This window comes from Meles meles, chromosome 5 (genome assembly GCF_922984935.1).
Source record: "Meles meles chromosome 5, mMelMel3.1 paternal haplotype, whole genome shotgun sequence".
In the NCBI taxonomy this organism is placed as follows: Eukaryota; Metazoa; Chordata; class Mammalia; order Carnivora; family Mustelidae; genus Meles; species Meles meles.
In genome coordinates, this window is record NC_060070.1 from 62,460,863 (window position 1) to 62,605,041 (window position 144,179).

Consider the following 144,179-nt stretch of genomic DNA (forward strand, 5'->3'; position numbering starts at 1 on the left):
GACAAATAGCTCTGTCTGCTAGCCCTCAGTCTGAGAAAGATTTAGATAGTTTTGATCACTGGGCTAGACATATTTTTCTTTTTACTGGCAAGCTATCAACATTCAGAAAATAGCATAAAGGGCACATTAAAAGCCACACATGATGAAGAAAACATTGTTCTTCTAAAGATAGAATAGTTCATTGCACAAACCTCATTCCGTCAAAGATATCAGAACTGAAGATGGATTATAAAAGAGAGGGTGGTTTGTTGTTGTTGTTTTTGCTGGTGGTGGTTTTTTGTTTTGTTTTGTTTTGTTTTTGTTATGTTTTTGGACAGATGCACATGTTATCATTATAGGACATGAACAGAACCAAGAAGGGAGAAACCCACACACATTCTTCCATTTGATGTGCCTGGTTTATTTTACGCTAAGGAGTGCAAATGTATAAAACATCTCCAGCTACTCCTCTGGAGTCATTTAAGTTGATATGGGTATCACATTAGGATTTAATAATTTTCTAAACTGATCCGATTTAATGCTTTTTAAAAACTTAGATTTCTTGGTCTTTCAGGCAGCCTCTCTACATCTCCAAAACAAAGTGCCCAGCTGTATAAATGAATGAAATAAGGATCTGCAGGAAGCCAAAGTCCTAATTTTAACCACATGCTGGAAAAAGAAAAAAAAGGAGAATTTATCTGTTTTATCCAAGTTTTTTTCCTTCTCTCTTAAATGGGAACTGTGCCTTTGTTGGAAGCTTTTCTCTGGACTGTTGATTGAGTATTTAGTCTAGGCCTAGTAAAATTATAAGGGTAAGCAGGAAGTATTATTTATCTATCTATACGTATATATACGTATAGATACGTAATACGTATATATATATATATATATATATATATTTTTTTTTTTTTTGCAGCTTCTCTTTTATTAGGAAACATTAAAAAAAAACCCAAAAAACAAAAACAAAACCACGAACAGCCGCGCATCTCAGTAACAAAGATTATTGCTTTGTGTTCTCAGGGCTAATAGGTTAAGCACCTCACACAGACAGACAATTAACTCTCCAAAGGGGGTTTTCAGGGATGGGAACTATGATGGGGAAGAGAACTTGGGTCCCCAGCCTCAGACCTGGGAGAGAGGGACACCGAGAGAGGGACAACAGGTAGGTAGGCCTCAGCCCTGCCGGGCCAGCCAGGTCACTCACTGTTCATGAGGAGTCAGACCCTGAGCCTCTTTTTCCTCTGAAGGGGACTTGGGGGGCTCGGGCTGCCAAGGGGCTCTGGCCATGGGACCATCCTGGTGGGAAACTTCAGTGAGAAAATGTGGGGGTTCCCTGAGAAGCCCTTTGCTCTCCCCTGGGTTCCACCCCTTCCCAAAGTGCCCCCTTGATGCCCGCTCGTGGGGGGCTCAGAGCAGAAACCATGAAGGCCTGACCTAGGTAGGGGGCAGGGGGAGACCTTTGGAGAGTTAATTCCTTTCCAGCAGTGGCTCCGGGCGAGCCCTTCTCTTTCCTCACCCCTTGCCCCCACGCTGGGTTTTTGGGGTGAGCAGGCCCAAGGCCTTGACCCCTAGGGCCTGAGTGAGCGGGCTTGCCTTGGCCACAGTTGAGGCCTGCAAGCTTACAGTAACGGTGTCTGAGGAGGAGACAGAAACACAGGGGGAGACCTTTGCCAGGTGGGGTGAGGCAATGCCCTCACCCCCAAGGGGTCTTAGAGAGGGGTAGGGGCTTCACCTCACAGTATTTACATATGATACAGGACGGGATGGTTCCAGGGGCTTGGCCTGGCCTACACAACCCTGTCCTCCTTTCCAGGGCTGGAGGGAGGTGGCCAGGGGCCCACACCCACATAGACATTTTGTTCTCAGCTGGTGGGGGGCACCTGGCCCCTTGCCCCCTGCGGCCTGGGGCTTCACATTCACAAACCTAGAAATAGTTTAAAAAACGGTTTCTTTAAAAAAAAAAAAAAGTAAAGAGAAAAGGAGGGGAAATCAGAATAAAAACAAGCATAGGGCTTGCGGCCTATAGCAGACCCCCTCCGCCCTCACTCTAGCTATGCACAAATACAAAAGCCTTCTGGGGTGGGGGAGGGTCCTATGGGGGCGCGGCAGGGAGGGAGGGGCGCAGACCTGAGAGGGGAGGACCAGGGGGGTGGTATATATACGTATAGATAGATAGATAGTACTTCCTGCTTACTCTTATAATTTTACTTATAATCTTATATTTACTTATAATCTTATAATCTTACTCTTATAATTATATATATATATATATATATATATATATATATATATATAATCTCATCTTTCCAGGAAACACGTTACAGTGGTACTTGCAGGCCTTGATGGTCCCCGCTCTAGTCATGATGCAGGAATCTTCCAGCCATCCCCTTCAAATGCCTAAAAGTCTTCAGGCTTTGGGTAGATACCAGGGCAAAGAGAGTGGTCTGCTGCAAACATGAGCTGGGACGAGATGAGCCTGTGGAAGTTACGTCCCACGTTCTGCTCCTCAGCTGCCAATACTGTCCACCTGCTCTACCAAAGGTCTGTGCATCCCTTGTTAGGCAGATCAGGAGGAATTGAGAAGTCTTAACGTGCTACTGTGTGATTGTTAGCCTTTTAAAGGATTATTAGTCCTGTTCATCTCCTATCATTCTTGTGAGGTTTTCTTTGTTCATTATTATTATTATTTTTTTATTTTCCTCAGTATACTTATTGTTTACTTTCCTGACAGTCTTACTCAATTTTCTTTATAAAATTCTCTGCTTTCTCCTGAAATTCACTGTGTCTTGAGGGCTTTCTGAAAAATACTTCACAATTTCCTATTCCTTTAAAAAGATGGGATTGGGAGGGAGACAAACCATAAATGACTCTTAATCTCACAAAACAAACTGGGGGTTGCTGGGGGGAGGTGGGATTGGGAGAGGGGGAGCGGGCTATGGACATTGGGGAGGGGAGGCGAACCATAAGAGACTATGGACTCTGAAAAACAACCTGAGGGTTTTGAAGGGTCAGGGGTGGGAGGTTGGGGGAACAGGTGGTGGGTGATGGGGAGGGCACGTTTTGCATGGAGCACTGGGTGTTGTGCAAAAAGAATGAATACTGTTACGCTGAAAAAATTAATAAAAAGGGAAAAAAAATAAAAAAAAAATAAAAAATGAAAAAAAAAAATATTGATTAAGTGTACATCCAGGGAGTAAAATGGTTTCTTCCAATGTAGAACAATCCACCAAGTAAGCCCAGGACCATATACAATAAATTATGATACAGGAAAATATGCAGCAATGGGTAGAATAAAGATTATCTGAGTTCCCCTAAGGTGTTTCTCAAAACTAGGAAAGCTCATTGCAAGGTTCAAACAAAAGTAAGAAAAAGCTTTGGGAGCAGCTGGTTCTTCTTGTAGCATATCACACAATGCAAAGAGATTGTTCTCCTGCTAGGAAGGGTTCAGTCTCAAGTCCAGGATCATTGCCTCAGCTATAGTTAGCCAACTAGCAATCGGAAAAGGAAGAACTACAATACTATGTGCTGCCAAGCTTCTTGGTAACTTTCATGAGAATTCTTAAATCTAATAGATGATTGAATAGTGAAATTTTTTTTTGTATGTAATGTAATTTTTTATTTCTTATTTTTTTAATAAACATAAAATGTATTTTTATCCCCAGGGGTACAAGTCTGTGAATCGCCAGGTTTACACACTTCACAGCACTCACCATAGCACATACCCTCCCCAATGTCCATAACTCCCTCCCCCTCTCCCAACCCCCCTCCCCCCCCAGCAACCCTCAGTTTGTTTTGTGAGATTAAGAGTCACTTATGGTTTGTCTCCCTCCCAATCCCATCTTGTTTCATTTATTCTTCTCCTATCCCCCTAACCCCCATGTTGCATCTCCACGTCCTCATATCAGGGAGATCATATGATAGTTGTCTTTCTCCTATTGACTTATTTCACTAAGCATGATACCCTCTAGTTCCATCCACGTCATCACAAGTGGCAAGATTTCATTTCTTTGGATGGCTGCATAGTATTCCATTATGTATATATACCACTTCTTCTTGATCCATTCATCTGTTGATGGACATCCAGGTTCTTTCCATAGTTTGGCTATTGTAGACATTGCTGCTATAAACATTCGGGTGCACGTGCCCCTTTGAGTCACTATGTTTGTATCTTTAGGGTAAATACCCAGTAGTGCAATTGCTGGGTCATAGGGTAGTTCTATTTTCAACATTTTGAGGAACCTCCATGCTGTTTTCCAGAGTGGTTGCACCAGCTTCCATTCCCACCAACAGTGTAGGACGGTTTCCCTTTCTCCGCATCCTCGCCAGCATCTGTCATTTCCTGACTTGTTAATTTTAGCCATTCTGACTGGTGTGAGGTGATACCTCATTGTGGTTTTGATTTGTATTTCCCCGATGCTGAGTGATGTGGAGCACTTTTTCATGTGTCTGTTGACCATCTGGATGTGTTCTTTGCAGAAATGTCTGTTCATGTCCTCTGCCCATTTCTTGATTAGATTGTTTGTTCTTGAATAGTGAAATTTTAAATGTAGACCTTTTCTTGTTTTTGGCTTTTGCAAGAGAAAGAGGCCTCTGAACCTCAGCAATTCCTTTTGCAATACTTCCATCAGACCATTTCTAAGGAAACACCTTTTTTTCCTACTCCCTAATACTCTCTTTGCTTCTCCCATTGTTTTCTTCGTTCATTCCTTTTTACATTATCTACATAAACAATAACAACAACAAGTTTTCTCTCTCTTATTTTGTGTGTGAAAGATTAATTGGTTGGTTTGTTTGCTTGTTTAATACATCAATGATGAATTAAAGATCAAGCTGAAAATTGCTCTAGGGTACATGTACACATTTTGATGGAATTACAGCTGAAATCTCCACAAATATCAGCAATTCCAAAACAATATAAAACTTTCAATAGTTAACAATTTGATGCAGGGAGATTTTATAGAGCCACCTGGTCTCTGCTGGACCAAGACAACCATGCAGGCTTCATTGTTTTAGGTTTCTTGTAGATCCATGTGCTTTGTGATGGCAAATTAAAACCATCACACATTACCATCACTGTGTTTCATCTGATATGTATTTAAGCTATCCAAACCTTGACACTAATGATCTAAACACTATACAGAAAACACACTACCCAAAACACAAAATAAATTGATAAATGCTGGTCAAGTGAAAGTTGAATGCATGTTTACTTTTTAGATTTTTGCTGTGGAGAAACACAGCTCTCCAAAGCCCAGGGAAGAACATTTGGATATTCAAACACAAACAAGTTAGTTAAAGGGCTTCTTATTTATAAAACATAACAAAAACCAAAAGAAACTAAAAACAAACAAAATAAATGAGGAGCCAGCTTGATTTATAAAGAAGAAGAGGAGAAGTACATTTCCTGCCAAATAAGAAACCTCCAATAGGATATGTGCCAACTGTTAAAAGAAAATATTCCAAATCTGGAGAATAGCTGTCCAGAGTTTCTTCAACCTGCAATCTTTTTTTCCCTTCCTTTTTACTTTCCCTCTTCCTTTCTTCCTTCGTCTGTCCGTCCTTCCTTCCTTCCTTTTGACTTCCTTACCTCCATCCCTTCTTCTTTCTTTCTTCCTTTTTCCCTCTTTGCTTTCCTCTTCCTTCCTCCCTTCCTTCTTCCTCTTTCCCCACCTCCGCCTTTCTTCCCTCACTCTCTTCCTCCCTCCCTTCCTTCCTCTCTCCTTGGTTTTCTCTCCCTCTCATTTTCATTCTGTCTTTCTTTTTTTTTTCTTTTACTTTTTATTAGAAACAGTCGATTGACTCCATTCTGCTATCTCATTAACCACTCTAGATGAAGAGAAAAAACAAATCTGATGAAGAATTGATATTCTGTACCCCCAGTTTTAGTGATTCTGGATTTTCAAATATGATAGTAACTGAGAGAAGTATACGTGCCATCTGAACATTTCATTCTAGTGGCTTTTAAAGAAATCAGAGTAGGCTATTATTACATCCCCATTGCCAAAATGCAAAACAAAACAAAATAACTTCCCAGGTGTTTCCACCTCCCAGACTCAAGTACAGACGGCTTTAACCATATTTTCAACTGATAAAGCATTTGGTTAGAGAGGAAAGAGACAATAGTATATGGCATGGGTGGCATAATTATAAATGAGACTACTGTAAGCATGTGTTGCTTTTTAAGAAAAAAAAATTCACCTTCTTAATTTCTTGGATAGAGATTAATCACATATTTGAATCTGAAACAAAAACCAAAAAAAGTTATTAAGATTTTTCAGAGACTCAGAGTGGCCACTGTTTATCAAATTTTGCTAACAGTCCTAAGAGGGAAGGGAGCTAACTTCATCGATTCAGTGTTCTTTTTCCCCTGGAAGAAAAACCAGTCTTTAATGAAGCAAAATATAATTATAATCTAGTTTTATAGATGCACAGATGTAATTTAAACTACTTAGACATTTTATATAGCCATGATCTCAAAGGATATAAAATTATTCCATTATTCATGTGAAATTTTTGCACCTAGTAATCTTTTTTTCTTTTCTTTCCAATTATATGGGAATAAAACCCCTCTTTCAGAGCAGCATAAAAACCTAATGTAACAGCAAAGACCTATTGAATTAAGCAGGAACATGGCTATTTGGTCTTCCTTATCTATGAAACTGCATGAGGATAGTCGAAATTAAGTCTGAATCTATTTTCTCTCACCTTCCTCATATGCTAAAAACAGTTGATACTCTTTCCAAAAGAATGTGTTTAGTTACTACTTGGATCAACATCTAAATTTGTACATGATTACTTAAATACACTGCTGAGTTGGCACTCCTCTCTATACGCGAGGCCCCTTGTAAAAAAGAAACATTTGTTTTTCTTAAATTGCTCCATGCTTGTTAACTCCTCAGATTCAATCTCAGAATTCATGTCTTGTATTCAGTGTTCTAAGAGGGGAATAGAAAAGCATCCTGACAGGTTATTTTTCCTTGGAGGATTTTGGTTTAAATCTTTATGCAAAAAGAATACAAGATTAGTGATAACTGAGAAGCAAGGGACGTTTTTTTCTGGTCTCTGAGCAGTGAAAATGACACATGATAGTGTGTCGTGTTATGTAGACTCCTTAAATCCCAGCTGAATTTCAAAGACTTGAAGCCAGCAGTGTATAGCTTTTTCTACTGCATGAATGTCATTTTAAGTATTCAAACTTGATGGTCCTCTACTGAGAAACACCATTTTAAAGCTTTCTTTCATACTCATGGGTGAAAGAACTAAAATCCAGCAAAGAGGTAAAAAGCTATTCTGGGGGAAATGAAGACCCCAAATTGTAATGCAATATAATGTATATCATAGTTTGACATAAGTATTTTATATATTATATTTTTATATAATTAATATATAAATCTGCTTATTCATCTTTGGCCCCAAATATGAAAGTCATTGATTATCTACTGTTGAAATGTTATCGAGCCATTTAGGATAAGTCAGTCTCACACAATAAGCTTAGCTGGGAGTTTTCGTCTTGTACAATGAATGTGACCACTTGACCGTGGTTAGTGGAACATGGAATTAAGAAGACTTTCAGGGCATATCCGTGCATCAAGGAAATGCTTTCAGACAATAATTAGTTTTCGTTTTTGCCTTCCTGTTAAATTTATTATTTTTTAAGAATTTTGTTTGTTTTGTTTGCATTCAGGCAGTGACAGTTAACTTCTATGTGAAACTGGCTTAGATAGAGTGCCCACTTTGTTGGTCAGATACTTGCCCATATGTTGCTCTGAAGAGCCTTTTTAGATATAATCTACATTTACATCAATAACCTTTTGAGTAAAACACATATTGTCCATAATATGCATGGGCCTCATCTAATCAATTGAATTCCTTACGAGCATAGACTGGGGTTTCTGGAGGAAGAAGCAATTTTCAAGATAGAAACACAGAAACTCTACCTACGTTACCCACCTGCTGGCCTGCCCTGCAGATAGACTTCAGACCAAAGATTGAAATGCCAATTCACCTGAATTTCTAGTCTGCCAGCCTACCCTGCAAATTTCAGACTTGAAAATCTCCACAATCAGAGCCAGTTCCTTTAAGTCCCCCTCTTCTCTTGCATATATATATTCAAGATATGGGGATATCTAGAGATATCTATATTGCTATCTATCTCTATAGAGATAGATATCCCCTTCGATATATATATCTCTATATATACATCGAATAGAGATATCTATCTCTATAAAGATAGATGTCGATATAGATATCTATTTAAATATATTTAAATATATGTCTATTTATGTCTATTTATTTAATAGGTATATCTATTTAAATATATGTATATTCATTTTAGTATATTACATAAATTTAACTATTACAGTTATGAGTATATATATAGTTATATATATATAATATGTATGTATATATGTGTGTGCATAATATATATACATATGTATAATTTACTATATGTATACATATATAACATATAGGACATAAAATATAAACTCTATTATACATATAATATATACATATATATTATATACATGCATATAGTATATATGTAATGTATGATAATATGTAATAATACATAATATACATATATGTATAACATGTATTATATGCATACAAAATATATATAATATCTATAAGATAATATAGTTACAATATAATATATATCATATATTCCTTTATTGTTTCTGTTTCTCTGGAGAGCTCTGCTCTGAATATTACAGACCTCTTCCATGACCTTGCCGTAATATCAATTAATCCTAAAATGTTCAGCGATATTCCTCCTGAATTAAAATCACATTCCTTAAAATCATGTGCAAGATTTATTTTCAACTGACTGCTGCCTATTTCTTGATATTTAGCTTCTCATGATCCTAGCCTTCATATTATTCTCTAACATTACTGACATTACTAACAGTACTAGTACTAACAGTACTAACATATTACATATCAATCAATCGGCTATTTTATTCATTCTGTCAGCCGAAACTGATTGATATTTATTGGATACTATTTACTTGGCAGTTTGATACCAGGATACAACAAGAAATCAGAAACAATCTGTTTCTTAAAGAACTTTAAGACTATTAAGAGTTTTCTATTTCTGGAAATTTTGCAGACTAGATAGCCAGAAAATCTCCTATTACAAAATAATTAAAAGGCTACATAAAATCAGTATTTTTTTTTTTTACACTACAAAGGTAAACTTAGAGAATAGAGTAAAGAAAATATCCAAGACTACAAAAAAGAAGAACAACTAAAAATTCGAGTTGTTAGTAGATGTTCCCAATCACTGTAACTAAGGGGCTTGAGAATTAAGGGTTACACATGTGGGAGAAAAGCCTTTGGCAAATTTGAGAAGATAGTTGTAATTGAGACCTTCACACAAATATCCAAGATATGTGAATAGCAACACTTTCAGTGAAGGACTGAACTGCAAGAAAAAAAAATGTACTCATTAGGAACAGGAGGTGGGAAGAAAGCCTTTCTTTCTTGGCCTTGTTCTGAGTGCTAAAAGGGGGAAAAAAAAAAGTATTTTACAGCCATTTGTAAATATTCTTATTAGGTTTCTCAGTGGTACCAGCACCTATAAAATGAGAAAATAATCTAAGAAAATTTTAAGTGGGCATCTAATGGAAACAAATGTAAAATCATTGCTGAAAGGATGAAATCTAGAATTCACTGTATTTCTAAAGATGACATCTTAGGATCATAGTCTCAATTTATATAAAACAGTAATCATAGTAAGCAAGTATTTGAGACATAATTATTTGTGTGAAAATGTCAGATGAACTTATCAGATAAAGAATATATAAAAATGAGGTGCCTGGGTGGCTCAGTGGGTTAAAGCCTCTCCCTTCAGCTCAGGTCATGGTCTCAGGGTCCTGGGATCGAGCCCCACATCGGGCTTTCTGCTCAGTGGGGAGGCTGCTTCCTCCTCTCTCTCTGCCTGCCTCTCTACCTACTTGTGATCTCTCTCTGTCAAATAAATAAATAAAATCTTTTAAAAATTGTATATAAAAATATATTTTATATGGTAAACAAATATAAAACGCCATTGAAATTTTTCAAAAAAAGAACTTCAAATATTCAGGACATATAAAAATATCTTTAAAAAAATCTTTTAGAAATGACAAAAACAGTGTAGTCATTTAAATTAAAACTTGAATGAATGGTTCAAACAGAAAATAAACAGCAGAAGATAGAATGAATGAATAAGAAGTTAGAGCTAAAAAATACTAAAATTGCAAACATCAAGGAAAAATAAATGTAAAAAAGAAAAGGGATAATAGACACTGGGTAAAGAAGATAATGCTCTATATAACTGGAGTTTCAGACTGAGAGAATGCACCTACTTAGAAGCAATTTTTATAGTGAAAATAGATGGGATTTTACTAGAACTAGTTGGAGATACGTACCCTCAGATTTAAGAAAGTTACAAAACTACCAGATACGTTATAATACAAGAAAAGAAATATAGCACTTACAGAAATAAAAAAAAGAAACATTGCCAACAAAGAAATAATTAGATTGACAGTTGTTTCTAAATAGCAACAAAAGAAGATATAGGAATAATGCAAAGAGCTGAAAACCAAGTTATCATTTGATGATAAGGGCAAAACAACTTCACCTATACACAAGTACAAATTTGCAGAACTACTCTGGAAAACTGTTTGGCAGTATCTAATAAATCTTATGACAGAGCAATTCCATTTCTAACCTAAAACTCAACAGACTATGTTCATATATGTAGTCCCCAAAAATATCTACCATGTCATAATGTTCATAGCCCCTTTAAATTTACACCCAAAATTAAATGCAAACTGTTTGAAAATTGATGCATTGTGGAATATTATTGTATTGTGGCATTTTATAGAGGGAATTGGCTTTTTCTATAATCCATACCAAGAATTAATCTCAAATAGATTAACATATGAAAGGAGTGAGACACAAAAGAATCCATATGAATTTGAAAGAATGCAGAATTACTACTGGTTATCTTTGCAGGCATGAGAAATTGTTACTGAAAGTGAAGAGAACATGATCCTCTCAGTGATGGCATTATTCAATTTCTTGATCTCGGTAGTCATTCCACAACTCATACTTTGTGACAAATCATCGGTTTGCTCATTTAGTATTTGTGTACATTTCTGTAAAATATAATAATTTCAAAAGTTTCCTATTTAAAAAAAGGGGGAAATGATATAAAGAAGCATTTCAACAGTAAGAAAAAAACGTTGCCCAGCCTGTCTGGTAAGAAGAAATATATATTTGAGTCAATGCCAAACAAGGTTTTGTGTCTTTAAAGTTTAATGAGAAAAACAAGTCAAGAGGGCTTGGGAAACAAGGTATTTTGTTTGGAGAAGCAGAAGGAAGGGAATGATACAAATTTATTTTTTCAACCAACAGTTATTAAGCACTCAGGTAACAAGTCCTCTTCTTTGAGTAGAGTCAATAATGAATGCTCTAAAAATAGTCAATTCCACCTCTGTACCCATCACTCACTCAAGATGATTTACAGAGAACATATGCCATATATTTAAAATTTTTATTTATTTTTTATTTAATTATAATTTACATAATGCTATATTAGTTTCAGGTGTGCAATATTATGATTCAATAATTCTGTACATTTCTCAGTACTCATTAATATCAGTGAACTCGATCCCTTTTATCTATTTCACTTGTGTCTCCACCTACCTCCCCTCTGGCAACCACCAGTGTGTTCTCTGTATTTAAGAGTCTATCTTCGTTTGTCTCTCTTTTTTTGTTTGTTTTTTTAATTCCACCTATAGGTGAAATCATATGGTACTTGTCTTTCTTTGACTGACTTATTTCACTTAGCACTATACCCTCTTAATGTATCCCTGTCATTACAAATAGCAAGATTTCATTATTTTTATGGCTGCATAATATTTCACACTCCTATTCTTTATCTATTCAGCTATTGATGGACATTTGGGTTGCTTCCATATTGTGGCTATTGTAAATAATGCCGCAATAAACATAAGGATGCATATGTCTTTGGGGAGTTTATTTTTTTAAGTAAATCAGAAAATTTCTGTGATGTGTTCAAGTAGCATAGCTCAGGAATTGGGTTATAACATTGTTCTATTCACATCAGTAGTCAAACACATTGGAAACTGAAAAAATATGTATCTATGCTGCATTTTCTTTGTGCACCTATATTCTTTTTAGATAATTATCCAAATGCTGTACCTGTTAACTGAATTATCCACACAGAGCTCTCAGGTAGGATTATTACTTTTAGCTACAGAGGAATATGATTAGGGATAAGCAGAAAAAGGCTTCGGTGGCATTGACATTTCGCTATTTTTTTTTAAGATTTTATTTATTTATTTGATAGAGAGAGAGATCACAATAGGCAGAGAGGCAGGCAGAGAGAGAGGGAGGGAAGCAGGCTCTCCGCTGAGCAGAGAGCCCAATGCGGGACTCAATCTCAGGACCCTGGGATCATGACCTGAGCCGAACGCAGAGGATTTAACCCACTGAGCCACTCAGGCACCCCAACATTTGCTATTTTTTTAAGATGCATAGCAAATTTCCATCTTAAAATCACTGTTAAATATATATATATACTATATATTTATATATTATATTAATTTATATATTAATATGACATAATGTAAAAGATTATAAAATATAATACAAGAAAAGTTGAATAAAATTTAGAAGTCAGACTTGATTTCAATGACATTAAATACAGAAGATGAGTAAAATATGATGTATAGCATTCTACAGCAAGGTAATAGTTTGAGAAAATGGGCAAATGCTATTGCTTTACATCAGAGCAGTGGTTCTCAAATTTCAGTGGTCATTACGATCACCTGAAGGGCTTGTCAAACTACAAGTTGATGGATGCCACACTAAACTACCTTTCTGATTTATTTATTCTTTCTAGAGTGTGGCCAAAATTGTGTATTTCTAACACATTTACAGATACTACTGATGGTAGTCAGTAGCATCCAGAGACCATACTTTGATGGATATATATTTGTAGAGTGATGAACAGATTGGAAGATTTGTTGCATAATATACAGCCTTTCTCTTTATCGAGAAAACTCACACATTTCTTTCTATTATCCACTCAAGTAATCTCTATTCAGATCAAAAGAACTTTCCCTGAGAAGCAGGTCAAGAAGAACCTCCCAGTCTTATTTATATGCCTTCTGTCCTTCCTTTGAATAAGTCCTGTCTTGTTGAAAAATCTCTCTTCCCTTTCCTTGATGATATAATGCTCTCTTAATTTATTTCTTGCCAGACCCTTTAAATCTTTTTTTGGCTCTGCAGTCCCATGAATCCATGCTTCTTTCCTAGAGACTCTTGTTTTTGCTCTACAAATGTTTTTAGGAGCTTGCACCCATTCCCATGGCTGCGATTAGATTTATATACAAATGAATTGAAAATCTGCATTTCCATCCTATTTCTCTTCTGCACCTTAGACTAGTGAATTGAACTGCTTCCCAGAGATCTGTGTTTAGAAACCCACAAACTCCTTAACATGAACATATTCAAAATGGACTTTCAATTTCTAACAATCCTCCATTCCCCCACACCCTCATGCAGACACCTGCCATCAGTTCATGTTCTCCGGCCCTATTTTTTTTCCTAGTGAACGTCATCATCACAGCTATTCATGCCAGAGACATGGACATCATCTATAATTCTTATTTTACTTCACTTTATGGTTAATCTACTTCATTTTGATTAACTTACCATTTAAAGAAATTTTGAGTCCATTATTCTGATTCATCATCACTGCCCCATCATCTCTTGCAAAGAAACTTCAAATTTTACCCCTGTCTAGTTTTTTTTTAATCCATTCTTCATAATGGAGACCTCTATTAACCCTGAACATAATCATATTTATCACCTGATGAAATCTTCTGTGTTAAATATGACTCTTGCTTACAAGTGACAGAAGCCTACTGGATCAAGTTTTAAAAGCTACACTGTTTTTCTAAGGTTGTCAAACAGAGTCCTTCTGGAGTGCAACGGCTTTTAGGAACAACCTGATATTCAGAGATCACACCTAGTCAGACCCACCACCAGTTTCCTTTGCTTGCCATATGCTGCATTGTCTTAACGAAATACCAGACAGAATGCACTCCTTCCCAGGTTCTGGGGCTTTAATCCTGTCCGCTGTAGTGAGGCATCTCGTGTCTAGCCTCAGATTTCCAAAGGAGGGATGCCAAAAACCCGTTCTAATGCATCTATCTAAATGTGGTTCCTTCTGCTTCTCTTTCCTATAGAATCTATTCATCTTCATAGAATTCATCATGATTTTTACTTTTTTAAATTTTAAATTTTAGAATACATAATTCACTAACAGTCTAAAGACTGTTAATTTCTTATAGCTAAGAACTGTGATTTTTTGGTTTATCAGAAGTCACAAGAATGATGGTCAAGAAATACACATCTAGACATATCAAACTTAAAGTACAAAATACTAAAGATAAAATATTTTAAAATAAAAGAGAGTAACAAAAATATTTCCTACAAAGGAACAAGAAACTAACAACAGAATTATCAATAGCAAATGCTAAGAAAAAGAACTGTCATCGAAGAAACGTGTCTTTGTTAAAATATTGCTCACAAAGGAAAGTGTAATTGAGACATTTTTAAGGCAAACAAAAAAATTACCATCATTTAAAGACATCATTTAAGGAACAAGGGAAAAGTCAATAGTCACAGGGTCTGAAATACTAGAAGGGATGCTGATTTTTTTTTTAAAACTGGTGAATTTGCAGTTATGTATAAACCATACTAATTGTCTAATATGATTGGAATAATACTTGAATTGCAGTTATTTCCAAGAATAACACCCTATATTTGTCATTCCAATTCAAATAGTTCTAATATAGTTGATTGAGGAGGAAGGCAAGTCAAGTTTCCCCTCTATCACTCTAGACATTTTTATGTGAAATATGAATAAGGTAATTTATAGAGAACCACTAAGTTAATAGAAATTGATCGTATAACAAATAGAGGGATAAATGATGTAACAAGGGAATCCTAAAGGGGAAAAAAAAGAAAAGACTGAAGGAGACCAGCAGTAAGCAAGAGACATGGGGAGGGCTAATGATAAAAATATGGGAGAGATAACATGTAAAAGTAGGATGCGACAAATCCAAATATATTCACCAGCATGCCCCTAAAAAGTCTTCAGTAAACACAAATATAAGAGTATAAATAGAGAAATTCACATAATGGAGTTTTCTCTCTCCCTGTTCAGTGGGGACCCTGCTTCTCCCTCTGCTTCTCTCCCCTTGTGCTCGCTTTCTCTCTCTCTCTTTCTGAAATAATAAAATCTTATAAAAAATAATATAAGCTGGAGCACCTCTGTGGCTCTGGGGTTAAAGCCCCAGGGTCCTGGGATCGAGCCCGGCATCAGGCTCTCTGCTCAGCAGGGAGCCTGCTTCCCTTCCTCTCTCTCTGCCTGCCTCTCTGCCTACCTGTGATCTCTGTCTGTCAAATAAATAAATAAAATCTTTAAAAAATATATATAAGCCAAAATGTATGCTATCAGCTATAGAGATACAAATAGATATATATCCTTCATTAGAAAGGAAGAATGGTTAAAAATAAATGAGCTAATATCCAACTTAAATAAATACCAAAATGAGGAAATAAGTAAGAGGTTATTCAGAAATAATACAAAAGGAAGGAAATAAGAACAGAAATTAGTGAAACAAAAGGTATATTAAAGAAAAATCAAAGCATCAAAATTTGGTTCTTTAGAAAGAAAAATACCAGTGAAAAATTTCTCATAAATAATCAATTGAAAAGATACAAGACAAAAGATAAATACTGGGGAATTTTTAAAAGTTTAAAGCATATCTTTATCAAAGAAAAATAATGGAAATATAAGGCTGTGATTATTGTGTGTCAACATATTATAAAATTAGGTGAAATTATACAGCTTTGAGAATATATAGATTACCAAAATGTACTTAATACGAGTAGAATTCCTGAATTAACTTATTACCATACTCAGCAGGGAGTATGCTCCAGATTCCCTCTCTCTCCCTCTCCCTTTGCCCCTCCTCTTTCTCACCCATACTCTCTCTCAGAAATACATAAATCCTTTTTAAAAATTCCCTATAGAGAAAAACCAAGCCCTAGGACATCTTAATTTGCAAAATGGAAGTTATATAAAATTTTCGAGAAGCAGGTATTTTTAGTCTTATATAAAACAAAGTAAATACTCTCCAACTTATATTCTGTTACTAACATAACCTTGGCACCTAAATCAGACAAGGACACTCATAAATATAGATGAAAATACTTAACCAAATATTAACAAACTGAATAATGCAACATATGTATATGACATAGTACATTGGTTTATTTCAGATCAGCAAGGTTTATTTAACACTATAAAATTTGCTCATGACAAGGATATTAAAAGACAAATATAAAAATATTAAAAATAGTGTTAAAAGACAAACACTAAACTAAGAGAAGGTATTGCAAGAACAAACTGAAAAGAATTTATATTCCTTATATAATTTCATAAACAAAAAATAAAAGACAAACCAGTGGAAGATACCTCACAAAAGGCACAGAAAGAACTTCCCCAAAAAAGAAACACAAATGTCTCATAAATACATATAAAGATGTATAAATTTAGTGTTATTTAGGGAAATTCAAAATAAAGTAAAATACCATTCCACATCCACCACATTGGCAATATTAAAATACACATGTCTTTTAAGAGAACATGGGTGAAGAGAAAAACAAAATAAAACAAAACAGAACTCTTTGTGTTACCTTTGAAGTCTTCTATAAATCTAAAATTATTCCAAAATTTTTTAAAAAAATACATCTAAAGAATAGTATTTAAAACAATGCCTGGTATGCAGAAGCATTTGGTAAAAGATAACTTCAGGCACGTTAAAATTTGTAAAAATTTATTTGAGTGTACATCGGTTGGAATCAGACAGCCTCACACCAAAGGTGGTTAAGAGCTCTCTATCCACTGAACCTAGGGGAGAGACCTTTGTAGGGAAGAAAATTATCAAAGCAAGGAAATTATTGATTGGCTGTAGATGAGGAACTTGCTTTATTTGGGAAAAGCCTGATGGGTTGTTTGTGACTGGTAGCTCTTAGTTTTATTTTCTTGGATTCAAGTGCATTGACTCTGGATTAGGTTAGGTTTTGATTTGTTTAGGTAGGCTACTGAGGCATTAGAATCACCTTAGTCTAATAGCCTCCTTGTTTAATTACTTTAACACGTTCAGTAAATATTGTTGCATGAAGAAATGCCATAGTGAGGAGGTGGCACACCATGAACTAATGCAAGTCTACTTGTGGTATAACTTGATGTAATCATTGTTTAAGAAAAGTCACCTAACAAAGTTAAACATGTATACACTTTAATGAGATTACAATTTCAATGTGTATGTATCTTGAAATTGTATGCACACATTTTTATGTGCATACACATATGCCTTGAGTTTTATATTTATGTATATGCTTTGAATATATAATATGCATGATATACAGTGATGTCTTAAATATATGAAATTTATTAAGAATATATTGTATTATCAATCATATTTTTTAAAATATTTTATTTATTTGACAGACAGAGATCACAAGTAGGCAGAGAAGCAGGCAGCGGTGGGGGGGAAGCAGGCTCCCGCCGAGCAGAGAGCCTGATGCGGGGCTCAATCCCAGGACCCTGGGATCACGACCTGACCCGAAGGCAGAGGCTTTAGCCCACTGAGCCACCCAGGCGCCCCAATCATATTGTTTTTATAAGCAGCAGGATCTACTAATAATTTTTGGTACATTCAAATTACATATTATATTGCATTGGATAATGAACTCCAGGTGAATGCATAAATATATTTCTCCATGCATAAATACTCCAACATTGCTTTTGTGAAAAACGAATCAAGGATATGTCCAGTATTAAAACATTATTAGATTATTATTATAGTATTTTAAAAACAGAAAAAAATGAAAAATTTTAATGATAGATTATATAATATGAAATCATATAATGATACATTTGAAGTTGTAAGCTTATATTTATAAATATAAGAGTAATTATTTCAGGATATTGGTCATCTACAGGTAGAGAGTTGGGGTTATACTATTTAGAGAGGCACAAAATGAGATTTAAAATTTCTTAAGCTGTATAGTAGGCACAGAGCAGGAGTATTTATTCTTATATGTGTGTATTTGTATATACTCATAATTATGTATGATAATTTTCACAATTAAAGTTGTAGAATTAGCAATGAGTGATTTTTTTTTTTTAGTGTAAATATACTTCATGCAATATTTGGGATATACTTTGCTAAATATTTTTATTCTTTATCATAATTTAACTGAGCATTTTGTATTTTATATGGTAACCCTATTCCAATAACTATTATGTAAAAAATTAACTAACTGTAGTATATTGATCTTGTATCTGGAAACTTGATAACTCTTGTATTATTTCCATTAGTTTTTATGTCATTTCATTCACTTTTGTATTCTATGCAGATTTATATCATGACTGTTCTGTTCTAGATTCCCATTTGTTTTGTTCTCTATTCATATATATTGTGCCAAAGACTGGTACATACTTAGAAAGATGAGGGCAATCTATTCTCTTAGGTGTTGTTTCTTGACTTGAGATGGTTGTGGTTCCAACAGCCAGCAGTTTTGAGAAGTGAAGCTGCCACTGAACTGCCCTGCCTGTTACTTTTGGCCACTAAGGGGTAATGTGCAACAGTCCTGGCCATGGGTAGGAATGTGCTACATTTGTTTATAATGCATTATTCTTGTAATAGACAGCTGGCTTAAATTTACTTTATTTAGAATTTTATTTGCATGGAGCCTCATAAATGAGATTAATCTAGTTTCCTTTTCCTATTCTGTTCTTATTTGGTTTAATATCAGGGTTTTGGAAAAATATAAAATTCTTTACATTATTTTCCCAGAAGGTACTATGCTATGTAATGGTGTAAAATTTGGAAATTTTCTCTCCTTTTAGGGGAAAGGTAAAAGGAAGTTCATGTTAGTATGTTTATCCAGTATGAAGAGCTTTAAACTGTTCAATATTGTTGGTTATTTCTGACTCCAGTTATTTAAAGTTGAATAAACACACACAAAATAGACATACACACACACACACACACACACACACACACACACACACACACACACACACCCATACTTCTTTTCATTTATTATGTGCAATTGCCATTTTGAATTTGGTATGCTGCTACACTAGGGATATAATTCAGAAGCTCCGTGAAAATAAACTCTGCCACTACCCGGAGACAAACGTATCTGAAGTTAGTTGTTATTTCTTGGTATTATCCTCTCTGTGTTATCCAGATCTCAGTAGACCACTAAACATTTGAGAAGTCGGGTTTTTTCCTATTTATTCTTTTACTGAAAACAAAGGGGAAAAAAGTGACTTTGTGGATTATACTGGAACTGAATTTTTAGAAATAAATCTTTAAAAGATTTTATTTAAACTGAATGCATTTTCCTTTTTCTACTCCCCATCCCCCCCCCCCCCAAACCCATTCCCCAAAATTCTAAAGACCTCATTTAGAAAGTTGAAATAGAATATGCCTGGGGTAGTGCAAACCTTTGAAAGCTTCTAAATAAAGAAACAAAACTTTTAGACTGAAAAACAAGAGAATGTTTAAATTCTTCTCTCACGTACATGACCCCATGAAAGGTTCCCTTTGGAGAAAATAGCAGGATTTGCAAGCTGCAAAAAAAACTACATTGTGCCCTAAGGGTCAGTAACTTTACTCCATGGATAGAATGTTTCAATTTAATGGGGATTCATTGGCTAAGAGCCTTGTCAGTTGATAGTCAGCAAGACAGCTTGGCGTTCAGTAGCAGATCCTTGGAGGGGGGAAAAAAAAACCTCTAAAGAATCATAAACATATGGAATCATTAGATCAGGATTCACTTAAATGTATTTTTCAACTTGGCACAGTCTCCAATTTACCTTTGGTATAAATATCAACATTGCATTCTTTTTTATTTATTATTTATTTGTATTCCTCCACTTTTCCACCCAATTCATGAATTGTTTCCACCTTTTAAGCCAATTTTTTACTTTACTACTTTATTTTGGCCAAAATATTATTTCTTTAAGGCTTGCTGTAATTTCCCTCCTTCCCCTTCTTATGTCTTGCCATGCGTGTTTTATATGCTCATTTTCTACAACTTAGGTATATGTTTGGAAGCCTTTAATTGGCTGATTTAAATTTCATGGCAAAGCTTGGTCTTCTAACTATCAACTTTACTTTCTAGTTTAAATTATGCAAGGTAATGATAGAGCACATAATTTTAGTAAGGACTAATCTGTTTTATGATTCACTGAAAACCGTATTTGTTTTTAATTAAAACATTTCAGAAGCTGTTAGAGAATTTTTTTAATGTTTTTTAAAGTACACATTATTTACGCAGAACTAAAACGTATGTTATCTCATTTGTGTATCATTCAAGATTCCAGTTACAAAAATAATAAAAGGATTTTATTATATATATTATTTATATATGTTATCATATATTATATATTTATTATATATATATCTGTTTTATATATTATATATTTATTATATATATATCTGTTTTATATATGCATATATTTATCATCTAAACGGATTGGTTTATTTCCCCCAGAATTCCTTCATAGAAAAAAAAAAAGAGAGAGAACTAACATTCCTTTTGATATTTCATTTCTTTTCATATGGATTACCAATAAAATATTCATAATGATTTATCTAAAAAATTATCAAGTCATATAAACAGCACGATTTAGGTAGCCTAACCAATTTTGTGTTTTTAAAAGATTTAAACATGATGTTTCTAGTAGTACTTACGTGACTTCATTTGATTCTCTTTTGTTTTCCATGTTGATACGGGGAGGTGACTTACAAAGCATATGCAGTTATTTAAAGTTTTGTCATTAGTGGATACCCTAACAGTAGGACAGAATGAAATTGTTCTCAGTCACGATTCATTTATAAATATCTGCAGCTTGATATAATAAACAGTGGTCAAATATTTTTTTTTAATTTTATTTATTTGACAGAGAGAGATCACAAGTAGACAGAGAGGCAGGCAGAGAGAGAGAGAGAGAGAAAGGGAAGCAGGCTCCCCGCTGAGCAGAGAACCCGATGTGGGACTCGATCCCAGGACCTGAGATCATGACCTGAGCCAAAGGCAGCAGCTTAACCCACTGAGCCACCCAGGCGCCCCAACAGTGGTCAAATATTTTTAAGATGTTTTAAAATCAGTGTTAAAAATGACCTTTAAAAAATGAATCTAGAAGACGGGAGAATAAAAAGCCCCAGAGCCTCCTTTCTCCCAAAGGAGGCAGCAATCAACAATAACACATGGACCAGTTCTCTTTTCGAGAAATTGAGAAACCGGTGAAGAGGCTCCTGCAGCACAAACTGAAGCATCCAAGCCACTAGGAAAATCCGTGGCACTAACGAACTGTAGGCCTTCCCTCCAGCAAAGCACAGCACAATTGAGAGGTAGCTTTCAGCTCCTGGCTTCTTCCTGGGGATGGAAAGAAAAAATGGAAATGGGGCTGCCTGAGAGACTGATTTCTGTCTTGCCTGAATCTAAGTGTTGATAAGAGAGGGTGGTAGGTTGGGGATTCACTGAGAACCAAGGCCATGCTTGAACTGGCACATACTCACCAAGGTTCCTCCCCTAAGCTCAGTACAGTATAAATGGGAGAAAGTCCCCAACTTCCAGTTCAACCTTGGGGAGGGAAAGTTGGACCATGTATCCAGAGTATAGATAGGTATATCTAGGTTTGGTGCCGGACCACCTCATTAAAACAACTATCACAATAAAACAAGTCAAATTAATTTTTTGGTTTCCCAGTGCATATAAAAGTTATGTTTACACTAAACTGCAGTCTGTTAAGTGTGTACCAGCATTGTCTAAAAAATATACATACCTTCATTAAAAACACTTTATTGCTAAAAATGCTAACCATCATCTGAGTTTTCAGCCAGTCATAATCCTTTTACTGGTGGAGGGTCTTGCTGATTTATCAGGTGGTGGTTACACAAGGTTGGGCTGGCTGTGGCAACTTCTTAAAATAAGACAACAGTGGAGTTTGCCTCATTGATCGACTCTTTCTTTCATGAACAATTTCTCTGTAGCATGTGTTGTTGCTTGATAGTATTTTACCCACAGGAAAATCTCTTTCAGAATTGAAGTTAATTCTCCCAAACCTTGCCGTTGCTTTATCAACTAAGTTTATGTAATATTCTGAATTCTTAGTTGTCACTTCAACAGTCTTCATGGTATCTTCACCAGGAGTAGATTTCATCTCAAGAAACCACTTTCTTTGTTCATCCATAAGCAGCAGCTCCTCATCTGTTCAAGATTTATCATGACATTGCAGCAATTCAGTCGCATGTGCAGGCTCCAGGGCCAATTCTAGTACTCCTTCTGTTCCCACCACATCTGCGTTACTTCCTCCACTGAAGTCCTGAACCCTCACCATCATCTATGAAGGTTTAAATCAACTCTTCCAAACTCTTATTCATGTTGATATTTTTACCCCTCTCATGAATACAAATATTCTTAATGATATCTAGAACAATGAATTCTCCAGGAAGTTTTCAGTTGATTTTGCACAAATACACTAGAGGAATCACTATCTATGGCAGTTATAGCTTTATGAAATATATTTTTCAATAATAAGACTTGAAAGTGAAAATTCCTTCTTGATCCATGTACTATAAAATAGATGTTGTATTAGAAGACATGAAAATGATATTAATCTCCCTGTACATTTCCATCAGATCCTTGGGTGACCAGGTGCACTGTTAATAAATAGTAATATTTTGAAAGAAATCTATTTTTCTGAGCAGTAGGTCTCAACAGTGGGCTTAAAATTATTATAATGTTTGTATTATTCAAATTGATCTACAGATTCATTATGATCCCTATCATAATCCCAATGTAATTTTTACAGGAATATATAAAAGCAATTCTAAAATTCATATGGAACCACAAAAAAAAAAAATACCCAAAAGCTAAAACCATATTGAGAAAGAAAAACAAAGATAGAAGCCTGATCCTTTTTGACTCCAAATTATATCACAAAGCTACAGTAATTAAAATACTGTAATACTGGCATAGCAACAAACATGTAGTCCAATGAAACATAATAAAGAGATCAGAAATAAAATCCAGGAATGTAATATCAACTGGTCTTTGACACAGGTGCCAAGACTGGCTGATAAGGAAAAGATAGGTCATTCAACAAATTGTGTTGGGAAAACTTGACAGCCACATGAAAAAAATAAAATAAAATTGGATCTTTATCTTTTCAAAAATCAACAGCAAATGAATCAAACACTGAAACATAAGACCCAAAACTATAAAAGTCCTAGAAAAAAACATAGAGGATAAGCTTCATGACGTTAGTCTTGGCATGATTTCCTGGAAAATGACACCCAAAGCATAGGCAACTAAAGCAGAATTTGACCTATGGGACAACATCAAACTAAAAAGATTCAGCATAGCAAAAGAAATCAATGCCATGAAGTGGAAACATCTGAAGTGGTAGAAAATATTTTCAAATTATTTATCTCATAAAGGGTTAATATATGAGGAACTCCTCTGACTCAGTAGCCAACCCCAAGTAACCCAATTTAAAAATGCATAAAGGACTTGAATACACACTTCTCAGAACAAGAGTAATTTACTGGACTACAAGTCCATAATCAAATTGGTTGGGCTGTATTTCCTCTGACACCACTAGGAGAGTGACCCTTCCATACTCTTCTAGCTTCTGGTAGTTTGTTGGCAATTTTTGCAGCTTCATGGCTTGTAGAAGCAGAACTCCAGTTATATGACCAAATTCTCCCTGTGTGCCTGCCTCTCTGTATGTCCAAAATTCCTTTTTCATAAGGAAACCAGTCATATTGTATTAGGGCCCTAACGAATGATCTTATTTTTATATTACAGTGTGTTTCAATATGAGTCTGCCCCTCTGCTAACTAATGATATTGATAAAGAATTCTCTGGTTTCCTTACTAATCATCCAAAACTTAATCAGTCATTAATACCTGAATTTCTCCCAGGGATCTATATTTTATTTTCTAATATGTCTAGGAAAGGGAGCTCCTAAGAATATTGCTTATATGTAATCCTTGTAAGTATAATTGTCTTTTACTGAGTTTGTTTTTCCTAACATTACCTTCTCTGATGACTGTGCCCTAGAGTTATGGTTCTGAAATTCATTAAACAGTCCCATCCACATTCAAGTATCCATCACATTCCTGAATTCCTCAGGCTTCATCTTCTACATTGAGGTCTAGTATACCTTATACTTTTTCAATATGGATTTTAAAAAGTTTAAGATTTAAAATATGAAGTCAGAAGATAACATCCATATTGAAAACAATGTTAAAAGAATATTGTACTGTTTTGTTTCATTTTTTTACATTTTTCTTTTTTTTTTTTTTTTTAAAGATTTTATTTATTTATTTGCAGAGAGAGATCACAGGTAGGCAGAGAGGCAGGCAGAGAGAGAGGAGGAAGCAGGCTCCCCGCGGAGCTGAGAGCCTGATGCGGGGCTCGATCCCAGGACCCTGAGATCATGACCTGAGCTGAAGGCAGCGGCTTTATCCACTGAGCCACCCAGGCGCCCGCATTTTTTTACATTTTTCATAAATGTAGCAATGCATTTTACCAAGACTGGAATTTGCATTAGAAATATCTTTCATAGAATATAAAACACAAGAAACAGGCACATATTGGTTCCATCTAAACATTAATTTTTATCCTACTATTTAATTGATAAACTTCCTTGTCCACTCTATCATTATATAGTATAATAATACACTGAATCATTTTCCAGTAAAATATTTTAATAACCTTATTAAACATTGAATCACTAAAATATACATTTTGAAATATTTCAGTCTTATTTTATTTTAAGCTTTGTTTCAGGTCAAGTCATCTATCGTTAAGAGACAGAAAGATGATTAATTTTCCATTTGTTTGGGAACAGGCCACCATTTATAAAGCAAACAGACAAGTCACTTCAAACAGAGAGGGCACTCAAAGCAAAGTAGTGTACTTCTTCAATTGATACCCCATGACCTTTCAAGATGAAAGGATAATAATAGCCATCCACCCAGCGGAGAAGGAGAAAAGTTTTATGTGCTGTTTACAGGGTTTAGAGGTCACTTGGTTATGCAGAAAACAAAATACAATGGAAGCTGCAGAAAACACTAGAAAGAGGACTCATGGCTACATATTTTTCTAAGCTTCCCATTAACCAGCAGTTTTCATCTTTTAATAAGTCCTTCTGTTCCCCAAACTAAGGCCACATTCTGTTTATTGTGTGGCTGGGGCCCCCCTTATATTCAGCTGTCTATCCGTGCCCTCTTTAGAGTGCAAGTAATTGGCCTAAATCAAGAGCCAAATGGCATGTCTAACTCATTCAGCGTTCTGGTGATCATATGACAGAGCTTAGAGAATTTGAGGGAGGTCTCAAACAACAAAGCAGGATATTATTTTCAGTGAAGTCCTGTGGTTATGTGTACCTCTATTGCAGGGACAATTAGAGTCTTTGTTTCTCATATGATCCTAAGAGTCGGCTTGACTGTCTCATTGAAAAAACTCAAAGGCGTTCCCATAGCCTTTCCAAAGCATGATAGACTATATAGAGACCACTCTGTATTCAACTCTCCAAAACATATGTTTAGGAAAAATGGGAGATTTCTCTACTCCACTAATCAAAATTTATTATATTTCCAAATGAACTATAACTTTGATGACAAACTCCTGATTTAAAAGGCATAAAACAACCAAAAATCACTAAGTTGACATTTTGTTTTAAACATATTCAAAATGCAGATTTTGGAATTGTGAGTTCAAATTCTAGCTCAGAATTTTATTTGCTCCTTAATATGTCCATTATACTTTTTCTATACTCCTTTACCTTACTACTGTTTGAAAATTAACCTGATTAGAATGAAGAGATACTTTGAAACACTCAAAATACACTGTTTTTTTTTTTTTTCCAGAACTTTTTGGAACTATACTATAGGATATAACAGTAAAAACTTAAAGCTACAGTGACTTGTGTCATATATAAATGCACTGATTTATTTTAAATATTTAATATATCTTATTAATTTTAGGGTTAGATGGGACCTGTCATTATTAGCAAGTGTGACTAAGTTATTTTATGGATAAATTTTGATAACTTGTTCAAAGTCACAATTAGATCTAGAATCCAATACCTTGAGTTCTTAGCTTAATACTATCACCCTCCTCTTTGTCTTGAGCTGCAGAGCACATGGTGCTACTTCAGAGTAGAAATTTCTATATTTTTGTAAATTCTATGAAGGGGTTATACATTTCTACCTTCAGGTTAGGTGATGTGCCACCATATTCTCAAACCATCAGGGAAAAATACTTCAGTTGGCACAAAACTGTGAATCAGCAGAGATAGCAAAAGCCAAAGCTTCAGTCCCCATGGTCTTGCTTACATGACCACTTAAGTTCGAAACTGCTCAGCACAGTCTTGACAATGACATTGTAAATTCATGAGATTATTTATTACATGATGTCTTTCATGAAACTGTAACACTTCACTTCCTCAGAGAAATCTATTAAAAATTGACTACCTTCATAAAGTATTCTACAATTAGATTTTGAATATTCATCACTGAATATATTCAATAAACTTGGAAGCAAAAACCATGCTTTACTCTAATGTTCATGATAGCAGATATCTGGGACTCTGAATAGATAAGGGAGAGGAAGCTTTTGTACTGTAGGTTCATGCTAACCCAGAGCTGTTTTGAGTAAATGACAGCCCAGTACATTATATTCCTAACTATAAACACTAGAAATTTGTAGAATAGTCTTTTCAAATGCCTCGGCTAAAGTTTATTAACAATACCCTTCTCGGGGCGCCTGGGTGGCTCAGTGGGTTAAGCCTCTGCCTTCGGCTCAGGTCATGATCCCAGGGTCCTGGGATCGAGCCCTGCATCAGGCTCTCTGCTCAGCAGGGAGCCTGCTTCCTCCTCTCTCTCTCTGCCTGCTTCTCTGCCTACTTGTGGTCTCTGTCAAATAAATAAATAAAATCTTTAAAAAAACAAAACAAAATAAAACAATATCCTTTTCGGGAGCAGTTTGCTTTTTTTTTTTTTTTTTAATAAAATGAAACACTGGACTAAATCATCTCTTAAGGATTAACCCATCCACCTAATCAAACATCATTATTTTAAGAAAATTTAAAAATCTATAAAATTATTACCAGTTGTGAAAACTACTTTGGTTTGTTCTCAAAATATTTCTTGAAAATACTAGAAAGTATAGCTGTTCTTTTCACATGGTCTGATAAAATAATTTTGAATTCTGTAGGCTCCAGACTGACTTTTCTCTATAACCACATTTGTGCTATATATATATTCAAAAATTAAATATTACATTTCAAAGTCATATGTTTGTAATCCATATACTTCGTCGTTATGAAACTTTAAGGAGATAACATTTTTTAAGATATCTAAAAATATCGAATATTTAAGGTACGATATACAAACATTTATTCTGTATATCAGGAGTTGCCAAACCATGACCTGCAGGCCAAACCCAGACTGCTATATGTCTTTCAAAATAAAACTTTGTTGGAAAAAAAATAACACTTACTTGTTCACATACTGTCTATATTTGCTTTTAAGCTACAATATCAGAATTAAATATTTGCAGCAGACACTCTGTGGTCTGCAAATTTGGAAATATTTACTATCTGGCCAACTATACAGAGAACGATTACTGACCTTTACCATGTATTATAAACATAGGAAAGAAAGACCATACAATTCAGGTTAATATTAGAAAATAATGTGAAAAATTATCTGAGTTTTAATATCCATTGAAAAGTCCAGAATTGAGTTTTAAAGGACTTGCTTTGAAATTGTATTTACATAGCAAGAACATCTACTTGGAATTAATCCTACTTAAGATTACTAAAATATACGATAATATGTTTTACTTAAATATATTAAAGTTTATATTGTCTATCACTGATAATTTTTTTCAAAAAATGTATTATAAAGTTTTGGGTTTACAGAATTGTGAAGATGGTACAGAGAGTTCCTAGACGTCACACACCCAGTTTTCTCTATTATTGCCATCTTACGTTAATACGGCACATTTGTCATTTAATATATTCATTTAATGAACCAGTATCGATACATGATCATAAACTAAAATCCTTACTTTGGATTTCCTTAGTTTTTACTCAATTTCCCTTTTCTGTTCCAGGATCCATTCAAGAACACTGTTCAAAAGTCAGATCTCCCCTTGACTTTGACTATTTCTTCCCCTAGGTTCAGAGTTCTTTTAGCTCAGACTTTCTCTTAGTACCTTGTATTTGATGACCTTGACAGTTTTGAGAACTACTGGCTAGGAATTGCAGAGAGAGAATGTTCTTATATTGGGATTGGTTTGATATTTTTTTTAAATAATCAAACTAGGCAAATGTGTTTTTAGGAGGAGTACCACAGGGGCAAAAGTGCCAGTCTCAGCACATCGTATCAAGGATGCTTACTATCAACATAATATAACTGTTATTGTTAACATTGATCACCTGGCTGGAAACAGTATTTGTCAGACTCCTCTCCTAAAAAGTTACTCTTTTTTCCCTCTTTCCTCTTCCAGTAGAAGAAGCAATTATGCAACGCCCATACATAAAGAATATGAGATTATGTTCCACTCCCTTGACAGTTGAGGATCTATGTAAATCATTTGATATTTTTCTGCATGGGATATTTGACTATTCCCCCCATTTATTTATTTACTCAGTAATTTACTTGTATGAGGATAATACTCATTGATATTTACTTTTTTAATATACTGTATTATTTGTTTTAGAGGTACAGGTCTGCGATTCATCAGTCTTATACAATTCACAGTGCTCCCCATAGCACATACCCTCCCAAGTGTCCATCACCCAGCCATCCTATCCTTCCCACACCCCTCGACTCCACTCCAGTAACCCTCAGTTTGTTTCCTGAGATCAAAGAGTCTCTTATGGTTTGTCTCCCTCTTTGGTTTTGTCTTGTTTCATTGTTCCCTCCCTTCCCCTATGATCCTCTGTCTTGTTTTTCAAATTCCTCATATCAGTGAGATCATATGATAATTGTCTTTCACTGATTAAGCTATTCGGCTTAGCATAATACCCTCTAGTTTCATCCACGTCATTGCAAATGGCAAGATTTCAGTTTTGTTTTGTTTTGTTTTGTTTTGTTTTGGGTGGCTGCTTAATATTCCCCTTATGGAATATTATGGAATATATATATGTGGTATATGTACCATATCTTCTTTATCCATTTATCTGTTGATGAACATCTAGTTTCCTTTAATAGTTTGGCTATTGTGTACATTGGTGCTATAAACATTGGCATGCATGTAACCCTTTGGAGCACTACATTGTATCTTTGTAGTGCAATTGTTGAGTCTTAGGGTCACTCTATTTTTGGCTTTATGAGGAACCTCCATGCTGTTTTCCAGAGTGGCTGCACCTCATTGCTATTTACTTTGCACTTTGATTTATAACTCAACACTACTTTCTTGACATAATTTGACTATTTTTACATACTTCCTTCACTGTATGTATGTATGCATGTGAATTTCTAATTTTCTCATACTATAAGATGCTCCAGGTTCATCCTGCATATTTCCTTCCCCATTCCCAGAGTTAGTCATTTCTCCAAGTACTCCTGGTTCCTTTTATTAGGGAATGGTATTAGAAACCAAAATTGGGTGTTATATATGCTCCTTACAACTGAAGTGACATTGTTTTTAGGTCCTCTAAGCAGTTTGGGCATGGTTGTTATGTACATACATACCTGTGTATATATACACATTTATAAACATTTTTTATGTAATCATCAATATATTAAAGAAAAAGAGTTTATTTATTTATTTCAATAAGAGAGCAAGAGAGCACAAGCAGGGGGAACATCAGAGGGAGAGAGAAAAGCAGGTTCCCCACTAGGGAGCCAGATGCAGCCTAGATTCCAACACTCTGGGATCATGACCTGATGCTTAACAGACTGAGCCATCCAGGTGCTCCTCACAAGCATCTTTAGAAAGCTAAATATGAATTTATACTGACATCTCTACCTCTAATATATTACTACAAGAATCATAATTGCTTACACCCTCTCCTTCTCTGTAATTTCCCTCTCAAAAGTGAGAAACCTTGATCCTTCTTTTTGCCATCTATTTATTTAGTTCTACAATTCCAGTCCATATGTATACTGGTTTCAGAAATGTAAACCTCCACCCCTATGAAAGCAACTTTACCTGGAAGAGCAAAGTTTTTGAGATCACTCTCCCAAAGCCTGTTAAAATATTTTAAAGAATAATGCAATATGGGGCACCTGGATGGTTCAGTCGGTTAAGGGTTCAACTCTTGATTTCAGCTCAGGTCATGGTCTCAGGGTCAGGAGACTGAGCCCTGTGTCAGGCTCTGCACTCGATGTGCACTGTTTGAAGACATTCTCTCCCCTTCTACTCCTCTCCCTCCTTTCTCTCTCTCTCTCAAATAAAATCTAAAAAAAATAAAGAAATAAAACAATAATACAATATGATAGAGTAGCTTCATTTTCTGTTCTCTTTGAAATGTAAGATCTTTCATCAGCAGGCAAATCTATCTTTGTAATAAAGTTTGATACATAAAGAAAAGAAAAAATGATCATATCAGAATTGATGGCTTAAAAACATTTGACAGACTGTGTCAGCCATTCCTGTTACAGCACTAAGAAGGATAGGCATAGAAGGAATACCAATAAGTATCATAGGATTCATCATCAGTAACTAAATCTTCTTGGGAATGTACATAAGGATGTCAAAATATTATGAGTATCTTGAATAGACAGAAGGTATTATTGAGTATTCTTTCAGCATAGGGCTGGAATTGGTGTTATTGTCTTGGCTGATTCACTAATGTGTAGGAACAGAGGTTAATTTGTAGAATTTGTTAGGTGGAGAGCCAGATAATTTCTGTGTAGGGAAGAGGTAGCCCCGGTGTTTGCTCTTTATGACCTTGTTGGCTATTAACAAGTTTTGCATCTTACCCAACACTATAATCCTAAATTTTTTTTGTTAACTGCATATATATGTGTGTGTACATATGTATGTATATTTCAATGAATTATAACATCTTACTGATCCCTCAATAATTAACGAGTTTAAGAAAATCATTTTTAGGGGCACCTGGGTGGCTCAGTGGGTTAAGCCTCTGCCTTCAGCCCAGGTCATGATCTCAGGGTCCTGGGATTGAGCCCTGCATTGGGCTCTCTGCTCAGCAGGGAGCCTGCTTCCCCCTCTCTCTCTGCCTCCCTCTCAGTCTACTTGTGATCTCTCTCAAATAAATGAATAATATTTAAAAAAAAAAAAGAAAATCATTTTTACATGTAAATTTTATATTTGTATGAAAGTCTTGCTTTTACCTTTTTTGAAAATTATCCTTTAACATTGATTAAACTTACCATAAATAAGTAATGTATGCAATATTTCCAATTATGAATTATTAATATGAGAAAAAGGACTTATAAAACAAATAAATAGAGGGGCATCTGGTTGGCTCAGTGGGTTAAAGCCTCTGTCTTTGGCTCAGGTCATGATCCCAGAGTCCTGGGATGGAGCCCCACATCGCATCAGGCTCTCTGCTCAGCAGGGAGCCTGCTTCCCTTCTTCTCTCTGCCTATCTCTCTGCCTATTTGTGATCTCTGTCTGTCAAATAAATAAATAAATTAATTAATAAAACAAAAAAAAACACCAAAAAACAAAACAAAAAAATAAATAGAAAAAAATGAGTAAGAGAAAAGAAAACCATAAAAGAAAACCAAAAAAGAAACAGAAGATGGTTTAATAACCTCCAGTTTCCATTAATTAAATATGTAGTAGAATTATGCACTTTTTAATATGTGATGTGGGTCATAATGGAGCAATTAAACATATCTACAAAATAATCACAAAATCTATAAATCCCTACCAATTGTTTTCTTAAAGATTTATTATTTATTTATTTATGAGAGTGAGAGAGCGGGAACAGCCAGAGGGAGGGCCAGGGGAAAGGGAGAGAAACAGACTCCCCACTGAGCATGGAGTCAAACAACTCTAGGGCTCAATCCCAGGACCCTAAGATCATGACCTGAGCTGAGATCAATAGTTGGGTGCTCAACCAATTGAGCCACCCAGGCACCCCATCCCTGAAATTATTTTTAACAAAAATGTGCAACTAAAATATCTAAAAATATCTAAAGAAACTCTATTTACATAAGTAAGCTGAGGTCAAAAAGACCTTATGTAAGAAAATACCTTGACCTCACATGAAAGATTTTTTTTTAAAGTTAATATCCAAATTTTACACCAGTCCACTCAGAATGTCATTTTTAAAACTTGAAAATATTGTTTTAAAAATGGCACACAGTCTTCCTTTAAAAAAATTTTTAAGAAGTGGTACAGAAAATATATGCTTTGAAAATTTCCTTTAATTCATAGTATAACAACAAGTTCTTAAACATAATGAGAAAACAAAAAATAATAAAACATAAACCAACCAATAAACAAAGATATGGCAAAAATCTATCTTGGAGTGAACAGTGGGACAGGAACACAAAACACTGGCCAAGAATGAAGCTAGAAGCTTCCTGGGCCCTGGGAGCCAGAAGGAGAGAGAAGGGGAACCAGATTAAAACACTGAGGCAGGAGAGTTTGAGTTGGGCTACCCTGCTAATGGAGGGGAACCGAACAAAACAACAACAATCTGCAACCTATGGTTATTATTAGAAACTCTGGGCCTAAGGGAACAGAGACAAAAACCTGTCTTTCAAAGAAAAATTAGGATGGCCATGATCCTGTCTTTAGTTCCACATTAGCCCTAGTAACCTAGATGACAAATATTCATAATCAATCCTAAATTCCTCATTCTTCCTAGAAGCCCTAAACAGAGAGCAGGGAGATATCCCTCGGGAGATAGGAAATGTCTGAGCAAAAGCAAGAGTAAAAAGCAAGGAATAGGAAAAGAGAGACACATCATACAATCTTTCTATCTATATGCCCAAATAAATATAAGCCTGAGAAAGATCACCATCAAAATAAAAAATATATATATTGTTGAGGTGTCTGGGTGGCTCAGTTGATTAAACACCTGCCTTTGGCTCGGGTTATGATCCCAGGGTCCTGGGAATTAGCCCCACCTCGGGCTCCCTACTCAGTGTGCAGCTTGCTTCTCCCTCTCCCTCTGCTGCAATCTATCTCTCTCTTTCTCTCTCTCTCAAAAAAATAAATAAAAAATCTTAAAATATATATAATATGTTTGTATTAAATATGTATATATAAAGTCAAATCTAAATTAAGCTTATTGACAGAAAAAAATTTTTAAAGATTTTATTTCTTTATTTGATAGAGATTACAAGTAGTCAGAGAGGCAGGCAGAGAGAGAGGAGGAAGCAGGCTCCTCCTGATGTGGGGTTCGATCCCAGGACCCTGAGACCATGACCCGAACCAAAGGCAGAAGCTTTAACCCACTGAACCACCCAGGCACCCCGGCAGAAAAATTTGACAGAGAATTTATAAAAAGAAAATAAAGCCTGGAATTAATTTAAAATAATTAGGTATGAAACAAAAAAAAAAATCAGAAATGAACAACATAAAGTGGATTAAAAAACAACACTTTAGAAATCTCAAAATGAAAAATGCAGTCATTTAAAAAGAAAATAGAATATATGATATTGGACACAAAGAATATAGTAATGAATTCAGAAGATGAAATAAGAGAGGTTGAGATATAAAATTAGAAAAATACAAAAGACAGAATAGAAAAATAATAAGAAATACAAGGAAACTAGATTAAACAATCATATTTGTTTAGGTGTTATTCTAGAAGAAGACAACAGAGAGAACGGAATAAAAGTGATATTCAATTAAATAATTGTTGAAAATTCTTCAAACGCAATAAGTAAATAAACATATAGATAACAGCATTTTGCGTTATCAGTGTGATGATAATAAATCTACATTTAGAATGATTACAAGGAAGATATAGAATATCAACAATAAAAAGGCTATCTTAAAAGATACCACTAAAAAACCTACCTTACCTTTAAAGATGAAAATTACTTGTATCATTAGTAATATTTTAGACAAATATGTTCAGATTACTGAAGGAAAATCACTCTGTTGGCAATCAGAAACCAAATATAAAACTTTCATTCAAGAATAAGGGAAATGTTGGGGCGCCTGGGTGGCTCAGTGGGTTAAAGCCTCTGCCTTCCGCTCAGGTCATGATCCCGGAGTCCTGGGATAGAGCCCCACATCGGGCTCTCTGCTCCGCGGGGAGCCTGCTTCCTCCTCTCTCTCTCTGCCTGCCTCTCTGCCTACTTGTGATCTCTGTCTGTGAAATAAATAAATAAAATCTTAAAAAAAAAAAAAAAAGAATAAGGGAAATGTAAAAACGTTCTCACACAAAAGCTAAGAGAATTTATCACCCAAAGACCATTAAAATCATTAAGATCATTAAAATCACACACAAAAAGATATGCATCAATAAGACTGCAAAGATAAAAGGTATGTATTATAAGCAAAATATTGGCACATAATATTTGATAAAACATTTTGGGAAATTATCGAATGTAAAATTATTTAATAATAATACATATGTACATTTTATGAAAGCTAAACTTAAATGCAAACAAAAATAATATGTTGGGGCAAGTTGTTAAGCATACAAAATTTCCTCTAGTAGCTGAGTGTTTTTTAAACTAGCTAGATGCATAATTAAATGCAGAAACAAATAGAATTTAAATCTTTTTTTTAAAGATTTTATTCATTTATTTGTGACACAGAGAGAGTGCACAGCAGAGGGAGGGGCAGAGGGAGAGGGAGAAGCAAGCAGGGAGCCTGACACTGGGCTTGATTCCAGGACCCTGGATCATGACCTGACCCAAAGGCAAACACTTACCCAACTGAGCCACCCAGGTGACCCAGATATTAAATCTGGATCATGAAGCAGTCAAGGGAAGTAAAAGTTTATAGGATACTTAATCCTATGGAACATGGGGATGGAAAAAAAAAGTGAGAAAACAAATAGGATAATAAATATTACATACAAAATAATGTAGAAATATGTCAAAGACATGTCTGTAATAAAAATACACCAAAGGCATCCATAAAACTTCTGATAATCATGTTGGTTTTAAAAAATCAGCTCTATGCTACCACTGAATCAGACATAAAATAAAAGTGAAAATGAAGATAAAAAACACTGGGTGCCAAAAATGAGTACCAAATGATGGCGATATCACATGAAGTAAGGTATCTGTTTCTCCTAAAAGAAGATAAGTCAAATGTACAAGCATATTTTGCTCCTAATGCATAGACAATATACTTTCTTTCTCCTGTATATGAAACTAAGTACTAAGTGAAAAAATTCAACAAATTTTACAAAATCAATTTCATACAAAATATATTTTATAACAACACATTAAATAAAAATACAATAAAATATAGCCAAAACATATGTTTGGAAGTTTTAAAATACATAGATAAGGAACTCAATAAAGTTAAAATCAAAATGAAACTTTCAAATTTATATTTAGCCATTACCTTAACATAATTGAATCAGCACTCAAATATTTCAAAATTTGTTGCTACAAATACTTGCCACAAATACAAATAGTCAGGCTTATGTTTCTTAAAAATCCTAGCAATAGGTATTCCCTATTTCTTTCAGTCTGGTTCAGGAAATAAATAAAGCTATTTGATCCATTTTACAAGGTTAGTATAACCTTTTACTGTACCTAAAGCCAAATAAAGCCTCTACATGAAAATAAAATTGAAAGCCAACCTAACATATGTATAGATGAAAATTTTGAGGTAAAACAAGTGCATAGAATAATATATCAGCACCAATTACAGTTTATTCAGAAAATGTATGGATATTCAGTATTTAAAAATCTATTAAAATAATACACTATATTCATAAATTAAAGGAGAATACTCTTATGATGATCTAAAAAGATACAATTCCATTCTTTTTTTTTTAAAGATTTTTATTTTATTTATTTGACAGAGAGAGACACAGCAAGAGAGGGAACACAGCAGAGGGAGTGGGAGAGAAAGACGCAGGCTTCCTGCAGAGCAGGGAGCCCAATGCCGGACTCCATCCTAAGACCCTGGGATCATGACCTGAACCAAAGGCAGAAACTTAATGACTGAACCACCCAGGTGCCCCGCAATTCCATTCTTGGTTAAAAATGTTTTTAACAATTTACAGAAAAGAATAAAAAGAATTTCCTAAATCTAATAAAGGACACCTGTCAAATTCTACAGCAAATGAAATACTAATTTTGAGGATGGAAACATTCTCATAAAATCTGTGATAAGAGTATGATGCATACTATGCATGTTGCTGATCGTCATTATGCAAAAATTCCTCTATAAGTGAAGAAAATATATAGGGCGGCAACAGAAATGAAAGGAAGAATAAAGCCATCTTTTTTTTTTTTTTTCACATGACAGGATGGTCATCTTAGAAAACCCAAGAGAATATAAATACATACTATTAAAACCAATGAAAGAGTTCAGTGATGTGCAAAAATTTTATGAAGAAAATGACAGTAAGTGTACTGAAGGACATAAAAATCGAAATAGAGAATTGTACTAAATTCACAGAGTAGAAGAATTATGACAGACACATTCTTTCAAAGGTAAACTATAAGTCCAAAGAGATTTCAAAACCCATTGCAACAAAGAGCCAAGTGTAATCAAGATAATTTTGAAGAACAAGAATGTGATGGGGTAATTTGTTCTCCTTGTGGAAAATTGTAGTAATTATAGAGTCAGTACAGGATGGACAAACTGACTAACAGTACTAAGTACAGCACCTGACATATGACTGAGGTGGCTTTATAAATCAGTGAAGACAGTATGTAACTATTCAGTGTATGAAGCTTGGATAGCTGGCTCGCCACATGAAAAACAAATAAATTTAGATTCTTACCATGCTTATGTCTTATATATTTTCCACAGAGTGATTAAAGACCTAATTCTGGAAACTTGGAATAAAATAGGAGAATTCCTATGTGATCATAGAGCATGAAAATATTTAATATTAATAATTTGCTATAGATAAATATTGCTAAAATATACTAATTAATTTTTAATGAAAAACTCAGGAGGATAGAAAATAGTAGACATGTGAAGGAGAGACAAAGCAATGAGATATACTGTCATTTACAGATGATTTTATATGCTTTTAAACTGGAAATTTTAGAAGCTATTTAATATTAAGAATAGTGTTAGTGTTATATTTATACCTGCTCTCTATGTGGTAACATTTCTTTTTTATCTATAGTGATCATAAAAATTAGTTTCTTAATTTGACCATAAAAAGTACCACTTATAAAATAAATGTAAAATAAAATTACGCCATTTCCAACATTAATGTTGATGTTATTTATGCTAACTTGACCTGGAGAACCATGTAATTCATCTCTATCATTTTAAATTATATATGAACCTTTTGTTAGATAGCCACTTTGGACCTTTTGTTAGACAGCCATTTTTTATTATTTTTGATAATTTTTGTTAATTTTTTTTTAAATATATTTTTTTATTTATTTGACAGAGAGAAATCACAACTAGGCAGAGAGGCAGGCAGAGAGAGAGGAGGAAGCAGGCTCCCTGCAGAGCAGAGAGCCCGATGCGGGGCTCGATCCCAGGACTCTGGGATCATGACCTGAGCCGAAGGCAGAGGCTTTAACCCACTGAGCCACCCAGGAGCCCCAATTTTTGTTAATTTTAATATTGATATTTTTATTGTTAACTTTAATTTTTGTTTATTATTGAAGTATATTTGAGATATAATACATACAATGGTATATTAGTTTCAGGTATACAGCATGATTTGACAATTCTGTATATTACTCAGTGCTGACCATGATAGAATCACCATTTGTCAACATAAAATGTTACTACAGTGTTATTGACTAAATTCCCCATTCTGTATATTTCATCCCCATGACTTACTTATTTTACAACTGGAAGTTTTTATCTCCTCATCCTCTTTGCCTATTATGCCCCTTTCCCCAATTTCTGCCCCTTTCTGGTAACCAACCGTTTGTTTCCTATATCTGTTAGTCTGTTTCTGTTTTGTTTTGTTTTTAAAATTTGATATTAAGTGAAATCATATAGTATTTTTCTTTGTCTGACTTATTTCACTTAGCATAATACTCTCTGTGTCCATAGGTCTACAAAATCAAGATTCCATTTTTTTGTTTAGGAACCTATGTAAAAGCTTGAATTAGAAGACTGAAAGAGGGGGATTCCATGTTTTTAATAAAATACAGAAAGTTTTAAAGATGAAGAGCTATTGGCTTAAATATTTTTAAATAATTCTAAAATGTTTTCATAATAAAATGTGTAATTAATCAATCAAAATACATGGAACATGTGTGTTTTGAAATTATTCTACCTCAAATAACTATTCTCTAGGGTGTCACAGGGGTATTCACAAAAAAAAGAATTTTAGAAAGTTGGCTTTGTGCTCTGAATGATATCTCTCACCCATCAGCATGCTTTTGTGGGGTATACAGATAAGGAACTGACAATACATTTCTTTTTTTTTTTTTTTTTTTAAGATTTTATTTATTTATTTGACAGAGAGAGATCACAAGTAGGCAGAGAGGCAAGCAGAGAGAGTGAGAGGGAAGCAGGCTCCCTGCCGAGCAGAGAGCCCGATGCGGGACTCGATCCCAGGACCCTGAGATCATGACCTGAGCCGAAGGCAGTGGCCTAAACCACTGAGCCACCCAGGCGCCCCCTGACAATACATTTCAACAAGCTTAATTTTGAATTGAGGATTCCAAAGAAAGTACATACTTATGCTATTTAATTCTATTTATTTATAAGAAAACTCAAATTAAAACCCTTTTTGAAAAGTAATTAATTTCAAATTAAAAATTTAAAAAGAGGTAATTAAAGTTTAAGCAAATCTTGAAATACCAAAAAGCAGAGCTTTTAAGCATAACATTTATTTAGGGAAATAAAGATATTATAATTGTCAATATATTCCTGTAGCAAAATGATAATTATATTTGATACTGGTGTTGACAGAGTTAAGAATGAACAACCTGTACGTATTAACTACTGGGATTTCTACAGCTTGAATGTTTCTATTTCTGAATATAAAAATGAATCTATGTATTTGTCTAATAATATCAAAAATTATTTTCTCTAATGTTTGAAATACATAGATATTCCCGCATTATTTATACATTTTATATAACCTACAATATCCAATTAACAAATGAAACTTCATAGTTGCACTTGAAAACAATTGAAATTTGAGACTATTTTAGTTGCTGTCATGGGCTTCAGTCTCTGGAACTCACCTAGAGTCTCTTAATGCACAGACACGTAATTCAGTAATTAAAATTTTCCTTTTTTTTCCCTTCATGCTACTAAAAAACTGTGGATGAGGAGTTAAGGTGGAATGCTCTGTTTAATACCAAACTTCACTATAGTTTCAGAAAATACTAAGTTCTCTCATAAATCCGAACTTAATTGTGTAATTCTCAAAAGTTAAAGCATATAAATATAGGGATGCATGACTTTATCTGCTCACAAATATACATAACATCTGTAGAGGTGCTCTTTTCTTTCAAGAGATTATTTAAAGCTTATTCTACTGGTAAATAAACCTATATCTATAAATCTTAAATTTTTCTTACTATCCTAATCTCAATGACACATAGATAATGGATATTTCAGTGCTATTTTTTTTAAGATTTTTTTATTTATTATAAAGAGAGAGCAAGTGAGTCGGGGGAGGCACAGAGGGAGAGAATCTCAAGCAGACTCCCCGCTGAGTCCAGAGCCAGACTTGAGGGCTTCATCCCACTACCCATGAGATCATCACATGAGCGGAAACCAGAGGTCAATGCTGAACCAGCCGAACCACCCAGACACCTGTTTCAGTGCCAATTATAATATATGGTGATAACATCTGATTTTAGTAGTTCATGTAAATATGGGCACTTTCTTTGACTAGCTTACAATCTGTATGTTCTAATGAATACAGCAATCTGAGAAATATAAGCAAAATTTCACAGTTTGTGTATGATTTATTGGATGCAAATGCATATATTTAATTGGTATCTGTTGATATATAATACTTTAAGAAAAAGAAAACATAGAGAATGAGAGAGATAGGAAGGAAGAAAAGGAAATGAAAAAAAAAAGTTTCAGGTTCTTAAAAGCCATCTAGATGTGTGATTGTTAATGGTATATCAAATTTTAATTACTGAATTATGTGTCTACCCATTAGCAGCAATACAATTTTCATCTGAAATAATTACCAAGGGAAAACCCATATAAACCCTCCAACATTTTCTTTTCATAGATCATTAACATGGAAAAATAAAATAAATGGTAATTTTCTCTATATCTCTCTATATAAGTGTCTGTACATATAGTCACTGTGCAATATAATAATCATTTCAAATTGTTATATCTAAAACTAAGAATCATGAGAGTCGCATTTATTAAGGACACAAGAAGGGCTGTTTTGGCCATCATGACCTGTTTGCTTTGCTGCTGGTAATCAGATAAATGCTGTCACATGGCAGGAAACATTAAACAAATGGTCTGGGGTAAGGTTACATACATTTGTGCAGTAACCTCCTGTCTGAGTGAATAGTTAATTGGACACCTATGTGAAACCCTATTGAAAAGTGGCAGTTCCATTAAACCCTAAGTCAATAAAAACAACATGAGCCTAATTTGTTTTTATTACTACACAAAAGGAAATTATAGAAACATTTAAAATCTGCAGGAATTCCTCATAGGATATAAATATGCTTACTTCTCTCTCCTTTTTGTTTCTCAAGCTGTAGTCTATGTTATTCACAGAAGCTTGTTAATATTCAGGATTGGTATTTTTGCAAGGTGAGAGTTGAAGCAAAATATTTGGAAAGCTGAATTCCCAATCTAGTAAGTGGTGGGACCAAAGAGACTATTTTCAGAATTTCAGTCATAAATCTATCACTCACTGCATATTGCTAAGGGCATAGGACCCAATGGAAGACACCCAGGGCAGAGGGAGTGCAACAGTTTCCAGTTCTCTGATGCCCTTGCCCTCCTAAATCTCTGCCCGCTCTATTTCTGTACTAGGAATCTGTGAAAATGGAGATAAACAGAAGGTTATTCAAAATGCTTAAGTATAAGTAGGAGGCTGTTATTTATCTCAATTTGGATATTCTATATCTGAAATAAATAACCGAATAAATAAATAACCAAAATAAATTAACTATTTTAAGACAAGGCATATTAGACAGTATTTAACAGCATGAACTCTTAAGCCAGTCTCCTGGGTTCAAATCTGCCACCAGAGCGACCATTCTTTTCATCTTTAAATTGAGGAAATAATAATATCTACCTTTTGGGGTTGTCTTAAGAATTAAATGAATTCATTTATGTAAAGTGCTTAAAACAATACCTGGCCATTATAACCACCATGTAATAGTATGCTATTTATTATTACCCAAATTGGTTAAATAAACTCTCTGATTGTAATTTATAAACTCAATATTTTGTTAGTTGTATGTACAATGTTTTGGCTCATTTGAACATTTGAGGTGAAGATATAGAATGGGAAAATTAACCATATGATCAGCAATGTTCCTTAAAAAAAAAAATTCCCGGGGGCGCCTGGGTGGCTCAGTGGATTAAGCCGCTGCCTTCGGCTCAGGTCATGATCTCAGGGTCCTGGGATCGAGCCCCGCATCGGGCTCTCTGCTCCGCAGGGAGCCTGCTTCCCTTCCTCTCTGCCTACTTGTGATCTCTCTGTCAAATAAATAAATAAATTCTTTAAAAAAAAAAAAATTCCCCAAACCCTACAATGTTCCTTTTAACAGAAGATTGTTTTTTGTTTTTTGGGGTTTTTTAAAATTATTTAACCTACCAAGCTATTCTAAATAAGCATGCAATTTTGTGGTCGTAGATAACTGTCTAATTTATAAGCACTCTATGATTCATGTATAAAAATAGAAAAATATCTAAAGATGCTAAATAATACTATCATGTCTTCCTGTCTTATTGCAACTAAAGCCAATAAATACTGAGGATGTATAAGGAAATTGATTAGAAATTGCGGGGGCTTAAAACATCAGACATGGTCCTTGTCTTCAAAGTACTTACAAAAGGATGGAGGAAAAGGCTTGTAAACAAAAGAATGCAAATCAAGTTCAAAAAAGTGAGGTTTACTAGGGGCTAACGTATTATGTGAGAATACAGAGAGGAGAAATGATTTCTAGTTTAATATCTAGAGCAGAGATTTTATATTTCCTGAGTATTGAGGCCTCTGCTTGTTGGACCTTGATCCATGATCAATGGCTGCTACATTTCACAGTGCTTGAAAATTCAGGAACAGCATAACACTGTATATTTGTAAGCCCCAATAAGTTAATGAATCTAGTAAGCATTTATAGGTGAGTAATACCCTTTAGCCTACCTACATAGCACAAAGCATCCTGAAAGTGAACACAACACAAATGTATTGCATTGTCATAGATGCATATGTATTATCAAACATGTATGCATGTAAGACATATAATATTTAGATATAAGATGTATGAATGTATAATATGTGTTTCTTAATACAATTCATACAAATAGCACATATGCAAACATATACACACTAAGAAGTGACTCTCCATTTTGTTTACAATTTTCTCTTCTGGTGAACTTTCTGTTGTAAATAAAAACAAGTTAGACCAGTGATGGCAAGGTAAGATGGGAAAACGCTAGAATAATTGCTAACAAACCACTACAAAAATATGCATAAATTAGAATGTTTATTGCTGTGGTTTTACTTTTATACAGTCATCAATGGCTCCTACCTTCAGTATTTGATAGTGATGTGTAACTTCTCCATGAAAACAAGAAGAGATTTATTTTTGAGGAGAGAAAGAAGTCTCGGTTGTTTTATGTACCTCAGCAGCATTACGATGATTTAAATGTCCTTGTCTTCCTGCTTTTCCATGAAATTAGAGATACATTAGCAAGTAGGAATGAATGGGGAAAAATCTTATACAAAAATAGCTACTTGAAGTGCTAAGAAAGCAATTAAACACCTGCCTGATTGAGTGGGAAGCAAATGGGTCTTTCCCACTAGGTTGCTGAGAAGCGAGGAGAAGCAAGAGAGACCTGGAATGAAGTGATTATACATAAGTTTGGAAGACAAAAAAGGGGAATTCTGAAGTTCCAAGGGAACTCATGCAAGAGAAGAAATCTTTAAGTACCATAAAAGTCAGGAGACAGTATTTAGACATTGGAAAGCCAGCTGAATATGAATGTCAAGGTATAAGAAGGTGAATCCAGAATTTTGAAGGTCAGAGTTAGTATGAGTGACAGTAATGAAGAGAAGGCACCAATCTCAGTTTTTCTCTCAGGGCAGAGTCTATTTTTTCCCCAGATTTTATACTTTGTGATATTTGCCAATAGGTAGAAACTTGAAAGTGTGTGTTAGCATGCCAGAGGGAAAACGAATACCCAGAAAACACAGCATAAGCTTCCAAATTTAATGGCATGGAGCCACATTTTTCATCTCTTTTAAGGTAGGAGGAAAATAAACAAATAAACAAAAGGATGAACATTGTAAAAAAAAAAAAAGAAGTCTTAGGTATAATTTAGTGAGTGGCTTTAGAGCAGCAGATTAACGGAAATCCTGAAATAACAAGTGTGATTGAGAAAGATCTATTTCACTGAAGCCTGAGCAGAAAAATGATGTGCTTTATTACTTTGAACAGTGACTAATAATAGTAATAATTCAAACGAGTTGGGTAAAGTTATTAAGCCATTGTCTTTTAGCTCAAATCTATCCTCTGGACTCAACTTTATGATGCCGGGGCTGGTACTTTGCACATTAGATTTCTTCTTTCCCTTTGTCTACCTGCTCATCAGATTGGAAGGCAAGATGAGGGAGGGGGCTGTGCTCTGTTCTGCTTGTCTTCAATACTTACCAGTATTGCCCTAAAATAAGCACTTCCTTCCCTTGGCAGCATTTAGCTCTAGCATGAGGGCTAGAAAATGTGCTGAACCTTTCTCACTGAGCACGCTGTGAAGTGAAGTGGTCACTTGTTCTCGGGTACCTGGACCTCAACCCTGTCAGAACCCATTTTCATGTTCTAGGTTCTTGAATCAGCCACATTTTCCTGCATGTTTATCCCCCATAGAGGGTCCAGTACCTCATGCAGCCTTACTCTGTGTTATCTCCTACTCTGATTTTTTTTTTAATCTTCTTACCTGTTTAACCAGGTCTTTGTATTAAATTTCCCCTGTTAAATTAACTTGTGGAGGTATTTCTGCTTACATGTGGGAAAAATAGATAAATAGCACTTTACAGATTTAAAAAAAAAACCCTCAGAGTCAAGAATCCAATATAAGAAAAAGTAGAAACTACAAAGGTCAAAGTCAGTAATGTGCCATATTTGCAAATGATGAAGACTTTAGATGTAGAGCATGGCAGGAACTACTTATTTTTTCATATCCCTTGTTTATGCTTAATCAATGGAATGGCATTTCTACATTGAGGAAAGCCAAATTTCCAAAAGATTGTTGAAGGCTTTCAAGATTCATTTCTTTTGGTTATTACACGTCTAAGCTACAAGCTCATTTCTCAAATAAGAAGACTCAATAGATGTCACTGTTGAGGGGATTTAAAATTCATCCCAAAATTTATGACTCTCACTTCAGGGATGAAAGATGATTTCTGAAGCCAAAATAACTGAAGAAAAATACTTGTTTAGGAAAGAATCAAATCAGAGTAAAAGTTTACATTCTTCATAATACTGACCCCCACAGAATACAGTTATGCATCACTAGGAATTTTCTAATTTGCATTCATTGTTCTATTTGAACAATTTGTATAATTTTTATACTTCCAATTGTACTTGGATTTTCATACTATCCTTCATTAAGCTTAATAAATGTTGCTACTGGCTTTTTAAAATAAATTTCAGCTTAACTAAAATGTTCAGCTCACTGTCAATTTTGTCTAAAGAATAGAAAGTTGTTATCACATGCTTATGTATATATATATATATATTTTTTTTAAATATTTTATTTATTTGACAGAGAGAAATCACAAGTAAGCAGAGAGGCAGGCAGAGAGAGAGGAGGAAGCAGGCTCCCCACGGAGCAGAGAGCCCAATGTGGGGCTCGATCCCAGGACCCTGGGATCATGACCTGAGCCGAAGGCAGAGGCTTTAACCCACTGAGCCACCCAGGTGCCCCTGTATATATATATTTAATACAATTTCTCTGGATCACTTAAAGAGTGTGATGACTAGGAAATCAAGGTCATTCATGTTTTTTTAAAGATTTTATCTATTTATTGACAGAGAGAGAGATCACAAGTAGGTAGAGAGACAGGCAGAGAGAGGGGAAGCAGGCTCACTGCTGAGCAAAGAGCCCGATGCGGGACTCGATCCCAGAACCCTGAGATCATGACCTGAGCCGAAGGCAGAGGCTTAACCCACTAAGCCACCCAGGCACCCTGGTCATTCATTCTTAAGACAATCAGAGTATTAAAGTGAGAATTACTGCTTTTGTTTAAGGAAGACAAAAATCAACATTATCTACAGCATAGTGAATTGTAATATACTTCCTTAAAATGAATCTAGATACCTGTTTAACTTATCCAGGATTTTGCTTTCTGCTATTTCAGATACCTATGTTCTGGAAAATGATCCTCCTTATGTATAGAGTCAGAAGGTCGATAGTAGCCTAACATTACAACGTCTGCACCACTCACCTCACGTCATCTCATCAGGTAGGGGTTTTATCATCTCACATCACCACAAGAAGAAGCGTGAATACAGTACAATAAGATATTTTGAGAGAGAGAGACCACATTCACATAACTTTTATTACAGTATATTGTTATGTTCTTTCTGTTTTATAGTTAGTTGTTATTAATCTCTGTGCTTAATTTATAAATTAAACTCATCATAGGTATGTATGTGTAGGAAAAACATACTAAGGTATAGAATTCAGTACTATCCACAGTTTCAGGCATCCACTGAAGCTTTTGGAATATACATCCTATATAGAAGGGAGGATTACTCTTTCTTAAGCATACCTTTAAAGAATTTTTTAGGGGGAGTCATTGATACAAGTTCATCACTCTGAAACAAATGTCATCAATTTAACAGCAGACCATTTAACACCTTTGTAATAATTAGCTCTACGACCTTTTACCTACTCTCCTGTGCAGCTAAGAGTGGAAATAATTTTAATATCCATTATAAAAGTCTTCCTCAGAGCTCATGAGACATAAAAGGCAGAAGATTTTTCTACCAATCCTATCTTTCAACTGTTTTAAATTTCTACTATGATTGTGATTATCAAATCTTCTACAAAGAATAAAATGGTTATTAAAACTTCTAAATGAAATTTGAAAAATTAACAATGTCATAAAAACTCTCACCTCAGGCACATTATTTGTTTTTCCTAATTTTTCTTACATGCTTTTCATTGTAGCATAATCCTAAGACATATTTTCAGTAAAATGTATTTTTTCTGCAGTGAACTTAAGTAAAAAAACTATGCATTTAAAGAGTAATTAAATACACCAAAATGTTAGTGACAACTTTTCTTTCTTGTTGATATTTTTGGCCTTTTCTCTATCCTGTTTTCCAAGTTCTCTGTAATAAATATGCATTACTGTTATTATCATGAAAATTCAATTAGTTAAAATGACTGTATCTCATCACTATAATGTTCAACTTGAATAACTGAATAAACTAGAATAATCTTCTCTTCCCTACTATTTTAAGCTTTTTTCCCCCACCCTTAGAAAGGATATATTCTACTAATCTCTCACCTGGTGCCTTCTGAGATACAGACAACATGTCAGGATTTTATGAGGGGAGATGCCTGTTCAAAGAACATAAGATAGATCGCGCCAGTGAAGGTAGGGAGAGCTCTCTGACCTCAAAGCAAGTCCAACCCCAAAAGAAGGAACAAAGAGAGAGGGTTGGGTGTGAGCATTCTACACTGCTGAGGCCTCCACAGAAGATTTAGAAAAGCCATTAGGGATCCCTTGAACAAAGACAAGTCAGACAAAGGCTTCCTGTTTCACCCAGGTACAGGTATACTTTAATACCCCTCCCACACTAAGTCATTGGTGAAGACAGCCTACGGAAGGTTTGTATTCTGCCGAAACACTGGGATGGATGTGAGCGTATAGCAGCTTGATTAAGTTTATGTTCTGTACGAAGGGGTCTGTAGTTGGAATTATCATGGTCACCACATAGCCAATGTGGTTCCTTTCCCTAAATCTAGGTCATTTGTAACCTAAATTTGGTTGACCCTTTCTATGGGTCTTTATAAAATTTTTGTTTTCTGCTGATTGAAATAGTCTACATTCTTTGTTTTATTCAAATTCAGCCTATCCTTGTAGGCCAAATTCCAGGTCCTTGCCCTTATATTTACATCCGATGTAATGGCTTACATTGTTCATCATATAAATGCAACATAATATTAAGTGATGTTTGTGCTATTATCAATAACAAATTTGTAATAAAACAATACTTTTGCACGGTTTTGGATTTATAACTCATTTATGTATGTTATTTTATTGACTATATTAAAACAAATCCCCTAAAAATACAAATAAAAAAGGAAACTAAGTTCAAATTCTTTTATTTATGCATGAAAAAAGTTTAAGTGAGTTCAGATAGGTTAAGTGGTTTTACAAGGTCAACAGTTGCATAAAATCATAATTATGTATGGTTTATTATTATAGCTCCAGCTAGAGTGCAGTTATATTGACCCATCCTAACTATAGGAAGGTTTGCCTTCCTTATGGAATGAAAAGACAACAAATATTTATAATATGGTGACAGTATCCGAGAATCTTTCCCATCATCATTTCTGTGAACTTTTAGAAAGAAAAACCAACACACAAAAAAACCTGTCATTGTTGATAACAACCTTTTACCACATACACATTACTTTCCTGAGTTCCAAACTTGATGTTAGGCCAAGAATTATAATTTTATGTGTTTCTACTGTATCAGGTAAGATAGTATTATTATGGTCCATACTGTAGTAGAGAAAAAGCTAGAATGATGCATGGAACAAAGTATGTACTCAAAAGTGTTTTGTAGACCAGTAAATGTATGGAATAAATTTGTGGACTAAGGTAGTTTCTATAGTTTTTCATATGTTTGATATGCTACTTTATTCATAGCCCTTTACTGCACATTCAATTTCTTCTCATTGAGCAAAGTTACAAAAATATATTTAAATATAAAAGGATGTGGGAGGATTAGATTTAACACTATATTATTAAATTCTACTTGTAGTTGATTGTGGTCAGAAACTGTGACCAACATAAAAGGTATTTCTTTTTGACACTTAATGATATTTTCCTTTAGTTTATAGACATAAATGTATATTCCACATAGATTATTATCATTTTAATGTTTTCTGATCTATAAAATTTACGTTTCAGAAATATTTTGGTCTGTTTATTTAGTTTTTAGACATTACCTCACATTTAATTTAATTCTGAAAGTAAATAGCATCTGTATTAATCATGAGCAATTTTATATTATTCTGAAATATAGAATTTCAGCTCCTTAAAATGTATATTTAAGTATATTTTATTTTTCATTGTTATCTTTCTCCAAAATGGGCCAGTCTAAACCTTTTTTCTTGTTATTGCTATAGAGAAGTGACAACTTGATTACATTATACAATTCTAGAATCACAATTTCCCTCTCAATATTCTTTAAATTGTTCTTCATTTTCAGCTTTAAGATAACAGGTTTAAAGAGAGTCTGCTTTTTATCAATTTTTGGTAACTTTCTTTCTTAGTATTAGCATTAAAAATTTTTGCTTTGGGTAAATAAAATGGACCTCTTTCATCACTTGTCCCTAAAACATGGTATTTCAAAAAGATTTGGACCCTCCCTAACTGAAGGAAGACTTATTTTACTTATGGAATAAAAAGCAAGAAGTATCTATCATATTGTTACAGTATCTAAAAAGTCAGCATCTGAAAATCTGAAAAATAATTTGGGATGTCTTCTGTAAACTTAGAATATTACACTTCATGTTTCTATTCTCTTTTGGTCTTTACAGTTTAATTTGCCTTCACAATAATAGAAAAAAAATACTTTAAGTAGAGTTCTCCCTTGATACCTGTTATTTTTGCTTTCATTGTTTTTCACCTTAATATCTTTGTCCTCTGCACTTTGAATGACATTAGGTTTGATTTCCTAATAATTTAAAATACCACTCTGCCAATTCCAACTTGTCTATGAGGCTGACTTTAATTTATCTCACATTTCAGCATTCTGCCATGCTTACTTTTCTTATTCATCTTGCTTTTTATGGTAGACTGTTCTTTCCTTCTAGTTTTTAAACTCATAATGGGGCAGTATTAGCTATCTCTAAGACTAATTAAATTTATTGTGTTTGCTTTTTCCCCATTTACTCATTCTTGAAAAAGAAAAATTTTATTTGAACTTCAAATTTTCCAAAAAAATATTGACTTATACCAGTTTTACTTATTTGTCCTCACTGTTGTTGATACTTCTCCTTCTCTTAACAACAAAAAAATCCAGAAAATTTATGTGAGTGGGCCACAGCCCATTTTAGATATAATAGTAGCATTAAATCTGTTCATCTGTATTCTATTTTGGTTTTCCTTTAGCTTCATTTCTAGTTACTTAACTTTCTAAATTAAGGGTATGTGGAAACCTGAATCATCTCAGGCATGTCAGCATCTCCCAATCTTTTTCTTTTATGTCCAGTTATTTCTGAAGGCTTTCTTCTTTGAATGGAGGAGGAAAGAGTGACTGGATACTTACCTTTCACCACATGTGTGTATGTAGGTGAAAAGCATGGATGAATGCCCAGGATTTTGTTCTTAAACACTAAGAGTCTTTGAGCCAAAGGAACAAGCAAGGTAGAATGGATTGAATGCCTTTTGTTTTTTTACTGGATGACTGGTCTATTTTGTTTCACATGAAAATCCATGAATGGGTCACAACTTGTATCACAAAATTTAACCTTATAGAATTTAAAGCTACCGGAATGATCCTATTCCATTCTGTTGTTGGGCTCTGGCAGTATTTGTTTAGGGTAGAGATGTGGGAGCCCAGCTCTCATTTTGTTTTGATAGGCATTTTGGTTAGAATTTAAGAGAGTTGCATCAGGCTTTCTGCCAGGTATCAATTTAAACTGAGCTCTGAATATTACTTTCTAAATCTGAAACATAATAAAAGTAGAAATTTCATTTACAATATTAAGCATAACAATTTTAAATGTTAATACAAAAACATTTAGTAGAAGTTTCCTCACAAATCACGGGAGTGTAATATAGTGAATCCATTGTATTATTTGATCTAGATATCTGTTTTACTGAGATCAGCTTTTCACAGGTAATGAATAAGCTTATCATTGTTGTCTCATCTTCCCCATAATCTTTTATGGGACTGAGTAAGAGGCTTGACAGAAATATGCTACGGTTGAAGAAGTAAATTGACTTTTTGTTGCAATAGTGTTATTACTTAATTCTATCTGAAATTCTCTTCTGCTTTAGTTTTTAGAATATTTATATACTATTATTATGTTTTCTTGTTGCTCAAGAAAATATATAAATAATCTTATAATTTATTTCTTTAAGATCCATTTTTAAAATGTTGTGCTTAGAATTGCCAAAAGCAAATGAAATTAACTTCTAGCTTACCAGAAGCCCACCACCCCCAACATTTTCTTAAAGCATTGCTAGTTACAAGTCATAGCTCTAGGTTTTATAATTTTTTTTCCTGGTTTTACAAATTCTTTAAGATGTACAAGTGATTAAATGATTTAACAACAATTTTTCAGGCTTTTGACAAATAAAAACCAAACCAAACATAGAAACACAAAACAAAACAAAACATGGTTCTTAGGAAATAAAGAGCCCCAACAAGGATTGACTTATATCTAACCAACAAATTTTTTATTGCACTCCCAATATTCTACAAATGATTAAGATTTTAAATGCAGCATAGTGTTTCTTGACCATATGAAAAAAGATAAATGCATTAAAGAACACCTGACAATTATTAAATAGAATATTTAATAAAGTTCTGAATTTAGAGAATATGACATTATTAAAAGATTTAATCTAAGTCTTCAGATGAAATTATTATGACAGAACATTATGCATGCATAAAATGCAAAATAGTTACTTTTATTCAAATACCTGTTTCACAGACAAGGCACTTTTACAAAATGGAAAGGAATGAAACAGGAATAGTCTTCATTTTTATTCCTCTGTTCTTCTAAAACTCTTTGGAAACTAGGCTGGGGAGGGAGTTCTTCTCAAAGAAATCAATGAAGAATGAAGATGACTTATGTTTCCTGTTGCAATTTCATTTGCATTTTCCAATTAATCTCTTTTCCACTCAGATCTTGCTGTCAGGGTGATTGTGTCCCATTCATTGTCATTGACTAACCCACTACCTCTTAGCCAGTACTCTTGATTATGATTTTTAGGATCTCTTTCTCACTCAAAATTTGCTTTTATAGAAAAATCCATGCATAGTTCTTATGTATTCCATAAAATAACATTCTTATATAATGTAACTGATTTAATTACTCAGGTCCATCTAATTAAAACTTAAATATTTTGGTAACTATAGAATATAAGATACAGCAAATAAAAGCTTATATTCATAATTGGTACTATTTTTAAAAGATTCCTTAAAACCTATCGTGATTTTTTTGTCTTTCATATTCTCATTTTTTCTGAATATATTAAAAAGCAATTGAAATATTTAAAATTATCATGAGATTTACATGCATATCAGTAGACCTGAAAGATTGAAGAACAAATTATTAAGTCTTCTGTTATAATTTAAATATGTCTTGTGCAAAGCTAATGTGCTGGTTTCCATTCTCCACCTAAGTTTGATGCAGATACGATTACTGTTTCGTGAAAAGATAGACTTTTCAATTCTAGGTGGAGTAGGTTGCATAATGGCTACCCAAAAGATATCCAAGCACTGATCCCTGGAACCTGTGAATACACAACAGAAAACAAATTTTGCGGATACATACAAAAAGTTAAGGATCTTGAGTTAGAACATTCTCCGTGATCAATAAACCTTTTCTTCTTCTGTTTGTCTCTTTCTGACTCTTTGAGTACACATGTGATTCCAAATAGGACTCGCCTAGATATCCAGGGATAATCCAGGATATTTAGTATAAAAAATATACATAGGCAAGTCCAAAATCTGCAGAGTACAGTGGCAGGCTAGAGTTCCAGGGAAGTGTGGATGTTGTAGCTAGAGTCCGAAGGCAGTCTGTAGACAGAATCCACTCTTTCTTGGGAGAAGTCAGTCTCTTTCTCAAGACTTTCATCTGATTGACTGATTGGATGGAGTCCACCCACGTGTGATAGGCCCTTTTCTTCACTCATTTACTGATTTAAATGTCAAAAATGCCTTCAAAGGGACTTAACCTCATCCTAAAAATACTTTCAAAGTGACTTACAGATGTGTTTAACCAAACATCTGGGTATTATGGTCTACAAGAAATCATGGTAAAGGTACATTAAGACATAAAATTTACCATGACGGAAGGCATATTTAATCGACAAGGGAGAGAATGAAATAACCACAAACAAAGCAATGATGGCAGCTACCGGAGAATGTAAGAAATGGATTCTCCCCTAGAGCCTCTAGGGAAGAGCATCTTTCTTCTTCCCTTGATTTCAGCCCAGTGATACTGCTTTGCACTTATGTCAGTCACGTTTCTGAAAGTAGTTATTCCCCAATAGGTTGAATTAGGGATTAGTGCAGAAAAGTCAAATGTGTGACCAATGACTTGTGTAGCTGTCATTGACATAATATAAAGAGATCATTTTAAAAATCCCACTTTTCTTAAAGAAGATATATTATATTATATTAGGTGAAAAAGCAATATCTTCTGAATTTGCATTCTAAATGATTTCTCAGTGAAGTAAATTAAATTTTCAAAATTATTATTTAAAACACACTTCTAAAATTCATTTTGATTTTGTAACTCACTGAAATGTAAACACAATGAGAACAGGCACTTGCTCTGTTTGGTTCACTAATGTGTCTCCACCAACACCCAGCAAAGTTTGTCACATAAAAGGGGATCTGTAAAACTCGTTCAAGAAATAAAGAAATCATATTCACAAATTTTCATTTTCATATATTTATGACACTTTTTAAATTCTATTTTTTTAAGATTTTATTCATTTATTTGACAGACAGAGATCACAAGTAGGCAGAGAGGTAGGCAGAGAGGGAAAGGGGAAAGAAGGCTCCCCACCGAGCAGAGAGCCGGATGCCGGGCTCGATCCCAGGACCCTGTGATCATGACCTGAGCTGAAGGCAGAGGCTTAACCCACTGAGCCACGCAGGTGCCCCGATACTTTAAATTCTTTAAAAATAAAATGTTTCCTTATATTCTTAGTGAAAAAAAATCACTCTTAGTTTTACTTTTAGATTTTACAACAAAATAAAAGTATTTATATATGTATATATTTATAAAGCATATTGTAATTTTATATTTATGATAATATTTGAAATGTTAAAACTTATGTCATATCATTACCAAATAAATTTTATTCCACAAATACTAATGTAAATTGCTTTTGAAACCAAGTAGGCCATTTAATTTTGGATGATAGCCATGATTTTGATTAGTATTTTTATATTTGTTAACTTACCACTTTTAACATATTCACACTCATAGTTAACTGTAAATAAAGAAGACTGGTATTTTTGATTCTTAGCCTTAAAATTTGTTAATACAAAATTAAATAAATTATATCAAGAAAAAATTCAATTATTGGGTTCTAAATTTAAACACTTTATTTAAAATTATAATTGTATAAATAAAAAAGTATAGGTGCATAAAATATTTTTGCTAAATTGTTATATAGAAAATTAATGGAAATGACTTAAAATATATTTACTTTGATAAATTTGTTTCTCTATCACTAATATTTTCTTCAGTAATGTGAATTTTAATTTGCATGATTTATCACACCTTAACATTTATTTACATGATTAATGAACGTTCTGCTATGATACTCATCCAGACTTCTGAAAAATGTGTTGAATTTATCATGTTATACAAGCATAAGAAGGGTGAGAATGGCAGTGTATTAGTTTCCCGTGGCTGCTGTAGCAAATTTTGATAGATTAAATGAATGAATTACTAGTAATTTATAATTTTACAGAATTGAAATGATTATTTTAAAGTAATAGGAAATCTCAATCCATATGCTTTAAAGAATAGGTCATTTGTTAAGAAGTTAACTATATTTCTTTATGCTAACAAGGAATAAATCAAAATTGAAATAGAAAAAGAACTATTTACAACATCAAAGAACTTAGGGATAAACTTAACTAAATATGTACAAGTTTTGTAGAGTGAAACTGCAAAACATTCCTGAAAGAAAATAAAGGTGATCTAAATAATAGAGAAATACATTGTGTTCATGGTTAGAATATTTAACATGGTTGTTAATTTTCCATAAATTCATCTATAGATTCAAACAGAATCATAGTATTCTATTTTGTTTGCATTGCCAAATAGTTTATAAATTTGTATGGAAATTATAATAGGTAATATTTTAAAAAAATTTTTAAAGATTTTATTTATTTGACAGAGAGATCACAAGTAGAGAAGCAGGCAGAGAGAGAGGAGGAAGCAGGCTCCCCGCTGAGCAGAGAGCCCGATGTGGGGCTTGATCCCAGGACCCTGAGATCATGACCTGAGCCGAAGGCAGAGGTCCAACCCACTGAGCCACGCAGGCACCCCTAGACACATTTTATAATAAACAAAAATTTTGAAAAATAATCTTCACGTTGGATAAGTTAGATGATTTGATTTCAAGATTTACTGGAGAGCTCCATTACTTAAGATGACATGACATTGGCATAGGATGAAAACAGATCAGTTGAAGAAGACTGAGAGTCTAGAAACAGACCCAAATAAATGTAGTCAATTGATTTTCAGCAAGCGTGCCAAGCTACTTCAATAGGAAAAAGATAGTCATTTTAACAAATGATGCGGGGCAATGGGCTTATCATATGCAAAATTAAAAACTGCAAACATGACCTCATACTATACACAAAAGTCAACTCTAAATATATCAAATCTAAATGTAACAAGATATAAATGAACACATATGTTGCATTTTAAAATTCCTAGAATTTTTCTTCAAAATGTAAAACCTGGAAACAATCCAAAAACTTATCGACAGGTGAGTGAATCAAAAATTTGCAGTATATACATAAAATTCAATACCATCCAGAAATAAAAAAAATATTGATATATACAACAATATGGATGAATCTCATAAATGCTATGTTGCATGAAGTCATACACTAAAGACTGTATAGTTTAAGATTATATGTATCAAATTCTAGAACTAGTAAACTCACAGTGATGGAAAAACAGAGCAGGGGTTTTCCAGAGGGCAAGTGGAGGAAGGGATTCACTGTAATGGAGAGCAAGGGAACTTGAAAAGGCAACAGCAGTTTCCAATAACATAATTATAGTGGTAGTTACACTAATGTAAATGCCAAAATTATGCAGTTAAAATTGGTAAATTGTATGTAAATTTTAAATAAATTTTATTTTAGTAAATAATTAAAATTTACATACAATACAATTCAATTTATGGTTTAAAAATAAAATAAAAATGTTTAAAAAGAATCTTGCCATAAAGACTAAGATGCTTTAAAATACAAGTCCTACCGTAATAGGTAATTCCCATCTAAGAACCTCACAAGTAGCAGGAGAATAAAAAATATGGGAATGCCCTTCAAATAATCTTATAATGCTAGTATTACATTGATAAATCAGATGAGGATAGTATGAGAATGTAAATGTAAAGTGAGTCTTACATTATTCTTAAATATAATAATAATAATTTTAAATGAATACATTGGTATAAAGATGTATTCAAAGAAAGGAATTGGTTATTCAAAAATTTTATGGTTTTAAGAACTAACAAGTTATTACATTAACAGATTAATGAAGAAAAACAAAATCATTTCAGTAGATTAAAATTCCTTGATATGTTTTAATATTCTTTTATGATATAAAACTCATTTGAAGATATTAATAGGCCAGACCTCTCTTAAATTGATATTTAATAACAAGAAAATTCTTGCTAAAACATAATATTCAATGATGAAACTTTAGAAGAATTCTTTTTTAGTCAGGAGTAAAACATGCATTCTTGCAATCCAACCTCATGTTACTATTTCTATTCAATTTTGTAATGAAAATTATAAAGAGAAAAATAAGTTAAGTAAACCCTATAAAAATTGTAAGGAAAGAAACACAGCAGTCTTAATTTTTTTCAAATATAGACCTAATATAATCTACAAGAACCATATTACAAACAATAAAACAAACAAAATAAGACTTGTAAACCTGGCATCTTAAATGTTAATGTCTAAGAAACTCAAAACTTAATACATCAGTTGGGTATTCAGGAAATGGTGTCAATCTAAAGAAAGATAAAGAAAATGACTAAGTGGTATCTAACAGACAGTAGAACAACTTCAAATTGATTAAATAAAATAGCTGTCAATCTGGAGTTGTATAACCACTGAAAATAGCTTTGCAAATGAGTGGAAATAAATGCATTTCAATTGAGAAAATATGTCAGCAGCATACACACACTAAAGCAAATATGAAAGAATGTTCTTCTAAGGCCCAATGGTAAACCATGAAAGCCTGGATATATACAGAGAAATCAAAAGCAATGGAATAGAGCAAACATGAGAATAAATCTAAATGAATATTAGCATAAAACAAAAATAATAATATCTTAAGTGGATTAAAATACACTTACAATTTCAACAATCATAATACGAAAACAGAGACAAATAAGCACATTTAAATTACTTTCAGTATTTACATTAGACATAAATCAAAGCAGTATCTCAAATACTACTAAAAGCAGTAAATCAAGGCTTAAATAATTGAAAGTAAACAGAAAACCTTTACCTTTTCATGTGCCGAGATACAAGTCTGTATAAACTAAAATGATTTAAATAATAAATAGTAAATACCTTAATAAAAATATGTTAAATATAAAAAATATGATATTTTAAATATCCCCCAAACTGAAATTTAGAAAATTTAAGATTAAATTAAGAAATAATACATTTGATTAACCCCTAGAAAGACTGGGGAGTAAAAGAGAGAGAGAGAGAGAGAGAGAGAGAGAGAGTGTGTGTGTGTGTGTGTGTGTGTGTGTGTGTGTAAAACTATACCAGAACCGTAACAAGGGCTACTTCTGACTGGTGGAAATAGAAATGATTTTAATTCTTTCCCTTTATGATTCTTTGAAATCTTATTTTTTTTAATGACACTGTTTGTATCATCATTGAAACATTTAACTTGTTTCTATTTTGAAAAAAAAAAAAAAAATAGAAGGAGATGATTCTCTAAAAGCACTCAGCCCATTGCTGGCACCATCTCCTTAAACAGCCCGATCAGCATTTGTGCTCCTTGAGTATAAGTAATGTCTTTTCCTATCTTATTTACCACTGGAATGCCAGTATATGAAACAGTGGCTGACACATTTTAAATGCTTAATAACTATTTGTGGAATGAATGAGGAGTAATTAAAGTTCCTATTAAAATAAAAAATAATGTGTCTTTTGACAGAGATCATAGGCTTCTTGATCAGTGGGAGGAAGAAGGCTTAAGTCTTCTCTAAAGAATGGTCTAACTGCCCTTAATACCCTGTATTGGAGTGGCCCCTTTTGGAAGGTTTTGGAAGGTTTCCTGCCATGTGGGTGGCTGGACCATCACTCTCTCAAGGCCCCAGGCAAGTTTGCCAATCTTGGTAATTTTCCTCCAAGTTCCTCACCTTTCTTATGTTCTTCTGGCTTTTTGTCCCCTTAAAGTTGTTTATTGAGTTAAAATTTCAATTAAATAGGGGTGCTTGGGTTGCTCAGATGTTAAGCATCTGCCTTCAGTTCAGGGCTCAGGTCATGATCTCAGGGTCCTGAGATCAAGTCCCACATCAGGCTCCCCGCTCAGCAGGAAGGCTGCTTCTCCCTCTCCCACTCCCCCTGCTTGTGTTCCCTGCCTCACTGTCTCTTTCTTTCTCTGTCAAATAAATAAATAAAATCTTAACAAAAATTTCAACACAATAAATTTCTCCTTTTAGATACCCTTGAATCAGTTCTATGATTTTTGGCAAACATACAAAGTCTTATAACCTTCCACCAAAATTAAAATATAGCATGTTTTCATCACCACAGATGAAAGTTTCTTCTTATTCCTTTATCAATCCATTCCCCACATTTTCAGTTCTTAGCAACCACTGATTGATGTCTGCCTCTAGATACTTGCCTTTGTCAGATGTTTTCTGAGTAGAGTAATGCAATTTTAATAGTTTTAATGTTTGCCTTTTCTTTATTTAACATGATGTTTTTCCTATTTATCCATGTTGTTACACATTATCAGTTCATGTTTTTCATTGTTGAATAGCATTTTATTATGTGAGTATATTGCCATTTGTTTATCCATGCACCTGCTGATGGACATTTATGGGGTTTACACTTTGTGGATGTTGTAAATAGAGCTGCTATAAACATTCACATACAGGTCTTTTATGGTTATGTATTTTTTTTATCCTTGAATAAATACGTGGTTGTGGAAACACTTTCTTAAATACTGTACATGTGTTTAACTATATACAACTGCCAAATGATTTCCAAACTTAGGATAATGTTTCCTTCTGGGGATCACTGAGCCTGGGGTTGTCCATGTCATACATAAGATATTTCTGGACTAAAATATTCTATTTCTTGACCAGTGAAACTGTAACATAGATATTTTTATATTTTTATATTTATATGCAACAATACATTTATGACTATTTTTTCACATATGTTGCATTTCTTAAATTAAGAAAGTAAAAAAATAAAATAAAATGAAGTAAATGGCGAGGACACAAACTAAATCAAGAACATATGTCCTCAGTGAAGTTATGCATTTAGATACTGAAAGAAATTTTTGAGAGTTTATCTGTGTTTCTTATATTGAAGGATTGACTTTTCACAGCTAAGGTTTAGCGAATCAGTTAAATCTAATACCCTATTCATATGGCAAACAAAATTGATTGGATATTTAAAATTATTCCACTCAGCTTTGAATAATAAAATAATGATAAATAGCAGATTAAATAATGTTACTTATTTGGGAGTCTATTTTGAGTGATTACAAAGCATACCAAAGATAATAAATATTATCTTCTGATAAATTTTTGGCCATTGCAAATGGAAGTGAATGACTGATTATTGACTGGTTAGACTTTTTTTTCCCCTTGGATCATTAACTTGTCTCCTATGTGACTTTTGCATCTTTTCAATGCACCATAAGTATATGTTATTCAACAGATGTTGGACATTTTAAAAAGTCCCAGAGCTGCAATAATATTTTCTGGTTACAAATCCTCAAAACTTATGCCAAGAATTTTTAATCCTTCTCCCCACTTTATCAAGTGATGACTTTAGCAGAATCACAATTAATCCATATAGATTTTTTAGATCTCTTTTCTACATTGTTTTCTTTCTTTTTTCTTCCTTCCCTTTTTTTTTTTTTCAAGTTTTTACCTAAATTCCAGTTCATTAACATACAGTGTAATATTAGTTTCAGGGTAGAATTTATTGATTCCTCACCAAAGTGTAACACCCAGTGCTCATCACAAGTGTCCTCCTTAATACCCATCACCCATTTAACCCATCCCCTCCACCCACCTCCCCTGCAGCAGCCCTGTTTGCTCTCTATAGTTAAGAGAATGTTTCTTGGTTTGCCTCTCTCTTTTTTCCCCCATGTTCATGTTTCATTTCTTAAATTTCACTTATGAATGAAATTATATTGTATTTGTCCTTCTTCGACTAATTTTGCTTAGCATTATATACTCTAGCTCTATCCATGTCATTGCAAATGGTAAGACTTCATTATTTTTAGGTCTGAGTAATTTTCTATTTCATCTACATGTATGTATATGAAATTTCATATATATGCATTTCATATATATACCACAACTTACTTTCCATTCATCAGTGAATGGGCATGTGGGTTCTTTGCATAATTTGGTATTGTAGCTAATGCTGACACAAACATTATGGTGCATATGTCCCTTTGAATTAGTATTGTTGTATTCTTTGGGTAAATACCTTGTAGTGCAATTGCTGGATCATAGGGTAGTTCTTTTTCTAACTTTTTGAGGAAATCCCATAATGTTTTCCAGGGTAGCTACACCAGTTTACATTCCCACCAACAGTGTAAGAGGGTTTTTTTCTCCACATACTTGTGTGCATCTCTTGTTTCCTGTGTTAATTTTAGCCATTTTGACAAGTGTAAGGTGATATCTCAGTGTAGTTTTGATTTGTATTTCCCTGATGATGAGTTGTGCTAAACATCTTTTCACGTGGCTGTTAGCCATATGTATGTCTTCTTTGGAAAAATGTCTATTCATACCATCTGCCCATTTCTCAACTGGATTATTTGGTTTTTGGTGTTGAGTTTGATGATTTCTTTATAGATTTAAGATACTAACACTTTATCAGGTATGTCATTTGCAAATCTCTTTTCACATTCGAAAGGTTGCCTTTTAGTTATGTTGATTGTTTCCTTCTCTGTGGTGAAGCTTTTTATCTTGATGAAGTCCCAGTAGTTCATTTTTGCTTTTGTTTCCTTTGCCTCCAGAGACATATCTAGAAAGAAGTTGCTATGGTCTTTTCTATATTGTTTTAATCAATCCTTTAACAGTTTAACTAGTTTGCTATAAACTTTCATTAAATCCTATAACATATTTACTGAGCACAGCTCTGTGCTTAGGTTTGCGTTAGCCACTATAGGAACATAAAAGTGAGTTTATAAAAAAAAAATTGTCAGAAGGGGGACCTGGGTGGCTCAGTGGGTTAAGCCTCTGCCTTTGGCTCAGGTCATAATCTCAGGGTCCTGGGATTAAGCCCCACATACCATCGGGCTCTCTGCTTAGCAGGATGTTTGCTTTCCCCTCTCTCTGCCTGCCTCCTTGTGATCTCTCTCTCTCTCTGTCCAATAAATAAATACATTTCTTTCAAAAAAATTGTCAGAGGGTGCTCGCTTCGGCAGCACATATACTAAAACAATTGTCAGAGGGGTGCCTGGGTGCTCAGTGGGTTAAGGCCTCTACCTTCAGCTCAGGTCATGATCCCAGGGTCTTGGGATTGAGCCCCCCATCAGGCTCTCTGCTCAGCAGGGAGCCTGCTTCCCTTTCTCTCTCTCTGGCTGCCTCTCTGCCTATCTGTGATCTCTGTCTGTCAAATAAATAAATAAAATCTTTAAAAAAAATTGCCAGAAAGAGCTGATGTTGTATCTTAGCAATGTTTATGTCAGCTTGAATATAGACAAGTTTTTTTAATATATTCCTATGACTAAGCCTCATCAAATATAAATGCTGATAAAACCTTATCAGTTGATGGGTCTCCATATTCAGTTGATAGATGAAAGACTCAATCACAAGATGAAGACAAAAGCAAATAAAATTAATTATCTTGAAGAAAAATGCCAAAAGACATTATTAACTGAAGCTAATTCATATCAAAGGGGTGCTTTTTTTTTCAGTGTTAAAGAGCTCTAATTTCATTTAGAGTCAAATTTATTAGAGATTTACAATGAAGTATTTTGAAATAGTAACCCAAACAACAAATTAATGAATGCCTGATACAAATAAATGCAATTGCTTACCAAGTAAATCCCTCTGTGCTCTGCCATGAACCTCCCCTCTGTTGTATCATGATTTGCTTGTTCCTTTTACACAGTGCTTTAACTGAATTGAATTTAATGTTAACTATTTAACCACTTAATGAAGGGACCATTAGCCAAACATCAGATTCAGATAAAATGACAAGAACATTTAAATGTATTGTATTTAAAATATTAATTTGTTTGCTATTTGTTCAATATATTAAGATTATGAAAGTATAGTTATTCTCACTAAATAATGCAGTCACCTTCCCCAAACCATCCTTAGCTCTCTGATACCTGCAGATCATATCAACAGTGCTTAGCATAATAGTTGCGTCCCCATGGTATTTGATTACGTATCTCATATATGTCTCTTATGTGTCTATTGACATAAGCAATGGTGACTTTCTCTATTTTTATCGATTCTTATCTTAAATCAATATTACAAACACTAATCAAATGTTACATTTGCCAAAATTCTACTCCCAGTTTTCTCTCACGTTTTAATCCTTTTGTTTTTAAAATTTAGTTGTCACATATTCTTTTTTTAATTTTTAGGCTGTAATGTATTCTTTGGAATAGTTCTAGGAAAAATAACAGTTCAAATTGTGTGGGTTCCAAACATACCTTAATTTTAATATCCTTTTTTTTTTTTTTGAAGGCTTTACTTGTCACAGACAGAGAGAGTGAAAGCAGGAATACAAGCAGGAGGAGTGTGAGAGGGAGAAGCACGCTTCCCACTGAGCAAGGAGCCTGATGTGGGGCTGGATCCCAGGACCCTGGGATCGTGACCTGAACCAAAGGCAGGTGCTTAAGGAGCTACCCAGGCACCCCAGTTTTAACATACATATTGATTTGAATGAAAGAATTGTTAATGGCAAACATAATAAAGTAACCTATAATTCACATCCTTTAGGATGAAATTCTGACTTTATAATAGGAATCATTTAACACCTATAAGGAAATGTTAATCTGATTTTTCATATATGATTTTTCCACTTAAACCCCCCCTTTTTGCTCTATTTCAGAGAACTAATGTCTTTTTTAGTTTTTTTACCCACCCCTTTGTCAATTACTAATATCTATCTGTCAAGAAATGAATTAAATAGGAAACTAATTTTCAATATTGAAAGGAGATGAAATCTGCTTTTTTTTATTACTTTATGATATCTAAGATATAGCTTTCCACACATTACAATTATATAATATCATATCCTTCTTTTGGTCCCTCATTATTCTTTTAAAAAGAATATCCTGATTAAAAGAGAACACATTGATCTAATAGAAGGCTAAAAGAGTAAAGTCAATTATAGGCATGCTACAGAAAAGGAACTTGTCTTGTAAATCTGGTATTAGAAATATATAAATATTCTGAGTCTGTACTACCACCCTGAATTATAAAATAGAATAGCAATAGATTCATAGCAAATAATTTTAGAATAAACTGCATACCAAAACATGTGGTAAATATTTTATTTGGAAAAATAAATATGCTCCTGGAACCTGAATTGAGCAAGCATATATTTTAGAGTTGTAAACAAAAGTGAAAACAGCTACCCAGGAATGGCCGTCCTCCTTGTGTGTAATGTAGTATAAACAGCATTTATGTTTTCAACCATTCTATTAAAAGATTTAACACATTGTTTCTTTTCAAGGCTCTAGTCACTCTGTTTAACACCCTGCTTTTCACACTCACGTAAGCTACAGTATGCAAAATTTTACTCTAACAGAACCAATCAAATCGCTTCTCTGTGGGATATAAAACTCACATAGATCAGGTTTCTTGACTTAAAACAGGGTGCAAACATTATACACGTTCATCTTTCAACTTGAGTCACTAATTGGAAAATCCCTGATTTTTCTGGAAAACCTTTTGACTCTCCATGTGAAATAAAATCATATATCTATATGGAATGTCAGAAAAGGATTGAAGCGGGGCCTCATTGAGAGAGGCCAGATCTGGAGAGTGGTTTATCCTGCTTCTTTAATCCAGGCCCTCTTGGCTCTCTTTGTAGTAGGTGGTGTTAAAATGGTGGTGGGTTAGCACACTCCAGTTTGCTTCCATATTCCTAAACTTATCATTCTGTTGAGCATCACTGAATACTATGAAATAAGGAAACTGATTCAAAAACTGATGGTTTCTTTACAGTGTACATAACCTCTAACTTTCTACTTAATTTCTAAATAAGAATAAGGAAATGCATGTGCTTGTCATACTTAAGTCAGTCTCTCCAGCTTAAAGAGCCTCATGTACTCTAGCAAAGGCTACAAGATATTTATCTATGGTATCCACTGAACATTCCTTTCTGAGCACATACCTTGCAAATATTAATCTGAATATTTGTACTGTATCTAGATTCATACTGAGTGTGCTGAAATAGGAGAGTATGGTAAACAAAATAAATAAATGAGTTGTTTGTCCTTTTCTTTTTTTTGGCTGTATTATTATTTTTTCTCAGGTCACCGTCTATTTTGTAAACAACTTTACTGACCTAATTCATATAGTACAATATTCAGATATCTAAAATGTATAATTTAATCTTTTTTTAACAAACTCATGGTATGCAACCTTCACCACAGTCAATTTTAGAACATTTTCAAACTTCACAAAGAAACTCATACCCTTTTTTCATCATCTCTATCTCCTCTTTCTCAGCTCTAGACAACACCAAACTATTTTTTTTTTCTCCATAGATTTGCCTCCTGTGGACTTTTTTTTTTTTTTTTAAGATTTTATTTATTCATTTGAGAGAGACAGAGAGCACAAGCAGGGGGAGAGGCAGAGGGAGAAGCAGATTCCCTGCTGAGCCCAGAGCCCAACATAGGTCCCCATCCCAGGACCTGAAGATCACGACATGAACAAAAGGCAAACACTGAACAATGCAAATATCTATAACATGTGATTTTTTTGTAACAAACTTTTTCATTTAGCTAATGTTTTCAAGGTGCATTCATGTTGTAGCATGTATCATTACTTTATTCCCATTCCTTTTTATGGCCAAATCATACTTCATTATGTGGCTATACCACAGCTCTTTATCCATTCATGGATTGATGGGCATTTGGGTTACTTTGGTCTTTTGTCTATTATGAGTAATGCTGTTATAAACCTTTGTGTATGAGTTTTTGTGTGAACCTATGCTTTCATTTTTTTTTTTTTTTTTTTTTTTTTAGGTAAATGTTGAAGAGTGGAATTCCTGGGTGATATGGTAACTTTATGCTTAATCATTTGAGGAACTGCCAGATTGTTTTCCACAGTGGCTACATCATTTTAATTGTCTCCAGCAATGTATTGAAGGTTCTGATTTCTTCACATCCTCACCAACACCTGTTATTACCTGATGTTGTGATTACAGCCATTCTGTGACTGTAAAGAAGCACCTCATGGTAGTTTTGATTTGCATTTTCATGAGGACTAATGATGCTGAGCATCTTTTTATTTGCTTGTTTGGGATGTGAATATCTTCTTTGAAGAAATGTCTGTTCTTTATTATTGAGTTGGAACTGTTCTTTATATATTCTAGATTTCTAGGTAGTAATCGCTTATTGGATATATGATTTGCAAATATTTTCTCCTGATAATAGTTCTTTTCACTTTCTTGATGGTATATTTTGAAGCATAGAATTTTTTAACTTTGATAAAATCCAGCTTTCTATTTGCTTTTTTGCTAATGCTTTTAGTGTCATATCTAAGAATCCATTGCCAAATCCTAGGTCATGAAGTTTAACTTTCTTGTTCTCCTCTGAATGTTTTACATGTAAGTTGTTGGTTTATTATGAGGTAGTTTTTAACATGGTGAAATGTGAGGGTTCAATTTTATTGTTTTCCAAGTGAGAATTCAATTGCTTGATTAAAAACAAACAACAAACAAAACAAAACAAAAAACTGTCCTTTTCCCTACTTAATGGTCTTGATACCCATGACAAAAATCATTTGGCAATAGACACATGGGCTTGTTTCCAGATTGTGAATTGTATTCTGTTGATTTATATGTTTATACTTACACTAGCACTACGCTGTCTTCATCACTGTTGCTTTGTTATAGGCTTTCAAAGTAGGAACTATGCTTTCTTTTCTTTCTTTTTTTTTTTTTAATTTTAGATTGTCTGTTCTGAGCCAATTGTGATTTCTTAGAATTTTAGGATTAGCTTTTCAATTTTATAAAGCAACAATATGGAGGCAACTGGGTGGCTCAGTGGGTTAAAACTTCTGCCTTCGGCTCAGGTCATGATCCCAGGGTCCTGGGATGGAGCCCTGCATTGGGCTCTCTGCTCAGCAGGCAGCCTGCTTCCCCCTCTCTCTCTGCCTGCCTCTCTGCCTACTTGTGATCTCTCTCTCTCTCTCTCTGTCAAGTAAATAAATAAAAATAAAAATAAAGCAGCAATATGGGATTTCGACAGAGATTGCTTTGAATATGTTAATTTGGGGAGTATTGCCATCCTAACAATATTACCTCTTCTAATGGATGAAAATGGTATATTCTTCCATTTATTAAGTTCTTCTTTAATTCCTTTGACAGAGTTTTTCAGTTTATAGGTAAAAGGCTTGTTTTTTGGTTAAATATACATTTTATTCTTTTTTTCCCTTGTTGTTGCCATTATAAGTGAAATTCTTCTCTTAATTTCATTTTCATACTATTGATTTCAAGTGTATGGAAATTTAATTGACGATTTTATTCAAACTAGTGCCTTTACAACTTTGCTGAATACATTTACTAGTTATTAGGTATAATTGTCTTTTTGTGGAGTTTTAAATATTTTATCTTTATTAGATTTTGTCATCTGTAAACAGGTAAACTTCTTCCTTTCCACTCTGGATGTTGTATTTCCTCTTCTTGCCTAATTGTGTTGGCTAGAACTTTTGGTAAATGTTGAATTGCAGTGGCAAGGATGACTTACTTGTCTTGTTTCTGATCTTAGAGGAAAAGCAACCAGTCTTTTACCAGCAGGTATGGTGTTAGCTGCGGGTTTTCACAGATGTATTTCATTGGGATGAAGATGTTCCCTTTCATTTTTAGTTTGTGTATTTCTATTATAAAGTGACTTTGGAGTCTTTCAAAATTTTTTTTTCTTCCTTGATTGAGGTAACCATGTGGTTATTGTTTGCTTTAGGCACAATTTCCTTTTCTTTTAACTAGGGTTTTATTGATTTGAGATCTTTATTCTTTGTTAATTTATAATATACAGCTAATAATCTCCCTGCACACTGATTTAGCTGCACTCCAAAAGTTTTGGTATTTTTGTGTCTTCATTCTCATTAAAATGACAGTAGTTTCTAATTTTCTTTTAGATTTCTTCTTTGATCCATTGGTTATTTAGGACTGTGTTGTTTAGTTTCACATATTTGCAAACTCCCCAAGTTCCCCAAATTTTTGAGTCGTCCAATTTCTTTTTCTTATTAATATCTGATTTTATTACATTGTGGTTGGAGAAAACATGTTGCATCTTTTGTAACTTTAAAAATCTACTGAGGTTTTTTCAGGATTTAGCATATGGTTTATCCTGGAGAACATTCCCTGTGTACTTGAGACAAACATGTTCTGTTGTTGATAGGAGTGTTCTATAGATGTCTGTGAGTTCAAGCTGGGTTATAATGATGTTCTAGTCTTCTATTTTCTTGTCTTCCCTAGATGTTCTGTGCATTGAAATCAAGGTATTGAGCTATCTGACTCTTATTGTTGAATTGTCTTTTTGTCCTTTATCAGTTTATCAGTTTTGTTTCATTTGTTTTGGTGTCCTGTTTTTAATTGCATGTATGTTTATAACTTATTATCTTCCTGATGGGTAGATGTGTTTATCATTATAAAATATTCCTCTTTATATTGTATAGTTTTTTAAAGGTTATTTTGTCTAACATTAGTAGAGCCACGATGACTTCCTTAGTTAGCTGTTTGCGTGATTATTTTTATCTGAACTTACACTTTCAAAATATTTGCATCTTTGAATAAAATGTTCTTTTTTTTAAGGATTTTTATTTATTTATTTGACAGAGAGAGAGAAAGCTTCATTTATTCGTTCCCTACCCCCCAAATGCCCCCAAATTGCATCTCCACTTCCTCATATCAGGGAGATCATATGATAGTTGTCTTTCTCCAATTGACTTATTTCGCTAAGCATGATACCCTCTAGTTCCATCCATGTCATCACAAATGGCAAGATTTCATTTTTTTGATGGCTGCATAGTATTCCATTGTGTATATATACCACATCTTCTTTATCCATTCATCTGTTGATGGACATATAGGTTCTTTCCATAGTTTGGCTATTGTAGACATTGCTGCTATAAACATTCAGGTGCATATGCCCCTTCGGATCACTACGTTTGTATCTTTAGGGTAAATACTGAGTAGTGCAATTGCTGGGTCTAGGGTAGTTCTATTTTCAACATATTGAGGGACCTCGATGCTCTTTTCCAGAGTGGCTGCACCAGCTTGCATTCCCACCAAAAGTGTAGGAGGGTTCCCCTTTCTCTCCCAATAGTTCATTTTTGCCCTTGCTTCCCTTGCCTTTGCTGATGTTCCTAGGAAGATGTTGCTGCGGCTGAGGTTGAAGAGGTTGCTGCCTGTGTTCTCCTCAAGGATTTTGATGGATTCCTTTCTCACATTGAGGTCCTTCATCCATTTTGAGTCTATTTTCTTGTGTGGTAAAAGGAAATGGTCCAGTTTCATTTTTCTGCATATGGCTGTCCAATTTTCCCAATACCATTTATTGAAGAGGCTGTCTTTTTTCCATTGGACAGTCTTTCCTGCTTTGTCAAAGATTAGTTGGCCATAGAGTTGAGGGTCTATTTCTGGGCTCTCTATTCTGTTCCATTGATCTATGTGTCTGTTTTTGTGCCAGTACCATGCTGTCTTGATGATGACAGCTTTGTAATAGAGCTTGAAGTCTAGAATTGTGATGCCACCAACTTTGGCTATCTTTTTCAATATTCCGTTGGCTATTCGAGGTCTTTTCTGGTTCCATATAAAGTTTAGGATTATTTGTTCCATTTCTTTGAAAAAAATGGATGGTATTTTGATAGGGATTGCATTAAATGTGTAGATTGCTTTAGGTAGAATAGACATTTTCACAGTATTTGTTCTTCCAATCCAGGAGCATGGAACATTTTTCCATTTCTTTGTGTCTTCCTCAATTTCATTCATGTGTACTTTATGGTTTTCTGAGTATAGGTTCTTAGCCTCTTTGGTTAGGTTTATTCCTAGGTATCTTATAGTTTTGGGTGCAATTGTAAATGGGATTAACTCCTTAATTTCTCTTTCTTCTGTCTTGTTGTTGGTGTAGAGAAATGCAACTGACTTCTGTGCATTGATTTTATATCCTGACACTTTACTGAATTCCTGTACAAGTTGTAGCAGTTTTGGAGTGGAGTCTTTTGGGTTTTCCACATATAGTATCATACCATCTGCGAAGAGTGATAGTTTGACTTCTTCTTTGCCAATTTGGATGCTTTTAATTTCCTTTTATTGTCTGTTTGCTGAGGCTATGACTTCTAGTACTATGTTGAATAGCAGTGGTGATAATGGACATCCCTGCCGTGTTCCTGACCTTAGCAGAAAAACTTTCAGTTTTTCTCCATTGAGACTGATATTTGCAGTGGGTTTTTCATAGATGATGCTGATAATATTGAGGTATGTACCCTCTATCCCTACACTTTGAAGAGTTTTGATCAGGAAGGGATGCTGTACTTTGTCAAATGCTTTTTCAGCATCTACTGAGAGTATCATATGATTCTTGCTCTTTCTTTTATTAATGTGTTGTATCATACTGATTGATTTGCAGATGTTGAACCAACTTTGCAGCCCTGGAATAAATCCCACTTGGTCGTGGTGAATAATCCTTTTAATGTACTGTTGAATCCTACTGGCTAGTATTTTGGTGAGAATTTTCGCATCTGTGTTCATCAAGGATATTGGTCTGTAGTTCTCTTTTTTGATGGGATCCTTGTCTGGTTTTGGGATCAAGGTGATGCTTGCCTCATAAAATGAGTTTGGAAGTTTTCCTTCCATTTCTATTTTTTGGAACAGTTTCAGGAGAATAGGAATTAGTTCTTCTTTAAATGTTTGGTAGAATTCCCCTGGGAAGCCATCTGACCCTGGGCTTTTATTTGTTTGGAGATTTTTGATGACTGTTTCAATCTCCTTACTGGTTATGGGTCTGTTCAGGCTTTCTATTTCTTCCTGGTTCAATTGTGGTAGTTTATATGTCTCTAGGAATACATCCATTTCTTCCATATTGTCAAATTTGTTGGCGGAGAGTTGCTCATAGTATGTTCTTGTAATTGTCTGTATTTCTTTGGTGTTAGTTGTGATCTCTCCTCTTTCATTCTTGATTTTATTTATTTGGGTCCTTTCTCTTTTCTTTTTGATAAGTCTGGCCAGGGGTTTATCAATCTTATTGATTCTTTCAAAGAACCAACTCCTAGTTTCGTTGATTTGTTCTATTGTTTTTTTTTTTTGGTTTCTATTTCATTGATTTCGGCTCTGATCTTTATGATTTCTCTTCTCCTGCTGGGTTTAGGGTTTCTTTCTTGCTCTTTCTCCAGCTCCTTTAGGTGTAGGGTTAGGTTATGTACTTGAGACCTTCCTTGTTTCTTGAGAAAGGCTTGTACCACTATATATTTTCCTCTCAGGACTGCCTTTGCTGTGTCCCACAGATTTTGAACCATTGTGTTTTCATTATCATTTGTTTCCATGAATTTTTTCAATTCTTCTTTAATTTCCTGGTTGACCCATTATTCTTAAGAAGGATGCGGTTTAGTCTCCATGTATTTGGGTTCTTTCTAAATTTCCTCTTGTGATTGAGTTCTAGCTTCAGAGCATTGTGGTCTGAAAATATGCAGGGAATGATCCCAATCTTTTGATACCGGTTGGGACCTGATTTAGGACCCAGGATGTGATCTATTCTGGAGAATGTTCTAAGTGCACTAGAGAAGAATGTGTATTCTGTTGCTTTGGGATGAAATATTCTGAATATATCTGTGATGTCCATCTGGTCCAGTGTGTCATTTAAGGCCTGTATTTCCTTGTTGATCTTTTGCTTGGATGATCTGTCCATTCCAGTGAGGGGAGTGTTAAAGTATCGTACTATTTTTGTATTATTGTTGATGTGTTTCTTTGATTTTGTTATTAATTGGTTTATATATTTGGCTGCTCCCATGTTAGGGGCATAGATATTTAAAATTGTTAGATCTTCTTGTTGGACAGACCCTTTAGTATGATATATTGTCCTTCCTCATCTCTTTTTATAGTCTTTGGTTTAAAATCTAGTTGATCTGATATAAGGATTGCCACCCCAGCTTTCTTCTGATGTCCATAAGCATGGTAAATTGTTTTCCACCCCCTCACTTTAAATCTGGAGGTGTCTTCAGATTTAAAATGAGTTTCTTGTAGGCAACATATAGTTGGGTTTTGTTTTTTTATCCATGCATATACCCTGTGTCCTTTGATTGGGGCATTTAGCCAATTTACATTCAGGGTAACTATTGAGAGATATGAATTTAGTGCCATTGTATTGCCTGTAAGGTGAATGTTACTGTATATTGTCTCTGTAACTTTCTGATCTACTACATTTAGGCTCTCTCTTTGCTTAGAGGACCGCATTCAATATTTCTTGTAGAGCTGGTTTGGTGTTTGTGAATTCTTTCAGTTTTTGTTTGTCCTGGAAGGTTTTTATCTCTCCTTTTATTTTCAATGATAGTCTAGCTGGATAGAGTATTCTTGGCTGCATATTATTCTCATTTGGTGCTCTGAATATATCATGCCTGCTCTTTCTGGCCTGCCAGGTCTCTGTGGATAAGTCTGACGCCAATCTAATATTTTTACCATTGTATGTTACAGACTTCTTTTCCTGGCTGCTATCAGGATTTTCTCTTTGTCACTAAGACTTGTAAATTTTACTATTAGGTGACAGGGTGTGGACCTATTCTTGTTGATTTTGAGGGGGGTTCTCTGCACCTCCTGGATTTTGATGCTTGTTCCCTTTGCCATATTAGGGAAATTCTCTCCAATAATTCTCTCCAGTAGACCTTCTGCTCCCCTTTCTCTTTCTTCTTCTTCTGGAATCCCAATTATTCTAATGTTGTTTCTTCTTATGGTGTCACTTATCTCTCAAATTCTCCCTTTGTGGTCCAGCAGCTGTTTGTCTTTCTTTTGCTCAACTTCTTTATTCTCTGTCATTTGGTCTTCTATATCACTAATTCTTTCTTCTGTCTCATTTATCCTAGCAGTAAGAGCCTCCCTTTTTGATTGCACCTCATTAATAGCTTTTTTTATTTCAATTTAGTTAGGTTTTTGTTCTTTTATTTATCCAGAAAGGGCTTTTATATCTCCAGAGAGGGTTTACCTTATATCTTCCATGCCTTTTTTGAGCCCTGCTAGAACCTTGAGAATCATCATTCTGAACTCTAGAACTAACATATTACTAATGTCTGTATTGGTTAGGTCCCTAGGTTTTGGTACTGCCTCTTGTTCTTTTTTTTTGTGGTGAATTTTTCCACCTTGTCATTTTGTCCAGATAAGAGTATATGAAGGAGCAAGTAAAATACTAAAAGGGTAGCAAAGACCCCTGGAAAATGCGATTTAACCAAATCAGAAGAGACCCCAAATCGTGGGGGGGAGAAAGGGGATAAAAAGAGGTTCAGAAAAAAAAAATTTTTAAAGAAAACAAGAAAAAATATAACAAAGAAAAAAATATATATATATTAGATAAACTAGTTTGAAAACGTTAGAAAAGAAAAGAGTAAAAGTTAAAAAAATTAGCAGAAGAAGAAAAATAAATTTGAAAAAAAAATTAAATTAACTATAAGACTACAGAATCATGGGGAGAAAGCCATGAGTTCTGTGCTTTGCTTTCTCCTCCTCTGGAATTCTGCTGCTCTCCTTGGTATTGAACCTGCTCTCCTTGGTAGCTGAACTTGGTCCTGGCTAGATTTCTTGTTGTTCTTCTGAGGGAGGGGCCTGTTGTAGTGATTCTCAAGTGTCTTTGCCCAAGGCGTAATTGCACTGCCCTTACCAGGAGCAGGGCTAAGTAATCTGCTCAGGTTTGCTTTCAGGAGCTTTTGTTCCCTGAATGCTTTCCGTAGAGTTCCAGAGTACAGGAATGAAAATGGCGGCCTCCCAGTCTCTCGCCGGGAGGAGCTGGAGCTCGGGGCCCCATTCCTCATTGGGTCCTCAGAGAATAGCACCCAATCGCTCCCATCTCTCTGGCCTCTGGCTGGGCTCCGAGCTCACCCAGCCTGTGACCGATTCAAGGTATCCCCTTGCTGAGAGCTCACTCCTCACCTCTGTCTCTGTAGCCAACTTCCCCTTTCTAATACCTGCAAGCTCTGCAACACTCAAACACCCCTGATCCTTCTGTGACCCTGCGGGACCTGGGGCCACACTGACCCCACGTGGGCTTCACCCTGCTTTAGCCTCTGGAGCGATGTCCCTCAGCGGAACAGACTTTTAAAAGTCCTGATTTAGTGCTCCGTTGCTCCACCGCTTGCCGGGAGCCGACCCCTCCCCCTGCGGTCTATCTTCCCCTCGCTTTGGATTCACTTCTCCGCCAGTCCTACCTTTCAGAAAGTGGTTGATTTTCTGTTTCTAGAATTGCTGTTCTTCTTCTCTTCAATCTTCTGTTGGATTTGTAGGTGTTTGCAATGTTTAGATAAGCTATCGAGCTGATCTCCTGCTACCCGATGTAGTCTCAGCCTGCTACTTCTCCGCCATCTTGACTCCTATAGCGATTCAGACAGATTTTAAGCATAAAACCTGATACCTTGAAAAAGAACCCTCTAGTAGTGGCCTTCCGGGTCCACACCTCCAGACTCAGCCTAAGTTTGCATTTTCTTAGAGGATCCATAGTTGGCATTTGGCAAGTAACCTATCTGTTCATAGGAAAAAGAGTAACTTTTGGTACTGAATTTGGCAAAAAACACATTAAAAATAAAATGATCTGTGACCTATGATGATATGTATCTATAATCCATAAAATTTTCTTGTGAGATATTACAAATTAATTCATGTTACATGCATAGCATAATGCAGAAATTAAAGTAAAAGATGTGGTTCATTCTTCAACGGTTCTATAATTTAATGGAGAGCGTGAATAAAGTAATACATTATTTTACAGCTTGAATTAAAGTGCAAAAGATATTATTGTATTACAAACACATACAATTTAATAACAACAAAGAAGAATGTTTAATGATTCAGTTTTAGTAAAGAAAATTCCTTTAGTTCTAAGGCCTACTCTTTGCCCTCCACTTCTATCAAGATGTCCTTCTCAATCGCTCTTAATCTTTCTATATTCTTTCTTCTTTTCCCTCAAGATTTGACTATGCAACTTTTTATGCTCACATAGTTTTAACTGCATTCTCAAGGCTAATTATTCCCAAAAGAACATCTCTAATCTTGTCCTTTCTATCTCTCTTCATTCCACCAATCTAATTACATAGTGTTGTGTTCCAGAAAAATACTGACAGATCATTTTCCCAGTTGAGTTCCCCAACTATTAAAATGAATCTTACCCCTCACTTTCATTTCCTCAAACGATTGACTCTAGTGCCGAATTTAACACAGCCTCTAAAATGAAAGTGTGCTAATGATTCCAGGGAACTATAAAACATGAAAATTACAAATATTTCAATACATTGCCAAGAGAACATAATACAGTACTCAGTGTATTGCCACTTAACAAATAGTTTCAGACTTTTAGGGTTTCTTATGAAGCTAAGATTAGTAGTTTAAAGAGCTATAATAGAATATCATATACCTTCCTAATTTATTTTCAAGATATACAAATCATCAAGAAATCTGTTTCTAAGATGCTGATTCTGAAATATGTTCCTAGTGTGTTTTGAGAGAAGAGTAGACTGTTTTACTGTGTGACAGCCATCTTACTTGTAACATTTATCTTTGGCATTATATCTTTCTTTACACAAAATATATTTACCAATCCAAGTATTGATCATCATGTTATTTCTTGTTACAAATATCCAAACAAGCACAAATTCTGCTAGATGATTTCTGATGTCTTTTCTCTAATTGATGTTTTGGTAGGATTTATTTTAGCTAAAGTGCTGAATACCTTGTCTGGAATTCCAGCTTATCTACAGGCCCTGACACATTCCTACCCCCAACCAAACCCCAAATATAGACAGTTACAAATTATGCTTTAGGATTCTTAAAGATGAGCTCAAATTATATGTGTTCCATAGCATTGTGATCACCTACAATATTTAACAAATAAGTCCTTAATACAAAAACTAAATACTTTATAACTTTGCAATTTATTTGTAGATTTAAAATGGCATCCACAAAAGATGAATAGGTACTGGAGTCATACTGAAATTTTCAAATATCCACCCTATATTTGCTGGCTATATGTATTTGAAAAAAAAAAATCCCTGTATTCTAAGCATTATATTTTTCATTAAAATAGATATAATAAAAACATGATATGTATAAAGTGATTTTAAAGATTAGATGTGATGATGTTTATAAAATGAATAACTACTATGAACTGAGTTCTAACTATTAATGAAAATTTCAAGTACTTTGCTATGTGAAGGATATTGTTTTTAGAAGTATAAGTTGATTGTTTCATGTTACTTTTCTAAATGAAAAAAATCTGTTAAGTAATAACACTGTTATGTTACTGTCATTCAGCTAATAAAATGTGAGCTGAGATAGAAACTGACTGCAGAAAAATCAATCATTATAATCTAACTGAATATAACCAAGAACCCATAACGTTTAAAAATAGTATTTACTGAGTGCTTAAAAAGTGCTGCTGAGGGTTAGTGGTTTAAGCAATTGCATTTTAAGAACTGTTATAGGAACATGTCAGCTGGTCTCATTCCTTTTTTCCAGAAAACAAAAGTTCTTTCCTTCTTTTCCCTAATGGTGATTTCTAGTATTGTGGGGCAGGGTTTAAAATTTTTAAAAATTTTATTTTTGTTTTTGTTTTATCTATAGTGTTTTGTTGTTGTTCTTAGGATTTTCATCTCTCTGTTTACATTACCTGCCTGTTCTTGTATGCTGCCTGCTTTATCCATTAGAGTCTTTAGCATATTAATCATAGTTGCTTTAAATTCTAGCATCCCTGTTATATCTGTTATATATTCTGATGTTTGCTCTGTATTTTCAAATTGTGTTTTTTGACTTTGGTATGCCTTGTACTTTTTCTTGATAGCCAGACATGTTGTACTGGGTAAAAGCAACTGCTATAAAGAAGCCATTAGTAACATGATGGTGAGGTATTTTTCGGGGGAAGCATTTTATATTCCTTTGATTAGGTGTCATTCTTTTGACTAGTCTGCGCCCCTAGACAGTGAACTTCATAAGCATTTCTTAGTTTGGGGGGGTTTTTTTGGTTGTTGTTGTTTTTTTGTTTTTTATTTTTTTTTTCTTCCTCTTTAGGCAAGCTAGCATGGCTAGCACCAGCTGGAGTTGAGTATTTCCTTTCCCTCAGGTTATGTTCTGATAATATCCCAGCACATTAAGTTCTGCTTATCTAGTTTCTCCTGAGACAGACCTTGTTCAGAAGAACAGAGTGCTCTGGCTTATTTCAAAATGGTAACTTTCTCTCTCCTTCTCTGGCAAAAGCAAGAGGAGATTTTTCTCTGATACCTACTGTGGGAACCTGGTCCCTCTCCTAAAGGTACATCCCACAATATTGGTAAAGGCAGTGGAGGCACTATGAATGGGTCCTCATGGAGTTTCTCACTTTGAAACTTGTCCACACTGAGCGTCCAATAATTTATCGACTGCAGGTCAGACTTTCCTACCTCAGCACTGCTTTCTGTGGCACTTTCCCTAAGGACTTTCTGCTCTGATAAACTGCTACTCCTCGTATTTGCTTCTTACACTCTCAAACCTCTGGATCAGTAGTTTGCTCTGTGTTATCCTCTCTCTTATGGATATAAAAAGAGTTGTAACTTTTTCAGTCTGTTCAGCTTTTTACTTATTAGGATGGAGTGATGATTTCTAAGCTCCTTAAAATAAGAACTGAATGTGGGGCGCCTGGGTGGCTCAGTGGGTTAAGCCGCTGCTTTCAGCTCAGGTCATGATCTCAGGGTCCTGGGATCGAGTCCCACATCGGGCTCTCTGCTCCGCGGAGAGCCTGCTTCCCTTCCTCTCTCTCTGCCTGCCTCTCTTGTGATTTCTCTCTGTCAAATAAATAATAAAAAAAAAAAAAGAACTGAATGTAATAAATTTTTAAAAATCAAATAAAATAGTTACCTGGTGTCATTGTCTTCTTCAAATTGTTTTTGCTCTTTTAGGACATTTCCATTATCATATGATGATTTAAATGAGTTTTTTGAATCCTACAAAAGAGTCTTCCTAAGTTTTTATTGGATTTATTCCTAAGTTTTTACTGGATTCAGGATATATGCATAGGTCAATTTGGGTAGAACTGACTTAACTATATTGTGAACATGAACATAGTACATAGTATTAAACAATTCAGTAAAGTCTTTTTTAGTTTATTTTGGCAATATATTTCAGTTTTCAGTGTACAAGTCTCACATATATTTTGTTGCATTTATCCCCAATCAGATCATTTCTTTTAAAAAAAAAATTAAAGTATAGTTGCCATATATATATTTCTTGAAATTATTGTAAATCATATAGTTGCCTTCTTAAATCTCAAAGTATTTTGTATAGTTTATAAAATATAACTAATTTTTGAATATTTATATTCAATAGAAATATATATTCAAATATATCATTTATATATAAATATAATAATATAAATATATATATTTATATCTATAATAATTTATATCTATAATAATATAAATATGTGATATTTATATTATTATATTTATATATAAATAATATATTTGAATATATTCAGATATATTTGAATATTTATATTTATATTTTACATTTAAATTTTAGATAGTTAATGTACAGTGCAATATTAGTTTCTGGAGTAAAATTCAATGATTTGTCACTTGCATACAATACCCATAGTTCATCATAATAAGTACCTTCCTTAATACCCATCCCCCATCTAGCCCATCCCCCACCCACATCCCTCCATCAACCCTCCCTTTGTTCTCTATCTGTAAAAGTCTCTTATAGCTTGTTTCCCTCTATCCTTTTTTTTCTTTCTGAATTAATTTAGTTCTAGTATATTTTTGTTGATCTCTTAAGATCTTTTTTTACTTGGCTGGTTGTGTTATATTTGAAGAAAAACAGTTTTACAGTTGACCCTTGAACAAAGTGAGAGTTAGGGTTTGCAGTTGCAAATTCACATATAAATGTTGACTCCCCCAAAACTACTAATATTCTACTGGTGACCAGAAGCCTTCCTGATAACATAAGCTGTCAATTTACACACATTTTGCATGTTATATATGTTATATAGTATATCCTAACAACAAAATAAGCTAGAGAAAAGAAAATTTTGTTAAAAAAATAATAAGGAAGAGAAAATGCATTATGGTACTTAGAATTGTCTGTACTTTATTTATTTTTTAAAAAATCACATATGAGTAAACATCCACCATATAAACCTGTATTGTTTAAGGGTCAGCTGTATTTCTTGTTAACCTATATTGTATTTCTTTTCCTTTGTTTCATGGGCTAGTACCTTTAGTACAATATTGAATGTGAATGGTAAGACAAGTTATCTTTGAATTGTTCCTGATTTTAGAAGAAAAGCATTCAGTTTTTCAATTTTTATTGATGTTAGTTTTAGATTTTTCAAAGCTGTTCTTTTTAATTCAGAGAATTACCTTCTGCACCTAGTTTTCTGAGAGTTGTTTTCAGGGGTGGATGTTGGATTTATAAAATACTGTTTTGTACATCTTTTAAGACCATATGGTTTTATTCTTTAGTCTGTTAATATTGCAAATTACATTAATTGCTATTCTGATGTGAATACAGCCTTTCATTCCTGGTATTAAAACACATCTGGTCATGATGTATACCACTTTCATATATTGTTGGATTCATTTGCTAATATTTTTTAAAGTAATTATTGAATCCATGATCATAAAGTATGTTGGTCCATATTTTTATTTACTTGTAATGAGTTTGACAGGCTTTGGTATCAGAACAATGCTGTTCTTTTAGAATGACTTGGACTTTATTTCCTCTCCTTCACTATTTTAGAAAAGTGTGTGTAAAACCAATGTTACTCCTCTTTAGGTGTGTTGGTAGGAATCAACAGAGATTTTATATAGGCTTGGCATAAAGTGAGATTATCCAAACAACGTGTTAACATGTATGAAGGCAGTATATCTATTTAGAACATAATATCAAAAGATAAGGAAAGGTAAACGGGCCAATAGACTAATATTTAACTTTTAGAAGTTAAAAGATTATGTCACAGAATGAATGAAAACATTAACATATTATTTTCTTAATATGTTGGTCTCCTATTCTGACACTATGCATTCTAAACAGACAAGGTCAAATTTGCCAATATATGAAGTACAGTACCTAAATATAAACTTTACTTTAAGCTAAATAAAACTTTTAAATAACAATTTCTGAGGAAACTATTCAGAAAAATTGTTGGTTGTTATGCCCCCCAAAAATGGGTCCATGATTAAAGGAATGAGACTGATATAAAGTGAAGGTCAAGCAAAGCTTTATTTCATACCAAGCATCAAGAATCAAACTGACTGGCCAGGTCCACGCCACTTACAGAGAGAGCGACCTTTCTCTGTTTCACAGACTAGCTTTTAAGGGCAGAGGTCATGCGGTCAGGCCTGGCCACGCACAGGTGGCCAATGAAATTATAACACACAGAGAAAGCTACACAGTGATGCTAGGTGACCAATTGAATTACAATTTACCCTAATAGACATTTGAACCAGCCTATCACCTTGGTCAGAATTGGCACCCAAAAGGTGCCCAAAGGGCGGGGCCCATACTCCTTGGTAACTAGGGAGACAGTATGCACCCCCCCACTGATCCGATGTCTCCACCTGGCCTGACCCCCCTTGTATATGAGTTTTGTTACCTGGGGCTGGTTTCCAGGACTTGTTTTTAAGTAAGTCCTCTGGGGGAAGGGGAGCAGAGGCACTTTAAGGGTTAAACAACAAGGTTATTGTTTAGGCTTAGTGGAAGCCTCTTGCTAAATAGGTCCTTACATTGGTGATACTAAATTATGATTCTACACATTTCTCTTGGTAAAAATATCAGAAAATTTGCATATGAAAGGGTATTTTTTAATAAGCAAAGCAATGATTATAACCATCCTTAGTTGCATGTAACTACAGTTACATAAATACAGTGGATGCATCTCATAAAGGTAATATCCATAAACAAAACTAGGTACAAAATAATACATACTTCTAATAATATGTATATACGATTGAAAAACAATATCAATATAGGATATCACAAGTCAGAAGTCTTATTATCTTTGAAGGGATAGGGGAAGGTAATAGAGGTTGGAAAGTCTCTAGAAGGAGGTTTCTGGCAATAGTAATGATCTGTTCTTTCACACAGGTGGCAGTGGCCTGTGTATGCAGTTTGTGATCATTTGTTGAGCTCTACATTTGTATTTTTAATGTGTGTTACACTTTAATGAAAAGTTTTTTTTTTAAAGTTTCAAGTCCATAGACATTAAAATATATTTTTTGTAGTGTAAACAGCTCATGGGAAACAAATGAATATCGCAAAGTACCTGTCATCTGTAGTCATTGATTAAAAACATTGAAGAAGTTATAATTTCATAAACCCTAGATATTTGTTGACACACATACAAGTAAAACAATTTATTTATCAGTTCCTTCTATTATGGAGTTATGGTCAATGCAAATATATTTATTTCTAAATGTAAAAGAAGATCTGTGAGGTAATAAAACCATGAAATTTTTATGTACTAGGAAATATGTTGCTCTGCAGGTAGAAGTATGGTAAAAATTACTTGTCATCAGATTTAGAAACCAACAACATGGATGATGGAATAGTTTCCTTGAACAGTATTTTCCTTGTCATCTGTTTGCTTTTGCTCTGAGGTTCCTTTTCAGAGTTTTGTTTTATTTTTTCTTTTTCTATCACTTAATGTCTTTAAAATTGTAATCAGTCTTTTATGATCTATACTCCCCTGTCTTTGTGTTTTTAAATCAGACTTCAGTGACATTACCACATTCCACATCAAACACCGCTGACTAAAGCAAAGAGTTTTTGAATTATTATAGTAGCTTGCTGTTTTCATATGGACAATCATCTGTTAAAATAACAAAGCAAGTTTGTTTTGTGGGTTTATTTATTTATTTATTTTAATCTCTCAGGTGTATCTTCTATTGCATTTAATTTCTTCTGGAAAAGTAGCAGCACCAGAATTTTAAGTTCCCAGTGGAGCTCAAGTGAGAAGTTGTTCTAGCTGGGGACACTCAGAGACCAGGGATGCTGTTTTGAGTTGGGGGCAGGGAGGGATGAAAAGGAAACAAAATGAGAGGTTCCTCTGCCAGATTGAAGTGTACATGTTTAGTTTCCAGTAAAAGGTTATCGCACTGAAAGGTAGGATTCTTAGTGATGGGTCTAAGGAAGACTAGAAGCTCAGTAACTATCCAAAGAGAATAATCATTATTCCGTTTCAATACTGAATGTGACAGGGAACATTTGAACAAACTATGAATACTCAACAGCACCTGTATTTCCTAGATCTGAAAGCTAGAATGCACATTCTAGAAGACGTTTCCTACTTGTTTTGGGAAAGAATTATAAACTGGAATTGAACTCAATCTGCAGAGGTGTAAGGGAGAGGCCTCCTTCCAGACATATGCTGAAGACTGACTTTTTCTTATGATAATCTTGTAAGAATTGAGTTCTGACATTGGCTTAATACATCTTCTAACTATATTGAATGGTAGTCTTTCCCAACTGGGACTTTGCTTCCAGGAGAGAAATCAATGCCAGCCCAATATTGTCAGAATCCCATAGGTCTAGATCAAGAAAATTGTTATCCAATTTAGTTATTTTTCAATATTAGGTTTGGGTATTCTGCCCTACATGGTAAATCACATTTCGTCATCACACTGATCCAGCAATGATAGCTCACATTTGAGATGTTTAATTATGTTTTTGTTTGTTCTGATCCATATTTTTCTCTCAGTCCTTCAGAGAAACAGGGCCCAGTTTACAGGCCTTGAATTGTGGAGCATGTGCAGCAACAAACACTGAATAAGTTGTTGAATTTCACTTATCAGTGACTTTAGTGCATGGAAATGAGTAGAGGAGAGTCTAAAAGAAATGCTTGCAATATAAGAAGCAAAAACCTGGTTATTGCAATTAAAATTCACACATTTAGTGCTTCATTTTTATTTTTTATTTTTTTAAAGATTCTATTTATTTATTTGACAGAGAGGGAGAGACAGCGAGGGAGGGAATAAAAGCAGGGGGAGTGAGAGATGGAAAAATCAGGCTCTCTACTGAGCAGGGAGCCAATGCAGGCTTGATCCCAGGATACTGGGATCATGACCTGAGCTAAAGGCAGACTCTTAACTGACAGAGCCACCTAGACACTCCAGCATTCAGTGAAACTATGCAAATATATTGAATGAATGAATGAATGAATGAATGAATGAAATATATTGAAACTATGTAAATATATTATATTATGGTTCTGGAGCCCAGAATTCTAAAATTGATAGACAAGGGTGCCTTCCTTTTGGGATTTTGGGGAAGAACCTGATCCCATGCCTTTTCTAGATTTTGGTCATCCTTGCTTTCCTTGGCTGATGGCCCCGTATACCATCTTCAAGTCAGCAGTGTGTCATCTTCCAGTACCTCTTTCTCTCTTGGCTTTCATCTTCACATGCCCTTTTTTTGACTATGATTTTTCTGTCTCATTATAAGGACCTTTATGATTACATTGGAAGCACACAGATAATCTAGGCTAATCTCACCATCGAGATGATCCTTAATTAATTACATCTGTAAAGTCCCCTTTGCCATGTAAGGTCACATATACACACGTTGCAGGGATTGGGATACGGGCATCTTTCAGGGACCATTATTCTGTCTACCAAAGCTGGGTAATATATCCAAAGTGATATCAATCTAAAAGCCTAGAAGAGAACATGCTCCCACATACCAGCCAAAGGGAAACAAAACAGGAAAAAAAGTGTATGAAAATGAGAAAGAAAAGGAAGCAGAAGGAGACTACTCCAGACTGTGAGTGAGACACCTGTTTTTATAAATCATGCTTTATTGGAAAACAGCTATGTTTGTTTACTCAGGTACTGCCCATTGTTGCTTTTGTGCTACAATGACAGAGTTCATAATTGTGATAGAGTTCACATGGCCTAATGAACCAAAAACATTTCTATCTACTTAGCCCTTTATGGAAAATTTGGCTAATCCTTGGTCTAGAGAATTATCTGAATGGAAAACTATAGCATTTCTTTGTATAATCTTTTAATCTCTGGAACAGGCACTTAAGTCCTAGGGCTGCTATAACAACATGCTACAAGCAATATTAATTTATTCTCTTCAGGCTAAAGGCTAAAATTCCCAAATCTATTGGTACATACTTCTCTGAATGCTCTAAGGACTTCTTCCTCGCCTTTTCTAGCTTTTGGTAGTTCCAACAGTCCTTGATATTCCTTGGTTTATAGATGAATAGCCCCTACATCTGCCTCTATCTCCAAATTACCTTCTTCTCTGTATGTTGTCATCTAAATTTCCCTCTTGTTATAAAGACATCAGTCCTTAGGTTAGGGCTCACTCTAACCCAGTATGTCCCTGGAGTAAAATTCAGTGATTTATCACTTGCATGCAATACCCATAGCTCATCATAACAAGTACCTTCCTTAATACCCATCCTCCATCTAGCCCATCTCCCACCCACATCCCTCCATCAACCCTCCCTTTGTTCTCTATCTGTAAGAGAATCCTCCCTTATGACCTTACCTTATTTTGGCTACATCAGCAAAGACCCAATTTTTTTTTTTTTTTTTTTTATTTATTTGACAGAGAGAAATCACAACTAGGCAGAGAGGCAGGCAAAGAGGCAGGCAGAGAGAGAGGAGGAAGCAGGCTCCCCGCGGAGCAGAGAGCCAGATGCGGGGCTCGATCCCAGGACCCCGGGATCATGACCTGAGCTGAAGGCAGAGGCTTTAACCCACTGAGCCACCCAGGCGCCCCAAAGACCCAATTTTTAAATAAGGTCACATTCAGAGTTCCCCAGCGTTAGAACTTCAACATGTCTCTTTTCAGGGGTCACAATTAACCCATAGCAGACATCAAAGGATATTTAAAAAAGTGTTTTCCTGGGCACCTGGGTGGCTCAGTGGGTTAAGCAACTGCCTTCGGCTCAGGTCATGATCCCAGAGTCCCGGGATTGAGTCCCGCATCAGTCTCCCAGCTCCACGGGGAGTCTACTTCTCCCCCTGACCTTCTCCCCTCACATGCTCTCTCTCACTGTCTCTCTTTCAAATAAATAAATAAATTTTTTAAGGGTTTCCTAACATGAAAACCAGCAATGCTTTTAACTCGCATTTTGTTTGACATCAATCTGGGCAAATGCTAAATCCCCCCAGGACAGGTAAAATGATCAAATAATTTAAACGACTGTGTAATACATTTGCATTTGATGGTGTAGAGTATACCCAAAGTCCTATTGCTCTCAGTGAATCAAAACTCTTGGTTCCTATGTGGTTATGTGGCCTGATTTGAAAATCTGGAAGTACACCCTTTATTTTGGTTTTGGTTTTATTTCTGATTCTCTTTGGTAGGCTTACCATGTCCTTAACCTTGTACATGTTCCAAAATTTAGAATATGTGGCATTGGGTAACATGCCCATAAAATATGACTATTTCTCCAAAGCCAGTGTAAACTTTGAAATGCTAGCATCAGTCTCATATTCTTGAGATTTGGAAAAGGTTTTATTTGCACCTGTTTTTCATTTATGTTTCATGTGGCTAATTATGTTTCCTTTTTTCTGCTGCCTATTAAATTGAAACTGCAGTGGCAGATTTTGTCTTCTTACTTTTGTAATTGTGCCCAAAGGTTGTTAAGCAATGAACCCCTCTAATAAATATAATTTATGAATATGAAAATGCTCATAAATGATTTTTAATTCTTAAAGAGAGACACAGGAGCTCTAAATCTATTGGTCTCTGTGTTCTTTCTCTGGTACAGCATCAAGGTTGAGAGGAATAACTGACTTTCAGAACTGTTGTGCAGATCATAAATTAGAAAGGAGTGTCATATCATAAGGCTGTATTGGAAAAAAACAGCATTCTCACTTGTGATGATTACCTGCTGTTGATGAGCTTATGTTGTTAGATACTTTTCCTCCCAAATTACAGGATATTTCAAATATTTACAGGAGAAATAAATGTTATTGTACTTTTAATTAATATTTTATAGAAAAAATCATCTTTAAATATGAGCAATACATGGGCAAGCTATCATGAAGCAGGTTCATTCTTTCATTTATTTATGCTTTCACACTATGTCATACAAAATTCCGTAATTCTCATATATCATATTTTACTGTAGTCATTCATTTATATGGCTGTCACCACTTCTAAACTGTGAAGACCTTCAAAGTAAGACAATGGTTCATTTATCTCTGTAACTTCTACTTGCATGCTAACATATGGCAGGCATTTAATAAATGTTTTTAGAATTTTTTAAAAAAACATGAGAATAAACTGGCATTGTCCCTAATAATTAAGCAGAATGCCCTCATCCAATAAAAACTAAATATGTAAATAAGTTGTAATGAATTATTCTTAAGAAAAACATTAAATATATATAAATTGAGATTGTATCTTGATTGAAAGCATGCCATCTTCTCTGGGGGTTCTGCTTTATTCACTTTGATTAGAAAGATGCCAAGAAAACTTAATATGTTCCAAGAAATTGGGAATCCATTAATGTCATGGTGGGATGTTTAGAAGAAAAACATGATTTTCTTATATATATATGTATATGTAAGTTAGGTATATTATTTTATTATTAAATATTGTTATATATTAATATATTGTATATATATATGATATATAAGCCACATGTAACTTTTCAGTTTATACTTACCATTTATATTTCAGAATAGACTCAATAAATATATATTGGACCCTGAACTGATTGCAGGCATTATGCTAGCACTTTGGGGCAAAATAAAAATAGGGCACAGCTCTTCTTTCTTAGCTCTTTCTCTCTTAGGACCAATAATAACTATCAAGTTGTTTCATGTTTTGTTACTCATATTGGATATTTGTAAGTGATATTACATATTTTTGAAATATATTTCCTTTTTTCATGAGTTGGCATGTTATAACTACCGATAAACATCTATTGAACAATTATTATATTTAATTATGGGAGATATAAAATTCTTCCCTGTTTATTTTTCTTCTGTATTGAAATGCCTAGTTCAAAGAGAATATTGTGGTTCAATGAAGCATTTTAGATATTTTCTGGAATAATCATATATAAAAAAAGAATAGATACTTACATGATTGTCCCTTATCTGACTAGACTCCTGTACCATCTAAGGCTATTTCCCTGAAATAGCTGTTACCATCATATTAGTGAGTTGCAGTCTCCCTTCTCCCCCTCTATCTGTCTCCTGCCCCACCAACAAGTCCATATCCCAGTCATCCTTTAGAGGAAACTTTAAAAAAAAATCATCTTTGCCCAGCTACCACTAGGGTTCTACCCACTGTAAGCTGGAAACAATATCTCCATTCTCCAAATTCACATTGTATTATATCAGAACATGTTTCACTAAAGCTTTGTACCTTTCACTAAAAGTTGCATCCTACTCTGTCTCCTAAAGAAGAGAATATGCCCCACTCAGGTTTGAATGCACATGTTGCCTAGCACAGTGCCTTGTGTAAAAGCTCCATTTAAAAACTATTTATTGAATTAATAAATAAACTACTGCTATTCATATTATCTGCTAGAAAGGCTTCCATTCAACAATGTAAAAATCATAGGATAACACAAAGAAAAGGGTAAAAGTTTCTGAAAAACAACCTGAGGGTTTTGAAGGGGCGGGGGTGGGAAGTTGGGGGAACCAGGTGGTGGGTAATAGGGAGGGCACGTATGCATGGAGCACTGGGTGTGGTGCAAAAACAATGAATACTGTTACACTGAAAAAATAAATAAATAAATTTTAAAAAAAATCATAGGATAACATTCTGTATGATTCTGAGAACATTCTCAGTGGAATTGGAATTCAACCATAGATTATTAGGATGTTAGCATTTAATTACATTGGGATTTGAAAATAAATGAAGAGTTCATTGGCTTGGGAAGGATATGAAGGCTTTTACTGGAATTAGTGATTATTTCCTCAATAATTAAAATCTGTCTTTATAAAATATATCCTAAGTAAAATATAACAGAAGAAAGATAGGAAACTATAATTACTGAGCCCAAAAAGGTAAATTAAATTTATAATTTTAAATATAGTTCACAATGAAATATTAAACTCACACGGAATTTTTTCTCTGGAAAATAAGCGTAAAGAGAAATTTAATTTCTTTGGAATAACAAAGTTTCCACAATTAACATTAACGCTTTTTCCAGTTTTGAAAGACCATTACTTAATGAACACATAAACTTGACTTTTACTTTTATACCTCCTAAAAGAACATGTGCATAGTTTAAGATACGGAAAATAAAATATTAGATTTTGAATATTATAAGGTGAAAAAAATACAACCAGATTCAATTTATTTTCTGAACTTTACTAATAACTTTCCCAATTACATAAGGGAAGAGTATTAACACTTAGATGGCCACATTCTGTTCCAGGTGACTGGCTGGTAGCATTACATATGACTTCACACTTAGTTATTATCACATAAAAAAAAATACTCTGACCTTATTCTATAAACAAATAACTGAGGTTTAGATACTTTTCTAAGATTAAATAGCTAGTGAGAGTTGCAATTAGAGCATAAATATGTTTAAATCTATATTCTATGTTCTTTATATTTGCAGAGATTCAGTGGTGCGCTGGTAAATATTCCACATATGACTGGGGGTGGGAGGGCCTGATTTGTACCATTTGTTGATTTCCATGGCACAAATACTCTTGCCATAACTGATTTAAAGCTACCAACATCATCTCAATGTAGATGGAGTTGAAAAGAAATTTAATTATTTGGGGCTAGTAATAACCATCTCCAACACACCACTGAAAAGAAATGCGATTATGAACAGTTATAATATTAGGACAACGTAATTGAGAAGAGATCAATTGTTCAAGCTGGTAATGCTGAGTCAAGACAAAGAAATGACATTCTAGGAGTTTGAAACAGGAAACAATGGACAGACAAGGTAAAATCAAGAATTTCCAGTGACTAGATACCAGGATAGGAACAAGGGATTACAAATGAAGTTTATAATTTTTTTCAAAAAGTATTTTATTTATTTGAAGGAGAGAGAGCATGAGCATAAGGGTGGGGCAGAAGGAGAAGCATACTTCCTGCTAAGCAGGGAGAGTGATGCAAAGCTTAATCCCAGGACACTTAGATCATGACCTAGAAAAGGCAGAAGCTTAACTGACTGAGCCACCCAGGTGCCCCAATTTATGAAATGTTTTGTGTTATCCTTAGTACACAGTTTTACATGTCTTATTATAAGATCCTTAAATAGCATGTCAATTATATGCCCCCAAATAACATAATTTGAAGTTAAAAACAAAAAACAAAAATTGGAAATAACTCTAATGCTTATCATTAATGGAATGTATAAATAAATGGTAAAATACTCATATAATGGGTATTATACAACAATGAAAAAAATAAAATTACTGCTACCCCAGGTTAGCATAGAAGAACCTCCAGAATACTAATGTGGCATGATAACAAAATGGACACAGAAAAATACGAACAGGAGGATTCCATTTAAATACACAGTTATTAAAAACAGGCAAAAGTAAATATATTTTTGGCAATGTATGCACAGATAGTAAATGTCATTACAAAAATTTAAAAGAATAGTTAACAATAAATTATAAGTGGTGACTTTCTGGAAGAACAGAGAAGGGGAATCAGAGTTGGCTGGTGTCAAATGTGTTTCTATATGTTGGTAATGTTCTATTTTTTGACTGAAGGACTTGTTATAAAGTTTTTGAATTTTATTACTTCTTAAAGCTTGTTTATTTATTCACCATGTTCTATGAATGCAATAGTTTATAAGAATATTTTGAAATATCAATAACAATTCTAATAATAATTTATAGAAAGTACAAAAAATAAATTTTAGATTACCTCTGCTTGTGATATATGCACAATGTATTAATATGCAGACACAAATGAGGATAGTATTATAGAAGAATCTTGAGGACTTTGTTTTGCCCACTTCTCTGTAATTAGTGATTAGAATAATCATAGGACATACGAAGCACTTAAAAATAGTCAAGCCTAGGGGCGCCTGGGTGGCTCAGTGGGTTAGGGCCTCTGCCTTCGGCTCACGTCATGATTTCAGGGTCCCGGGATCGAGCCCCGCATCGGGCTCTCTGCTCAGCAGGGAGCCGGCTTCCCTTCCTCTCTCTCTCTCTGCCTGTCTCTCTGCCTACTTGTGATCTCTGTCAAATAAATAAAATCTTAAAAAAAAAAAAATAGTCAAGCCTGACAGCCTTCACATTTAACTATTTGACCAATATATTTGGTATGAAGATGTACTGATGTAACATTGAAATAAGAGCAATCAAATCTAAAAATGAGTCAAAAGAACAGAAGCTCAAAAACCAGAATGATTTCAGATAGTTAAAAAATAATGTAAATATTCCTGTGAAAATGAAAGTATTTGAGAAATTTAGGAATTTATATTAAAAACATATAGTAGAGCTAAAAAATATTGGAATATATGCTGAAATATGTTAAATTCAACAGCAGATGTCGGTATACTAAATATATGACTCTGAGATAGTAGCTTTATAAAAATCATATACAATTATATATAAATCTAAAGTTGTAATAACATAAATCAAGCAGAAAAACAACAAAAACAAAAACCTTAACGTCAATGTTCATAACAATTACAAAGTCCATATAAGACTCATCATAATATAACAGATGATTTGAAAGAGCAGAATTAGATAAAATGTACATATTCTCAACTTTATTGGCTAATACAATTAACAAGCGTTTATTTATTTGCAATTATTGTATATCAGATGCTGGACCTTATGCAATATAGAGAGAGCTCAAATTTAAGACATGACAAATTTTACAGAAAAAAAAAGATATTTTAATACCAAAATTAAATTAGATATTTTGACTGAATGGTATTAAGTAGATTTGAGAGTATATACAGAAGGATTTTCAGGAAAGCTAAAGATAATATTGCTTTGTTTTTTAAAATTTATATGGTATTTTTCTCAAGAAAAATAAAGATCTTTGAAGTTGTAAAAAAAATTGTCACCCACCATTTTACCAAATATCAACACAAAAACATTTCTCAACCTTTTTTTTCTGTATACATATTTTAACATTATTTTAATCATAAAATAATAAATTTTGAGACCTACTTTTTTCACCTAACATTATAAATAAAGCATTTTTCTATGATTATCTTTGGGAATATCCTTATCCTTCCAAAGTGAAATAATTTCAAAGATTATCCTTTGGCTAAATCTTCACATGCAAAATTATTATTTTCAAGGTTCTACAAATCTTTGGATCCTATTACCTATGGCTGATTCAAAATTTCGTTGCCAATTTTTCATACTAGATACATGAATGATTTGTTTTAAGCCTTATTAAATAGAATTAAGTTTTACCTTCTGAGGAAGTTTGATATGACTTTGCACTGCAGATTGACTTGCACACTTATTTCCAGAGATGTAAAAAATACTTTCAAAAGTGTGTTGACTAGGAGTGCCTGGGTGGCTCAGTGGGTTAAAGACTTTGCCAATGGCTCAGATCATGATCCCAGAGTCTTGGGATTGAACCCCACATCAGGCTCTCTGCTCAGCAGGGAGCAGGGAGCCTGCATCCCCCTCTCTCCCTGCCTGCCTCTCTGCCAAAATCTTTAAAAAAAAAGTGTGTTGGGGCGCCTGGGTGGTTCAGTGTGTTAAAGCCTCTGTTTTCAGCTCAGGTCATGATCCCGGGGTCCTAGGATTGAGTCACGCATCAAGCTCTCTGCTCCGCAGGGAGCTTGCTTCCTCCTCTCTCTCTGCCTGCCTCTCTGCCTACTTGTGATCTCTCTCTCTCTGTTAAATAAAGAAATAAAATCTCAATAAATAAATAAATAAATAAAATTTTAAAAAAGTGTGTTGACTGATTTAGGTTTAGATTTCCTCTGTTGTGCATTATTTGATTATGTTTTCTCCTAATTTATTTGTGTTTTACTTATAACTTTTATAAGCTCCGCAAAACAAAGAATCTGGGTAGTTTACTTATTATGTTTACAGAGGGAAATGGGGAAGAGTAAGATTGACCATTTTAACAAGTGGACTACATATATTGATTTTTAAATTATTAATTAATACATATATTAAATAATATATATAATAAATAATTCTTCCTATGTCCATTGACTTAGGATGACAGGAAAATGCCATTAAAGCTAATGCTCGGGGTGCCTGGGTGGCTCAGTGGATTAAGCAGCTGCCTTCAGCTCAGGTCATGATCTCGGGGTCCTGGGATCGAGCCCCGCATCGGTCTCTCTGCTCCGCAGGGAGCCTGCTTCCTCCTCTCTCTCTGCCTGCCTCTCTGCCTACTTGTGATCTCTCTCTCTGTAAAATAAATAAATAAAATCTTAAAAAAAAAAAGCTAATGCTCTAAGAATAGCATAAAAGTTAGGACGTTAGGACACTATTACATTTTTCAAATGACAGAAGACATTGAACAGCAGCAGGTAGAAGAATGGAAATGAAGACAGGAGAGTAAGTCCTTTCAAAATCACCAAAAGATTCAATCAAACTCTTCTATATATCAAAGAAAGCATGTGATAAAAAAAAAAAGTTGCTTATGGTCAGTAAAAAAAGGATAATTCCTAGTGTATGTATTTCAATGCAATATTATTGCCTTTAATTTTTAACCATGTACTCTCAAAAAAGAAGAAAAAACACTTAACAAAGAAAGAGTATGTTGAGTAAAGACAAATTGTGGCTGGTTGGCAAGTCAGAATTTTACACTCATCTAATCTATAGCAATCGTCTTATCTAAAATCCTGGTGAGGGGCACTTTTGTGGCTCAGTCGGTTAAGCATCTGCCTTCAGCTCAGGTCATGATCCCAAAGTCCATGTAGACCTCCTTTCAGGACAGGGAGCCTGCTTCTTCCTCTCCCCCCACATCCCCCCTCTTTGTGCTTGCTCTCTCTATTTCGCTCTCTCTCAAATAAATAAAATCTTTAAACAAACAAATAAATAAATAAATCCTGGTGAAAGACATTTTAAAAATTAAATTATGTTAGGGGTTCCTGAGTGGTTCAACCAGTTAAGTATCTGCCTTCATGATCTCAGGGTCCTGGGATGGCGTCCTGCATCAGGCTTCAGGTTCAGCAGGGAGTCCGCTTGAGGATTCTTTCTCTCCCTCTGCCTGTCTTCCCACTCTCTATCTTTGAAATAAATAAATAAATCTTTAAAAAATTATTTTATATTGTATTATATTATACAAAGAATAGAGTTATTATGAGCCTGCTATCAATACTAAATATAACCTGATGTTATTTATATTATGTTATGTATTATTCATTATTTATGTTATTTAATAAATAATTAAATAACCTGATACCATGGTATGCCTTCTAAAAAATACACACACAATATTGTAATAACATTACTAGTGTATAGTTAAGCTCAAGGAGACATCTAAGTTGTCTATACACTTCAGATAAAAATTTCTTATTTATAGCAGTTTCCTTTATTAAAGTCAATGATATACACATAATTGGGTAATATTCATGGACTCTTACAGTTCTTTTTTTTTTTAATATTTTATTTATTTACTTGACAGAAAGAGATCACAAGTAGGCAGAGAGGCAGGCAGAGAGAGAGAGGGAAGCAGGCCCCCTGCTGAGCAGAGAGCCCGATGCGGGACTCGATCCCAGGACCCTGAGATCATGACCTGAGCCGAAGGCAGCGGCTTAACCCACTGAGCCACCCAGGTGCCCCACAGTTCTTAAATTAGAATTGGTTTTTGCCAGTTCTCCAATTTGGGCTTTTAGCTACAATAAGTCTAACTCTTCTCTTGTACTATCATTTAATCAGTAGGAATTTTTGGAAGGAATACTCTTTCTAAAATTATGTCATGAAAATTTGTGTTCAGGTGAATAAAAACCCTAAATTATTCATAATTACCTTAATCATCTATCAGAAGTTAAATATTTCAATTTCTCTCTAGATCCACAAATTGGTATTTATGTTTTGTACTGTACTCCCATGCTATAATGTGTTAATCAAACAATTGAGTGATAACTCATATTTTTCTGAGTAGTAGAAATCATAAGTGTCTTATAGACTGAAATTAGAAGGGAGTTTTGAAATATGAATTGTTCCAATTTCAGTTTTTGTGTCTGTTTCCAAATAACTGTCTTTGAGACTGTGTGAATTACTGGATAAACCATGGAAATTATTTCATTGTGCGACATCAAATTATACCCTCTGTTCTTCACATATTTTGTGAAAAAAAAGGAGAAACAAAATAAGGGAAAGCAATTTTACCAAAAAATACTAAGTTACTTGGTATGAGAGCCAAATTTGTCTGCTAACTGAATCCCACAATTACAACAGCTTACCTGTTGACTGGCAACTTTGGAGTTGAACCCCTCAATATGAAGGATGTGTCCTCGTACTATTGATGGTCTTATGTAAGAAAGAATTCCTGCTTCAGGCAAAAAACTTGATCCCAAATAGTACCCTGCAGAGCTGAGCTGAATTTAATCAATTAATCCTTCTCAAATAAACCAATAATATTAAAACTTGCTATGTTCTTTGAGGACAGAATGTTAAAAATGGTAGAGAGAGGTCAAGAGTACTCCAAAAATAAAACATTCTCCACTAGAAAAGAACCCATACAGTGGATGTGAGAATCCCCTAATGAAATATGTAAACATATACATAAAGACTACTTAACATTAATATATTCTTTTTGTATTAAAACTTAAAAAAATACTATTCAAATCAGTATTCCACTAAATGGATAGAGTGATAACTCACTTAACCAGTTCCCCCATAATGTTGATGATTTGGGAAGGTAACCATTTTCAATAGTATTTATTTCTCTCTTTCTACAAATATTTTCTGGTTATATGGTAACTTTTGGCAGAGCGATTTAGTAATGTGCCTTAGAGTCACATTTTTTTTCTGCCTAGGTAGACACTCTAGTGGAACAAAATTAAACTTCTTTTTCTCCAAATAATGAAGCAGTTTGGAATTATGCACTCTTCAATTTCATAATCCTTTAAATCTAAGGCCATTATATTTTTATCTCTTTTTAAGATACTGCTTATGTATTCCTTTGAGAAAGCATCTTGATTCTCACTTCAGTTATTTATGATTTAAATTTGCATACTGTCTTTCTTCTGAAAAGCTTATGGCATTGAATAAAAACACTTTCAACTTTCATTAAACATCTGTCACAATCCAGCACTAAAAAAACAGCAGGGAAGCTTTACAACAATAACTGAAGAAATATGAAGAGAAAAAGAAAATACTAAATAGTAATAATAAGAAATTTATTATACCATCATTCAGAGCCCTCTGACCCCACTGAAATAAAAGAAAAAAAACACTAAACTTACATATTAATTACACATAATCCATTTTCTAGATAAGTAGTTGATTTCTATTTCTTTTCTATATATGATAGTCAACGTCTTACCTCAGCAAATTTGCTGAATCTTTTGTTTAAAATGCTCATCCATTTGCATTCTAAGATTCATCAGTGGAGAATTTGCCTTTCATCGTTCAGTATTTAGATAAAAATATCAGTTGGTTAGGCAGGCAAGTGCGGATATAAAGTTTGATTCACTGTGAATTCCTCTACTAATAGAGATTAGGCACTCCGGATAACAAAATGAGATACCTGGGGACAACAATTACAAAAAGTTGAATAAAAAGTATTCACCAGGGGCACCTGGGTGGCTCAGTGGGTTAAAGCCTCTGCCTTCAGCTCAGGTCATGATCCCAGGGTACTTGGATCGAGCCCCACATCGGGCTCCATGCTCGGCAGGGAGCCTGCTTCCCCCTCTCTCTCTGCCTGCCTCTTTGCCTGCTCGTCATCTCTGTCTGTCAAATAAATAAATTAAAAAAAAAAAAGTATTCACCAAAAGGAAGAATTCATGTGGTAACAAAAAGTATTTGGGAGGAACAGGAGGAAAGCTTAAGAGAATCTACATTCCTGACAGTAAGAGGAATCGAAAACCTTATAGTTAATAAGTTGTTGATACCTAATTAAGGGATCACAACTAAAATGGAAATCTCAACAGAATAGAACACAGGCAAAACTCCCAAAGAGTTTATCAAGCTCCCATTCACAGGCAAATAGAAGAGGGCTGTGGAAAGTTTAGAATGCCAAGATGTTCTGTAACGAATAGAAAGTTAATCAAAAGAAGTTCCTTTCCTGATTAGAAACCAGCACTGAAAAGAAATTATTTTACTAGAAGTCATACTGAAATATACAAGAACATCAGTCAAAGAAGAGAGAAGAGACATTTATTATGAGATGTAAAAGAATATTGAGCAGGATGAATCTCAATAAAGGCCTTAGTAGAAATGCATACCTAAAAGCATATACAAGATTTATGCTAATAATAAAAAGCAAGATAACATAATTTAAAATGTAATCAGGATATAAGTAGAATAACATAAATTAGAATTCAAAAAATTAAAAAAATAGAATTCAAAAAATTCAGAAATTAGGATTTGTTAAATGAAAAATATAAAAAGGGGGCTGATACTATCAGAAAAAGATTATAAATGACAGAAATACATATTTTGTTATTGAAGATTAACCTAGAAGACACAAAATGGTAAATAATGTCACAGATAACATTATAAAATAAATTGAAGATGGAGATAATAAAATAACAAAATAAAGAGGATATAGAGGAAAGAATTTTAAAATGTGAAAAAGTGATAAATAGTTAAAGAAGATAGGCAAAAAAGGTCCAACGTACACATAACTGGAGTCTCCATAGGGGAAAAAAGCAAAGCACTAAAACAGAACAAATAATAAAATGTATAATTAATGCATATACTCTGAACCAAAATGTGACATGAACCTATACTTTAGGTTATCATACCACATAATTAGGGAAAATATCCCAGAATGGCTAATATTAAAACATACTCTAATAATAGTGATAACTATTGAAATAAAACTTTAGAGAGGAAATAAAAAATCACATAAAAGGGGAAGAAAATCCTATTAGCATCAGATTTTTCTACAGCAACACTTTATGCCAGGAAATAATAGAGTAACACAGTAGGCTGCACAAAGAAAGGCAACTTAATCATGAATTTTATATGGAAAAAAATTGACTTTCAAGTGTAATGGCTACGGACACACTGCCACACACATGCAAAATTTTCAGGATGTTGTTCTCATGAGTTCTTTCTATAGACATCAAGTCATGGGTGAGCTTCAGATAAGTAGAATGAGTAGATAATTATCAGCATAAGCCTTTTGTTGAATAGTGAATATAAATTTATCTGTAGAACTCAGCCTAATTGATGCACCTAACAAAGACATTGTATAATGTTATGATGGTATGCCTTGATAATATGGATAGTATAACATAAGTTGGTAGAGATTGTGAAGAGCACATGGAAAATAAACTTGATGGTTTCCTGTGTTTACTGAAAAAAATGTTAGTTCAAATTAGACATTATGGGTACAGAAGAAACATAAAAATGCTTATAATGTTCACGGTAGGGAATCATTTGATGTACAAAAGAAGAAGGAGAAAAAGAAGGGGAAGAAGATGAAGGCTGGAGATATTTTATCAGAATGCAATACAAAGGTAATCTCTTTCCACAGTTTGGCTTTTGTGGACATTGCTCTAATGAACACACTATGAACATTATTATGAACATTGGGGTTCATATGGCCCTTCTTTTCACTACATCTGTACCTTTGCAGGTAAATATCCAGTAGTGAAATTGCTGGGTTATAAGATAGCTCTATTTTTAATGTCTTGAGGAACCTCCACAATGTTTTCCAAAGTGGCTGCCTCAACTTGCATTCCCACCAACAGTCTAAGAGGGTTCCCCTTTCTCCACAACTTCTCCAACATTTGTTATTTCTTGGCTTGTCAGTTTTTGCCATTCTAACTGGTGTAATGCAGTATCTAAATGTGGTTTTTTTTTTTTTTTTTTGATTTATAAATTTTTTTTTCCCCTTTTTATTAATTTTTTCAGCGTAACAGTATTCATTCTTTTTGCACAACACCCAGTGCTCCATGCAAAACGTGCCCTCCCCATCACCCACCACCTGTTCCCCCAACCTCCCACCCCTGACCCTTCAAAACCCTCAGGTTGTTTTTCAGAGTCCATAGTCTCTTATGGTTCGCCTCCCCTCCCCAATGTCCATAGCCCGCTCCCCCTCTCCCAATCCCACCTCCCCCCAGCAACCCCCAGTTTGTTTTGTGAGATTAAGAGTCATTTATGGTTTGTCTCCCTCCCAATCCCATCTTGTTTCATTTATTCTTCTCCTATCCCCCTACCCCCCCATGTTGCTTCTCCATGTCCTCATATCAGGGAGATCATATGATAGTTGTCTTTCTCCGATTGACTTATTTCACTAAGCATGATACGCTCTAGTTCCATCCACGTCGTCGCAAATGGCAAGATTTCATTTCTTTTGATGGCTGCATAGTATTCCATTGTGTATATATACCACATCTTCTTGATCCATTCATCTGTTGATGGACATCTAGGTTCTTTCCATAGTCTGGCTATTGTAGACATTGCTGCTATAAACATTCGGGTACACGTGCCCCTTCGGATCACTATGTTTGTATCTTTAGGGTAAATACCCAGTAGTGCAATTGCTGGGTCATAGGGTAGTTCTATTTTCAACATTTTGAGGAACCTCCATGCTGTTTTCCAGAGTGGTTGGACCAGCTTGCATTCCCACCAACAGTGGAGGAGGGTTCCCCTTTCTCCACATCCTCTCCAGCATCTGTCATTTCCTGACTTGTTAATTTTAGCCATTCTGACTGGTGTGAGGTGATATCTCATTGTGGTTTTGATTTGTATTTCCCTGATGCCGAGTGACGTGGAGCACTTTTTCATGTGTCTGTTGGCCATCTGGAATGTCCAATGGAAAAAAGACAGCCTCTTCAATAAATGGTGCTGGGAAAATTGGACAGCCACATGCAGAAAAATGAAATTGGACCACTTCCTTACACCACACACGAAAATAGACTCCAAATGGATGAAGGACCTCAATGTGAGAAAGGAATCCGTCAAAATCCTTGAGGAGAACGCAGGCAGCAACCTCTTCGACCTCAGCCGCAGCAACATCTTCCTAGGAACAACGGCAAAGGCAAGGGAAGCAAGGGCGAAAATGAACTATTGGGATTTCATCAAGATCAAAAGCTTTTGCACAGCAAAGGAAACAGTTAACAAAACCAAAAGACAGCTGACAGAATGGGAGAAGATATTTGCAAACGACATATCAGATAAAGGGCTAGTATCCAAAATCTATAAGGAACTTAGCAAACTCAACACCCAAAGAACAAACAATCCAATCAAGAAATGGGCAGAGGACATGAACAGACATTTCTAAATGTGGTTTTGATTTGAATTTCCCTGATGGCTAATGATGATGAACATTTTTTCATGTGTCTGTTAGCCATTTGTATGTCTTTGGATTAGTGTCTGCTCAAGTCTTCTGCCCATTTTTTGAGTGATTATCTGTTTTTTGAGTGTTGAGTTAGAGGAGTTCTTTATAGATCTTGGATATCAACCCTTTGTCTGTAGTGTCATTTGAGAAAATCTTCTCCCATTCTGTGGGATGCCTCTTTTTTTGTTGACTGCTTTCCTTTTCTGTGCAGAAGCTTTTGATCTTGTTGAAGTCCCAAAAGTTCATTTTCGCTTTGTTTCCTTTGACTTTGGAGACATATCTTTTTTTTTTTTAATTTCTTTTCAGCATAACAGAATTCATTGTTTTTGCACCACACCGAGTGCTCCATGCAATGCATGCCCTCCATAATACCCACCACATGGTTCCCCCAACCTCTCACCCCCCCGCCCCTTCAAAACCCTCAGGTTGTTTTTCAGAGTCCATAGTCTCTCATGGTTTATCTCCCCCTCCAATTTCCCTCAACTCCATTCTCCTCTCCATCTCCCCGTATTTCACTTATTTGCGGAGCATAACAAATAACATGGAGACATATCTTGAAAGAAGTTGCTGGGGCCAGTGTCAAAGAGGGTACTGTTTTACGTTCTCCTCTAGGATTTTGATAGATTTCTGCCTCATATTTAGCTCTTTTATCCATTTCGAGTTTATCTCTGGGTATGTTGTAAGAGAATAGTCAGTTTTATTCTTCTGTATATACTTGCCCAATTTTACCAGCACCATTTGTTGGAGAGAGTTTTTCCATTGGATATTTTTTCCTAGTTTGTCAAAGATTATTTTACCATGGAGTTGAGGGTCCATAACTGGCCTCTCTATCCTGTTCCATTGGTCTATGTGTCCGTTTTGGTGCCAGTACCATGCTGTCTTGGTGATCACATCTTTGTAATACAGCTTGGAATCAGGCAATGTGATAGTCCCAGCTTTATTTCTCTTTCTCAATGTTTCCTTGGAAATTTGGAGTCTTTTCTGGTTCCATACAATTTTTAGGATTATTTGTTCCAGCACTTTCAAAAATGCTATTGGTATTTTGATTGGGGTGGCTTTGAAAGTATAGATTGCTCTGGGCAGCATAGACATTTTAACAATGTTTATTCTTCCAAATCATGAGCATGGAATGTTTTTCCATCTTTTTGTGTCTTCTTCAATTTCTTTCATGAGTCTTTTGTAGTTCCTAGAGTATGGATCCTTTACCTCTTTGATTAGGTTTATTCTAAGGTATCTTATGGTTTTGGGTGCTATTATAAATGGAATCAATTTTCTAATTTCCCTTTCTACAGTTACATTGTTAGTGTATAAGATAGCAACTGATTTCTGTGAACTGATTTTTGTATCCTACCACATTACTTAATTGCTGTATGAGTTCTAATAATTTGGGATTAGAGTCTTTTAGGTTTTCCACACAAAGTGTCATGGGATCTGCAAAGAGAAAGAATTTGACTTTTTCTTTGCCAATTTGAATACCTTTTACTTCTTTTTGTTTTCTGATTTCTGGTTCTAGTACTATGTTAAACAATAGGGGTGAGAGTGGTCATCCTTGTGTTCCTGATCTTAAGGGAAGGGCTTTCAGCTGTTCCCCATTAAGAATGATATTAACTGTGGGTTTTTCATAGATGGATTTTATGGAATTGAGGAATGTTCCCTCTATCCCTATACTCTGAAGAGTTTTAATCAGGAAAAGATGCTGTATTTTTGTCAAATGCTTTTCCTGCATCAATTGAGAGGAGAGTGTGGTTCTTGAGTCTTCTCTTATTGATTTGTTCTATCGCATTGATTGATTGCAAATGTTGAGCCACCCTTGCATCCCAGGGATAAATCTTACCTGGTTGTGGTGAATAATCCTTTTAATGTACTCTTGGATCCTATTAGCTAGGATCTCATTGAGAATTTTGGCCTCCATATTCATCAGGGATATTGGTCTGAAATTCTCCTTTTTGATAGGATCATTGCCTGGTTTGGGGACCAAGGTAATGCTGGCTTCACAGAATGAGTCTGGAAGTTTTCCTTCTGTTTCTATTTTTTTTAAACAACTTCAAGAAAATAGGTATTATTTCTTCTTTGAATGTTTGTAGAATTCCCCAGGGAATCCATCAGGTCCTGGACTCATTTTGGGGGAGGTTTTTGATCACTGCTTCAATCTCATTACTGATTATTGGTCTATTCAGTTTGTCAATTTCTTCCTGTTTCAGTTTTGGTAGTTTATTGGTTCCCAAGAATGCATCCATTTCTTCCAGTTTGCTTTATTTATTGGCATATAGCTGCTGATAATAATTTCTGATTGTTGTTTCTATTTCCTTGGTGTTAGTTGTGATCTCTCCCCTTTCATTTGTAATATTATTAATTTGGGTCCTTTTTCTATTCTGGTGGATATGTCTGGTCAGTGGTTTATTGATCTTATTAATTCTTTCAAAGAATGACCTTCTAGTTTCATTGATCTGCTTTACTGTATTTCTGGTTTCTAAATCATTGATCTCTGCTCTAATCTTAATTATTTCCTTTCTCATGCATGGGGTAAGCTTAATTTGCTGTTGATTCTCCAGTTCTTTAAGGTGTAAAGATAGTTTGCGTATTTGGGATTTTTCTATTTTTTTGAGTGAGGCTTGGATGGCTATATATTTCCCTCTTAGGATGGCCTTTGCCATATCCCATAAGCTTTGGACCGATGTGTTTTCATTCTCAATGGTTTCCATGAATTGTTTAAATTCTTCTTTGATTTCCTGGTTAATCCAAATATTCTAGAGGAGAATTGTCTTTAGCTTCCAAGTCTTTTAGTTTCTTCCAAACTTTTTCTTGCGATTGAGTTCGAGTTTCAAAGCATCATGATCTGAGAATATGTAACAAATAATCTCAGTATTTTGGTATCAGTTGATACCTGCTTTGTGACCCAGTATGTGGTCTATTCTGGAGAAAGTTCCATATGTGCTTGAGAAAAATGAGTCATCTGTTGATTTAGGGTAGAATGTTCTGTATATATCTATGAAGTCCATCTGATCAATCAAAGCTCTTGTTTCTTTGTTGATTTTCTGCTTAGATAATCTGTCTATTGCTGGGAGTGGAGTATTGAGGTCTCTTACTATTAACATATTATTATCAATATGTTTCTTTATTTTGATTAACAGTTGGCTTATGAAATTGGCTACTCCCATGTTGGGGGCATTGATATACAACTGTTAGATCATAGATAGACATTTTAAGAATGATATAGTGTCCTTCTGCATCTCTAACTACAGTCTTTAGTTTAAAATCTAATTTGTCTGATATGAGAATTGCTACCCCAGCTTTTTTTTGAAGTTTGTTGGCATGAAAGATGATTCTCCATCCCTTCACTTTCAGTCTTTAGTTTCAAAATGAGTCTCTTGTAAATAGCATATGAATGTGTCCTGTTTTAAGGGACCACAGCCCTATGCTGTTTTAAGGGAGCATCCAGGCCATTCACATTGAGGATTATTATTGAAAGATATGATTTTATTGTCATCATGTTGCCTCTGAAGCCCTTCTTTCTATAGATTATCTCTGTAAATTTCTGTCCTATATCACTCTTGGAGTATTCTTACTTTTATAGAACCCCCTTAATATTTCTTGCAAGGCTGGCTTAGTGGTCACATATTCTTTCGGTTTCTGCTGGTCCTGGAAGCTCCTTATCTCTCCATCCATTCTGAATGACAGCCTTGCCAGATAAAGTTCTTGGCTGCATGTTCTTCTCATTTAGTACCTTGCATATGTCTTTTCAGGCCTTTCTGGCTTGCCAGGTCTCTGTGGAAAGGTATGATGTTATTCTGATGCTCCTCCCTCTGTATGTAAGGTATCTCTTACCTCTAACTGCCCTTAGGATGGTTTCCTTGGTTCTGAGATTTGCGTATTTTACTATTACATGCAGGGACATTGGTCTGTTCACCTTGATCTTGTGAGGGGTCTTCTCTGCCTCTAGGACACAAATGCTTCCTTCATTCCCCAGGTTAGGGAAGTTCCCAGCTCAAATATATCTTCTAGTCCTCTCTCTCCACCATCTCAGGGATCCCAGTAACTCTGACATTGGAATGTTTCATGGTGTCATTTATTTTTCTAATTCTGTTTTTATGGATTTTAAGCTGTTTGTTCCAGGCCTCCTCCTATTCCTTCTTTTTTGTCAGTTTTTCTTCTAGATCACTAATTCATTCTTCTGCCTCACTTACCCTAGCTTTTAGAGTACCTAGATTAGATTGGACCTCATTGATAGCATTTTTAAATTCTGCCAGGTCAACTCTCATTTCTGCCCTTAGAGAATCTATGTTGCCATTAATGGTTTTCTCCATCCTAGCTATTGTTTTCATAACTGTTATCCTGAAGTCTATTTCTGACATCTTCCTTATATCTATATGCATTAGTTCTATGGCAGTGGTTACAGTCTCTGAGTCTTTCCTATGTTGGGGGTTCTTCCTCTTAGTCATTCTGTTGAGAATGGTTGAGGGACCCTAGAGAGTCTAAATTATTGACTGCAACCCAAGCAAGATGCACCTGTTTTATTGGGAACCTTAGGGTTGTCTGCCTCTTGTTCTTCCTGCCTGTCTTCTGGGGGAGGTGCCTGCCTGCTGTTACTCAGGCAATGGCTGTTTGGGCAGAGTTGTCTTGCCCCCTGTGAGGGGGATGGGCTCAGTGAAAACCGGTTTGGGGGGGCTTTTGTTCTTGGTGGCTTTCCCTGCTGGCTTTCTGCATCTCTTCCAAGAGTCAGAGCGGAAGTGACCATATCCAAAACTCAGTCTTAGAACACAGAGATCACAGTCTCTTCTCCAGTGAGCTCTTCAGGCCATGCTGTCTCTGTCTCTGTCTGTGCTGCTAAAAACTGCAGTGTCCTGGGTTTTGCACCCCACTGCAGCACTCCCAGCCCTCGCTTACAGGTCTAGGCACATCTCTGCCCTTTGTGCTTCTAAAACCACCAGCCACCCCCAGTTTGCACGCACAGTCCTGCAGTTCCAGGTTTCAGTCAGGGGGGGCTGCCCTAAAGTCTTTCCCCACTGCTACCAGTCTGCTAGTCTATGTTTGGTCACCATTGTGGGAAGTTTTTGTGCTCCAGGGATGCAGGGTCACAGAAGCTCCCTCCCTCTTCCATTTATCTTCAGATATCTGCCCATAGAATCACAACTCCCCACTTCCTACCTCAAGACCAATTGCTTGAGATATTCTGTTTGTAAAGATCCAGATATAACTTCTTACATTGCATACTGATTTCATGAGTGTTCAGAAGGTGTACCAGAAGCTGGTAGATATTCAGCTAAATTCAGGGAACTGAATGGACTCGTGAAATAGAAGGACAGGAGCAAGACAAAAAGGCTTGAGGAATTTGAATATTTAAGGACCTATTAGAGAGTCCAAATAGAGAAGCTGTACTGTGTCATTGAAGTCAAGGCCAGCAAATATTTCAAGATAGGGGAAATGAAAGCTGATATTAAATGATGCTGAGGACTCTTACTCATTCTTACTTAATTGTATATTTAAAAAAATTACTCTTTTACTTACAGATGGAGTTATGGGAGAAACAGTGAGATACAATATGTAAAATGGATTTCTATCCCACCATATGCTATGTAATAAATGTTCACTATTAGTTTAAGGATTAGGCAAGGAGTCTACACTAGATCCTCTTCACTGTTACAACAGCCTGGAGGATAGGGGACACGAGACCCCAAACAAGACCTCTAGTCAACTAGCATTCTGTGTGAAAAATAATTCAAGTGTAAACTAGGCCAAGTAGGGTTGGAAATTTGGAAGAATTATTAAGAGATGAGTTTGGATCAGAGGATAAAGAGATACAGTGGAAGGATCTAGGATGATCTTCAGATTTCTGTTTAAGGAAGTTTAATAGAGGATTGAAAGGTTATTAATAGTGCAGAAATAGAAACAGAGAAAAGATTCTTACTTTACAAGTCACTGCCAATAATCCAGAAACATAAAGGTAAGCAGGTAAATGAAATTACTGACCACCAACCAATGAATTTCTAAACAACTAAACACTAATCCTATACTCCTGCATACTGGGCAAATGTACAAATATCTGGTTGTCAAGTACAATCATGGGAGAAAGAACATCAGTAGAGATTCTGTTTTATCTCATTTTGCTAATCATGATATATGGAAAGCTTTATGATAGTAGAAGGAATAGAAAAATGTGTGCATATAACAAATCACTTTCCTGTGTCATGTATACTCCCATGCATTACAATGTAACTACTCACTAGTAACAAATTTGTCTATATAGCAGGGAAAGAAGAAATGAATAACATTGAATTCTATTTCTAAGCAAACACATTTAGAAAACAGAAGCATCAAAATGACTGTTATATCTGCAGTGCAGTTCTTTTTTTCCCTTGCAATTTGCCTATCCTGAATGAATTTTTTTTCCTATGTTTATATTAACTCACTCTTATGCCTCCTGGCCAAAAAAATGCTAATAAAACAATATCACATATAATATTTGCACTTACTTGAAAATACTTTTCTGGAGGCTGCACTGACATATTGAAATTCATTTCATTTAAAATCTAACATTGTGCTTTAAAAATAAAATCAAAGCTTAGATTCCTGTACCAAATTATCTTTTGTCTATTTGAATAATAGAATTTTAATTACTTTTACAATTTTGTCTTCTCTTTCTGACCAAAGCAGAAACATAACTCCTATGTTAAAAAAAAATAAAATATGATTGATAGTTTTTCAACTATTTTTGTATGGGAAATAGTTACTTATTAAATCCAGGAAGGGGGGGGGCGCCTGGGTGGCTCAGTGGGTTAAAGCCTCCGCCTTCGGCTCAGGTCATGATCCCAGGGTCCTGGGATCGAGCCCCACATTGGGCTCTCTGCTCAGCAGGGAGCCTGCTTCTCCCTCTCTCTCTCTCTCTCTGCCTACTACTGCCTACTACTCTGTCTGTCAAATAAATCAATAAAATGTTTAAAAAATAAAAAATAAAAAAATAAATAAATCCAGGAAGGGTTGCATTTGATTTCTCTTGCATATTAGTCATTTTACCTAGTTATTGTCTTTTTTTCTCTCAGATTCATTTATGTGTATTTCTATTTTCTATCATTGACTTTTCATTCTTGAGTCCTTAGGCTGGTAGACATATACACATGCTCACACAAACACAAATATTCATGTGATAGAGGACTTTAAACGTGGAACCTTAAGTGAATAAAGATATTTGTAGCAGGACTATGTGAGGTTCATTTTCTTTCATATTTTTCTCAAGAAACAAAAATGTTAGTACACCTCTCATAAAGTAGCCCATTAATTAAGCCTCAACAAAAAAATGAGGTGTTTTTTTTTGCCTTTAACAACACATATTTTTAAGAAATCCAAATTTTAAACATATATGTGCCCCATATTTCTGTTTTTACAAATAAAAGGGGATAATAAATGGAAAATTCCAATAGTATAATTACATTTGTTGTATTTTAAAGTGTTTGTACTAACTAGCAACTTATATGTTCATGAGAATGCTGAAAACATGTATCAGAGATAAAAGCATATTTTCTGTGTTTTGCAGCCATGAATAGTCCATAACACCTAATAATAAAGGGTTATAGCATTTTTAATTCTTTCATTGGTTTTTTCCTTTCCAGTATTTATGTTGATTTAAAATAGTTGTTTATTCACCAGAATTCCTTTAAGAACACACCCATAATTGATTACTTGCATATTTGTGAGACCCAGTGTCTTTAAGAACAGTCTTTAACAGTAAAAATGATTTCCATAAATTCTTCATAAGAATAGTCATTATGTCAAGACATTATTTGCACTTATTGATTTTCCTTCGTATTATGAAATATATCCTCTAAAAATGACTTGATACACTGTGCTCGAACCCAGAAAGTTAAAGGATCCTTGACTCCCATTATTTTTAAGGTTATTAATATGCTGTTAATGAAAACGGGTTTGTAGGAGTTTATTATAGAGTTAATCATAAGTTGCACAGTTCTCCCTTTAACCAAGTGAGAGGATTACACTTCCCCTTGGAGGTGTTACAGTACTTAAACTGCCCAACTTGAGTGGAAGTGTCATGTTTTGCTTACAAGTAGAGGCATTTAATTGCCATTGCAAATCATTTTAGTGATCTCTTCTCCCTGTACAGTGTATCGTGGAAGCCTCTTTCCTAAATAAACATGAAGAACAAAGACCCTTAATTAACTTCAGTGGGCATATAGTGAAATAAAACTTTGAAGTTAAATCACTGAGATTGTATGGCATTAGTTATTGCAACAACAGAAGCATCCTGAATGACACAAAAGCCTAGAAGGAAATAATAACATGCTAACTCTGCTCTATCCGGTGAAACAATTTCTGAGAATTAAACTAATTTTAACCATCACAAAGATGATATATAATCAAGTGATACAATCTTATTTGAGTTGGTTCAACTCAGACATTTTTTTAAAATTCTATACCTGCAGGTTAGAAAAAACACCTGATCTATGAGAAATTTCAGATGCTACATATACATATGATTCAACACACAGTCCATCAAAACTAGCTATATTTCAAAAAAGTTTTGGCTAGTGTATTTTATATTTTTTAATTTTTTCTATGCTTAATATAGTTTTCCCTGTGGATAGACTCATACTTAGCTTGGATATAAAGAGTACCAATAAATATACCACTTTCTAAAACTAAAATTATAAAGGAAATTGGTTCTATACTTTTTTAAATAAAAGAGGACAATTTATTATGAATAGTACATTGCCAGTTTATGTAAGTTACATATGTATAATTATTAATAAATGCTTTACTCTTAAAATCACCTCAGTTCAAACAATACACAGTCACTCTACTAAAATATGTGTGCCTTTATGAAATTTATTATAGCAAGTAAAATTAATGCTGAGATTTGCAAAGACTAATTAAAATTAGTTATGCAGACTATATTCATACCCCAACTATAATCTAATTTCTATGAAGGCAGGGCCTTAACACTCTATCGTTAGCACCTATTATGGTATCTAATAATTAATGAGCACAAAATATGTATTAAATGGATTCATGGATAATGACACTAGATGAGATGACTAGTATATTATAGTATAATATATTAATGGTAGATTTAGGGCTCAAAAAGATGATAATAATGAGAATCGGTCGACTAAAAATAAAATCATATATGAAAGAAATTCTGGATTTTCTTTAAAATTTGTCTTTCAAAAACACGACAAAAGATGTTTTTTATATGTAACAAAATACAGAAAATTTTGGGAGTTTAAAAATATATTGATCAACTTATTAACTTCTTCCAAAAAGTAATGATTTTGAGACAGTGAAAAAATAGGACAATTTATTTTATAACTTGCATAATGTTAATTTATATTAATCAGGAAGGAAAAATCTTACTCTATTCTGCACTGAATGTACATGGCTGCTTTATTGCTTAACTTAGGGGTTTAATGATTTAGAAGAAGAGAGCCTTTGAGTTTGTAGGCAATATTTTTAAACCAGCTCAGCATTTGCTAAGGGAATTGGGACTATTTAGAATGGGAAAGAGAATACTTATCAGATTATAATAATTGTTTGCAAATATTTGGAATACTGTAATATATAGAAAAGAGTTCAGATTTTGTTTATCTCCAGAGGGCATAAATAAGACCAAAGCAATAAGCGAAAGATTGGAGGCATTATGTTAGAAGAATTTACAAGAAATTAAAACTGTTTAATAGTGTAATAAGCTACTTCAGAAAGTATGGAAAACCATATGTTAGAGATGTCCATCTTTTATGGATAAAAGTTATTTCTCCCCTGGCAAGATGAGTTGGACATTTAAAATCCTTTATAACCTTAAAATCCCTTGTATTTATTATATCATTATATCATACTGAGAAATATTGGTTGAATATTGAAGAATTTGACTTCCTAGGCCATTCAAGCCCAAGAGTAAGTCAATGTATTAGAGGAATAACTACAATTATGACGGAATTTTCTATTCCCTAATCTCCAGTAGAATAGCTGGAATGCCAGAACTTTAATGTTTATCTTTCTCTGGCGGGATCATGAAGAGTGGCTCACAACTTTTCTTTGAGTGCCGTTAAGCCTCTGTCTTTTCTCATCAGTCACAATGATGTCACAACAATAATATCATTTCATCCAAATTAGTAGAGAGCTGGGTGCTCCTTCCCATTATTTGTCTTGCCCAGTTATCTTTTTTAGGCAGGGGATTTTCCCACTATTTTGTGAAAACTTTCTCACCATCATCAAGTCAGTCTCCTGGAAATCAAAGTTTAATGGTGACACCAATATATTTGCATGTTACTCTTACTCTGAGTGGGAAGGACATTCTTTCATATCTTCTTTTCTTTCCTTTTTTCCTTAAGTCAACATAATAATAGCCTTGACTTCCTAAGTTTTTTCCATAAGATTCACAGTGTTTTATGTTCTAGTTTTTGTATTAACTTGCTCTCAGTTCAAAACATTATTCTCTAATTCAGAAATTAATATGTTTCCCTCAAGGATGGTTTGTGAGACAATCGGGGTAACACTATATTAAAGAAATATTTCTGGGGTGCCTGGATGGTTCAGTTGGTTATACGTCTCACTCGATTTCAGCTCAGGTCATGATCTCAGGGTTATGAGATCAATCTCGACTCTGGGCACGGAGTCTGGTTGAGATTCTCTCTTTCTATTTCCTTCTGTGCACCCCCCCCCCCCAAAGAAAACATTTCTATTTCCAATGATATATTTTTTTTCCCATCCACACAATTCAAGAAGGGAGAAAATATTTTTTCTCTCATTTGCTTCAACTTTTTACTCTATCTGTCACCATCATTTCAATAAACATTTTTCCATTTATTCAATGAACACTGAAGAAGATAAGTATTGTCTTCTCTTCCCAGCACACTCCTTTCTCTCCACAGCTCATACGTAAGGCCATATCCACCAACTTACAGTGAGGGGTGGAGCAGTGGAGGACAGGATTGCTGTCATGCCTGACTCAAGATGAATCAGTCTTTCCTTGGAGACCAATTTGTAATGAGAGAAGAAAAAATGAAGAGAGAAATAAAACAAGAGAGGCAAGTATATTAAGGGGTTCATGTTCCTAGTTCTAGTTATTTCTGAGGCCCAAGGACATTCCTGCTACACATAATTTTAAATTCAGTAGTTCTAACCTGTTTTGGATTCCATAAGAAAGTAAATTTCTTTTTTAATCAGTGTGAATGAGGTGTCTGGTTACTGAAAATCAGCAGTTTAATGACATGTGAAAATGCATGCCCTTGGTGAGGCCAGCTTCTGTAATCTCTTCAAGTATTAATTAACCCTAAATTGTAGCTTTCTCACAATTCCTTACTTGTATTTTATGTATTTTATTTTGATTTTCTTGTGAAACAAATATTTGGCCATACTTTAGGAGCCCCACTTTCCTTCTAGCAGAAAGATTTAATACCGATATTAGATAGGTTAAGAAAAACCTAGAACTGAGGCTGAATCTCATTGGGTCCCTCAGAATTCTACTGGTCCCAGATTTCTTGAACATTTTTAAGCCTTAGAAAAGGCAGGAGGTTGGAAAACAGAAATCAGGGGGCTATGGGTCCTCACTGACTCTTGGTATTTTAATATTAGCAAGAAAAAAAAAAGAGATTCATATTCTTGACAAAATTTGTGAAGATTGGCATATTGTAAGGTTCTGTTCATATAATTCTAAAGAGGAAGCAGACAGGGAAACCACTGCATCTTGTAGGAGGTCTTATTTATTGTTTTTAATCTGAACACAGTAAAATGTGAATATTTGGAAGTGTACTTTTTCCTAGGTGCACCTGGGGGAAAACCAACAAATGTCTAATGCAGGAACATAAATACTCCTGCCCCTTTCACCATGATAAAGACAACTCTGAGGTGTGTACTCCATGGTCTCCAGAGCTTCTCCACATGTTGGAGTCAGAGTTATCCTCAAAGTTCTGAGACTTTGCTTGATATCAAACCCTTTGAGGTTTCTTTCCCTGTTCTACTTCATTCCCTGCTGAATTGCATGGAATTTCAATTTATCATAACAAACAACAAAAAATAACAAATCATTTTTACATAACTCTTATTTGCAGGAATATTTCTGGGGATACTAACTTAATGTGTGTATTAATGACTTCAGAGGTGATAATCCAAACCTGGGATATTTGTCCACATAGAAGGGAACCTCCAGCAAAGAACCACCTGTCATTCAAATTTTAATATGAGAAAAATTCACCCACTTTCTATGTAATCCTATCATTGCTCCCCGCCACCCCAATTTGGTATTACAGATGATTTTCTTCTGAGTTTTTGGTGAGCACCAAATACGGTGGGCATTGGTAGCCAACACTGCACATTATGAGTGACTTTGGGCACACTTACATACATTTGCATTTTTGTTTTACATTGCACATTAACTATACATAAGAAGCAGTAACTATCCAGCGTTTGTCAACCAGAAATGGGAAAATTATCACTTTTTTTTTTTTTTTTTTTGTGGAAAACACAGAGATCATCTTATGGACAAGAATATTTCCATTAACCCAGTCTTCCATAAAAACCACTTATGTACAGACATAATATAAAATTACAGAGTTCTGAGGTCAGGGTTCAGGTCCATCTAAAATTGTTCCTCTCACTGTTGAGAGATTAATATGTAAACGTTATCTCAGAGATGGTGAAGACAACAAGGGAGTATCCTTTAATCTGTTTTATTTTTCCTGTTGTTTCTGTATTATTTTGGAAATTTCTTTGGAATTTATATTTTAGATTTATTAGAATGATTCTTCTAATAAAACTAAGAATCAGTGGATCATGAAATTAAAATAACTGCTTATGTTTTATGAGTTTAATAATCCTCATTACCAGAAACAATAGGATATCATATGGAAGTTGCTGCACCCTGCTCTCTTCCCCTTAGTGGCAGTCCAGGATCCCCCACCTGCTGTGCACGTCATAGCAGCTAATGCCTTACAGCTGCTCCCTTCTCAAATTGCCCATCACCAAACAGGGAGCCGCATGACCTGGATTAGGTTGCCAGGTTTAACAAATAAAAATGAGAGGTCAGAACTATTTCATAATAGTAATACATCATTCGTACTTTAACACTGATTCTCCTATAAGTGGACAATGGCATGTTTTAAAACAGAACATGCATGTGATGAAGCCATTGCTCTGATGACTAATGACATGTGTGAGACAATGATGGCAATCACTCTTTCCTGTTAAGCTAGACTTTAAAGCTATTTGAAAATAAGTACTCTTACTCTTATGTTTAACATACTCTTAAACATAAACTAACTGAGGTTTGCTGAAGGCGAGGTGGGTAGGGAGATCGGGTAATCGGGTGATGGGCATTAAGAAGGGCATGTGAGGTAATGAGCACTGGGTATTGTATGTAACTGATGATTCATTAAATTTTATCCCTGAAACTAATAATATATTATATGTGAATTAACTTGAATTTAAATAAAATCTTGAAAGAAAGACTTTGCCACCCTTCTCACCAAGTATTTTATCTTTACTATAGAACAATATTCATAAAAAATTATGCAAATGTGTAATGTGCTTCTAGTTCTAAAATGAATTAGTATCACACATATTTAATTAGCTTTGTTTTTAAAGGAAATTCTTTCTTTGAACAGTAGGAAGTGAGAACATAGGTAAAAGATAACTTTGTGGTTTGTTACTGACATTGTCACCTAAAATTGAGAATAATTAATTGCCCAACACCTATCAGGTTTTTAAAATTAGTTTTAAAACACTTAAAGGTGAATATTAGAAGTTGTGGTAAATTTATATGGCAATAAGAGCTGCATGTGTGTGAGTTTAATGGTGGTAATTGGCTTAATAAGTCAATAATGTCTGAATCCTGCCTGAAATAGGCAAATCTGCCTATGAAGAGGTTTCATAGACAGGATATCAAGAAAACCAAATCAAACAAACAAACAAAAAAAACCACCTTATTTTTTTATTGAGCTTAGTCCACAATTCCATTTATGTCTTGAACAAGTTGGACTGGACCCCACTGAAATGACTTCAATATCTCTCTATTTCAGAGTTGCCTCAAGAACTCCTTGAAATAATAAGAGTTGTAAAGCTTGCCTTATCTATTTTCCTGGAATTTCTAAAACCATTGTATGCATTTGGCTTCCACCAGTATGATGAGAGGCGTGTTGGACCCTAGCCTATTAACTGGGTGAGGCGAGACAAGAAGAAAGAGGTAATTTGGCCCCAACCCTGCAGTCAATTGCTTATCTTCAGCCAGTTTAGCACTCTGGAGCCTGGTGCCAATTTGACAAGAAAGAGTGGAGGCTCCAAACGATACCATACTCCAGTAGATTTTTGGAGGGAAGGGGTTTAGAAAGATTTCCCCAATTAATCTCATAAGTGACTGCCTCACATCAGGCTCCAGCATCTTTGACGTGGTTATCTGGAGCTCTAAGCCTCTTTGAAAACTATTCTTGATGGAAATGAGCACAGATAGAGTCCTAGAATCTGACCTATTTAGATCAACACCTGCTATCTTTAAACAGTACAGTGGGAAGGGAAAGATATGGTAGAGGGAAAAAAAAAAACAAAAACCTAGTGTCAGAACCCGTGGTGCCTGTGAATCCCATGTAATTACTGGGATGCCTTTAGCGAGTCTGAGCTATGACTGCCCATTTTAGGGGGAAATGCAGGCAATCAGAAAAGCGTTTCTCAGACTTTTGATGCCACTTCTCAGGCCTTGTTGCTGCATCTCTAGGACTTCTTCATAGTGTTTCTGATATACATAGACTCAAGATCTTTTGATTGCCTCTCGACAGTTTCTCTAGAAGCTTCTGAGCTGGTTCAAAACAACACAATTTGAATACAAGCCCACGTTAGACACAGTGCTCCTAATCAACCTACATTCTAGTTCCCTCCTTGAATTCTGCTCAGCTGTGTTGCCCAAGCAAACTCTAATTCCCATACCCTGCCTTTGACAGACAGAAATGGAAGTTGAAAAAAAATAAATAAATAAAGCATTCCACTCTTGTAATCATGTCAATTTAAAATTCAAATTCTAAAATTTCCCCTCACTCCCATCACACTCCGGCCAAAATCAGAGGGGTTTTGTGCAAGAACAGGTGCAAAGCCCACAGCTGGCTGTGTTACTGAGACTATATACCAGCTCAGAACCACTCCTCTGTCCCCAACTCTCATAGGTCCTAATTTTCTGAAGTTTTACAAAAATACACATGCAGACGTTATAAAGCCAGCCTTTGATCTACAACTATGGAACACACACACTACCAAAATGATACCTGTTTAATGTTTATAACCCATGTATAATCATGTATAATCCCTTAATACAGACCTACCTGAGCAAGTCCCCAAATATGTTCAGTATTATGTTAATGTTGTTTTTATTAGCTATAAACTACAAAACAAATTTATTGTTACCTGTGAGAAATAAAGAAAATGAAATAAACCTAATTCTTGTTTCACAAAGTCTCATTTTTATTGGTTTATGTATTGTCTATGAATTTTGCTTTGGATTGAATCATATCTCCCCAGAATTTGTACTTGTAGTCCTAACTGCTAGGACCTCAGGATGTGACTTTATGTGAAAATAGTCTTTGCAGGGGTGCCTGGGTAGCTCAGTCAATTAAGTGTCTGCCTTCGGCTCAGTTCATGATCTTGGGGTCATGTGATTGAGCCCAGCATCAGACTCCCTGCTCAGTGGGGAGCCTAGTTCTCTCTTCTCTCTGCCCTTCTCCCTGCCTCCCCACTCATGCCTCCCCACTCATGCTCTCTGCTCTCTCTCATGCTTTCTCTCTCAAATAAAAGCTTAAAAAAAAATAAGAAAGAAAGAAAATAGTCTTTGCAGATGTAATTAGTTAAGATGAGGTTATACTGGAGTGGGGTGGGTCCTATGTCCAATATGACTGTTGTCTTCACAAACAGGGGAAACTTGGAGACAGACATGCATGCAGGGAGAATGCCATGTGGAGATAAAAACAGAGATTGGAGTGATGCTTCTACATGCCAAGGAACATGACAGATCACAAGTGAACCACCAAAAGACCAAATTTGTCCTTACGGCTCTCAGAAACTCCTGCTGACACCTTGTTCTAAAATTTCTACATCTACAACTGTAAGACAATATATTTCTATTGTTTAAGCCATTCAATTTGAGTACTTTGTTATGGCTGACCAATAAATGAATACAAATATGTTAGCTTATTTGTTTATTTCTAATCATCTGATGAATACTCATGAAATAGCAACTGTATTATTCAAAAAGGTGAGACAATGCAGTAACAAATGGCATTAAAACAGTGGAGTCCACTAACAAATGAAATTTGTTAGTGGTTCTTGTTGGTACTACCTGTTCATTGAGGATCAGCTGGAGCTGTGCCCCCTTTTACCGAGTGAGTTGTGCCCTCCTTACTCAGCCACACAGCCAAGTGGCCAACTACTGTGTAGCAGTTGCTAGAGTGCTGAGAAGGGCTATGGCTGGTAAATCATACAGTCTGTTAAAATTTCTCCCTGAAGAGGGCACACGCCATGCTAGTGAATGTCACATTTAACTTCAAAGTCACACTTAATTTCAAGGGGCTAGGGAAAAATCCTGTAACAATCTAATAACTGCCAATTCATCTCAAATCCAATAGATTATCAATAGTTTTTATCATTATAATCTTGTTTTAGAACATTTACCTGGTCTTCAAAAGACCCCTTAATCACTTGAACAGTCAATCCTTCTTCCAATCCTCCTCCTCTAGTGGAAGCAAACATGATTTGGTTTCTGTCTCTATAAAATTGTTTTTCTGGGCATTTCATAGAAATGAGATCCCACAATATGCAATCGAGCTTCAAATAACTTTATACTTTTTTACATAAATTGTAAAGTCTTTACAACAGTCTACTTTAATTTTCACCTCTCATCTGCTGCACTATTAGAACATGAACTTTATTTCTATATCTGTTACAAATTTCATACATTTGTATATTTTGGATTTTAAGAATCATTTATCTTTTAAAAGATAATTTTTATTTTTTTAATTTTTTAATTTTTATTTTTTAAATTACCTATTTATTTATTTGACAGAGAGAGCACGAGCAGAGGGAGAGGGGGATAAAAGGGACCCTGGGATCAGGACCTGAGCCAAAGAGACACGTAGCCAGCTGAGCCACACAGGTGTCCCTAAATATTTTTTTAGTGGAAAAAGTCATATCAAAATAATATGAAGGCAGGGTGCCTACATGGCTCAGTGGGCTAAAGCCTCTGCCTTTGGCTCAGGTCATGATCCCAGGGTGCTTGGATTGAGACCTAGGGTCCTGCTCAGCAGGGAGCCTGCTTCCTCCTCTCTCTCTCTCTCTCTCTGCCTGCCTCTCTGCCTACTTGTGATCTCTTTCTGTCAAATAAATAAATAAAATCTTAAAAAATAATAATAATATGAAGAAATACTGTAATTCAAATTAAGAAAGTATAAAACTCCATTTAAAAAACAGACAAAGGACTTGAGCAAACACATTACAAAAGGAGATGACACAAAGCACTTTACAAAAAAGACAGCACAAATGGTTAATAGACCATTAAAAAGATACTAAAAATGAGTAACAGGGAAATTTAAATTAAAACAAAAATATTATCTCTGCATACTCAGACTAAAGTATCATTTTTTAAATGACAAATCCAAGTGTTGTCAAGGATATAGAGCAACTGGAACTCTAATTCAAAACTTGTAGGAGTACCATAAAAAGTCATACATAGATTTACCATACTTCCTGACAATTCTTTCTAACTATATATATCCCCTGCAAAAACATATGCGCACGCGCGCACACACACACACACACTCATTTGGGCATAAATGTTTATGACACCTTTTTTCATAATGGCCAAGAACTCTAAATAAAGAAACATTGAATGTGATCTCCATCAAAATACCAACATTTTTCACAGAGCTAGAACAAAAATCCTAAAATTTGTATAGAACCGTAAAAGACCCCAAATAAACAAAGCAACCTTAAAAAAGCAAAGCAAAGCTGGAGGCATCAGAATTCCAGACTTCAAGTTATATCACAAAGCAGTAATAATCAAGACAGTATGGTAATGGCATAAAAAGGGACACACTGATAAATAGAACAGAATAGAAAACACAGAAATGAACCCATACCTATATGGTCAATCATTGATAAAGCAGGAAAAATATCTAATGGAAAATATAAAGTTTCTTCAACAAATGGTATTGGGGAAACTGGACAACACCATGGAAAAGAATGAAGCTGGACCACTTTCTTACACCATACACAAAAATAAATTCAGCATGGATTAAAGACCCAAATGTGAGACAGGAAACCATCAAAATTCTACAGTCAGTAACCTCTTTCACACTGGCTGTAGCAAGTTCTTAATTTGTTGTGTTGATAATTCCTTCACTGTGTAGAAGCTTTTTATTTTACCCAGAAATGAATCCACAACTATTTGGTCAATTAATCTTCAACAAAGCAGGAAATAATATCTCCTAAGACAAGGAAAACAAAAGCAAAAATAAACCATTGGGACTACATCAAAATAAAAAGATATATATAGAGAGAGTGGACTATTACTCAGCCATAAAAAAGAAGGAAATCTTAATCATTTACAACAACATGGATGTAGCTAGAGAGTATTAAGCTAGGACAAATACTCCAATAAAAAAAAGATAAATACTATATGATTTCACTCATATGTGGAATTTAAGAAACAAAACAAATAAGCAGAGGGAGGAAAAAGAGAGAGAGAGGCAAGCCAAGAAACAGACTCTTAACTACAGAGAACAAACTGACATTTAGGGGTGGGGGAAGGGTGATATAGATGAGAATTAAGGAGTGCATTGTAATGAGTACTGGGTATTGAATAAAAGTGTTGAATCACTAAACTGTACCCCTGAAACTAATATGACATTATCTATTAACTAACTGGAATTTAAATAAAACAAAAAGCAATAACAACAAAAGACAAAAACAACAAATTATGGCATATGTATATAATGGAATACATCTCACCAACGTAAAGAAATAAATTATACATGTCAATGGGTTTGAATTGCAAGATTATGATGAGCTAGAGAAGTCCAACACCAAAGAGTATATACTTTGCGAATCAATTCATAGGAAGTTCTAGTACACACAAAACAAATCTGAAGTGAAACAAATCACGCAAATATTTATCTTAGGTGGTGGATATGTTCTACATCTTGGTTGTATGGTAGTTATATGGGTAAATATATTTGTCAGAACTTAGTGAATTGTTTGAAGTATATGCATCTTATTGTATGTAAATAAAATACTTCTAAATAAAATTGCTTTGAAAATGTCTTTAGATCACTCTGTATGACCCATTAATAACCAGCAAGAAATATTTAAAAATTTCCATTTTAATGCCAGGTATGTCTATGTATATTTCACTTTCCCCTAAATATGTGTATACTCTGACTTATAAACTTCAATATGTATTTTAAATAAGACTTCTCCTCCTTTTCATTTTAACTTAAATGTTATAAAGGTGTAATGAAAGAGAACCTTATGGTGACAGAACATCTGTCTCTTGACAGTGGTACATCCGTGTATATACACATGTGATAGAACTGTATAGAACTAGGGGCACCTGGGTGGCTCAGTGGGTTAAGCCTCTGCCTTCGGCTCAGGTTATGATCTCAGGGTCCTCGGATTGAGCCCCGCATTAGGCTCTCTCCTCAACAGGGAGCCTGCTTCCCCCTCTCTCTCTGCCTGCCTCTCTGCCTACTTGTGATTTCTCTCTGTCAAATAAATAAATAAAAATCTTAAAAAAAAAAAAAAAAGAACTAAATACTCATATACAAATGACCACAAGGAAAACTGAGGAAACCTAATAAGACCATGCGGTTATGTCAATGTCAATATCCTAATTCTAATTTTAAAAGGTAATTTTGCAAGACTTTACCATTGAAAGATTATAGGTAAAGGATACAAGGGATTCATCTGTTCTACTTTTTATAAGTGCATTTGCATCTATAGTTATCTCAAAACAAAAAGTTTAATTAAAAAACCTAAATGTAATCCAAGAAAAATAGTTTTTGTTCACTAAAAATATACTACATTCACTGCTCCTACTACTTACATTTATTTCTTACATGAAACCAATAAAAATCCGATTCAAAAAGCCAGTAACATCTACAGACTAATTTTCTTTAACAATAACTTGACTTAGTAGTTTTATAAATCACAGTTAGTTTTCTTTGAAGTTTTCCAACAAGAATCTATTCATTCTGGTATCCCACTGTATTTTTTCTACCCATTTCAGTACACTAAAAATCACTGTATTTGAACTCACACTCCAGGATCTTGGAATCCATAACAACAGTTTGAGCTAATCCAATACATAAGCAATAATCATTTAAGGAGCATTGTAATAGAGGACCAAAACAGTTTCCAGGTATGGCACTCGTGTTTTCTCTCCTTTACCCTCTATGTGGTTCACAAGATGGAGCTGATATGTTGGACCGGAGGCTAAGGATCCTCTCCATGACTTCACTTTGTTATGTCACACTCAAAATAGAAGACCCCAATTGGGCCTGATTTTCATGAGGGTAGATTCACTGTGCAAACATCTAAACTAATAGGTGCAGTCTTTCTTTCTCACCACCCATTTTGCAGGCACGGGAATGCTACTTAGGGTATTTTCTTTTTTTCTTTTCTTTTCTTTTCTTTTCTAAGATTTTATTTATTCATTTGATGGACAGAGATCACAAGTAGGCAGAGAGGCAGGCAGAGGGGGGTGGGGCAGCAGACTCCCTGCTGAGCCGAGAGCCTGATGCGGGCTCCATCCCAGGACCCCGAGATCATGACCTGAGCCAAAGGCAGAGGCTTAACCCACTGAGCCATCAGGTGCCCCAGAAATTTTCAAATAACTATAATCTTTGCCTTCTTTTTAGATGTGTTTTGCTCCCCCAAGAATATCTCTCAAATAAAATACTGGGTTGTACCGACTGATCAATGGATAAAGAAGATTTGAGATATATATAATGGAATATTACTCAGCCATTAAAAATGAAATCTAGTCATTCACAATGACGTGGATGGAGCTAGAGTTTATTATGCTAAGGGAAATAAGTCAGTCAGAGAAAGACAAATACCATATGATTACCCTCATATGTGGAATTTAGGAAAGAGAACAGATGGACATATGGGAAGGGGGAAAGGAACAAAAGGAGAAAGGGAGACAAGCCATAAAAAACTCAACAATAGAGAACAACCCGAGGGTTGATGATGTGAGGTGGGCTAGGTGAGCAATGGGTAGTAGGGAGGGCCCTTGTTATGATGACCACTGGGCGTTGTATGTAGTGATGAATAACTGAATTCCATTCCAGAAACCAATATTGCATTGTATGTTAACTAACAACAAAAACAAAATACTGGTTTATGTACCAAGAGAGGGAGATTAAAGAACTGCTGTTTATTTTTTGTTTGTTTTTATTTTTTACTGGATTTTTTTTTTCTTTCCGCAATAGAGGTTTCAGGGGAGAAAATCTGCCTTGAAACTCTGAACCTCTGACACTAAAGAAATTAGTAAACTTCCTAAGCATACGGAGGAAGATTAAGTTCTTCATTTTCTGAGCAGATTAGTCAACTTTAGTAAAAAAGAAAGACTGGAAGAGAGATACATAGTTTTCTTTGTTGCTAACTAGGAATTGGCAATAGACCCTGGAACAGCCCTAAGGGAGCACAGCCCAGTAACTGTCAGGGTGACTGTGGTTAACAGGGCTCCAAATTATTACTACACATAGTGGTTGTTCAGCTCTTTACTCCCCTTTTCTGCCAACTGCTAGCCATTCCTTATAGTCTGTCTTTTTTTTTTTTTTTTTGCTACTGTCTGTTATTTTTATAAAGAAAATCAAGGTTTCATGGTGTTAGTGACTTCCATCGAGAATTGAGTTTTGGTTTTTGATCATTTGGTGTCATATGGCACCTTCTGAATCCACCTTTAAACAAGTGTACCCTACCTTTATTTATACTCCTTTCAAGTGAACTAACTTGTTATAAACCACCTAGAGTAGCTTCGTAAAATATATTCCTTGTAAGAATCCTCAATGTATCCTTTTGTGAAACAGCTACTAAATTAGTCCTGCCTTCACCACAATAACTGTCTGTAGACCCCGAATTCTTTATCTCTTGAAAACCTATTCAGTCTTGCCCTGTTAATTTTATTTGTAGGATTTTTCTATGTTCTTTAAGTAGTAAGTTTCTAAGGTTGAGCAGTGATTCTAACAGAGGTAATACTGCCTTAGGAGCTAATCAACCACCTGGGAATCAAGGGCTCTGATTTTTAATTTCCTTCCTTTGACTAACTTGCCAAAATTCTGGGACAATCACAATTTCCAGTTACATCAAATTCTGCCTTAAGTAAAGTAGGATTAATAATGTAGTAAGGATTTGGTGAGGTGGAACTAATGGATTTTAATATTTTTCAATGATAAAATATCACATGGGGACATTTGGAAATAGGTCTCTCATTTTATTGAATGAAATTTATAAACATGTGAATTTTTTAATGAAACCTGAACCCAGTTTTTGAAAGTGTGTTTATTTTGTTTCTGGGCCCTGCAGGTTTCCAAAATTTTATTTATTCACGAATAGGTTAAGAACAAGTAAAATTAAGGCAATTTTGCCATTGTTCATTTTGAAAATACCTGCAAAGACTAAATAGTAAATGAGGCCTAAAATGAACAGTCAGCGTAAGCCCAGCAGGAGAGTTCCTCAGAGGGGGACAGATTTGGAAACTAACACTTTTCCATTTGCTGTATCTCTACAGAGGTGTGAATTTCTAGGAAGTCACACAGACTGCTTAAATGGGAAAACTTGCAGAGCAAATTAAATCCCACTCTCCTGGTCATCTCAAACTGCCATCCTTCCCCTGCACCAGAACCTCTTATTTATCAGTGTATCCTGCCTGTCAAGATTACATATCTCATTAGTGTACTTACTATAGATCCTAAATAGACCACTGCTCCATCAGCTTTTTTTTTTTTAATAAGAAAACTGATAATTTCTTATATCAGCCAGGTTTAGAAAGTGCAAGCTCATGGACTTGTAGGCAACTGTGGATGGAAGGGATAGTGTTGATTGCAACAGGGCATAAAACAATGCATTTCGCTTTAGTTCCAAAAGGCTACACCCTGATATATATATATATTTTTTTCTCCTGAACTCAAAGTATATATAAGTCTCCTGGCGGTGAACTATTACTATTAATGACAATAATCACAACAATGATTGAAAAACCTCTAATTGTTTCAACATATACTACATGCTAGACATACAGCTCTACCCTTTCTTTATGTGAGATCTGATTTTTTTATTCTCCCAACCAGCCTGTGAGGCCTTTCTATCCTCATTTTATATATGAAAACGTTGAGGCTTAGAGAACTGTAGTAATGCTTATAGCAACACACCTAGTAGGTTGTGGACCTACATGAAAACTCAACTTTCTGTGAATCCAAAGTCCATCATGCTGCATTCCCTCATCATCACTGTCACTCCTCATTAAAAGATGCTGGTATATTGCATTAGTCATGTTTAAATGTTGGCCTGGGGATGTGATATTCTGAAAGGTAGGATGACTCCAATTTTCCTGACATGGGGTTTAAAATTTCATAGTTGAGCACTACACGAATTGGATCATTAGAAATCTCTTGCAAAGGCAAATACTTGTTATTCCCAGGTGAGTGAAAATAGATTTCAGCTCTCTCTTCTTCCCCAACGACTGTGGATTCCTGGTGGCTATGTAGTAAGCATTTTAACAGAAAAGAGGTAAACTGAAATATCCCTGTTTTGTTGTTTTTCCCTTTCTCTGCTCCTCTCTTAGATCTCTAGTTATGTTCCCACAGCTTTTTTCCTTTCATTCCCACACCCTTATCTCACTCTCCATAATTCCCTCCTGCTCCCCACACTCCTCTTTTTCCTTTCCTCTTCTTTTTCCCACCTCTAAATCATAAATACTGTTGTCAAAGTCAGCAGTCTGTACAATGGACCTACTCTGCTTGCACATTCAAGTTTGTTTTATTTTGAGTTAAAATTTGAAGACAATGTCTTGTGACCCCCTCAGAGATCAAATTAAGGTACCAGACTAGGTAGTGGAGGTTTTTGATTGGTTGGCTGGTTGGTTGGTTGGTTGGTTACAGTGGCTTTCTTAGAAGGTCTAGAGCACAATTCTTTCTTTGTGAAATCAGACTGGAGAAAAATAAATGAAAATATTTTTTTAAAGATTATTTATTTATTTATTTGACAGACAGAGATCACAAGTAGGCAGAGAGGCAGGCAGAGAGAGAGGGGGAAGCAGGCTCCCTGCTGAGCAGAGAGCCCAATGCCAGGCTTGATCCCAGCACCCTGGGATCATGACCTGAGCCTAAGGCAGAGGCTTTAAACCCACGGAGCCACCCAAGTACCCTCAATGAAAGTATTTTTGAGACCTCAAGTGATTAGGGAGACTTGCCTGGAGGGGAAAAGTGACAAGTTGGCATTGTAGGAGGCATGAGAGCTAATCCTAGAGCTCATCATTGAGAACACTGGGTTTCTAATTGTAAAATATTTGCCAATATGATAATTGCCAATATGATAAATGCCAGTTCTTGGCCAAGATTCACAGATTGCTTCAGTAAAGGCTGGAGAGTAAATATTTTCAGCTTTGAAGGTCCTAAGTTCTCCATCATGACTTCTCAACTCTGGTAATAAGAAAGTAGCTAAAAACAATTATAAATAAATCACCATGGCTCTGTTCTCATAAAAATGTTATTTACAGAAATGGGTAAATAGCCAGATTTGGCCCACAGGGTGTTCTCCTGATCTCTGTTCTAGAGCCTGTTTTATCTCTTGGTGTCTATACCTAACCAATCATTATATTTTAAATAATCTACTTCTAAATGAGAATAATTCATCATGTCTCCTTTCCTGGGCACTATTGTTCTATTTATTGAGTTTAATCAATGTCTATGAATTATCTCATTTAAACTTCCAACCATCTGGAAGTTGTTCTACTATCATCATTATGAGAAAAGTTTAGAAACCTGGCCCCCAGTATGCAGTTGTTAGTAGCTGGAATTTGTTTGGGATCCTATGGTTTTAGTAGTCTCTTCACTAATCTCCTAAAGATCTTTTTGTCTAGGTCCCCAGCCCTCCTTCCCTCTGCACAAGGCTAGTGGAGTGATTAACCATAGCCTAAATGTAATCAGATTTTTCACTTGTTTAAAAGTCCTCAATGAACTGGCCCTGGATAACTTCTCAAGCCCTTCTCTGGCAAGAACCCACTCATCCTCACCCATTCCTCCTCACACACATGTACAAACACACCCACTGTGGGAACCTAAATCTTAGCCATAACAAACTGCTGTAAGTCCCATAAACACATAAATAGTTTCCATGCCTCCATGGTTCTACTCATGAAGCTGCTGATTCCTCCTCCCTCCTCACTCTCCTCCACTCACCCCTTCATTATTCTCTGCTTTTTAGTGTGTTTCTCATGTTCCTTGACACAGTTCCGTTGAACTTTTATCTCCACCTTTTGAATGTTTTTCCTACATGATACATGTAGTATATCATTTTTGTCTTATCATGTAATGTTTTTACTGCCTTTTTATTGTATCTGTCTGTCTTTCTACATATAGAGAATGGTACTATTTGACAGGAAGTTTGACTAATCATTGTGCAACCAAAAACTTCACACAATTTTTAAGAGAATAGAGAGTCATGCAATTCTGAGCAAATACAAGAAAGGGTGACAAATATGAACTGTGATTATTCAAAAACACATAATACATCTTCATAAATATGAAAGTATACCTTAGTGATAAAGGACATGGATAGGATACAGTTTTACAGTCCATTTTGTTTTGTTTTATTGGTTTTGGGAAGACGATGGGAGCTGTAATGTGAGACATGCATTATGATCTAAGTGATGTGACCTCTGTGGGTCTACATCTATGACAACATAGATTGTTCTGTAATGAAAATTTGACTTAGATAAAAAATAGTAGTCAATTCTTCATAGTTACTTCATACCAAATAAAAACAGTATTATTAAATAAAGCTTTCAAACCATCATTTTTCTTTTAAAGATTTATTTATTTGAGAGAGAGAACATGCATAAGTAGGGGAAAGGGCAGAGGGAGAGAATCTTCAAGCAGACTCCCTGCTGAGTGTGGAGCCCCAGATGGGGCTTGCTGATCTTACGCCCCATGAGATCATGACCTTGACCTGAGCCAAAACCAAGAGGAAGACGCTCAACTGACTGAGCTACCCAGGGACCCCTCTAGAATCCTTTAAAAACTCTAATGATGATTGCAACCATTATTTAGGAGATCAACTATTATTCTTGTTCTGAGGTACATATTTAAGAATAAAATCTAGGAAACAGGTCTATAAAATATGAAAATACCACTTGGAATCTTTATGATGTTTATAAAAAACTATACTGAAAAAATATTTTAGCACGTAAAAGCACAAAAGTGTTTTTTATTATTTAAGGAAATTGTATTCCAAGTTAATGTTAATAATGTTTTTATCCTATTCTTTCATTATTTTTCAGAGACCATACTTTACTTTGCTATAGTTGTCTTCTTCACTTGTAACTGGCTTTTTAATAGGATAAAACCCAAAATTCTGATACTATGAAATAAACTTGAGCCTCATATGTGAAATTAGTTTGGAAACCCTACTGGAGTGTAACCCTTCTGAAGGGGCCATGTGCAGGCAAATAATCATCTTCTACAAAATTGGCATACAGCTGTCATGGTCCTGCCATTTATATGACTAGGGAAGAGTGCTTTGGGATGAGTGAATTGGGGAAAAGGCAGCTTTGTTGTGAATTTACCTGAGAACAGTGTTTACAAATGAACTATTCCAAACACATTAGCGGCCCGAGGAAGTGTTCTCCATGTCTCAGAAGTATAGTATTTGATAGCTACAACACTTCACTCACAACAATTGTAAAATGAACTCAGCCTACAATCCCGTCTCAGAAGAAGGAAGCAAGGGATCCCCAGGAGACACTGGGAAACTGTCATTACAGTTTCTAATTCCAGGAAGCAAACAGGAACAGAAGTAATGTCACAGGAGTTACCATTTCGGACTCATTAAAATTAGGCAAGAGTATGGTGTGCCAGCCGTCAAATTAGTACAAGATTTTGTGTTACCTTTGTTTTGGATAATAATAAGAACTCAGTTTCATAGCTCATAAATCATTATATGGCATGCTGTGGCTGAGTCCATTGCTGTTTATCAGCAACCAACAGGTAATAAAATAGGAGACAATGATGACATATGGTTTCAATATACATGACTTAATCTGAGGAAAATATGGAAAATGTCCTAGGTTTGTTGGCAAATCAAGATCCACTAAAAATCCAATTGGCAGAATATACTTCTTGTTATCACATGAAAAAAAATTCTGAAACATATCATTGAGATGACTGATCAAGGTCAATATAGTAAACAGACAACTAAGGCCATCCTTCTTCACCTGTGTAAGGAAACTCAGAGGGATGCCACAGGGTATTTCAAATGTTCAAGGGAAACACAGATATACAAACTACTAGAGCATTATATTTTGTACTTTCATCCTAATAATGTCAGATGTTTACAAGGATGATATTTAGTTGGTTGCTATTATCAAAAGCAAGTACTGTAGGAAAATAGTCTGCTGCTGTCCAAAGTTTGAGAAGTTGTACAGTGTCTAATTTGTGCACACATTCCACTAGTGAATAATTGATGTTTTGAATTGTGCCCCAGGAGTCAATATTTGTTATGCTATTTACTATGCAAGATGTTAATTGTGTTCTCTCTTTAATTGAAGTGAATTTTATTTTACTAATAAAGTGACTCAAGATGGCAACTATAGAAACAACATTCAGATAGGATTAGTCAAAATTAATGCAATCTGTTTCAGCATTAATAGCTTTATTATCTGGTTTGTAAATGTATTTGGGACAGAATAAGGTGGAGAAGGGTTTGGATAAATAATCTAGGCAAGAAGAAGAAATATGAGACAACACAAGTTCCTTCTGTACATAATATGTCTGACAGATATTTGCCTACAGTTTCAGTAAGTGGTGAATCTTTGTCTACCCTAAACTCAAAACCCCCAGAATGCACTGCCTCTGTTGGGACATTTTTGAATAAAGCAGCATGGTACTGCCAACAGTCTTAGACCCTGTAGTAGATTTTAGGGGACAGAGATGGCCCTGTGAGAGCCACAAGAACAGATGGCTCCAAACCATCTCTTAGACTCTACATCTGAACAACAGGAGGGAAAAGAAGGGCTGCCAAGAGTAAAACTAGGGGAGAAGGGATGTGAGGAGAAGTGGGACAGAGAATCTGACTTGTACTTATGGTTTAATTTTCACGTTTTGAAGTCACACCTCCCTGTTGTGTAATGAAATGCCGAGAGCAGTAAATGAGACTAGACTCTTTAACACAACAGCACACATAACTCGAGAAGCCCTTCAGCAGTGCTCTCTCTGTTTATCCATTGGGCTCCAAGTCAGAAAACATTACTTGAGAGGCTGGTGGTAATTTGATGAGCCAGCACCAGCTCCACCTGAGTAGAATGCTGTGGTCATCAAGTCTACCCTGCCCCTGGCAATTAAAAATTAACCTTGGTATTTGCAAAAAAAGAATGTAGCAATTGAGATGGAGCTTCTGTCTGAAGAGCATCTGCTTTCTTAAGTCAAGACAGTTACACACAATGAACCTCTTTTTGTGCAACGTGCAAAGCGATGTCATTAACACACCTGCCGGAATACGAGGAAGGTGGAAAAATTTTTTTTTTATCTTGGTAAACTCATTCATTTAAGACATTCTGGTTCACAGTGCTATCCTTTGAACACCCCAATTACATCCGCTTGCCCTTACAAACAAGCAGTGTGAATATTAAACAGCTGAAATGCAATCAAGGGCTGAAATAAATAGTGTTGTTTAATCATTTTCGTGGAGAAAAGCAACTCACAGACCTTCGCTACATGTATCTCTAGTTTTCACAAGGGTGGAATGTCCTTGCTTGGACCGAAACAATGTTTTATTTTTGTTTCAACCTCTGTTGACTTTCCCGTGCCTTCCTTTCCCCTCCTATGCCACAGCCTCAATTCTGAGAATAATTAGCAACACCCAGGGGTGATAACAGGGCCGCCGCAACCGAACAGCGATATCTTGCCGGCGCCAGCTGTGCTTCAGTATTTATTTATTAAGATCACAATATTTACACAGTATGAACTCGTTGAGATGGTGGGGGATTGAGCAATGCTCCGGCAGCTAAATTTCATCTGTATTTTTTAATGGAGAGGAAAAAACTTCGAGACTATGTACTACTTACTTCCCGGGATAGAGAATTCAAGCTTCTCATTCCAATCCAGTCCCGTTTCCTGGCAGTCTGTTCTATGGACTCCGGAGAGGTTCTGCAGACTTTCGCGGCAGGGGCTGCGGCCATGAAACCTGCCTGTCTCACACAAGGGGAAGCTTAAAGCGGCCGCACGTGTACGGAATGACACAGCAAAGAAATCAGGCAGCAGGTTTTCAGTGGCTGATAAATTCCTCCCAACCCAGCTCTGTGACTGAACAATTTAAGCATTTGCTCAAGATCTCACTTCACTTGAATGATTTTCTCTTTTTATTTGCTCTTCTGCAACAGTTTGTTAACATGGTGGTGAGCCGCTTGCGTTGTGATGTCCATCAGCTGAGAGCTACTTGAGACAGTTTGTGAAGACAGGCAACTCTGGGACTTCAGTTTGGGGAAAAAACATGTTAAAAGTATATTTCAGGCCAGAAAGAAATAAAGGCCAAAAGAGCAGGAACAAAGAATGTGCATTTTTTTTCCCCCCGCAGGTAGGACTTCCTGTTACTTCTGTCTACAAGTTCCTCTAGGAAGAGTTGGTTCTACTTTTAAAAAGTTCATATTGTTGATCAGTGATCTCATGATCACTGAGAAATTATTATAGGATGCAAAGCAACTGGATTGCTCTTTTATAATGGGACTTCACACAAATTTCCTAACTTTTGTGCATTTTTATTTTCTCACAGCATAACTATAAAGAGAGATATGTTTATCACCCAGTTAGTTCAGTATCTTAAAAATAATTGGCTTAATATTTTTAAGTACACTGAATATGGAGGTTTAGTGTAGTCACATAAATAGACTTCAAAAGTAATAAATTATATTAAATCATAGATAATACAAGAGATATGTCAATATTGAACAAAACAGAATCTTTAAAATTAGGCTGTTGGGGTACCTGGGTGGCTCAATCGTTAAGTGTCTGCCTCCAGCTGGGATCATGATCCCAGAGTCAAGCCCTGCATTGGGCTCCCAGCTCATTGGGGAGCCTGTTTCTCCTTCTGCCTCTGCTACTCCCCCTGCTTCTGCTCACTCTCTCTCTCTCCCTGTCAAATAAATAATCTAAAAAAAAAAAAAAAAAGTGTGGCTGTCGACATATAATAATAATGATAGATTATTCTGGTTACTTACAATAATTTATATAATCATATATCTAATTATAATCACATCATAAAATTATATGTATATGTATTATACTATGTATAATAATGTATATATGATTATATAATGATTAAATGTAATATTTATTATTATTGACTGATAAATCTTCCATACAAGAGTTACAAGTTCCTCTTTTAAGGAAGATTTATCAGACAATATTGTTGCACAAGGTCATAAATTATAAAGTTATTCTCAAGCACTGGTTATTTTCATGTCAGCCTTAGCCTTTTTAAAAATTAAAAAGAGGATAATGCAGCAGTTCAGTTGACATTTAATATTGTATTGTCCATATCACTTTATCTTGCATCAGTCTTATTGCTTTTCTATTATTATAATATCCCAGAATGATCTAACATGAATAAGAAATCTAATTTTCTGCATTCCTTTAACTTTTGTTTTAGAAAATAGCTGCAAAAATCATGGCTATATTTTGGATAAACTTATTAATGAAGTAAAATACACATACAGAAAAGTGAAGAGAACATAATGGCACGAAGGAATGTTCTCCACCTGAACACATCTTTGTCTTTAGACCCAGATTAAGGAATTAATTAGTACCTGTACACGGAAATCTCTTGGGCTTTTCAATGCATTGCTCAGCCTCTAAGATAACTGCTTATTCTGATTTCCAAAGGTATAGATTTTGGGGGGAGGAGAATTTAAACAGTCACAATATAAATAGATCACATGAATTTCTGGTTTATCATTATTGTTATTCTAAATGTCGAAGCATAAAAATGATTAAAGCTAGCAAAAAAAATTTGTTTTGAGTTTTCAGAGGAAGACCATAGACACATCCAAATAGCAACTGCTGACAGGGATTACTGCTGTGTTTATGTTTGGAACACAAAACAATCCTGTTCTATCTTCACTTAACTACAGGCAAAATTCAGTGAGCTGGAACTTCATTGCTGCTTCAGACACTGAGAGCACATTTTAGGTCCCCCCAAGTTATTCAGTTCAAAAGTTGCCATGCAGGAAGAGTTCTAGTCTAAATAGAACAAATAGATAAGATGGGAATCTAAACACTAGGTAAAGCTAACAGTGTCTCGGTCTTTGTTTTTGTTTTCTTTCTTTCTTTTCTTTTCTTTTTTTTTTTCAGTTTCAAGTGACTATTTCAAACAAATGTTCAAAGATACTCAGAATTTTTTTATCCTCAAAAATAAACAGATTTCTTTAACATTAAGTGATTGAGTTCTCAAAAATAAACTTGAAACATATTTTAAAATATTGTTCATCTGATGTTATTTTAGGGAATCTGCTAATATTTGTGTTTTTCTTATAAATAACTGAATGTGAGCATAACTCACCTACAGAAAAGATCCCCCAATAACTTCATGTAGTCCCATGCAATTAGGGGATGACCTTGTGTGTATAAGTACATATTTAGTTCTATTATGAGATGTCTCTTTGCCCTTGGTATCCTTGAATCTTTTCACTAGTGAAATAATACCCCAATACCACTCCACAGTGAAACTCTGGAAACACTGAATTATATAAAAATCAGTGTTCAGCCATGCAGTGTCCATACTGACAGTCAAACAAACACTCTTTCTTTTACATAGTCAAATTTGTAGATTGAGATTCTCAAAATGTATCCACTCTTTAGCAGGATATTTAAGTGGTCCTAAATTTAGGACCAAGGGTTCAGAGAAACTTCAGGATCTCCTAATGACTTAAGTGTTTCAGATACCCATTATTTCTTTCTTTTTTTTTTTTTTGATAGTCATTATTTCTTTAACAGTTTACCTTCAGTCAAGTAGAATGTTTCAAGTGAAGAGGATATAGAATTATAACAGGAAGCAAGAAATAAAATTGGCAAATCTTTATGGATTCTTTTTGAATATGATTCTTTTTCCTAATCCAACTGGGTGCAACTCTATACCTTTATTTCTTACATCTCATCAACTATTCATCAAAGATTACTGATTATTCACAATTTCTGACAAAGATTCTATGCATATGGCCAGAACAGTGGTGGGTTGAAAATACTGTCCACCAGGCTAAATAGGACAAAGAGCAATACGTTAGCTGTAAAATGTCACTGAACTGATAAACTTGGTCAATTTCAGTTCAACTTTGTGACAATTCCAAATATTAAATATCTTTCCAAAAAGTTAATATGATATGGCATGTATTGAATATTTTATATATTGCCAAATAATCCAGGTCTACTGAATTTTTCACCCATCTCTTAAATAATTTATATTTTGACATAATATATATAATAGTTGATATGAATAATTAACTCTAAAATGTATATGAAAATTGAAAACTTTGTTTCAATCTCTATAAAGATTTGTCTCTTTGGCAGTCATTATACCCCAAATTCATTGTATTCCTTATTAGAAGTGATTTATGATACCAAATAATCAGTTTCCTGATTAGTTATAATTTTAATAAAATTTTATCTATATTAATAAAGGCAAAAAAGTGGAAAACATCTCTGGCACACAGGATGCCCAATACATTTGTTTTAATTTAATCATCTTTTGCTACTTTCTTTATAAACTGGATCATTTTACTTGTCCAAGAAAAATGAATCCGATGAATCTTATCTTCCCTCCTAATCTGGAATTTATAGTAAACATTCTAGCTGTTTCTCTTGGGCTTAGCTTCCCTGAATGGTGATGTTTAATTCTGGGCCAAAGTGTGATGACATGCATGATCTCAAATGAAGTTCAGTGTTCTTTGGGGAAATTTGAGCTAGTCTGGTATTGCAGTTGTTAAGAAAAAACCAAATCTGAGAATTTAGGGTCATGTTCATTTTCTATCAGATTATTGTTTTGTGTCCTTAAACATGTTTCCTAATCTCCCTGATTATCTCTTTCTTTTTTGATATCATGAAGACCATTAGAAGTTATTTCACAGAGTAGTACTAAGCTAGACACTTTCTATTTCCTTCTGCTTCATACCCCATTCTTTTAGGAATCCTGTATTACATACAGCTCTTTGCCTGATGTTGTGAATGTCTGATTCCAGGTGGAATAATCAGACTTTCACATTGTTGTTGAAAGTGAATTGAGATAAGAGCTAAGTTAATTAAATGATGGTGGGCTTGGAGCCTCCTATGTGCACAAACAGTGAACAAAACAGACAAAAACTTGTTTTCAAGGAGCTTTTATTCTAGTGGTACACAACAAACAATAAATCAGTAAAGCCTAAAGCATGTCCATTGTGAAAAGTATGGAGAAAAATAACCAGTAGATAGGAATAGGAATTCCAAGAGTAGATGTTTGCAATTTTAACATCTATGTGATTAAAGAGAATTCAAACAATACCCATAGGGCATTTTGGAGCTTATGTAAATTAATGCCCATAATATATACCTCTCCCTGTCCAAGAAATGGCCCACTCTCAGATTCAAACAGCCAAAACTTCAGGTTTTACTGGAACAATTCATTATTTTGGGGACAACTTAATCTACCAGAATTTTATGAGATTTCCTCTTGGGAACTCTTAGCTAATCAGCATTAGGACAATTCCTTGGACCCTGAGGTCTTAATATGCTCCTAGAAACCCTGCAAGAGAAGCAATATGCAAAATACAGACCAACCAATTGGGGTTTCAGTAATTTCTAAGTATATTCCTGCCAGGATGACTTAACTTATTTATGGAACAGATATTGAATTACCCATTCAGAATCAGCTAACATTTGCTTCTTATAGATATCTCTTAAATGTGTAAATCAACAGCAGAAGAGGCCAAATTCAATCTTCACCCCAAAACTAATATATTGTGTACATCTGTCATTTACATGCAACTAATATAATATATAAACAGCTTTGTTTAGAAAGATTCTGCTCTCTGTGAGGGGCTATTAGTTAGAGAGAGATCAGTGTATCCAGGTCAGAGGTCACTGTGACTCAATGGTAATTCATGTGTTTAGTCTACTTTCAGTTCTCTTGATTCCATGCAATTTATTTCTCTAAACTTTAATATCTATGTACAGTTTTGTATGTATATTATGAGCTGTGAAATCCTGTTAGAAGTCTGGACTAAAGGCTAAAAAGTGGGAAAATATGATGAAGAAAACATACTAGGTATGTAGGAATTCTCAGTTCTGTAAAATTGAAAAGAATAAAGAAGGTTAAACAGAAAAATGAAATCTCTCTTCATTTTGAGAATCCCTCTTTACAATGGTATCTTACTCATAGCCTTGATTTGTCTGCATTGCAATTATCAGGTACTTTTTTTCAGTACTTATAGGTAAATTGCTCAAAGACAAATGCTATAATATTATTATTTTATTCTCTATATTTGGAACATAATGATGTGAGTGTTATTCATTGTTCATACAAATTTATTGGATGAATAAAATAATGCCTGTAATATTCTTTTTTTAAGGAAACCATATCTTTAGTTACTATTTTTAAAAAAACAAACACCATCATATATATATATATATATATATATATATATATATATATATATATGTAAAAGAACTACAGGCTTGTTTTTCAAATTGTGTTATCTACCTACTCTAGGATATCTGAAGAAAAACTGTAACATAAAACTAATCTCTTGTTACTCATGCCCCAAGGGTGCCTGGTAATAAGCAAACATAAATCTGGAAGGACACTCTCTCATTCTCATCCAGACAGGATTCCCCTGGCAAAAGCCCTAAGTAATACGAAATCACATTTCAAAGTTACAAAACATGTAAAGAAATGATCCATCACAAGCAAGCCTCAGCAGTAAACATGAACATTAGAACAAGACACCAAAGAATCTCAGTTGATAAAATCATAGTCAGAAACCATAAATAAATAAGCTTAATAATCACAGATATCAAAATTCATCAAGCATAAAAATAATAACAGAATAATTTGAAAATAACATAGTATATTTATTCTGGAAACAAAGACATGGAAAGTAAGCCAATTTAAATAGATAAAAGAAGTTAAAAAATGAAGGATAGAATTAGAACCTATAGAATATGCCCACAAAATTTTCAGAAATAACAATGAAAGGGCCTCCTGAGTGGCTCACTCAGTTAAGCATCTACCTTCAGCTCAGGTCATGGTTTCAGGGTCCTGGGATTACTTCCCACATGGGGCTCTCTGCTCAGCAGGGATTCTGCTTCTCCCTCTGCCTCTACTCCTACCCTGTGCTTGTACTTCCTCTCTCTCTCTCTCTTTCTCTCTCAAATAAATAAACAAATAAATAAAATCTTTAAATAAATAAAATCCTTAAAAAAAAAAAAGAAGTAACAATGAAAGACAATGGGGGAGAGACAATATTCAAAATAAAAATGCTGAGTGATTTCCAAAATTACTATACGTCATGAATCCTTACAGGTATCATAGTGGTTCTCAAACAGAACAGTGAAAAATATCTCAAACATAGATGTTCTGTCCCCTCAGAAATTCATATAATGGAACTGTATGTTTGTGTCCTCCCAGAATGTAAACTGAATGGTTGTGTCCCCCCACAAATCCATATAGTGGAATCTAATCCCCTATGTGATGATACTTGGAGGTGTTTAAGTCATGAAGGCAGAGAACCTCATGAGTGGGTGTCCTCTTAAAAGGGACACTAAGTAGTGTTCTCTTAAAAGGGACAGAGCCTCTGGAGGGTTCTCTCACCCACTTCTGCCATGTGAGAACACAGCAGAAAACTATCTGTGGACCAGGAAGTAGGCCTTGACCAGATACTGCATCTGCCCTTGAATTAACTTTGACTCTCCAGAAGTGTGAAAAATAAAGTTTTCTTTATTTATAAGCCACCCAATGTGTGATATTTTTGTTTTGACAATGCAAATAAGACAAATATTTCTTAGTAAATTTAGAATATCAGTGATAAATGTGAGAGCAAAATTTTCTTCAGCTAAGAAGCAAATCGTTTACAAAGAAACAATTTGACTGATAGCAGTTTCTGCAATAGGAAAGATAATTTACTATGAATATGTTTTCAACAAAAGAATTTCCAAATGATACATTTTAGGAAATAGAAAATTGACCAGAAATACTAAATGAAACTCAAACAAGAATATGTGGACAAAACTGATGTTCAGCTGTGGGTGTATAGAGTTCTGCCTCCAGTTAGATACAGAAAGCCACAGGGAACATTGTTCCCACTTCAACAGTTGTAAAAGGCTGTATACTTGATTCACAGAACCCTAACTTTCCAAATAGAGTTTATCAGAGAGCTGAGGTCACAAGACAATTAGTGAACTAAGTTCCAGATGTGGGACACAGAGTTCATCATCAGGAAAAGAAAAGATGAGTGATCTCCAAAGGCTGGTAGGAAGGAAACAGATAAAATTGGAACAAATTACTAAAAGTTGAATGTGGGATACTGGGAAGGTTTAGAACCTCCATGAACCCCAGACGTAAGTCGAGTCCATCACTAGCTATTTTCCATGAGCCTCCATGTAGTGTTCATGAGAAAGACAGAGATAGAGAACACCTAAGAGAGTTCCTACCCCCTTCAGTGGCTCAAAGGCAAGAATCCCACTCACTTTCCACAGCCTTTTCACATGTTAATCAACAGCTGGAAGCTGCTGCAAGGCACAGCCATTGCAATTGAGGGACTGCTACAAGAAAGGCCTTTTGCCTATTGGCAAAAGGACAAGAAAACCTGTGAGGGGCCAGGATCCTCCTATGGCATTAAGATGTTTGCTGCTATTGGGGTAGGTCATAAAACTCTGGCCTGATTAAGACCCCATGAAATACAAGGCAGAGCTCACACTATGCAGGGTAGGCAATAATGCTGACAAAGATCCATATCAAAAACCAGACAGACATCCATTTTCTAAAATAGGCTGGTGAGGAAGAACTGAGAAACTCTTGTTAACGGATTGAATTGTGTCTCCCAAAAGCTATGCTGAAGTCCTAAACCCCTTCTTTGAATGCCTGGAAATGTGACCTGTTTTGGAAAGTGGCTCTTTACAGATGTTATCACATTAAGAGAAAGGTCATTAGGGTAGACCCTAATCCAACATGACTGGCATCCTCAGAGGAAGAGGAAAAGAGATAAGAAAAGAAGCAGAGGGAGTATGCTGCAAGATAATGGAGGCAGAGATTGAAGTGATGCATCTAGAAGCAGAGATATGCCTAGGATTGCTGACAACATCAAAAACTAGAGAAAAGCATGTAACAGAGTCTTCCAGAGAAGCTTACAGAAATCACGACTCTGTTGACACTTTGATTTCAGACTTCCAGCTTCCAATTTCTGTAAGAGAATTAGAGCTTTTGTTTTAAGCCCCCCAGTGTGTGGTACTCTGTTACAGCAGTCTCATGAATCTTACTCATCTTTTCTCTACCTCTCTTGTAAGAATCACGCTGAGTAACAATCAAGAATGCACTAGTGGGGGAGGGGGAGCATAAGTGCTGCAAAAATCATTAGCATCCTAGGTCTTGCACTAACCACGTGGTAGCAGGTGTACACAGTTAGAAAAAAATCTGAAGTGAGTGTGTGCTGAAGATAATTATAGCAACATTGAAATTCAAAGCAGATCAGCACCTTTACTCCATTGACTCCCTCCTCCACAATAACAGTATGACAGAAGGTAAGATATGCCCATTTGGAGCATAAATGCTATTTACCTCAATCTCAGCTGTTTTTCACAGACACTGTCCATCATTGAATCAAAAATGGTGAGACACACAAAAAAGCAAGTGAGGAAAATATTCATTAACTAGATACAAAGCAAACAACAGAACGGGTACAGAGATTATTTAATGTCGGAAATACCTGACAAGGATTATGAAATGATTGGTAAATATGTGAAAGGGTCTAGTGGAAAAGATGGACAGCATGTTTAAAGAAGACCTTATAAGAAAGATAGGAAAACATATATTTTTTTTAAAGATTTTATTTATTTATTTGACAGATCACAAGTAGGCAGAGAGGCAGGCAGGGAGAGAGAAGGGAGGAAGCAGGCTCCCTGCTGAGCAGAGAGCCCAATGCAGGGCTCAATCCCAGGACCCTGGGATCATGACCTGAGCCGAAGACAGAGGCTTTAACCCACTGAGCCACCCAGGCGCCCGGAAAACCTATTTTTAAAAAGAAAAATGTGAACGGTAGAGGAAAAGGACATTATTAAAGATGAAGAGCTCTTTTGACAGACTAATTAGCAAACTTGCTATGGCAGGAGAAGAATCACTGAAGATAGGATTTATCCTATCTAGATTTTATCCAAACTGAAATGCAAAGGAAAACAATAAAACAAAACAAGCAAACAACAAGAACAACAAATAGAGCATCTGAAAGTTGTTGAATAAGGCCAAATGGACTAGCATGTGTGTAATTTAAGATGAGTAAGGAAAAAAGAAAAAGAGTCAATAAATTACTTCAAGAAATAATTTCTAAGAATTTTCCCAAATTAGCAAAAGACAACAAACTACATGTTCAAGGACCTCAGAGTACCCCAAAAAGGATATATGCAAATAAAAACATGCCTGTACATATTATGAACCACTGAAAATCAAAGATAGGGACCAATCTTGGAGACAGAGAGCCAAGTAAAAGGTTTGAATGATAGCTTTATCATCAAACACTGTGCAGGCCATACATTTTAAAGTCCAGAAAGAAAAAGAAAAGATAAGTTTATCCTATAATCTAGATCCAGTAGAATTATCTTACAAATATCAGGTACATAAAAGAAATTAATTACTAATAAAGCAATATAATAATAACTAATCTGGAATGCACCAAATATGCTTATTATTTTAGTGTAACCATTAAAAGAATAGAAATGGTAGGTTTAGCTTATTTATTAGTTAAGCTAATATTGGAGGGTGATTAAGAGAAATGAAAAAATACATTGATGTAAATCACAATATGTCAGTTTCTCAATAATAGTAAACAGGCCGTCTCACAATTTAAAAGACAAATTGTGAGGAATTTTTAAAAAAATGTTTAACTATGATGTATTTAGATGACACAATGGCAAAGCAACATCAGAAAAATAACAACTAAAGTATACACAATATAAAATATAAGAATAAATATACATAAGTGAGATACATAATAAAATATGAATATTGAATAAATAAATAAAGAAAAATAGGTAAATATTCTTTATAGAGGAATTCTAAATAAAACACATAGATACTCTCTTCTTGAAGAGTTAGAGCTTAATCACTTCCCTTTGTATGTGGGCTGGACTTAACGAATTGCTAAGAAGAATAGAGTAGAAAGGGAAAAACAAAACAGTATCTTTACCTATGTAGTGTCAAAAACTGGCAAATGCTGAATTAACCAAGTGAGAAAGGGTAAATTGAAATTGATAAAGGATGGAATATGATGAGCATGGTACTTAACCTCTCTGGCCTGTCTACCTACTCCAGTTCCATACCTAATCCAAATCTAGTCATGAGAAAAACATCAGATATCTACAAATCTACAAATTTCTAAAGTGACAGTCTACAAACGTCTAAACATTGTCATGACAAATAAAAAAACCTGAGCAACTATCACAGACCACAGACATGAAGGAGACATGATGATTGGATGGTATATGGAATTGGATCCTACAAGAAAATGTTAGTGGGAAATGGGTAAAATCAAAATAACACTTGGAGTTTAATTAAGAGCAATGTAGCAATGAGGTTTTTGTTGCAGTTGTTTTTTTTAGTTTTGACAAATGTACTGTGATAATATAGGATATTTTAAAGAAACATTTTTCCTATTATCTTTGCAACCATTCTGTAAATTTAAAATTAATCCAGAATTTTAGTTTTTAAACAAAGACTGTAAGAAGAGGTAAAGAAGGGCACTGTATAGTAATAAAAGGGACAATCCAAGAAGGAGATATATCTTCTTCTAAATATTTATGCACCCAACATGGGAGCATCCAAATACATAAAACAGTTAATAACAAACATAAAGGAACGTATTAATATGAATACAATAATATTAGGAGACTTTAACACCCCACTTACATCAATGGACAGATCATCCAAACATAAAATCGATAAGAAAACAGTGGCTTTGAGAAACACACTGGACCAAATGGATTTAACAGATATATTCAGAACATTTCATACCAAAACAGCAGCACATTCTTTTTAAGTGCATATGGAACATTCTCCTGAATAGATCACATTTTAGTTCACAAAACAAGTCTCAACAAATTGAAAAATATCAAAGTCATACCATGAATTTTTTTCTCACTGCAATGCTATGAAACTGGAAATCAACCACAAGAAAAGATCTGGAAAAAGTGAAAGTATATGGAAGTTAAATAGCATTTTACTAAACAATGACTGGGTTAACTAAGAAATCAAAGAAATAAAAAATTACATGGAGAGAAATGGAAATGAAAACACAATGGTCCAAAATCTTTGGATGCAGCAAAAGCAATTCTAAGAAGAAAGTTTATAGCAATACAGACCTACCTCAAGAAGCAAGAAAAATCTCAAACAACTTACCCTTACACCTAAAGGAGCTAGTAAAAGAAGAACAAACAAAATCCAAAACAAGTAGACAGAATTAAATTATAAAATTAGGGAAGTAAAAAAAATAAATAAATAAAACAAACAACAACAATAACAAAATCAAGAGAGATCAATAAAACCAGGAACAGATTCTTTGAAAAGAACAAAATTGATAAACTGCTGTCGAGACTCATGAAGGGAGAGAGAAAGAGCAAGAGAAGAGAGGACTCAACCAGAATCATAAATAAAAAAAGAGAACTAACATCTGACACCACAGGAATGCAAATTATAAGAATATTATGAAAAATTATTTGCTAGTAAATTGGACAACCTATAAGAAATGGATAAATTCCTAGAAACATACAACCTACCAAAATGGAAGCAGGAAGAAATAGAAAATTTAACAGATAGATTTCCAGCAATATTGAATCAGTAATCAAAAATTCCCAATCAATAAGTCCAGAACCAGTTGGCTTTACAGGTGAATTCAATCAAGCATTTAAAGAAGAGTTAATACCTATTCTTCTCAAAATTAAAAAAAAAAAAAAAGTAGAAGAGGAAGGGAAACTTCCAAATTCATTCTAGGAGGCCAACATTATTGTAATACCAAAACCAGATAAAAACATCACAAGAAAACTACAAAGCTAATATCTCTGATAAATTTAATGCAAAATTCCTCAACAAAATACTAACAAACTGAATCCCACAATGCGTTAAAAAAAATCAGTCACCACAATCAAGTGGGATTTATTCCAGAGATGCAAATGTAGTTCAATATTTGCAAATCAATTAACATGATATATCACATCAATAAAAGAAAGGATAAGAACTAAATGACTATTTCAATTGATGCAGAGCAAGTATTTGACAAAGTACAACATCCATTCATGATAAAAACCCTCAACAAAGTAGGTTTATACCTCAACATAATAAAGGCCATATATGAAAAATCAACAGCTGCTATCATCTAAATGGGGAAAATAATCAGAGCTTTCCCCCGATTGTCAGGAACAAGACAGGGATTTCCACTCTCACCACTTCATTCTACATAGTACTGGAAGTTCTAGCCACAGCAAAGAAAAGGCATCCAAATTGATACGGAAGAAGGAAAACTTTCACTATGTGCAGATGAAATGATACTATATGTAGAAAACCTGAAAGACTTCACCAAAAAACTATTGAAACTGATAAATGAATTCAATAAAGTTGCAACATACTAAAACAACATGGAGGAATCTATTGCATTTCTCTGCACTAATAATGAAGCAGCCAAGAGAGAAATTAAGAAAACAATCCCACTTAAAATTGTACCAAATATAATAAGATAACAAGAAATAAATCTAACCAAAGAGGTGAAGTCCTGTACTCTGAAAACTATTAAAAAAAAAAAAGAAAGAAAGAAATTGAAGATGATACAAAGAAGTGGAAAGGCATTCCATGCTTATGGATTGAAAGAACAAATATTGTTAAAATATCTATACTAGTGTCGCCTGGGTGGCTCAGTGGGTTAAAGCCTCTGCCTTTAGCTCCTGTCATGATCCCAGGGTCCTGGGATCAAGCCCCACATTAGGGTCTCTGCTCAGTAGGGAGTCTGCTTCCCCTTCTCTCTCTCTGCCTGCCTCTCTGCCTACTTGTGATCTCTGTCAAATAAATAAATAATATCTTAAAAAAAAAGTCTATACTACCCAAAACAGTCTACATATTTAATGCAATCCCTATCAAAATACCAACAGCATTTTTCCCAGAACTAGAACAATCTGAAAATTTGTTTGAAACCACAAAAGACCCCAAATAGTGAAAACAATCTTGAAAAAAAAACTATGATTATCACAATTATATACTTCAAATTATATTATAAAGCTGTAGTAATAGCATGGACACAAAAATATATACATAGATTAATAGAACAGAATAAAAAGACCTGAAATAAATATACCATTATATTGTCGATTAATCTCCAACAAAGGAGGTAAGAATATGCAATAGAAGAAAGATAGTCTCCTTAACAAATGGTATCAGGAATACTGGATAGCAACATGCAAAAGAATAAAGCTGAACCACGTATACCATACACAAAAAAATAAACTCAAAATGGGTTAAGGAACTTCATTTGAGACCTGAACCATAAAAATCCGGGAAGAGAGCACAGGTTGTAATTTTTCTGACTTCGGTAGCAACATCCTTCTAGATGTGTCTCTGAGGAAAGGAAAATAAAAGCAAAAATAAAATATTGTGGATCCATAAAAATAAAAAGTTTCTGCACAGCAAAGGAAACAACCAATGAAACTAAAAGTTATCCTGCTGAATGGGAAAAGATATTTACAAATGACATATCCAATAAAGGGTTGGTATCCAAAATATATAAAGAGTTGCTACAACCCAATACCCCAGAATCAAATAAACCAATTAAAAATGAGTAGAAGACATGGACAGACATTCCTTCAAAGAAGACATACAATTGGCCAACAGACACAGAAAAGATGCTCAACATCACTAATCATTGGGAAATGCAAATCAAAACCACAATGAAATATCACCTCACACCTGTCAGAGTGGCTACAACCAAAACCTCAAGAAACAAATGTTGGTGAGGGTGTGGAGAAAAAGGAACCCCTATGCACTTTGAGTGGTGGGGCAGCCACTGTGGAAAACAGTGTGGAGGTCCTCTAAAAATTAAAAATTCCTATGATCCAGGAATCACACTCCTGGGTATTTATGCAAAGAACATGAAAACACTGATTTGATATATGCACCCCTGTGTTTATTGCAGTATTATTTTTAACAGACAAACTATGGAAGCAGCCCACGTGGATAAAGAAGATGTGAGATACATATTATGAATATTATTCAGCCATAAAAAAAGAATGAAATCTTGTCATTTGCAACGATAGGGATGGGGCTAGAGAGTATCATCTAAGCAAAATTAGCCAGTCAAGGAAAAACATAAGTGATTTCACTCGTATTTGGAATTTAAGAAACAAAACAAAAGAGAGACAATCCAAAAAATGGACTCTTTCAGTGTAGAGAACACACTGATGCTTATCAGAGGTGAATGGGTGAAATAGGTGAAGAAATTTAAGAGTGCACTTATCTTTATTATTACTGAGTAATGTATGAAATCGTTGGGTCACTATATTGTATACCCGAAACAAGTATATCACTGTATGTTAACTATACCATAATTTAAAAAGAATGAATCACAAACTTTAAAGTTTATTAAAATTAGAAAATAGAGGGGCAACTGGGTGGCTCAGTCACTTAAGTGTCAGACTCTTGATTTTGGCTCGGGTCATGATCTCAGGGTTCTGGCATTCAGGACAAGCCCTGAGACAGGCTCTGTGCTCAGCATGGAGTCTGCTTGAGAGTCTCTCCTTCTCTGCTCCTCCCCCAACCCATGCATGCTGTCTCTTAAATAAATAAATCAATCTTTAAAAAACTAAGAAAGGGGATAAAAATTTAATATCAGACAAGACAGATATAAATATGAAATATGGGGGTGCCTGGGTGGCTCAGTGGGTTAAGCCGCTGCCTTCAGCTCAGGTCATGATCTCAGGGTCCTGGGATCGAGTCCCGCATCTGGCTCTCTGCTCAGCGGAGAGCCTGCTTCCCTTCCTCTCTCTCTGCCTGCCTCTCTTGTGATTTCTCTCCGTCAAATAAATAAATAAAATCTTTTAAAAAAATAAAAAATAAATATGAAATATGAAAATATTTTAGGTGAACTGTTAATATCCAGTGATAAAAGCAATATGGAAGTATATTAAATATAGTATAAAAGCAATGGAAACATATTATTGTTCCAAAGTATATATACCGAGTAAGACTTCAAAATATTTAAAGGAAATTATAAAGAGATTATAAAGTGAAACCTATAATGAAATAATGAAATATTAACATAGCTCTCCACAAATAACTCAATTAGATAAAAAATTCTAAAAAACAGAGGACTGCAATAACATTTAAATGTTGACTTTGTGGGTATTACTGGAGTGTGATGAGAATATCTTTGCAAATGTACACAGAAAACATTTATAAAATTTGGTTACACTCAGTTCACAAAATACACTGAAATGAGTTAAAATGGAAATTAAAATTTACTGAAAACTGAGAGATAAAGAAAATACTACATCTCCAATCTCTTTGACATAGATGAAAGACTACATTGCCTATTTATACAGAGGAAAAAAAAAAACTATTAGCTTGGTTTGTGCAACAACTTTTTTCCAATATTTCTATCTTAAAGGTTATGAGCATTTTATTTAAATCTCCAAATCTATTTTTAAAAATATTACTAATCCATCATTTTTCAAATTTTTCTGTACTAAGGAAACCTGTCTCAAATACCTAAAACCCTCCCACAAATGGAGCATTCTATGGAACACTTGGTGCAAATCTATCTTCAAGTATATTGTTTTCTCAGGTTATATCAGCAAATAACTAATGCTGTGTAATTAATAAGTGTATGCTATATGTAAATCTTTGAAAAATGTACGTATTTGTAATGAATATAGATTTTATAAGGACCCCTGAGGTACATATCTCAGCACTAGGTATGTTCCAAATGGCAGCATGAAATACAATCATGGCTCAATCAGTGAGATAAAACCTGCTGGTTATGTCCATCATAGTGAATTATAACAAGGGCCTTATAACATGCCTGGAATGTACAAAAGTGTACTTATAATCTTCACATTTGTACCATTACAGGAGAATAGAATTTGTCTTTCAATA